The sequence below is a fragment of the Pristis pectinata genome, chromosome 33 (genome assembly GCF_009764475.1).
Source record: "Pristis pectinata isolate sPriPec2 chromosome 33, sPriPec2.1.pri, whole genome shotgun sequence".
Classification (NCBI taxonomy): domain Eukaryota; kingdom Metazoa; phylum Chordata; class Chondrichthyes; order Rhinopristiformes; family Pristidae; genus Pristis; species Pristis pectinata.
Window position 1 is genome coordinate 5244378 of NC_067437.1, and position 120573 is coordinate 5364950.

The 120573-nt window shown below is 45.8% G+C and overlaps 2 protein-coding genes and 1 non-coding gene across 5 annotated transcripts; 2 read left to right on the top strand and 1 right to left on the bottom strand.

Moving 5' to 3' along the window:
- Window positions 1-1011: 1011 nt before the first annotated feature.
- LOC127585524 (somatostatin receptor type 5-like) lies at window positions 1012-47344 on the top strand. 3 transcript variants are annotated; one of them, XM_052043056.1, is made up of 3 exons: window positions 1012-1074; window positions 44462-44524; window positions 45116-47344. In XM_052043056.1, exon 3 carries the CDS (start codon window positions 45153-45155, stop codon window positions 46335-46337), a length of 1185 nt encoding a protein of 394 aa, XP_051899016.1. In that variant the 5' UTR covers window positions 1012-1074; window positions 44462-44524; window positions 45116-45152; the 3' UTR covers window positions 46338-47344. The 3 variants fall into 3 exon arrangements, with proteins under 3 accessions (XP_051899016.1, XP_051899017.1, XP_051899018.1); XM_052043057.1 differs by lacking the exon at window positions 1012-1074 and adding an exon at window positions 39509-39620; XM_052043058.1 differs by lacking the exon at window positions 1012-1074 and adding an exon at window positions 40845-40968.
- Window positions 26535-26659, top strand: LOC127585744 (U8 small nucleolar RNA). Its single transcript, XR_007958582.1, has one exon. It is a non-coding gene; the product is annotated as a U8 small nucleolar RNA (small nucleolar RNA).
- Window positions 47345-70092: 22748 nt separating the features above from the next.
- Window positions 70093-90195, bottom strand: LOC127585607 (complement C1q tumor necrosis factor-related protein 1-like). Its single transcript, XM_052043207.1, has 3 exons — window positions 89834-90195; window positions 81967-82210; window positions 70093-71521 (listed from the first exon to the last, which is right to left on the bottom strand). Exons 2-3 carry the CDS (start codon window positions 82202-82204, stop codon window positions 70974-70976), a joined length of 786 nt encoding a protein of 261 aa, XP_051899167.1. The 5' UTR covers window positions 82205-82210; window positions 89834-90195; the 3' UTR covers window positions 70093-70973.
- Between the last annotated feature and the right edge of the window lie 30378 nt (window positions 90196-120573).

Genomic DNA, 120573 nt, shown 5'->3' on the forward strand with positions numbered 1-120573 from the left:
AGCCTGGTGGTACGTGCTTTCAGGCTTTTGTATCTTCAGCCTGATGGAAGGGAGGAGAGAATGTTTTAGGTGGGAGGGGTCTTTGATTACGCTGGCTGCTTTACCAATGCGGCGAGAAGTGTAGACCATGGAGGGAAGGCTGGTTTCTGTGATGTGCTGGGCTGTGTCCACAACTCTCTGCAGTTTCTTGCGGTCTTGGGCAAAGCAGTTGCCATACCATGGCGTGATGCATCCGGATAGGATGCTTTCTATCGTGCATGTGGATTTGTAACCAAAGAATGTTTTAAGGAATGTTCTGACAAAGGTACTTTGACCTGAAGCATTACCTTTGTTTCTCTCCACACAGCTGCTGCCTGACCTGCTGAGAGTTTCCACAGGTGTCTGATTTTATTTCAGATTTCCAGCATCTGCAGACTTTGTTTTGGATTTTTTGGGGAGTCTTACAGGTGGAGGGAGAGGGGGAGAGGTTTGGGAAGGGATATCCTGAGCCGAGGCCCCATGCAGCTGAACTGCGATGGGGTGATTAAATACAGGCTTGGTGCTCAGGTCAGAATTGGGGAGGAGTGTATGCGATCTGGGAGGGAGGGTGTTGGAAGGGCTGGAGAAGGGAGAGACCATGGATTCCATACTATGGATTCCATCCTAGTTGTCTTCATTTCCAAGAACCAGCATTCAGAGTCACTTTCATGGGGTAGCCATGGTAATGTGTACTGCAGTCAGTGCACACATTGTAAGTACAGCAAGTTCTTTATATAAATATTAAATGAAGAGTACGGCAAACTTCTAAACATAGTCGTCATTCCTCCAAACCTTGTCAATCTCCGCCCCTACAGTGAAGTCTGATTGGTTGTATTGTTTGCCATGAGGGAGTGGATTGGTTGCATCCAGTCGAGCTTCTGAGCGGGTCTCCGTGCTGCCACTCAGGCAGATTGACAGGGTTTGTAGCAATATTTATGAGAGTGTCAGAGCGCTCAAGCACTGTTTGCAAAGAATAGGTGTATCTGTGGTGCCGGCAGATCCATCCAGGAGAGTGCGAGGCTCAGACAAGGCAACTCTCATCTGAAGCCGGCTGAGGTAAGGTGGTGGGACGCGCCTGTCCGAGGGACAACCTGCTTTTGACTTGGGACGTGGGGCACTCGTCTCAAAGGTTGGGAAAGGTCTTATTTGTACAATGTTGGAAGGGGGAATCTCCAAAACCCTCAAAAATCTTTTTAAGAAAAGGCAGTTCGAACGTGTCTGTTTTAAATAGTTATTCTGTACAATCAATTCTCTGTTCCCCAACGCCAGAACACCGCAGTTTGTTTCAAAGAACTCCAATTTACCCATGTTTTTCTTTTCATGACAACTTTAGGATTTGCTTTTCGCTTCCCCCCCCCCTCCCCATTCGCTGGTGCAGGAAAAGGTAATAGAAAAGGGGGTTTCTTGAGTCACCTGAAAGAAAGAGAGAGAGATCGGCGATGGGTTTTGGTTAAACTCAGCAGCGTTGAGCGAGGGCAGAGCGAGGAACGGGAGGTTAGCTAGCACGACGTGATGAATTCAGGTATGACACATTCGCTCGCACCCGGTAAGTTATTCTATACGCCTTAAAATAGAATCCTCCAGAATAGCTGGCTGTGGTAGGTTAGTTCCAATCTTCTCCTCTTCTCTGTCCCCCTGGCTCTGCCAGCTATTCCCTTGCATTGACAGAAGAACTTCGCCCAGGGAGCAGGTGACGCCAGGATCTCTGTCACAAGGCTATTCAGTTTCTTGCATCAGGAGACCAGGGCTGTAGGGGATACAGTGGTTGTTACTGTAGCCAGAGTGGTGTCACGGTGAACGAGAAATCCAATTGCAACATGGCAAGCTATTAAATAGGGAGGCACAAGACACTGCAGATGCTGGGATCTGGAGCATAAAACAAAGTGACCCGAAATGTCGACCATTCCTCTCCCTCCACAGATGCTGCCTGACCCACTACTCCACCATCTATGCACAGTAGCAGCCGTTTGTAGCATCTACAGGATGCACTGCAGCAACTCACCAAGGTTCCTAAAGCAGCAAGTCGAGTTTATTGTCACATGCACAAGTACATGTGTGCACAGGTACAATGAAAAACTTACGTGCAGCAGCATCACAGGCACATAGCGTCAGAGAAACAGTAATCACAAGAAAAACATAAACATGAAATATACAAGAAAGGACACAATTAGAGCAAAAAAAAAGCTCAAAGTCCATTGTAGTGCAAAGTGGTCATAGTGTTGCTCTACTGAGGTAGTGATTAGGGTTTTGGCGGTTGGTTCAAGAACCGAATGGTTGAAGGGAAGAAGCTGTTCTTGAACCTGGTGGTGTGGGACTTCTGGCTTCTGAACCTCTTTCCTGATGGTAGCTGTGAGAAGAGGGTGTGTCGCAGATGGTGGGGATCTCTGATGATAGATGTTGCTTTCTTGAGGCAGCGCCTGCTGTAGATACTTCTGATGGTGAGGAGGGCTGTGCCCGTAATGTATTGGGCTGAGTCCGCTATGCAGCTTTTTACAAATTGCCGTACCAGACCATGATGCGACCAGTCTGGATACTTTTAGCAGTGCATCTGTAGAAGATAGTCAGAGGTTTCAGTGACACGCTGAACCTCTTTAGCCTTATTAGAGATGCTGGCGAGCCTTCCAAACTGACGGCCTCGACCAGCAACAAGGACAAGGGCAGCAAAGGCACGGGGAACACCACCCCCTAGAAGTTTCCCTCCAAGGCACACACCGTCCTGACTTGGAAATACGTCGCTGTTCCTTCACCGTCACTGGGTCACAATCCTGGAACTCCCTCCCTAGCAGCACTGTGGGTGTACCCACTCAAGGACGTAGTGGTTGAAGAAGGCAGCTCACCAAGACCTTCTCAAGGGCAATCAGGAACAAGCAATTAAATGCCGGCTCAGTCTGAAGAGCCCACATCCCTTGAACGAATGTATAAATAAAAAACCTACCGAGTTCCTCCAGCTGTTTTCTTTTGTTGCAAGTTATTACATAAATCTGGACTTGGTATGAAACTGGGATTGTTGCCAAAAATCACTCAGGTATACGAATGTCCTGCAGGGAAGGAGATTCTGACACGCTCTGGTCTATATGTGGCTCCAGGCCAACACCATGGTGGACTCTTAACTCCAGTGGCGCAGCTGGTAGAGCTGCTGTCTCACAGTTCCAGAGACTCAGGTTCAATCCTGACCTCGGGTGCTGTCTGTGTGGAGTTTTCCCGCTCTCCCTGTGACTACATGGGTAATCTGGTTTCTTCCCGTAATCTCCAAAAACGTGCATGTTGGTGTGGGGGAGTTTTTTTATAGAGAGAAGGTGCAATGAAAATCTTACTTGCAGAAGCATCACAGGCACATAGCATTAGAGGCACAACATTCACAAGAAAATCATAAATTATACAAAATTTTTACAAGAAAGAACACAATTAGAATGAAAAAAGTCCATCCCTATCTCTAGCTGATAGAGCTATCAGATAGGATAGACACCTCTATTCTATCTGCCTCCACTACCACCCTTGGAATGTGCTGCCAGGGGTGGTGGAGCAGGCAGATACGATAGAGGTGTTTAAGAGGCTTTTAGATAGACTCATGAATGTGCAGGGAATGGAGGGGGATGGATCATGGGCAGACAGAAGGGACTTGTTTAATTAGACATCATTAGGTTAATTAGTTTGGCACAACATCATTGGCTGAAGGGCCTGTTCCTGTGCCGTACTGTTCTGTATTCAGTGTGTAGGGGAGTTGATGGGAATGTGGGCAGAATAAAATGGGATTAATGCAGGATTGGTGGAAGTAGATGGTTGATGGGCCGAAGGGCCTGTTTCCTCTGCCTACAGTTCAGGGCAATGAGGGATAGACAATAAAGGCTGGCATTGCCAATGATGTCCATATCCACTGAATGACTTTTGTAGGTGGTCAAAGTCGAGTTAATTGTCAGATGCACAAGTCCATGTGTGCACAGGTGCAATGAAAAACTTACTTGCAGCAGCATCACAGGCGCATAGCATTAGTGGCACAGCATTCACAAGAAAATCATAAATTATACAAAATTTTTACAAGAAAGAACATAATTAGAACAAAAAAAAGTCCATTGTAGTGCAAAGTGGTCATAGTGTTCCTAGACTGAGGCAGTGATTAGGGTTGTGCAGTTTGGTTCAAGAACCGAATGGTTGAAGGGAAGTGGCTGTTCTTGAACCTGGTGGTGTGGGACTTCAGACTTCTGTACCTCCTGCACGATGGTGGCTGCGAGAAGATGGTGGGGACCTTTGATGGTAGATGTTGCCTTCTTGAGGCAGCTCCTCAAGTAGATGCTACCGATGGTGGGGAGGAAGAACCCCTGATGTATTGGGCTACCACCACTCTCTGCAGCTTCTTACGTTTCTGAGCATTCAAAATGTGTATCAGGCCATGATTCAACCAGTCTGAGACTGAGGGGTCAATGACATCCTTCCTTTCCTCCACAGATTTTCCCTCCATAGATGCTGCCTGACCCGCTGAGTTCTTCCAGTGCTTTGTGTGTTGATCCTTCCTTTCCTGATGTCCACAGATGGCTCTCTGTTAAAATTTGTGCTTCTGATCGTGGGTGTAGCTAATAGTCAAGGGAAATAACATTTTATTTGTTCTTCCCAGTAATAGAATTATTGAAAATAAGATGAAAACTGCAGATGCTGTAAATCTGAAATAGAAACAGACAATGTTAAATAGTAACGGAGAAATAGAGAAGTTAGTTAGTTTTAGGGTCGCAGAGAAGGTGGGGAAGGGCCTGTGGAAATATCTCGGATTTGAAGAGACCTAATAATCAATATGGGAATGATTGAGGATTTTTAATTCTTTACTTTTAAAATGAACCTATTGTAGATTGGCTGGCCTGTTACTGTCTCTGCGTCATTTTACATAAAACCGCAGTATTTGACGGCAGCGATACTATATGATTGTTTAATGTGGCAGTGCTTTATTGGAGGATATACACACACCAGCCACATGTAGAGCTACTTAGGCAGAAGACCAAGTGTTGAAATAGAAACAGTAAATGCAGGTCAGGCAGCAGATTGACATTTCAGGTTGAAGACCTTTTACCAGTTTTTATCTTGATTTTCAATTAGATAATTAAATAGCTACACCCACGATCAGAAGCACAAGTTTTAACGGTGAGCTATCTGTGGACATTGGGAATGGAATGATGTCACTTACCCCTCAGTCTCAGGTTGGCTGCATCATTGTCTGCTATGGCGATTCAAATGCTTGGAGCTCAGGGAGCCGAGGGCACAGCCACTGGTGGGGAGTGCTGAGATATAGGTCATGGTTGGTACTGTTAACATGGTCTGTTAACATTGGGTATGCGTCACTGGATAAATGTTATACTTGTGATTGTGTGTACAGACTGTGTCAAATGGATAGGTTGTGTACATAGAACATAGAACATTACAGCATAGTACAGGCCCTTCAGCCCACAATGTTGTGCCAACATTTTATCCTGCTCTAAGACCTATCTAACTCTTCCCTCCCACATAGCCCACCATTTCTCTATCATTCATGTGTCTATCTAAAATGTCCCTAATGTATCTGTGCCCACAACCTTGCTGGCAGTGTGTTCCATGCCCCCACCACACTCTGTGTAAAAAAAACACTTACCCCTGACATCCCCCTTATACCTTCCTCCAATCACCGTAAAATTATGTCCCCTCGTGTTAGCCATTGTCGCCCTGGGAAAAAGTCTCTGACTGTCCACTCAATCTATGCCTCTTATCATCTTGTACACCTCTATCAGGTCACCTCTCATCCTCCTCCTCTCCAAAGAAAAAAGCCCGAGCTCACTCAGCCTCAGTGTACTCTCAGTTTATTGGACCAATGAAAGATGGATAAATATTGGGTAGAATACAGTGGAGAAATGCTCTGCTCTTCTTCCAAATTGTGTTATGTAATCTTTATCATCCGCTGAGAGGGTGAATGAGACTTTGGTTTTAATATCAGATCTGGAAGATAGCATCTTTGATAGCACTGCAGTTTCTCCAGTATTGCAATGTAATATCATGGAACGTAGATCTGTACAGCACAGGAACAGGCTCTTCTGTGCTGACCATGACGTCAATTTAAGCTAACCCCATCTGCCTGCACGTGGTCTGTATCTCTCTATTCTCTGCTTGTTCATGTCTCTGTCAAATGCCTCTTAAGTGTTGCTATCATATCTGCTTCCACCACTGGCAGTGTGTTCCAGGTACCTACCACTCTCTTGTGTATATTAAAAAAAAGACTTGCCTTGCACATCTCCTTTAAACTTTCCCCCTCTCACCTTAAAGCTATGCCCTCTAGTATTTTATATCTCCACACCCTGGGAAAAAGACTCTGACAACCCCCCCATTAATGCCTCTCATAATCTCGTAATCTTCTATCAGGTCACCCCCCCAGCCTCTGATGCTTCAGAGAAAACAGTCCAAGTTTGTTCATCCTTAAGAAGGCGGCATTTATCATTAAGAACCCTCAGCATCCAGGACACGCCCTCTTCTTGTTACCACCATTGGGGAGGAGGTACAGGAGCCTGAAGACCCACACTCAGTGACTCAGGAACAGCTTCTTCCCCTCTGCCATCAGATTCCTGAACGATCTGTGAACCCATAAACACTACCTCGTTATTCCTTTTTCTTTGCACCATTTATTTTTTTTATTTATAGATTTTTATGTCTTTGCACTGTACTGCTGCCGCAAAACAACAAGTTTCGCGTCGTATATCAGTGATAATGCATCTGATTCTGATTATCCTCACTAATCCAAGCAGCATCCCGGCGAACCTCTTCTGCACCCTCTCCAAATCCTCCAGATCCTCCCCATAGTGTGGTGACCAGAACTGCAAGCATTACTCCGAATATGGCCTAACCAAAGTTTTATACAGCTGCAACATTTCTTCCCAATTCTTATACTCAATGCCCCAACTGATGAAGGCAAGCATGCCTTACACCTTCTGTAACACCCTATCCACCCATGTTGCAACTTTCAGAAAGCTTATGGGCTTGCACTACTGCCGAAACAGGTCTACAGTGGACGCCGTCTCCCTAGCCCTACACTCAACTCTGGAGCATCTGGACAGAAAAGACACCTACGTTAGACTGCTGTTTATTGACTACAGCTCTGCCTTCAATACTATAATTCCAATCAAACTCATCACCAAACTCTGAGACCTGGGACTCAACACCTCCCTTTGCAACTGGATCCTTGACTTCCTGACCAAGAGACTGCAATCAGTGAGGATAGGCAGTAACACCTCTGGCATGATTATTCTCAACACTGGTGCCCCACAAGGCTGCGTCCTCAGCCCTCTACACTACTCCCTTTACACTCGTGACTGCATGGCCAGACTCTGCTCTGACTCCATCTACAAGTTTGCAGATGATACCACCATAGTGGGCTGTATCTCAAATAATGATGAGTCGGAGTACAGGAAGGTGATAGAGAGCTTAGTGACATGATGTGATGTCATGACAACAACCTTTCCCTCAATGTCAACAAAACAAAAGAGCTGGTCATTGACTTCAGGAAGGGGGTGGTACACATACACCTGTCCACATCAACGGTGCTGAGGTCGAGAGAGTTGAGAGCTTCAAGTTCCTAGGAGTGAACACCACCAACAGCCTGTTCTGGTCCAACCACATAGACCCCATGGCCAAGAAAGCTCACCAGCGCCTCTATTTCCTTAGGAGGCTACAGAAATTTGGCATGTCCTGTTTGACACACACTAACTTTTATCGATACACCATAGAAAGCATCCAATCTGGATGCATCACGGCTTGGTATGGCAACTGCTCTGCCCGAGACTGCAAGAAACGCAGAGAGTTGTGGATGCAGCTCAGCACATCACGGAAACCAGCCTCCCCTCTGTGGACTCTGTCTATAATTCTCGCTGCCTCGGTAGACCAGCCAACATAATCAAAGACCCCACCCACCCGGTACATTCTCTCTTCTCCCCCCTCCCATCAGGCAGAAAATAAAAAAGTCTGAAAGCACGTACCGCCAGGCTCAAGGTCAGCTTCTATCCCACTGCTATAAGACTACTGAACAGTTCCCTTGTATGATAAGATGGACTCTTGACCTCACAATCTACCTCATTATGACCTTGCACCTTATCGTCTACCTGCACTGCACTTTCTCTGCAGCTTTAACACTTTACTCTGCATTCTTTATTGTTTTACCTTGTGCACTGTGTAATGAAATGATCTGTATGAATGGTATGCAAGATAAGTTTTTCACTGTACCTCGGTACACGTGACAATAATCAACCAATTCCAATTCTGTATATCAAAGCTCTTTAGGGTCCTGCCACTGACTGAATACTTTTCTCTTGCATTTGACCTCCCAAAATGTATTACCTTACACCTGAGTATAGATTACTTGCTCAAGCCTTTTCAGTGACCAGATCTTGAAGGGGTATCTGGCACTGACTACACAGTCCTAATGGGTTAACAGTCTTTCCAGCAGACAATGGCACAGCAAGGATTAACATTCCCACAAAGTTCCTATAGTGAAAGGGTTAATCATCTCAGTTACAGAGACCCTGTGGCACCAAGAGTTTACCATTGGCACAGCTAGTAGAGCCATTGGTTCACAGCTTCAGAAACCCGGGTTTGATCCTGACCTCGGGTGCTGTCTGTGTGGAGTTTGCATGTTCTCCCTGTGACTTAAGAGTCACAGTTATACAGCATGGAAACAGGCCCTTCAGCCCAACTCGTCCATGCTGAGCAAATAGCCTTCCTGAACCATTCCCATTTGCCTGCGCTTGGCCCACATCCCTGTAAACTTTTCCTCTCCATGGAACTGTCCAAATGCCTTTTAAATGTTGCAAATGTGCCTGCCTGTACCACCTCTTCTGGCGGCTTGTTCCATATACGCACCACGTTCTGTGTGATAGACCTGCCCCTCCGGTCCCTTTTGAATCTTTCCCCTCTCATGTTTAGTATGGTTAGTATGGCCTCTGTGGGCAGAAGGGCCTGTTTCCATGTTGGATCTCTCTATGACTCAATGACTCACTGATACAGATTGTGCCTCACCTAAGGGGCTTTACCATTAAACGAACACCAACACTGAACACCAAAAGGGTTAATTGTCCAACAGATGCACACTGCAGCACTAAAGGAATAACTGTATCCCTGATGTGGACTCAGTGGCATGCAAAGGGTTAACAGCCCCACTGGCCCAGGGCCTGAAGAGATGTGGGAACTGGGCTCTGACAGGGCAAAGTCTCTCAATGACAGACCCTGCAGGACTGAAAGGGTTAACTGCCATCCCGCCATTGTGACACTGAAGGGGTTAACGGACTCACTGTGGTAGGGAGTGCGACACTGCAAGAATTAACCCTGGACATGCCGTGCACCTTCTTTTGTCCCACCTCCAAGATTCTCTTTTCACGCCCCTTCCACCAGGCAGAAGATACTAAAGCTTGGAAACATGCACCACCAGGTTCAAGGACAGCTTCTATCCCACTGTTGTAAGACTCCTTGATGGACCTATTATACATTAATGATGAACTCTTGTCCTCACAATCTACCTCGTCATGGCCTTGCACCTTATTGTCTCCCTCCACTGCTCTTTCTCTGTAACTATAACGCTTTATTCTGAATTCTGTTATTGCTTCTCCCATGTACTACCTCGATGTACTGATGATTAGAAATGATCTGTATGGATGCCTTGTAGAACTACGTTTTTCACTGTATCTCAGTACATATGACAATAATAAACCAATTCCAATTATCCCTCTCACATAGATTCAGTGGCAGTGAAATGGTTAGCTGTTGTACTCGGGGACCCAAAGCACTGAAGGGTAAGTGTGGGTCAGGGCAGAGCACTGCACAGGGAGTGGGTGAACCTGTGGTGCTTTCTTTGACTCTCCTCTTCAGCTCCATCATTGAGTTAGCCTGCAGGTTGGAGACCAGGGTCCGACAATATTTCACAGTAGTGTCGGCTTGTGTGAAAGGGAGGGTTTCAGATAAAATGTAGAACAGTATAGCACAGGAACAGGCCCTTCGGCCCACCATGTCTGAGCCGACCATGATGCCAATCTAAACTAAACCCGTCTACCTGCACGTGGTCCACATCCCTCCAGTCCTGATACAGGGTCTTGACCTGAAACGTCGTCAATCCCTTCTCCCCCCACAGATGCTGCTCGACCCGCTGAGTTCTTCCAGCGGATTGGAGACACGAGAGACCACAGAGGCTGGAATCTGGAGCAACAAACAATCTGCTGGAGGAACTCAGGGGCTCGAGCAGCATCTGTGGGGGGAGGAAGGAATTGTCGATGTTTTGGGTCGAAACCCTGCATCGGGACTCTCCAGCGTCTTGTGTGTTGCTCCAGATTCCAGCATCTGGAGTGTCTTGTGTCGACAGTTCCTCCCCCTCCCCCCCCCCACAGATGCTGCTTGACTCACCGAGTTCCTCCAGCAGACTGTTTGTCTCTCCATTCCCTGCCTGTTCATGTACCCGTCTAAATGCGTCTTAAAACAGAGCAGTCGTATCTGCTTCCACCCTCTACCCCGGCAGCATGTTCCAGGCATCCACCACTCTGTGAAAAAACTTGCCTCATAAGTTTCCTTTAAACTTTCCCCCTCTCACCTTAACATTTGCCATCTCACCCAGACTGGAGGGAACTGGAGTCAGATTGGTGTTAAACAAGGATGAGGGACGAACCAGAGGTGATGAACCCCCATTCACTTAACATTCACAAAGGATAACGTGTACGGCACGGTAGTGTAGCGGTTAGCGTAACGCTATTACAGCGCCAGCGACCTGGGTTCAATTCCGGCCGCTGTCTGTAAGGAGTTTGTACGTTCTCCCCGTGTCTGAGTGGGTTTCCTCCGGGTGCTCCAGTTTCCTCCCACGTTCCAAAGACGTTGTTGTTAATAAGGCGTACGGAGTGTTGGCCTTCATTAGTCGAGGTATTGAGTTCAAGAGCCGCGAGGTGACGTTGCAGCTCTATAGAACTCTGGTCAGACCACACTTGGAGTGTTGTGTTCAGATCTGGTCGCCTCATTATAGGAAGGATGTGGAAGCTTTAGAGAGGGTGCAGGGGAGATTTACCAGGATGTTGCCTGGATTGGAGAGCATGTCTCATGAGGATAGGTTGAGTGAGATCGGGCTTTTCTCTTTGGAGAGAAGGAGGATGAGAGGTGATTTGATAGAGGTGTACAAGATGATAAGAGGCATAGATCGAGTGGACAGTCAGAGACTTTTTCCCAGGGCGACAATGGCTAACACGAGGGGACATAATTTTAAGGTGATTGGAGAAAGGTATAAGGGGGATGTCAGGGGTGTTTCTTAAACAGAGAGTGGTGGGTGCGTGGAACACACTGCCTGCAGAGGTTATAGGGGCAGATACATTAGGGACATTTAAGAGACCCTTAGATAGACACATGAATGATAGAAAAATAGGGGGCTATGTGGGAGGGAAGGGTTAGATAGATCTTAGAGCAGGATAAAATGTCGGCACAACATTGTGGGCCGAAGGGCCTGTACTGTGCTGTAGTGTTCTATGTTCTATATTCTACGTACAGGTTAGGAAGTTGTGGGCATGCTAGGTTGGCACTGGAAGCGTGGCGACACTTGCGAGCTGCCCCCAGAACACTCTACGCATTTCACTGTGAGTTTTGATGTTCATGGGACTAATAAAGAAATCTTAATCTCAATCTTGTAGTGAACCCAGTGGTCTAGAGGATTCCACACTGCTACTGGTGTTCTTAGAGATAGTTAACAGACTTGCTTAAGGTCATTATGTGTTTCAATGGAATTAGTGGGGAGATTATTTCCTCCAGCAAGTGGACTAGTAGCATCTTCACAAACAAAAACTAGTGAAAGGTGAAATGGGCAGAAATTTCTTCATACGGAAGGGTGTTATGATCTTAGTTGGAGGCACAAGAGGCTGCAGATGCTGGAATCTGGAGCAGCACTATCTCCCCTCTATCTTTCAGTCCAGTTGAAGGGTCTTCGACCTGAAACATTGACTGTCCATTTCCCTCCATAGATGCTGCCTGACCTGCTGAGTTCCTCCAGCACGTTGTGTGTTAAGGGGAGTTTCCAAAGAGCAAACTTCAGAGACAAAGGATTAAGGTGGGGCGTTAAGGGGAAATAGCAGGGCTCTGGGTCTAAACTGGAGATTTCCTACAGCCCCAGTATATGCACAATGCTGTACGATTGCACAGATGTACACTCCACGGGAGTTACAGGAGACTTTTGTCATGATTTATTAAATGCCAACTCAGTTTAATATTTAGTCTGTTGGTTTCAGGCCAGTGATAACATCAGACACTTATTAGTTCATTATCTTCTTGAAATGCGCATCGTCAAAGCAGGGGCCATCACAAACTCCTACCGCACTTTCCCTGGGTAAGTGATAACAGATTCACGGCTCCTGTCCACTCTGTCGCTCTGGCAGGGGAAGGTAAATGGGAAAAGTTGTTGAGGTTTATGCAACAAAGCACAAGTGACCAAACTGGTCTGCTTCCTAGTTACAAAGGTTGTTCTTCATTCCCATTTCATCACGGTTACTGAACTGTCTGCTTGTTTGTACACTTTTCTTTACATATGGCTGCATATACACACAGTTGTGCATCTGTTGCTATCAGTATCATGCATGTGCGTGCATATGCAAGTGTGTGCATCTATCCGTGTGCATGCATGAGTGTGCATCTGTGTACATAAGTTGGAGCACATATGACAATGAGTGTGTCCTTGAATGTACTCTGTGTGTGTGTGTGTGAAATCATGTGTGACTGTGTGCTGCATACGTGTCCACATGTGAGTATTAATACCCATCTGGTCTCCAGATGTCTTGGACTCCCCTTGCTTCTGGAACGTTACCTCACTCTGCCAAGTCCGTGCGGAAGCTGGTGTGTAACAGGCAGCCACATTAAGAGAAATCAGACACAGGCAACTTCCACTCCACAAATTAAACTCAGGATGTAGAATGTCTGGATTCTTATGGACAATCCCAACATCAACAGACTTGAACACGTAGCTCAGGAACTCAGATGTTGGCATCACTCACTGAGTGAGACATGGTGAGCAGGAGATGGCCAACTTAAAGAACAAGGCGGTTAGCCCACTTTCTTTTGGAAGGACAAACCAGAAGAGGATCACCATCTCCACGGGGAGCGTTTTGCTGTCAAGAATGAGTTGGTCTTGTCTCACAGTCTCCCCTCAGAACATAGAACGTAGTACAGTACAGCACAGGAACAGGCTCTTAAGCCCACGATGTCTGTGCCGACCATGATGCCAATTTAAACTGATCCCACCTTCCTGCACTTGGTCTGATTCCCTGAATTCTCTGCCTGTTTATGTGTCTTGTTTAAATGTCTCTTAAACGTTGCTACTGTATCTGCTTCCACCACCACCCCGGCAGACGGCTGCCCGCACCTACCACCCTCTGTGTGTAAACAAAGATTGCCTCATTAAACTTTCTCCTCTCACCTTAAACCTACGCCTTTTAGTATTTGACGTTTCCGCCCTGGGAAAACAAGGGTGTTTGTGAGATAAGATATCTTTATTAGTCACATGTACATTGAAACACGCAGTGAAATGCATCTTTTGCGTAGACTGTTCTGAGCGCAACCCGCAAGTGTCGCCACGCTTCCAGCGCCAACATAGCATGCCCACAACTTCCTAGCCTGTACGTCTTTAGAATGTGGGAGGAAACCGGAGCACCCGGAGCAAACCCATGCAGACATGGGGAGAACGTACAAACTCCTTACAGACAGCGGCCGGAATTGAACCCAGGTCGCTGGCACTGTAATAGCGTTACGCTAACCGCTACACTACCATGCCTGCCCTAATATCCCATTTTAAAATAGAATCAGCACTCCACAGTCATAAGTGCCAACCCCACAAGTCTGGAAGCTACAGATGAGGCCAAAGAGGACGTCGACCCACCCGATGGGTGTTGAACTGTCCACTGCCTGACCTGCCCCATTATCTTCATCAACTAGGCTTCAGCACATCAGCAGTAACAGAACCTGAAAATCAAATTGCTGCAAGAAAGTTGAAGTTCCCAAAGACCTTCTCAGCCTGTGCCTCATAACCTGTCGACTCCCAGTCACTAGGAGCTGCAAGTCACCACAGTACATGCACTGCCCTGAAGCCTACCATAACCAGCACCTGAGGAGAGACACTTCCCTTCTCTACCAGAAACACCCAGACCGGTTTGATGAGACTGACCTAGTTAACCACCAGGCGTTCCTAGATTGGAAGCTCCATTTGCAAGGAAAAAGAAGCAGCTCTACAGACCGCTGAAGGAAGAGGGTCAAAAGGAAGACAGTGATCGAAAGGACAGGTAATGGATGGAGAGAGCACAGGAGGTCAGCAGCTCACTGACAGCTCTGATGTGTGCGGGTTCTTCAACAATATCAAGGCCATCTATAGCCCGACTCCCAAGGTGCCAGCGCACCGGTCTTGTCCTCACTAGAGGCATCCTTGACTCTATCTCACAACAAACATCTGGTCCAGCCTTGCCGTCACCCCAGACTAGCAAGAAACAGGAAAAGGAATGTACCATTAACTAAACAATAATAAGCCTCAGGAGCAGACAGTGTACTATATAAAACTTTGATAAGATAAGATCTCTTTATTAGTCACATGTACATCGAAACACACAGTGAAGTACATCTTTTGCGTAGTGATTTGGGGGGCAGCCCGCAAGTGTCGCCACGCTTCCGGCGCCAACATGGCATGCCCACAGCTTCCTAACCCGTACGTCTTTGGAATGTGGGAGGAAACCGGAGCACCCGGAGGAAACCCACGCAGACACGGGGAGAACGTACAGACTCCTTACAGACAGTGGCCGGATTTGAACCCGGGTCGCTGGCGCTGTAAAGCATTATGCTAACCACTACACTACTGTGCCTGCCATAGGTTAGGACTCACTTGGAGTATTGTGTGCAGTTCTGGTCACCCCATTACAGGAAGGATGTGGAAGCTTTGGAAAGGGTATAGAAGAGATTTACCAGGATTCTGCCTGGATTAGAGGGTATGAGTTGTAAGGTTGGACGAACTTGGGTTGTTTTCTCTGTTCTTATGTCTCCATTTTGCTGCTCCACTGCAGTCTCTTCTAGGTATGTCTGCCCTGAAGAAGTTTTCCTCCTCTTTTCGATGGGAGTTCCGTGAGACCCTCTCACCATCACCATCTCCAACATTAAAGCCAGCCACCCATGGGTGTATTGGTGTTTTGGACAGAGGAAGGGTTGGTTTATGGGGCTAGAGACAGGTGGTGTGAAGGGTTGGAGAGATGGGTGGTCTGTGGGGCTGGGTGGGGGTTGTTGGTGTGTGGAGATAGATACATTGGTACCTCTCCCTCTCAAATCTCTGAACTGTACCTTCACACCATTAGGACCCTGGAAGGTCCTGTCAGGACCAACATTTTATTGAAATTAGATTTATGAGCATCAACTGTGCTTCCAGAAAATGGCTTTGATGAACAGCAATTCTTCCAGCTCATGGTTGAAGCCACTTATACCATGTCACCAGCACTCTAAGACAGCGAACTTTGCATAAACCAGATGTCTTGTTATTAATTATATCACATCCTGATGCTGTGATTTGCTTTACATAATAAAATAATTTGCAGCATTCCTGTTGTTTGTCAATAAGCTGTATGCAAAACTCAATTTGTTACTCATTTACTAATCAGTAGCTAATTTATTTAAGCATTGGAATTGGCAATGGAAGTCACTCCAGTCCAATCCCGTGAAGACGTGCAATTGCACGGAGCATTTTACAGTTTAGGGTTGTTTTACAACGCAGTAGAAGTGTTGCTGTGCAGTCACTGTTACAACGTAGGGAAATACAGCAGCCAGTTTGCATGCAATAAGATCCTACAATCTTTAAGCCGGTAGATAGTGTGTTTTACTGATGAGGAATAAATATTGGCCAGGGAGAATTCCTCTGGTCTTCAGGGCCTCTATTTAATGTCACATCAAACAGCCACCATCTGGGCCACGCCAGCTTCTTGCAGCTACCATCGTGTAGGTGAAGTCCCACACCACCAGGTTCAGGAACAGCTGCTTCCCTTTAACCATTTGGTTCTTGAACCAGTCTGCACAACCCTAATCACTACCTCAGTATAGCAACACTATGACCACTTTGCACTGTACAATGGACCTTGTTTCTTTTAGTTCTAATAAAGTGTTCTTTCTTTTAAAAATTGTTTAATTTATGTTTTTCTTTTGAATGTTGCATCTTTAATGCTATGTGCCTGTGATGCTGCTGCAAGTAAGTTTTCCATTGCACCTGTGCGTACATGTACTTGTGCAGATGACAATAAGCTCGACTTGACTTGAAAAAGCAGCTCCTCCAGCAGAGCAGCACTCACTCGATGCCGTGCTAGAGCACCAGGCTGGATTTCTGTCTCAGTTTTCTGGAGCAGGGACTCAGGATCTCGTTGAAAGGGTAGAATGTTTCTCAATAAAGCTACCGAGAGTGAAAGGATCAAAGTTCGCATTGCAGGTAGTTCTGCTGTAATGTGTGTTTCCAAAATGCAGTTGGTTATAACCCGGGTTAGGGAACAATCTTTGCATTGATTTATAGCATGATTGACAGATAATCTGTAATAGTTACACAAGAGATGGCAGATGTTGGAATCTGGAGCAACACACAAGACGCTGGAGGAACTCAGCGGGTCAGGCAGTGTCTGTGGAGGGAAATGGACAGTTGACGTTTCGAGTCAAGACCCTTCATGACCCACTGAGTTCCTCCAGCACCTTGTGTGTATCTGCAATGAGTGATGGTGGTCAGGTGTTGGGAGACAGGAAACTACATTGTTCTGCTTCCAAAGTGCACGTGAGAGATGGGGACTTGGTTTAACCACGTGCAAAGTGAATTTGGAAGTGCGGGATTAATATCAGAGGGTGCTCGATGGTTGGCACAGACGCAGTGGGCCGAAGGGCCTGTTTCTGTGGTGTATGGCTCCATGAATAAATGCAGTTCCCGCTCAGGACTGTCACTGGAGGTCTGGGGTAGGACTTGAACTCACAACCTTTGGCCTCTAAGGCTAGTGCAGCCATAAGCAGTTATGGCACAGTTATTTTCATTGCCTTTAGCATCCCCTTGCAGTATTCCTACCAATGGATGTTCTTTCCAACCAGAGCACCATTTCTCTGCAGCTGGCACAGTGATACAGTAACTACAGCTGCTGCCTCACAGCTCCAGCGACCCAGGTTCAATTCCGACCTCCGCTGCTGTCCGTGTGGAGTTTGCATGTTCTCCCTATGACCGTTTGGTTTTCCTCTGGGTGCTCCGGTTTCTTCCCACATCCTAAAGGTTGGTTAATTGACTGCTGTAAATTGTCCCCAGTGTGTAAATGAGTGGTAGAATCTTGCTGGGGAGGTGGCGTTGATGGGAATGTGGGGAGAATAAAACATCAGGGTAGGGTTAGTGTCAATGGGTGTTTGATGGTTGGCACAGATCTGGTGTGATCTGAAGGGCCTGTTTCTGTGCTGTATCTCTCCTTATGATTCTTGCTTGGTGGCTGTGGGGTATTAGGTGAGGAGCAAGGTTTTCAGGCTGTGGCCCTTAATTCTCCTGGATTCTATCCAACACTCACAGGTGGGCTTCCACCTTAAGTTCTCCATACGCTTGAGCTCCTCCAAACCTGCCTGTGTCCTGTCTCACTCCGAGGGTTGCTCACCCACCCGACCCTGCGCTCCTGTCCCACATCCTGTGTGTGTGAACATTGCTGTATAACTGCTCGTTGCTCCTTTCCTCTTGACGGTTTCTGGAGATCACATAATATAGGAACATCTACACTTCTTGCTGCCTCGCTTAAACAGCCAACAGAATCAATGACCCCACCCACCCTGGACATTCTCTCTTCTCTCCCCTCCCATTGGGCAGAAGATACAAGAGCCTGAAAGCATATACCACCAGGCTGAAGGACAGCTTCTGTCACGCTGTTATAAGACTATTGAACAGTCCCCTAGTACGATAAGGTGGACTCTTAACCTTACAATCTACCTCGTTATGGCCTTGCACCTTATTGTCTGCCTGCACTGCACTTTTCTTCGTAACTGTAACAACTGATTCTGCATTCTGTTATTGTTTTCCCTTGTACTACCTCAATGGACTGTTGCAATGAAATAACCTGTATGGATGGCATGCAAAACAAAGTTTTTCACTGTACCTTGGTACATGTGACAATAATAAACCAATTTACCAAGTTACTAACGTTGCTGGGCTGAGGAGGCAGATTGACAGATAAGCCACATTGGGAATATTGTGTTCAGTTTTAGTCATAAGAAAGATGCCATTAAGCTGAAAAGAGTGAAGAGGAAATTTACGAGGATGTTTCTGGGATTTGAGGGACTGAGTTATGGAGAGAGGTTGAGCAGGTTGGGACTGTTTTCATTGGAGCGTAGGAGAATGAGGGGTGATCTTATGGAGATGTATAAAATCATGAAAAGCATAGATAGGGTGAATCCACACTGTCTTTTTCCCAGGGTTGGGGAATCAAGAACTAGAGGGCATAGATTTAAAGTGAGAAGGGAGGGATTTAATAGGGACCTGAGGGGCAACTTTTTCACCCAGAGGGTGGTCAGTATATGGAATGAGCTGCCAGAGGAAGTTGAGGCAGGTACATTAACAACATTTAAAAGGTACTTGGACAAGTACATGGATAGGAAAGGTTTAGAGGGCTATGGGCCAAACACGGGCAAATGGGACTAGCTTAGATGGGAATCTTGGTTGGCATGGACCAATTGGGCCAAAGGGCTTGTTTCTGTGCTGTATGACTCTGTGACTCTATAGAACATAGAACTAAGGGCCAGGAATAGGCCCTTCGGCCCACGATGTCGGTGCCGAACACAATGCCAAAATTAAAATAAATCTCTTCTGCCTGGACAAGATCCATATCCCTCCACTCCCTGCATATTCATGTGTCTGTCTAAAAGTCCTTAAACACCTCCATCGTATCTCCTTCCACCACTATCCTTGGCAGCGTGTACCAGGCACCCACCTCTACGTGTAAAAAGTACATGCCCCACACATCTCCTTTAAACCTTCCCTCTCTCACCTTAAATGCATACCCTCTAGTATTTGACATCTCTACCCTGGGTAAAAGAGTCTGTTGACCCTATCTATTGCCTACATATGACAGATCGGTGCTGTTTACCTTTCCAGCTGGGGGCATCTCATTTTCATATATCCTAACGACATAGAGGGAGGCCATTCAGCCCATTAAGTTCATGCCGGCTCTCAAAGCAATCCCATCAATTATATCTTATTTCCCTATAACCTATTCTCTCTCTGTCAAGCCCATCGACTTCCCATCCACCTACACATTCGGAGCAATTTACAGCGGCCAATTAACCCACCACGCCTTTGGGATGTGGGAGGAAGCCGGAGCACCCAGGGGGAAACCCACGTGGTCACGGGGAGAACGTGTAGGCTCCACACAGACAGCACCAGAGGTGGGGATTGAACCCAGGTCACTGGTGCTGTGTGGCAGCGGCTTTACCCGCTGAGCCATCATAACTCCAGGGAGTTTTCCGAGGTGTAATGCCCGAGGAAGATTTGATGGTGGCTCAGGATATCAGTGCAATGCTGTTTAAAGGGGATGTTATGCACAAACTTTAGTGGTAATTCTCATTTAAACATACGGACCACATACATCTGTATTTAACCATAGAGACAATGTTCGTTGAAGATCAGTGACATCACCCTCAACTCTTCCAAATGTCAGCGGCTCTGTGTAAAGGTGAGCAATATTAGTTTTGCATTCAGAGCAAATGCTAGACTGGAGTCCTTGATCTTTGCTGTTATTGAGCAGATGTTATGATATTGTGTGTGGGATCAGTGATGGAATGGCTGGCGTTATGGCAAGACCGGACTACGTTAACATACAAAGTACCCCGAGGTTCCTCTGGCAACAACTACAACATGCATTAATGTAGCGCCTCTCACGTCACGATGTGTCCCAAAACTGTTGTCAAAGGGATTGCGACATCAACCGCATGAGGTGTAAGGGCAAATGGGCAAAAGCTTGTGCAAGAAAGAGAGTACTGGGGAGAAAGACAGAGAGAGAGGTTGAGAGAGAGCAGGAGAGAAGAGAGAGAGTGGAACAGGGAGAGAGAGACTGTGGAGGGGAGAGAGAGCAAGAGAGAGAGAGAGAAAAGTGTGAGAGAGGGGAGCGAGGGTTAAGCAGTGAATTTCAGAGTCTGGGGCATCAGCCGCCATTGGTGGAATGATCAAGAGGCCAGAGTTGGAGGAGTGCAGAGTGCAGGGTTGGAGTAGAGCCACAGGACGAGGCGTGGCCTCGTGTAGTCCTTCCTGCACAGATTGGGCTCACAGTCGACCCTTGGATACGGCCGGGGAAGTATCTGCCCCAACAACGCAATGGAAGGGAGGTGTGCAAGTTCCTCTGAGGGAGAGCTTCACCCACAGCAGTGCGAACACATAGAGGTGACCTGGTTCATTGGTTGCCACCAGAAGACACAGTGGGGCAGTGGCTCTGCTGGTAGAGCTGCTGCCTCACAGCTCCAGCGACCCAGGTTCAATCCCGACCTCCAGTGCTGTCTGCGTGGAGTTTGCACGCTCTCCCTGTGACCAAGTGGGTTTCCCCTGGGTGCTCCGGTTCCCCCCTCACATCCCAAAGACGTGCGGGTTGGTAGGTTAATTGGCCGCTGTAAATAACTCCTGATATGAAGGTGCAGAAGCTGGAATCTGGGAAGAGTTGATGGGAATGTGGGGAGAATAAAATGGGATTAGTGTAGGATTAGAGTAAATGGGTGGTTGATGGTCGGTGCAGACTTGGAAGGCCGAAGCGCCTGTTTCCATGCTATCCCTCAATGAGATGTTTCTTCAGTCACATCAATGGACTACGATTGCACTGAAGGCAATCAACACGAGCAGCCTGTCCTCAAATGGCTTCCCAGCGTGACCAGCACACTCCGGGTAAAGTGTCAGAAGCCCCACCCCTTCCCTTCCTTACTGTCCTATCAGATGCCAGATTGGCTGATTGATTGGAGCAGCATGGCCCCACCCATCCCACAGTGTGGTGAAGTCAGCACATATAACTCAGCCAAAAGAACCCAACGTCTGAATAACACGTGACTCACAAGGCAAAGGGAGACTGTTAACAATAAAGCCACGCTCATCCTATGATGAGCTGCTCTCGACGTTGCCGGTTCTGGCCCCGCACGTTAACTCCAACAGGAAACAGTAAAAAAACGAGCAGCGGGTCAGGCAGCATCTGTGAAGGGAAATGGATAGTTGACATTTCGGGTTAAGACCCTTCATCTGCAGTCTCTTGTGACCCCTGGCAGAAAAGCATAGACAGACACATAGAATAGTATAAGCACAGGAACAGGCCCTTCGGCCCACGATGTTGTGCCGAACTAATTAAGCTGGTAATTAAAAGCCTAGTAACCTAGTCCCTTCTGCCCACACGTTCATATCCCTCCATTCTCTGCATATTCGTGTGTTTATTAAATGCCTTTATCGTATCTGCCTCCACCACCACCCCTGGCAGCGCATTCCAGGCACCCACACTCTCTGTGTAAAACAAATTTTGCTGTGCACATCTCCTTTGAACTTTCTCCCTCTCACCTTAAATGTATGACCTCTAGTATTAGACATTTCGTCCCTGGGAGAAAGACACCAGCTGTCTACTCTATCCATGCCCCTCATGATCTTATAAACTTCTGTCAGGTCTCCCCTTAGCCTCCGCTGCTGCAGAGAAAGCAACCCAAGTTTGTACAACCTCTCCTCATAGCACATGCCCTCGAAAGATCCAGGACTCTCCGGATTAAAGCTGGAAGTTTGTGAAAATTTCCAGGGCTCCAAGGGTTTTGGAGAAACCTCTGGGTTGGTGAGACTCGAAGCCCCACAGAACCGCCAGACATTGCCCCCGTGTTTGCCAAGTTGGAGCCTATGGCCTGGAAGATCTCAGAGTGAGCTGGCTGCAGAGAACCCAGATGTGGCTCACATCTGTTGTCAGCTGTGGCTCAGAGACTCCGACAGCCGTGAGTTCAAGTCCCACTCCGTGTGAGAGTGTCCTGACGGATTTTCTTTCTGAGATGTTGGTTGAGTGATCCGATGTGCTCCATTTTTCTTCCCACTTTCCCCAGTCTCTCCCTGTTGCCTGTAATCTCCTCCCTCTGCCTCGTGAGTCACGGACGGGGAAACACTGGCACTGAATCAGTAAGTGGAGATCGAGAAGCAGGGGGAATCCGTCCACCAGGCTCTTCTGTATCTAATACCATGAATTCTGTTTTTGACCTCAGTTCCTTGACATTACTTCTGAATTCACTGAAACCCTCCTATACACTGTAATCAACATATAGAACATAGAACACTACAGCACAGTACAGGCCCTTTGGCCCACAGTGTTGCACTGACATTTTATCCTGCTCTAAGATCTATCTAACCCTTCCCTCCCACATAGCCCCCCATTTCTCTATCATTCATGTATCTATTTAAGAGTCTCTTAAATGTCCCTAATGTATCTGTGTCCACAACCTTGCCAGCAGTGCATTCCATGCACCCACCACTCTCTGTGTAAAAAAAACTTACCCCTGACATCCCCCTTATTTTCCTCCAATCACCTTAAAATTATGTTCCCTCGTGTTAGCCATTGTCGCCCTGGGAAAAAGTCTCTGACTGTCCACTCGATCTATGCCTCATCATCTTGGACACTATCTCTTGTAACCCTTGGCAACTGGGTGAAACTTGAAGTTTGTCGTAGAGACATACAGCACAGAAACAGGCCCTTCGGTCAACTGAGTTCCTGCTGACCATCACACACCCATTTACACTGACCTTACATGAATCCAATTTTATTCTTCCCACATTCCCCATCAACATCCCCCTCTCCAGATTCTACACACTAGGGGCAACTTACAGTGGTCATTTAACCTACCAACTCGCACTTCTTTGGTTTGTGGGAGGAAACCGGAGCACTTAGGGAGAACATGTTGTGCATGATCCCACAACAGACAGTGAGCCGTACTGCGGTCCTCGAGTCAGACAGTTGTGGGTCCAACAAACAATCTGCTGGAAGAACTCAGCGGGTCGAGCAGCATCTGTGGAAAGAAGGGAAGCGTCGACGTTTCGGGTCGAAACCCTACATCAGTTATGAGTTCGTCCCATTCAGAGATTCAGGCACAAAACCCTGGGCTGATACTTTGGTGCAGTACCGAGGGAGTGCTGCAGGGTTGGAGGTGCATTCTTTCAGATGACTGTTAGACCAAGATCAAATGTAGACACAAAATATGTCCTGGCACCTTACTGACTAAGAGGAGGAGTAGTTCTTGGTATCCTGGTGATCTTTATTCCTCAATAAACAGCAGCTTATCTGACCGGTATCACATTTGATATTTATGGCAGCTTGTTATGTTTGTTCTCTCTTTTCCTGTGCCGGAACAGTGAGAACACTTCAATTAAAACGCAATTAATTAGGTGTAAAACATTTTCAGACATCCCATGATGTGATACAAAATGGACTACGTTCTCTAATCATTGAGCATCACCGGCACGGCAGCTGTTCAACTCACATCTCTGGCAACACACCTTTGAACATCTGTGTACATTTGGGTTGTTTTCTCTGGAGCTGCAGAGCTGAGAGGAGACCTGATAGAAGTTTATCAGATTATGCGAGGCATAGATGTAGACAGCTGGTATATTTTTCGTGGGGTCGAAATGTCTAATACTAGAGGGCACGCATTTAAGGTGAGAGGGGGTAAGTTCAAAGGAAAAACACGATGATGCTGGAGGAACTCAGCAGGCCAGGCAGCATCTGTGGAGAAAAGCAGGCGGTCAACGTTTCGGGTCAGGACCCTTCTTCAGGACTCAAGAACCCATGCCCTCTAGTTCTAGACTCCCATACCCTGGGAAAAAGACTGACTATCCACCTTATCTATACCCCTTATGATTTTATAAATCTCTATAAAGTCATCCCCTCAGGCTCCTTCGCTCCAGGGAAAACAGTCCCGGCCTGTCCACTGTATCTGGTTAGTTCCCTGATTACTTGCTGGACCCACATACTAGCCTTTTGTGCACCTTGCACCGGGACACTCAGGTCCCTCTGCATCTCGGAGCTTGGCAATCTCTCACTGTTTAGAATTAATGTTTCTATTTTGTTTTTCCTGCTACAATGTGCAATTTCACATTTCCCAGTCTCAGACTCGGGTCTTGAATCCATATTGTAATCAGCAGTGGGCAGGAATTGGGAGATAATTCTGCTTATCCTTGAGGATCAAATGATCAAACGTTCATGGAGACGGCCCCACAGAGAGTCATGGAGTCATACAGCAGGGAAACAGGCCCTTCAGCCCAACTGGTCCATGCCAACCAAATTGTCCACCTGAGTTAGTCCTATTTGCCTGCATTTGGTCCAGATTCCCCAAAACCTTTCCCATCCATGTAACTGCCCATGAGGCTCCATGTATTTTAAATGTAGTAGTTGTACCCACCTCTTATTCTTCTGGCAACTCGTTCCATATTTGGACCACCAAAATACGCACCACCAATATACACACACCAAAATACACAGCACCAGTATATACGCACTAAAAACGTACCACCATTATATGTATACCAATATACACTCCACTCCACTGTCTGTGGAGGTGGCTCCCACATCTGTTTCCAGAGGCTGCAAGATGCCACAGTTAGTCAACTCCCTAACTTTTTAAACTGTTTTAGTGTCATAGAGCAGTATGCACAGGAAGTGGCCGTTTATTCCTAGAACATTGAACAGTTCAGCAAAGGAACTGAATCAGAATCAGGTTTATTATCACTGACATACATTGTGAAATCTGATGTTTTGCGGCAGCAGTACAGTGCAAGACGTAAAAATAACTTTGTTACCAAAAAAAGTAAATAAAATAGTTCAAAAGAGGAATAACGAGGTAGAGTTCAAGAGTTCATGGACCATTCAGAAATCTGATGATGCAGGGGAAGAAATTGTGCCTGAATTGTTTAGTGTGGGTCTTCAGGCTCCTGTACCTCCTCCCCGATGGTAGTAATGAGAAGAAGGCATGCCGTGGATGGTGAGGAACCTTAATGATTCATGCCACCTTCTTGAGGCACCGCGTCTTGAAGATGTCCTCGATGGCGGGGAGGGTTGTGCCTGTGACGGAGCTGGCTGAGTCTACAACCCTCTGCAGCCTCTTTTGATCCTGCACATTGGAACTTCCATACCAGGTGGTGATGCACCCAGTCAGAATGCTCTCTACTGTACATCTATAGAAATTTGCAAGTCTTTGGTGACAGACCAAATCTCCTCAAACTCTTAATGAAGAGCCGCTGGTGTGCCTTCTTTCTGATTGCATCAATGTGTTGGGCCCAGGATAAATCCTCTGAGATGTTGTTGCCCAGGAACGTGAAGCTGCTCACCCTTCCCACCGCTGACCCCTCAGTGAGGACTGGTGTGTGTTCTCCCGACTTCCCCTTCCTGAAGTCCACAATCGATTCCTTGGTCTTGCTGACGTTAAGTGCAAGGTGGTTGTTGTGACACCACTCAACCAGCCCATCTATATCAGGCCCTTCGGCCCACAGTGTCTGTGCAGACCATGATGCCAACCAAAACGAATCCCATCTGCCTGTACATGGTCAGTATACGTCCATTCCCTGCCTTTTCGTGTGCCTGTCTAAATGTCTCTTAAATGTTGGTATTCTAAGATGAAATCCAAATGGGAATTTCTGTTCACCCAACTTTCCATACTTTCTGGATCATAATATCTTGATGCTTAATAAGATTAAGATTAGTCACATGTAAATCGAAACACACAGTGAAATACATCTTTTGCGTAGCATGTTCTGGGGGCAGCCCACAAGTGTCGCCATGCTTCCAGCACCAACATAGCATGCCCACAACTTCCTAACCCGTACGTCTTTGGAATGTGGGAGGAAACTGGAGCACCCAGAGGAAACCCACACAGACACGGGGAGAACGTACAAACTCCTTGCAGACAGCGGCCGGAATTGAACTGTTCTGTGATAATCTGCTCAATAGTTTACCTCTGGATTACTTGCTAGTTGCTTTAAATCCTTTGGTTAATGAATCTTAGGCAAAAAAAATGTTTTTTTCCTTTAAGCTTTCAATTTTGAATATGAAATCCCCTTCTAACCATCCCTGCTCTAATGCAAACGAGTCCAGAATGTGTACCAGAACCCCAACTGGTTGAATTTGGCATGAACAATCAATTAAAAAAACTGCAGAGGCTAGAAATCTGAAATAAAACCAGAAAATTCAGGGAACAGTTGATGCTGTCACTTAGAGACTAGTTGAAAAGAGTTTGCAGACTTGGACTAATAGCCCCGCCCATAGACTCTGACGGAAAGGGTGGACGCGCCCCCCTTTGACGCATTCAAATCACATGCAAGGCATTATGGGCTCTTTGGACGCGGAATAAAACTGTTTGTAATCAAGCATGTTGGAAAATCTGTGAGCTGTTTTTGTGGATCGATGTGGAGAACCACTGCAGAGTATTGTAAACGATAGCATTTATATCTTGCCTACCCTGACCTAAATGTGTGTGGCTAGTTGTTGGTGTTGATCGGCCGAGGGTAATCGCTATTATCAGTAAGGTATATCCTTACCTGTTGCCATTTAGCAGCAGAAAATGATGAATGGTTTTAATGAGTCAGTGATTAACTAACTCCCACCCTGGGGAACTAGCAACACCCCAGGACCATTCTGATACTACTGGCAATGGCTTTTTATTAGTGGTGTGTGTGCGCCTTAGTTTGAGTCGGGGTTATATTGGTTAATGGGGTGGATGACTTTAAGTAGTTGTGTATTAGTTTAGCTGGGTTTCTGGTTTTTATTGCCAGCTGTTATCTGGGTTTGTACGTTGTTGTTCTTAGTTTTCTGTTTACATTCTCTTGGTGGTGAGCAGTGTTATAATTACTGGAGAGAATGAATGCGGACGGCTGGAGGAACTCAGCAGTTGGAGCAGTCTGTGTGGCAGGAAAAGGAACTGTTGACGTTTCTGGTCCGTGTCCTGCTGTGTGGGGATTTAGTTGCCGAGATAGCTTTGTGTATAGACTAATGAGAGCAGTGGGAGAGCGGTTAGAGTCAGATTTATAAACGAGGTCCATGAGCTGTTCAGAAATCTGACGGTGGAGGGGAAGAAGGTGTTTCTGAATCGTTGACTGTATGTCTTCGGGCTCCTGTACTCCCCATGGTAGTAACAAAAAGAGGGTGTATCCGGGATGGTGAGGGTCCTTAGTGATGGATGCTCCCTTCTTGAGGCACCGCCTGTTGATGTCCTCAATGGCAGGGAGGCTTGTGCCGTGATGGAGCTGGCTGAGTCTACAACTCTCTGCAGCCTCTTGCGATCCTGCACATGGGAGCATCCACACCAGGTGGTGATGGTACCAGTCAGAATGCTCTCCACCATGCATCTATAGAAATCTGTAAAGAGTGGTGAATCTGAATCTCCTCCAGCTCCTAATGAAGTAAAGCCACTGGCATGCCTGCTTCATAATTTCACCAATGTGTTGGTCCCAGGATAGATCCTCCAAGATGTTGACGCCCAGGAACTTGAAGCAGCTCACCCTTTCCACCGCTGATCCCTCAGTGAGGACTGATGTGTGTTCTCCTGACTTCCCCTTTCTGTCCACAATCAATTCCTTGGTGTCGCTAACGTTGAGTGTGAGGTTGTTGTTGTGACACCACTCGACCAGCTGATCTACCTCACTCCTGTACATTCTCCTCATTGCCATCTGAGATTCTGCCAACAATAGTGGTGTCATGGGCGAATTTATCAATGATGTTTGAGCTGTGTCTAGCCACACAGTCATGAGTGCAGAGAGAGTAGAGCAGTGGGCTAAACACGTCCTTGAGGTGTCCCTGTTGGTCAGCGAGGAGGAGATGTTACTACCAATACACACTGACTGTGGTCTCCCTATAAGGAACCATTCGCTTCTATATCAAGTTCATAACTTGGTTCTTTGAAGCAAGCAATGTCCTGGAGGAGGTTAGAGACTTGACAGCCCAAAGTGATGTAACACAAAGCATAAAAAGGCAATGCTTCTGACAGAAATTGTGCCAGAAGCTTAATAATGGACTTGGCAAATCTTTTCATACCTTATAAGTCAAAAGATATCCAGAATAATGCAGTGCAGAAACTGGGAGATTACTATAATCCAAAACTGTAATAAACAGCTGAAAGCTATTAGTTTGCGACAAGCAGCCAAAAGCAGCCTGAGACAATGAGTGAGAAGGGTGTTTCATTAAAGAACTTGTCCTTGAATTGTTATTTTGGTGTCTTTTTAGATTGTACTTTGCTTGTGTTTGGACTTGTAGATTAATAAACTCAATCAGAGGTGTTGATCTTACAAAACCTGATGTTCAAACCTGCCAGTGGAGTTGTCATTTCAATGGAAATGGCAGCCAGGAACGCTGACAGTTCCACCCCATTGCATGCGACTTGTATCACTGCAGTCCATGTTGGAGAGCTGCAGCAAAGCCAGTGGCACTAAACCACTGCAGAGGGCTTTGTTCGCCACGGCTTTGTCAGTGCGCAGCAGGCAAGTGTTTCTTTCCAAGGTGAAGACAGGCAACAAATGGGCCAAGATGGGATTAATATGGATGGATGGATCGGTGCCCACAGGTCGACATGGACATTGTGGACCGAATGGCCTTTTTCCATGCTGCATGACTATGACTTCAAAAATAATTTCAACTGGAAATTCAAATTATCAACAGTAAAAGGATTTTGAAGTTTGGATTCGGATAATGAGGATGTGGCTTTGTACAGTCTGTTGGCTGAAAGCAATAACAGTTGGACTTTTGAGTGCTAATTAACACCGAGTACCCTGATGGGCTGTATCCAGCCTGGGATGGCAACTGCTCTGCTCTGGACCGACGGAGCCTGCAGGAGGTGAACACTGCCCAGTCCGTCACAGGCTTGTCACTTCCTCCCATCCTGTCCATCTTCACCGTGCGTTGCTTCAGGAAGGCTGACGGTATCATCAAGGATACCTGCCAACCCGGCCATGCCCTTTTCTCTCTTCTGCCTTCTGGGAGAAGATGCAGGAGCTTGAAAGCCCGGACGTCCAGACTCAGGAACAGCTTCTTCCCCACTGCTATCGGACTCGAGAGGGTTGAGAGCTTCAAGTTCCTGGGAGTGAACATCACCAACAGCCTGTCCTGGTCAAATCACATAGATGCCACGGCCAAGAAAGCTCACCAGCACCTCTACTTCCTCAGGAGGCTAAAGAAATTCGGTTTGTCCCCTTTGACACTAACTTTTATCGACGCACCATAGAAAGCATCCTATCTGGATGCATCACGGCTTGGTATGGCAACTGCTCTGCTCAGGACCGCAAGAAACTGCAGAGAGTTGTGGACACAGCCCAGCATGTCACGGAAACCAGCCTCCCCTCCTTGGACCCTGTCTTTACCTCTCGCTGCCTTGGCGAAGCAGCCAGCATAATTAAAGACCCCCCCCCGCCCCCACACCCAGGTCATTCTGTCCTCTTCCATCAGGTAGAAGATAGAGAAGCCTGAGGGCACGTACCACCAGGCTTAAGGACGCTTCTATCCCACTATTGAACGGTCCCCTTATACGATGAGAAGATCTACCTTGTGACCTTGCAGATTCAAGTGCCTGTTTAAGTGTCTCTTAGTCATTGTAATTGTATCAGATTCCACCACCTCTGGCAGTGAGTTCTAGGTATCAACCACTCATCTCCTTTAAAACTCTTAGCTTAAACCTATGCCCTCTTGTTTTACCACGGGAAAAAGATTCTGATTTTCTATCTTATCTATAATTATAATCTTATATATCTCCATCAGGTGCTCCCTCAGCCTCCTTCGCTCCGGGGAAAACAGTCCCAGCCTGTCCAATCTCTCTCCATAACTAAAGGCCTCCAATCCAGGCAACATCCTGGACAACTTCCTCTGCACTCTTTGCCTTGAGTTCAAAACTAGAACCAAACAGTCCAAAATTTAATTAGACACCAAATAGGCCGGGAAGACCGCCAACTGTTGGACTCAACTTACAGCTGTTGTTCACTGAATGTATAAATAGACCAGTACAGCACAGGAACAGGCCCTTCAGCCCACAACGTTGTGCTGAACTAATTAAACTAGTAATTAAATGACTAACTAAACGTCCCTTCTGCCTACACAAGTCCATATCCCTCCATTCTCTGCACATTCATGTGCCTATCTAAAGCCTCTTAAACGCTTCCTATTGTATCTGCCGCCACCATCACCCCGGCTCCCACCGCTCTGTGTAAAAATAAAACAAAAACTTGCCTCTTTCACATCTCCTTTGAACTTCACCCCCCCCCCCCCCCCCCCCCCACACCTTCATCTTAAATGCATGCGGTCTACTAGACATTTGGAACTTGGGGAAAAAGATACCGGCTGTCTACTCTGTCTATACTTCTCGTAATCTTCTTATCTCCTCCAGTTTCTGCTTCTCCAGAGAAAACAACCCAAGTTTGTCCAACCTCTCCTTATAGCATACGCCCTCTAATCCAGGCAGCATGCTGGTAAACCTCTTCTGCACCCTGTATATATGGATAGATTACTTGTATTTCATTGTTTATTTCAAAAATGAACTTTATTCAGAATAAAAAGAATAGATACAAAAGAATAAATTCACTACAAAGCTCTTTACGTTCTTAGTGTCATTTGGCTGTACATTTAGTGTTGCTGGTTCTGCACATTGATGTGTTAGTTGTACGTAGCACCATTGCCTCTCATGTGGCTTCCTGGGGTGAGACATCCTTCTGTTGTTCGAGGGGCTTCCCCACCAGACTCAGCCTCTCAATGTCCAGTAGCAGAAGGACCCTAAAGTGTGGTTCATCCCCAAAGAGCCCTTGCATTGGCTGCACTGAGCTTCATGTACTCCTGCAGCCTGGACTGTGCCAGCCGGCAGCATTTCCTTACGGACATCTCTCTGTGCTGGAAGACTAACAAGTTTCGGGGCAGAAACTTTAGAAGCCTCTCTCGCTCAAAAGGCAGTGGAAGCAGAGCTTTGGAATTTTCTAAGGCAGAGGGAGCTAGGTTCCTGATAAACAAGGGGTAAAAACTTACCAGAAACAAATGGGAATGCTGAGTTGCAGATACAATCAGGTGGGCTTTGATCTTATTAAATGGCAGTGTGCGCCAAAGGAATGAGTGGCCTTCTCCTGAACTTACTTTACACCCTGTTTTATAAATTATCTTTAAGCATAGAGCTTACTGTTTTCTCTGTATCTATGTGTGTGCTTGTATTGTGATCCCATTGGACAGCAGAGCCATCTTGTGCATCTGCTTCACCAGATATTAAGATATTTATTTATTAGTCACATGTACATCGAAACGCACAGTGAAATGCGTCTTTTTGTGTTACTGAGAATGTGCTGGGGGGCAGCCCGCAAGTTTCGCCACTCGTCCAGCGCCAACATAACATAACAACTTCCTAACCCGTACGTCTTTGGAATGTGGGCAGAAACCGGAGCACCCGGAGGAAACCCACGCAGACACGGGGAGAACATACAAACTCCTTACAGACAGCGGCCGGAATTGAACCTGGGTAGCTGGCGCTGTAATAACGTTACGCTAACTGCTACGCTACCATAACCGCCCCAGAGTCATGGAGTCATACAGCACAGAAACAGGCCCTTCAGCCCAACTGGTCCATGGCGACCAAGATTCCCATCTAAGTTAGTCCTCTTTGCCCACATTTGGCCCATAAATCTCTAAACCTTTCCTATACATGTACCTGTCCAGGTGTTGTCAATGTACCTGCCTCAACCACTTCCATACCAGCTCATTCCATATACAAACCACCCTCTGGGTGAAAGGTTGCCCCTCAGATCCCTATTAAATCTCTCCCCTCTCAAATTGCTTCTCGAGCAATGTAACAGTTTCACGGATGGGATGGAACTTTCAGTTTGCAGAAAGTCTTAAAAGCATTGCAAGTTACACACATGATCTTTTGCAAGTAAACCTGTAGTTCTGTTGGATATAGAGATTAGCTGTGAAACGACAGACATCAATAGGTAGGGTATTGTTCCTTCCTTGAACTATGTGTCTTACCAAGTCATTTCAGAGGGTGGTCGTGAATCAGTCACGAACTTGTGGGCCCGGAGTCACATCGTTGTAGAAGAGAGGGACCTAGGAGTACAAGGTTCCCTGAAAGTGGAATCGCAGGTAGACAAGGTGGTGAAGGAAGTGTTTGACATACTGGCCTTCATCAGTCAGGGCAATGAGTATAGAAGTTGGGACGTTATGTTGCAGTTGTACAAGAGGCTGGTGAGGCCACACTTGGAGTACTGTGTACAGTTTTGGTTACCCTGCTGCAGGAAAGATGCCATTAAGCTGGAAAGAGGTGCAGAGGAGATTTATGAGGAAGTTGCTGGGACTCGAGGGACTGAGTTATGCAGAGAGGTTGAGCAGGTTGGGATTTCTTTCATTGGAGTGTAGGAGAATGAGGGGTGATCTTATAGAGGTGTATGAAATCATGAGGGGCATAGATAGGGTGAATGCACTCAGTCTTTTTCCCAGGGCTGGGGAATCAAGGGCATAGGTTTAAGGTGAGAGGGGAGAGATTTAATGGGAACCTGAGGGGCAACTTTTTCACCCAGAGAATAGTCAGTATCTGGAAGGGTACTACATACCACAAAGGGTGGTATGTATGGGGAATGAGCTGCCAGAGAAAGTGGTTGAGGCAGGTACATTAACAACATTTAAAAGGTACTTGGACAGGTACACGGATAGGAAAGATTTAGAGGGATATGAGCAAAATGCAGGTAAATGGGACCAGCATAGATGAGAATCCTGGTTGACGTGGACCAGTTGGGCCGAAGGGCCTGTTTCCGTGCTGTCTGGCTCTATGATATGTAGTCCAGATTCCCTTCTCTGAAGGACATTAGTGAACCAGATGGGTTTTTATAGCAATCCGGTCATTTATTGGATAATTGATTTTTATTCCAATTACTTGAATTTAAATTCTCCATCTGCTGTGTTTCTGGATGTCTCTGGATAATTAGGCCAGGACTCCAGTTTAGCACCATGCCATTGTTACTGAACCCCTCTTAAACGCAATGTTTGAACAGGTCTCTTATGCTAAAGATGAAATCTTGGTCTCTCAATCTGCCTCGTCATGGCCCTTGCACTTTATCCGTCTACCTGCACTGCTCTTTCTCTGTAACATTATGTTTTCCTTCTTTTCCCTTTTCCTGGACGTACATGTGTGGAATGATCTAGCTGGATGGCATTCAAACAAAAGCCTTTCACTGTATCTCGGTACATTTAACAATAATAAACCAATTACAAATTACATAATGCAGGGCACCCTTCAGTTTGACACTGTCCACGTGCTTTGGGGATCCTATAAGCCCACCTGAAATATGCCAGTAAAGATTCACACACAGAACAGGATAGAAATGTATCGGAAACAACCTGGCAAATCCATCAGGACAGACTCAGTGTGTCCTTCAAAGGATGCAGCCAAGTGTGGCAAGATGAAAGTTGCCTCACAGGTAGATAGGGTAGTTAAGAAAGCTTATGGGGTGTTAGCTTTCAAAAGTCGAGAGATCGAGTTTAAGAGCCGTGAGATAACGATGCAGCTCTATAAAACTCTGGTTAGACCACACTTAGAGTACTGTATCCAGTTCTGGTCTCCTTATTATAGGAAGGATGTGGAAGCGTTGGAGAGGGTGCAGAGGAGATTTACCAGCATGCTGTTGTGTGAAATCGTTCTTTACTGTCTTAAGGATCAAGGACTCTGAACACGAGCTTTGTAGACCAAAACTAGTTTAATCACAAAGGCAAACATGGGACAGAATGGATGGGAACAGACACACGCTCACTCACGCACAGGATACCACGAACACGAGAGGGAAAGCACAACTGGGGTAAAATGCACTCACACACACACACACTGATACACACAAGCACACAAAACCAATGTGCAACTTCAGGATATAACACTTCAATGCCCGTCCCACACTAGCATTGGCCCTTAACGCTCCCTGAGTCTGAGTGAAACTCTCCCTGACCATGTGGTGATGCACTCTTACCAATGATCTCTGCATCGTTGTCTCACTACTCCTGGGGTCGTCAAAAGAGGGAGGGCTATTGGATTGCAGCCTTTTTTATGGTGCTGGGAGGCTGGGTGGAACCTCACTGTTGTGCTTTAAATGAGCCAATGGTGTGGGAGTCCAAGACAAAGGTTCCTGCCACAGCCAATGGTCAGGCAGGTTCAGAGACAAAGGGTACTGGTCAGGCAAGTTCAGAGTGTTCAGGCAAGTTCGGAGGCAAAAGGTACTCCCACACCTGAGGGGTGGGTGGAGCTGCACCTTGATTGACAGTAGTATCACTTCCGATCAGAGGAGCAACGCTGTCCTCCGGTCAGCGGGGGTCAGTGTCATTACTGTCACATGACAGCCATGTGGATTTCTCACAACAGATGCTGCCTGGTTTGGAGAGTATGCATTATGAGGAGAGACTAAGGGAGCTCAGGCTTTACTCTTTGGAGAAAAGGAGGATGAGAGGAGACATGATAGAGGTGTACAAAATATTAAGAGGAATAGATAGAGTGGACAGCCAGCGCCTCTTTCCCAGGGCACCAATGCTCAATACAAGAGGACATGGCTTTAAAGTAATGGGTGGGAAGTTCAAGGGAGATATCAGAGGAAGGTATTTTACCCTGAGAGTGGTTGGGGTATGGAACGTGCTGCCTGGGGTGGCGGTGGAGGCAGGTACATTGGTCAAATTCAAGAGATTGCTAGGTAAGCATATGGAGGAATTTAAAATAGAGGGATATGTGGGAGGAAGGGGTTAGATAGTCTTTGGCGAGGTTTAAAAGTCGGCACAATGTTGTGGGTTGAAGGGCCTATATTGTGCTGTACTGTTCTATGTTCTATACACTGACTGACCCTGCCAAGTCAGTGGGCACATTGGTAGCCTGTCTCAGTAGTCCAGAGACCCTGTGGGCATCTGTCTACTAAATCCATCATCAATCTGTGTAGGTTAATCTTCAACCTTCAAACTAATTTGCCGCAATGCGGTTTTGCTTCATTCCAACTTAAGGCTTTAATGAGTGGAATTAAAACTGAAAAACTGTTTCAGAAATAAAAAATTGAATACTGCAAATTTCAGTACGACAGTGACGGAGGTCATTCAGCCCATCGAATCTATGCTGGCTCACAGAACAATCCCAATGACCCACTAATTTTCCCTGTAAGCTATCTCCCCACAGTCCCATCAACTCCCCCTAGATTCCACCCCCTCACCCACACACACTGGGGGCAATTTACAGCGGCCAGTTCACCTACGGACAGCTTGTTTTGACAACTACTCATTTTTGGGATGTGGGAGGAAACTGGAGCACCCACCCGGTCACAGGGAGAACGCTCAAACTCCACACAGACAGCACCGGAGGTCAGGATCGAACTGGAGCGGGGAGGCAGCGGCACTACCTGCCGCACCACTGTGCCGCCCCCATTGAAGATGAGTGGTAGGTTTGCAATGTACCAGAGAAAGGGAAGCGTCCCATTTAAAGGATTTGTTTTATGTGGGATATCCCCGAGACATCACCGGCTGTTGTTTGCTTATATATCTTCATTAAATACATCCTCTGCATCCTAACAAGAATGAATGAAGGCAGGAAATGGTGGAAATACTCAGAAAGTCAGGCAGCATCTGTGGGGTGAGAAACAGGGTTAGTGCTGCTGGTCAGTAACCTTTCATCAGCAGGTTAGAGAAGAGGGAGGAGTCCTCTGTCCTCCTGACCCACCCATTTCATCCTACACTCACCCCAGCCCCCCATCACCCTGTTCCTTTCCCCTCCTCCACCCACTCCGTCTGCCCGTCACCCACACACCCCTCCCACTGGGTCCCCTCCCTCCTCTGTTCCCATTTGCCCTGAGAAACAAAGGACTGCAGATGCTGGAATCTAGATGAAAAACACGATGATGCTGGAGGAACTCAGCAGGCCAGGCCGCATCCGCGGAGCATCAGGACTCCTGACCCGAAATGTTGACCGCCTGCTTTTCTCCACGGATGCTGCCTGGCCTGCTGAGTTCCTCCAGCATCATCCCACCTGCCCCTCCCCACCTCCCTTATCTGGTTCCAGGCTCCGCACTCCTCTCCTATCAGATCCCACTATCTGCAGCCCTTTGTCGCCTCCACCTATCACCTCCCGGCTTCTTGTCGCTATTCCCACTCTCCCCTCCTCACCTGGATCCACACAACGCCTCCCCATCACCCCTTTATACCGGCCATCTCCCCTCTAGTCTTTCAATCCAGATGAAAGGTCTCAACTCGAAACGTCGACTGTCCATTTCCCTCCGCAGACACTGCCTGACCTCTGGGTTCTTCTAGCAGTTTATTTTTTACAGCACCTCCATTGGTACACTAAATGTTGGTATTGATACACCAAGGACTGGTCTTGGTAGTTGGCACCAGTAGCTCAGGTCTTGGAAGAAAGCCGAGAATACTGGAGGATAGCAGGTCAGGTGGCGTGTGTGGAAGGAGAAACAGAGTTAATATCTCAGGTCTGAGATCCTTCATCAGAACTGGGAAAGAAAGAAAATATGTTAGATCTCATCCAGAAATTCTACCCAGTAGATGTTCTACCTAGAAATGGGGTAGAACGTCTCCATGGATCCCATATGCCTTAAATCTTCTGGATCAGCCTACCATGAAGGACCTTATCATAAGCTTTCCGAAAGTCCATGCCTACAACGTTCACTGCCCTACCCTCAATCGTCTTCATCACCATCTCAAAAAAGATGTGACCTACCTTGCATAAAGCCATGCTGACTCTCCCTGATAGGTCTATGCTGTTCCAGATGAGAGGAGATCCTCTTCCTAAGAATTTTCAGATCCTTAAAAATTCTATCCCTAGGAGAAAGATAAAGGATACGGCAGGGTGTAGATCAGTTGAAAATATGTGTGCAGAAACTGTAGTTGGAGATTAATCTGGGCGGCACGGCAGTGTAGCAGTTAGCCTAATGCTATTACAGCGCTAGTGGTCCAGGTTCAATTCCTGCCACGGTCTGTGAAGAGTTTGTACGTTCTCCCCATGTGTCTGCGTGGGTTTCCTCCAGGTGCTCCGGTTTCCTCCCACATTTCAAAGACGTACGGGTTAGGAAGTTGTGGACATGCTATGTTGGCGCCGGAAGAGTGGCGACACTTGCGGGCTGCCCCCAGTAAGACAAAAAGACACATTTCACTGTGTGTTTCGATGTACATGTGACTAATAAATAAATATCTATCTAATATCTAATCTGGATGTGTGAGTGTTGCACTTTAGGAGGTCAAATGTAAGTATACCGTAAAGTGTACAAAGAGAAAAATGTACAATACAGTCCCCTAGTACGATAAGAAGGACTCTTGACCTCACAATCTACCTCGTTACAGCCTTGCACCTTATTGTCAGCCTGTACTGCACTTTCTCTGCAGCTATAACACTTTATTCTGCATTCTGTTATTGTTTTCCCTTGTACTACCTCAATGCACTGATGTGATGAAATGATCTGTATGGATGGCAAAGTTTTTCACTGTACCTCGGTACATATGACAATAATAAACCAATTTACCAATTTAAATGGCAGGACCCTTAGGATGCACAGAAGGATCTTGGGGTGAAAGTCTATAGCCCTCTGAAAGTGGCAACACAGGTGGATAGGGTGATAAGGAAGGCGTACGGCATGCTTGCCTTTGTCGATTGGGGTATTGAGTATAAAAGTTGACAAGTCACGTTGCAGCTGTATAAAACTTCCGTTAGGCCACATTTGGAGTATTGTATGCAGTTGTGGTCACTGAATTACAGGAAGGATGTGGAGGCTTTTGGAGAGGGTGCAGAAGAGGTTCACCAGGACATTGCCTGGATTAGAGAGTATGAGATATAAGGAGAGTTTAGGCAAACTTGGATTGTTTTCCTTGGAACATTGGAGGCTGAAGTGTGACCTGATAGAAGAACATAAAATTATGAGATGTATAGAGGGGGAAGATAGGGTCTTTTCCCAGGGTGGAAATGTCAGATATCAGAGGACATTGGTTTAAGATGAGAGGGGAAAAGTTTAAAGAAGATTTACAAGGCAGGTTTTTTACACAGAGAGTGGAGGGTGCCTGGAATGCTCTGCCAGGGGAGGTGGTGGAGGCAGATACAACAGCAATGCTTAAGAGGTACTTAGACAGGCACATGAACAGGCAGGGAACGGAGGGATATGGACCATGTTCAGGCAGACGGGATTAGTTTAATTTGGCTTCATGGTCTGCACAGACATGATGGGCTGAAGGGCCTCTTCAGTGCTGTACTGTTCTATGTTCTGATGCAGATAGACAGAAAGATCATGTTACCTAAAGTTGGAGAGTTTGATATTGAGTCCGGAAGGCTGCACCATGCCTAGTCAGAAGAGGAGGTGCTGTTCCTCAACCTTGCGTTGGGCCTTGCTGTAACAGTACAGGAGCACTGATGCTGATCACCAGATGTTGGTATGAGCACCTGAGATATCGGCACCAGTTTTGGTGCATGTAATGATCCATCAGGACTTGACACTTAATACAGTTACACCTGAGGGTACAAGTGCAGCCAGAGTTAAATTCCCGAACGGTGCTGGAGGAACTCAGCAGGTCAGGCAGCATCCATGGAGGGAAATAAACAGTTGACGTTTCGGGCCGAGACGCTTCATCAGGACTGGAAAAGAAGAGGGCAGAAGCCAGAATAAGAAGGTGGCGGGAGGGGAAGGAGTACACGCAGGCAGGGGACAGGTGAGTTCAGGTGATAGGTGAGTCCAGGTGAGAAGGGGAAGCTAGGTGGGTGGGGGAGGAGGAGAAGATGGAATAAGCTGAGAGGTGATCGGTAGAATAGTCAAAAGGCTGAAGGGGGAGGAATCTGGTAGGAGGGGGCAGTGGACCATGGAATAAAGGATGAGGGAGGGGAGGAGAGGAGATGGGCGGATCATCAAGGCAGGGGAAGGGGGAGCCACAGGAGTAAGGGAAGACAAAGGAGTGGGTGGGGGAGAAAAAGAAAGGGTGGGGTTACCAGAAGTTAGAGAAATCGATGTTGAGGCCGTCAGGTTGGAGACTCCCAAGGTGGAATATGAGGTGTTGTTCCTCCAACCTGTGTCTGGCCTCGACGTGGCAGTAGAGGAGGCCATGGACACGCATCAAAACTGCTGCCAATATTTCAGGTGCTCATACCAACATCTGGTGATCAGCATCAGTGGTCCTGTACTGTTACAGCAAGGCCCAACACAAGGTTGAGGAACAGCACCTCATCTTCTGACTGGGCACGGTTCAACCTTCTGGACTCAATATCGAACTCTCCAACTTTAGGTAACTCGCTCTTTCTGTTTGTCTGCATCAGAACATAGAACAGTACAGCACTGAAGAGACCCTTCAGCCCACCATGTCTGTGCAGACCATGAAGCCAGTTGCTCCAGATTCCAGCATCTGCAGAATTTCTTGTGTCTCCATAAGAGTTAAATTCCACCGTGACATCTACTTCCATTGATAGGAGGGGAACATATTTGTGTTTAATGGCATCTGATGATCCATGGACTGACCCCCTGGGTCTGAATCACCAAAAGCTGTGAGCTTAGTGTGACAGCGCTGCTAAATTTAGCACAAAGGCTCTTCAGAAGTGAACAGAGAGATAAAGAAACACGAAGAACAGCAGGATTCTCGGTGGTCGTGTGAAATAAGGTAGGCTGACCTGCATTTTTCAAATGCCTGTTTTTTGATTGCCTTTGACAGAACAGGCTAAACCTGTCAAAAAAAAATCCCCTGAGCAGAATTCTCAAAAAGCTTTAATCCACTGCTTTTCAGCACATTGTCTACCTGGTCAAGACTTGCATGCTAATATTTGAAGGACTGTCTTCCCTCGTTTCACCTGGAGGCTTTGCTGAGACTTTTTGTGGGATGTTTTTCCAATGCATTTTGTGTGATGGTATCAGATCAAATTGGCTGCTGTGGCCCGATTGGTAATGTCTAATGGTAAAGGCAATTCTATCCCAACACATCCCAAGGAGTAACTCTGAATTGGCACCTGTTATAGAAAAGTAGGGACCTAGTATCATGATATTTTTCTGTTTTCTATGTTCTTGTCTATATCCATTTTAAGGTTGAATAGAGTCATAGATTAATACAGCACGGAAACAGGCCCTTCGGCCCAACTCATCCATGCTGACCAAGATGCCCATCTAAGCTAGTCCCATTTGCCTGCACTTGGCCCATATCCCACTAAACCTTTCCCATCCATGTCCCTGTCCGAGTGTCTTTTAAATGTTGTTAATGTACCTGCCTCAACCACTTCCTCTGGCAGCTCGTTCCATATACGCACCACCCTCTGCGTGAAGAAGTTGCTTGTCGGGTCTGTTTTAAATCTCTCTCCTCTCACCTTGAACCTACAGTATGCCTTCTAGTTTTTGATTCCCTCTCCCTGGGAAAAAGACTGAGTGCATTCACCCTGTCTATGCCCCTCATGATTTTATACACCTCTATAAGGTCAATCTTAACTAAAGTTATAATAAGTAATGGTACTTGTTTCATAAGGTGATTTATTCTGCTGAATTGCTACAAAGCATTTCACACAATGAATTGCATTAGTATCCCGATTGTTTTTGCAGAGGGAACATTAGGAACCACACTGGGACTAATATAGTCAACATTCTGTCAGCAAGTAGAAGCAGAAAATGCTGGAAACACTCAGCAGGTCAGGCAGTATCTGTGGAAAGAGAAACAACTGATATTTCGGTGTGATGAAGGGTCTTGGATCTGAAATGTGAACTGCTTCTCTCTCCACAGATGCTGCCTGACCCGCTGAGTGTTTCCAGCATTTTCTGCTTTTGTTTCAGACTTTCAGCATCTGCAGTTTTTTGATTTCCTTCTGTCGTGTCAACGAATATGCCTGGAGTTGTAGCGGGGTGTCGGACTCACAATAAACAGCCAGCAATCAGTTGACTTGGTAAACAGCCCATTTAACAAGGGGACGAAACAGGAACTACAGCAACTTCCCCCGGTAAAAGCATGCCGGTTCTCCAGACAAAATGCAGTGAGTGGAACACGGTTATAGAGAAACTATGTGCCAAAAATCAGTCTGAACACTTGCAGAGTGTGATCACCCAAGAGACAAAAAACAGCTTGAGTGAACTCAGCCTTTTCTCCTTGGAACGATGGAGGATGAGAGGTGACCTGATAGAGGTGTATAAGATGATGAGAGGCATTGATTGTGTGGATAGTCAGAGCTTTTTGCCAGGGCTGAAATGGTTGCCACAAGAGGACATAGGTTTAAGGTGCTGGGGAGTAGGTACAGAGGAGATGTCAGGGGTAAGTTTTTTACTCAGAGAGTGGTGAGTGCGTGGAATGGGCTGCCGGGTGGTGGAGGCAGATACGATAGCGTCTTTTAAGAGACCTTTGGATAGGTACATGGAGCTTAGAAAAATTGGCTATGGGTAAATCTAGTAATTTCTAAGGAAGGGACATGTTCGGCACAACTTTGTGGGCCGAAGGGCTTGTATGTGCTGTAGGTTTTCTATGTTTCGATGTTTCTAAGAGAGATTTCCATGTGCAACCTTCTTTAAATTAATTCAGAGGATGTGGGTAAACTGAGGCCAGTTAAGAGTCAATCACACTGGTGTAACTGGTTCCATCTCCGTGACTCCCTGGATCATTCATCCCTTCCCTCCCATTCCTCCTCCTCCCCTGGCACTTTCATTCCCCTCTTCCATCCACTCCATCTGCCCCCCACCACCCCCCCCCCCCCCCCCCACCCGTTCCCATCTGCCCTCCCACCTCCCTTATTTGGTTCCAGGCTCCACCTTCCTCTCCTCTCAGTTTCCACCATCTGCAGCCCCTTGTTGCCTCCACCTCTCACCTCCCAGTCGCTATTCCCACTCCCCCCTCCTCCATCTGCCTATCACCCCCTCCTCACCTGGATCCACCTGTCACCTGCCAGCTCGTGCTCCACCCCCTCCCCTCACTTCCTTCCACTGGCTATCTCCCCTCCACTCTGAGTCCAGATGGAGGATCTCGAACTGAAGTGTTGACTGTCCATTTCCCTCCACGGATGCTGCCTGACCCGCTGAGTTCCTCCAGCAGTTTGCTTTTAGCTCCAGATTCCAGCATCTGCAACCTCTTGTGTCTCCATCTCACATATAGAACAGTCCAGGGAAGGAAACCAGATTTCTCTCCCTGTACACGTTGGTGAACCAGATGTGTTTGTATGTCAGTCTAGATATACCTTTGCTGAGACCAACATTTTAATCCAGTTATTTTTAGTTAAATTTCTTGAGTTTCCACTATTGAGCCTGGTATCTCAGATCTATGACTGATAGTCCATCAGTTTAACTGCTATAGTCTTGTGTCCCAAGTCACTTCATAAACATCTGAGGTGCATCCAATCTGTTGCCTGGGCCTTGACCCCTGCGATATCCTCCCCACATCTCCTTTATGACACTTGTCGAAAGTTTGAAGCTTTGGAGATTGAGGAGGTTCGGCTTGTCACCAAACTCTCCAACAAACCTCTACATATGTACTGTTGGAAGTGCCCTGGCTGGTTGCATTGTGATCTGGTACGGCAATTCGAATGCGCAGGAACTAAGAAACTGCAGAGGGTAGTGGACTCAGCCCAATACATCACGGGCATATCCCTCCCCACCATCGGCAGCATCTACAGGAGGCACTGTCTCGAGAAGGCAACGTCCATCATCAAAGATCCCCACCATCCAGGCCATGCTATCTTCTCGCAGCTCCCATTGGGCAGGAGGTACAGAAGCCTGAAGTCCCACACCACCAGGTTCAAGAACAGCTACTTCCCTTCAACCATTTGGTTCTTGGACCAACCAACACAATCCTAATCACTACATTTTAGCAACACTATGATCGCTTTACAATAAACTCAACTTTGACTAAGATGTTGTATAATTTTAAGTTGTTGTTGCTTTTGCTGTGGTTCAGAGGCGAGTGTTGTCCTGTACATCAAGGCAACATTGTGAGAAGCAGGATAGGTTCCAAATGAGTTCCCAGGTGGGACCTCAGATGAACACCTCACCCAGGCATTGTGGCACTCCCTCACTTCTGGACTGGGTGAGTCCAAGATCTGGTGGTGTGTTGGAATCCTCAGCTTTCAGATGCCGTAACCCAAGCCAACAGCCATGACGTTCTCAAATATGGTCCAGCTGTCCTACGGAGAATATTTTTAAATACACGCCCAGGTGTGAGCATCTCCCGCATGGCCACCATTGTTGCACCTTCCCTACCTACCCATGTGAAGATGGTGGTGAGCTGCCTCTAGTGAAGGTGCTCCCACAGTGCTGTTGAGCAGGGAAGCTCCAGGATTTAGACCCATTGATATTGAAGGAATGGTGATACACTTCCAAGTTCAGATGAGGTGTGACTCAGAGGTTCCCTAGCACCCGTTGCTCTTGACATAGAACTGAGAAGATATGAGCCTAGTTAGGATAAAATGGAAGCTCCAGAGATTAGAGCCAGCAACAATTAAAATGGGACCTGATTAGGTGCCAGCCAAGCTCAACAGGAGCATATGTTGTGCCTTCAGAAGGTTGTGGGTTCATGGCCTTCCTTGAGACTTGCCCATCCAGGCGGGTGTCTCAGTGAATTGCTCCATGTTCTGTTGGGTGAACAAAACTGCATCAAGCCCTTTTGAGTCAGAGATTAGCAAAGGTAACAAGTAAGTATGAACATTTATGGGTTGACATGGATACACATGATTATCGAGTCATACAGCATGGAAACAGGCCCTTCAGCCCAACTGGTCCATGCCAACCAAGATGCCCATCCAAGCTAGTCCCATTTGCCTGCGTTTGGCCCATATCCCTCTAAACCTTTCCTATCCATGTACCTGTCCAACTGTCTTTTAAAAATTGTTATTGTACCTGCCTCAACCACATTCTCTGGCAGCTCATTCCCCATGCATACAAACAAGTTGCCCCTCAAGTTCCTGTTAAATCTTTCCCTTCTCTCCTTAAACCTATGCCCTCTAGTTCTTGATTCTCCAACCTTGGGAAAAAATTCAGAGTGCATTCACCCTATCTACACCTCTCATGATTCTTGTCCAAAAATATGGGTAATTGGAATTGGTAATTTGTTCATTATTGTGGCATGTACCAAGATACAGTGAAAAGCTTTGTTTGTGTGCCATCCAGACAGGTCATTCCATACATAAGTACATCAAGGTAGTAAAAAGGAAAACAGAATGCAGAATATCGTGTTACAGTTACAGAGAAAGTGCAGTGCAGGCAGACAGATAAAGTGCAAGGGCCACGATGAAGCAGATTGGGAGATCAAGAGTTCACCTTTTAGTGGATGAGAGGTCCGTTCAAGAGTCTGATAACAGTGGGATAGAAACTGCCCTTGAGCTTGCTGTTCTTTTCAATTTCTTTTTTTTCGTACCATGTTCACTTAGCAAGAGAGCGGGAGGTCAGATTATATATTTTACTCCTTGTGGGTATAAATATTAACTGTCATTACTGTTATGCCGATCTCTTCGCACCGTTATTAATGTTATGTATATTAATTTGAATTAGGTTGAAATTCAATAAAAAAGATTGGAAAAGAAGAAAAGAAAGAAGCTGCCCTTGAGCTTGGTGGTACGTGTTCTCAAGCTTTTGCATCTTCTGCCCGACAGGAGGGGGAAGAAGAGAGAATGACGGGGGGGGGAGGGGTCCTTGATTATGTTGGCTGTGTTCCCAAGGCAGTGGGAAGTGTAGACGGAGTCAATGGATAAGATAAGATTTCTTTATTAGTCACATGTACATCGAAACACACAGTGAAATGCATCTTTTGCGCAGAGTGTTCTGGGGGCAGCCCGCAAGTGTCGCCACGCTTCTGGCGCCAACATAGCATGCCCACAACTTCCTAACCTGTACATCTTTTTTGGAATGCGGGAGGAAACCGGAGCACCCGGAGGAAACCCACGCAGACACGGGGAGAACGTACAAACTCCTTACAGACAGCGGCCGGGATTGAACCTGGGTCACTGGCGCTGTAAAGCGTTACACTAACCTCTACACTACTGAGGTCGGTTTGCATGATTAACGTGGTCAACTGGAATAAACATTGTTCATGTATGTAAATCAACTTGAAAAATCTTACTGTGGATAGAGGCACACTTGAATGGGTAATCATAGATCAGAGTAGATGTTAACCCAAATAACAGAAGAATCTTGCTTCTCTTTCAGGAATCCTCAACATCTGCATTTACCACCTCGGTAGGAGATGGAGAGATCTTTACCACATCTGGCAACAGCCTCACCCTCCAGAGGATTCAGCGTTCCCACACTGATGATTGAAAACGTATCCGGTAACAGCACCATGGAGCCCACAGCCACAGCCAGCGGAAGTGCCATCCTTATTCCCGTTATCTATTTCACTGTGTGCGTCATCGGTCTCGGTGGCAACACCCTTGTCATTCACGTCATCCTGCACTACGCCAAAATGGAGTCCGTCACCAACATCTACATCTTGAACCTTGCCATCGCCGACGAGCTTTTCATGCTTGGCCTCCCCTTCCTTGCCATTCAGAACGCTTTGTCTTACTGGCCCTTTGGTTCGCTGATGTGTCGGCTGGTGATGACGGTGGACGGCATCAACCAATTCACCAGCATCTTCTGCCTGACCGTGATGAGCATCGACAGGTACCTTGCCGTGGTCCATCCGGTGAAGTCCATCAAATGGCGCAAGCCTCAGGTGGCCAAGGTCATCAACGTCATGGTCTGGGCCGTTTCCTTTGTGGTGGTCCTTCCAGTCATTATCTTCTCCAGTGTGAAGATCGGCATGCACACCTGTAACATTAACTGGCCGGAACCCATCATGGTTTGGTCAACGGCCTTCATCATTTATACGGCCACCCTGGGCTTCTTTGGGCCTCTGCTGGTGATCTGTCTCTGCTACCTCCTCATTGTGATCAAGCTGAAGTCCTCGGGCAGGAAGGTGAGGGCCACCTCCACCAAGCGGAAGAAGTCGGAGCGGAGGGTGACCTGGATGGTGGTCATCGTGGTGGCTGTGTTCGTCTTCTGCTGGCTGCCCTTCTACGTCATGAACATCGTCAACCTGGTGTCCACCATGCCCTCGGAGCCCTCCTTGGTTGGCCTCTACTTCTTCGTGGTGTTGTTGTCATACACCAACAGCTGCGCCAACCCCTTCATATACAGCTTCCTCTCGGACAACTTCAAGCAAGGCTTCCGCAAGATCCTCTGCCGCACTACCAGGAGGGTGGACGACAAGAACCTGGGCAGCAAGGCCACGGGCAGCAGCTACGTGGAGATGTGTCATGTTAACAACATCGCGCAGAGGGCTCAAGTCCAAGAGAGCTTGCTGGGCAGGAGCTCAGAGCAGAGGATGCCAGGGGAAGTTCTACCCAGCACCGTCAAAGCTGGGGCACTGGAGATCAGTGACTTGTAACCCATTGGGAACAAGGAGACTACCCGTTTCTTTCCCCCTGTGGTGAACAGATCCATGTTTATCAAACCTTTCCGCCTCAGAATTGAACCACCCAGAGCACGAGAGGTTCCGGGCCGTATTAGTTGAACTTTTGCCAGGCAGGAGGTGGGATCGGTCGGAACCCTTCGGCTACCGGTGGGAGTAGGTTCTAAGAGTATTGTGCCGTGTCAGGGGGGGAAGTGGATTGAGGGGTCCAGTGGTATGAACAGTTGCTCTCCCAACCCCTAACTTACACCCAGGCACTGGCACGAGCTCCAGTTCCAGCGATACACACCTGACCGGTCGAGGTGTAGGTGGAGGATGGTTCTTCAGGAGAAAACTGTGAGTTATCTTTGCAAGGGTCTGAGAGAAAATGGGAACGTGCAGTGTGCTACCATGACATTAACCTTCAAGACCCTGGACACAAGTAGAGATACGGAAGGGGTGGATGGAATCCTCAGTGTGTAAAAGGTCATGCCAAGGGCTTTGGGGCCTACCACTAACAGTAGAATAGGACCTGACATCTGGGCTGTGGGTGTGTTGTGTTGCAGTCAGGACCAGACACTGGGATGGCGTATGTGCACTGCATCACATATAGTTCCTGTAATTGTACTGCATTCCATTGTACGTCCAGATATATGTACCTGTACTGATAGGTGCCTGTATTGTATTGCTTGGTGCCTGTGCCTGTGCTGCCTGGTCATTGTACTGTGCTGTCAGTTGCCTGTATGTGTCCTCCTGGGTGCCTGTACTGTGCTACTAGGTGCCTGTTCCTGAACTTGCCATATGCCTGTACCTCCACTGCCTGGTGGTTACACTGTACTGCCTGATACCCTTATGGTGTAGTGCCTGAACGTCTGTTGTTGGGTACCTTCACCGTGTTGCCTGTTACCTGTACAGGGTGGTACCCACACAGCCTGGTGTCTATACCTGTACTGTCTTGCCTGTACCTGTACTATCCAGTACCTGACCACACCAGTACCTGTTCAGCCTGGTGCCTGTATTACCAGGTGCCTGTTCTTGTACTGCTGCTTGTACTGTCTGGTGCCTGTACCTCTGATGCTCAGATCCTGTATCTGATGCATGCTGATTTGTTTTATCACTGTTATTGACTTCATTTTTTCCCCGTTGATTAAACTTTTCAATTGATGCACAGAGTGTCAGTGTCTTTCATCAACACCAGCTTGAAAATTCCAACAACACTTCATGTATCCAAGGGTTCCTCACTACCCTACTGTAGAAGAGAAGATAAGACAAGATATCTTAATTAGTCACATGTACATCGAAACACACAGTGAAATGCACCTTTTGCATAGAGTGTTCTGGGGGCAGCCCGCAAGTGTCGCCACGCTTCCAGCGCCAACATAGCATGTCCACAACTTCCTAACCCGTACGTGTTTGGAATGTGGGAGGAAACCGGAGCACCCGTAGGAAACCCACGCGGACACGGGGAGAACGTACAAACTCCTTACAGACAGCGACTGAAATTGAGCCCGGGTCGCTGGCGCGGTAATAGCGTTACGCTGACCGCTACACTGCCGTGCCTGCCAACTGAGGATAGCTTTCCCGTTCGGTGAACCAATATCAGTCTCCGTCCTCTCTTCTCGCCTTCCGATCTACCCCAGTTCCTCCTGAACCCACTCCATCCGGCCATCACCCACACACTCCTCCCACTGGTCTCCTCCCCCCACTGTCCCCATCTGCCCCTCCCCACCTCCCTTATTTGGTTCCATGCTCCACCTTCCTCTCCTATCAGATCCCACCATCTGCAGCCCCGAGTGGCCTCCACCTCTCACCTCCCGGCCTCTCTCGCTATCTCCACCCTTCCCTTCCCCACCTGACTCCATCTGCCCATCAGCCTCTCCTCACCCAACACTTGCCACCTCTTTCCCCACCCCTCCCCCCTCTATACTGGCCAGCTCCCCTCCCCTCTGTCAGTCCAGGTGAAGGATCTCGACCTGAAACGTCGACTGTCCATTTCCCTCCGCAGATGCTGCCCGACCCGCTGAGTTCCTCCAGCAGTTTGGTTCTTTTGCTCAACATTTATTCATCATCGTCAAGAACAGCATTTAATCCCCGTCCCTAATCGCCCTTGTGGTGAACTGGTACTCCCCTTCTGGCGAAGGAGCTCCCACAATGCTGTCGGGGAGGTAGTTCCAGGACTTAGATCCACTGATGATGAAGGAACGGTGATATATTTCCAAGTGTGACTTGGCGGGGAACCTGCAGTGGACAATGTTCCCATGAACCTGCTGCCCTTATCCTCCTTGGCAGAGGTCAGTTGTTTAGCTGTAACATTGGATAAGGCATATGTAACACAAGGAAGGTGGGTAGTCCTTTCACCTCCAGTTCTTTGGAGCCTTGAGACCACATAATGGAGTCACTACTGCCCAGAGTCAGCGTGGATATATGAAAAAAAAACCACGTTTGATTAATCTACTCAAGTACTTTGAGGATGTGACCAATGGTGGAAATAAATGCGAACCAGAGACTTATTTGGATTTTCAGAAGGTTTTTTGACAAAGTCCTACACGGGAGGTTAGTCAACAAGGTTAGAGCAAGTGGAATTGGGTATAATATACCAACCTGGTTTGAGAACTGGTTATTGGGCAGAAAGCAAGCAGTGTGAATAAATGCATCCTTCTAGGCTGTCAGGCTGTGACTGGTGGGGTGCTGCAGAGAGTGGTCTTTGATCCCAACTATTCACAACTTATATCAACTATTTGTTTGAAAGTGCTGTGACTGTGACTTAGCCACAGGAGACAGTGAAGCTGGCACATATAAAGGTCTTTATTCATTACGATAAGAAACCATTCTATTGGAGACCCTCTCAGAATTTCTCTGAACTCGAAGTACATCAGGTTTTTATAAGAACCAAGATAACAGCAGGTGATTCAATACAGTTTCATAGCTACAGAGACATCATTTACTTCAATATTTTGTGTCTGACAAATGATCCTATTGAATTACATAGTTACAGTGGGAGCACACTGATTGACAAGACTTCTCCGAATGTTCAAACACGTTCATGAGCACAAAGTAATTCACATGGATGGTCTAAACGCTTCCAAGGACAGAGAACCCAGGCACACAAAATTAGCGTTGTGGCTCTTTGAGAACACAAAAATCCTAAATCCGAGCAGAGCAATGTTTGGTGTGCTAAGTAACAAAACAAATCTCATCTGGAAGCTTCCATGATCTCAGTCACAATGGTGCAAAATAACTTAGCTGGTGAATGACACTTGGTTTGATGAAGGCTTGCAATAAATCTTACCTTTGGCTGATGCATCTGAGAAATTGGTAAATTGGTTTACTATTGTCACATGTACCAAGGTACAGTGAAAAACGTTGTGCCTCCATACAGATTGTATGCCTCCATTGTGCCATGCCATCCGTACAGATCATTTCATTGCAACAGTCCATTGAGGTAGTACAGGGGAAAACAATAACAGAATGCAGAATAAAGTGATACAGTTACAGAGAAAGTGCAGTGCAGGCAGACAATAAGGTGCAAGGCCATGATGAGATAGATTGTGAGGTTAAGAGTTTTTTTTAACCGTACTGGGGTACTGTTCAATAGTTTTATAACAACGGGATGAAATCTGTCCTTGAGCCTGGTGGTACGTGCTTTCAGCCTTTTGAATCTTCTATCTGATGGGAGGGAGGAGAAGAGAGAATGTCCAAGGTGGGTGGGGTCTTTGATTATGTTGGCTGCTTTACCGAGGCAGCAGGAAGTGCAGACAGAGTCTACGGAGGGGAGGCTGGTTTCCACGATGTGCTGAGCTGTGTCCACAACTCTCTGCAGTTTGTTGCAGTCTTGGACAGAGCAGTTACCGTACCAAGCCGTGATGCATTTGGATAGGATGATTTCTATGGTGCATCTATAAAAAAATTGGTGAGTGTCAAGGGGGACATACCTACAAATTCCTTTAGCCTCCTGAGGAAGTAGAGGCACTGGTGCACTTTCTTGGCCATGGCATCTATGTGGTTGGACTAGGACAGGCGAGAGTTGTTAGCCTGGTCTTATATGGTCGTGTCAGTTTGCAAACCACATCTCTTGAATAGTCTGCGTTCTGTAGACAGGACTGTTTGTTTCCATAACAAATTTCAAAACTGATTACTGCTTGTAGGTTTACACTCAAACAGGTTTTGTTTGAAGACTGGTTCTCATTTGGATTAATGCCAGCTATCCATGTAATTCCAGAATTCCTGAATAACTTCGAGAAGGGACTAAAAGTCAAATTTCTAAGCTTTCAATGACACAGAATTAGGCAGGATTGTAAGTATGGAGGAGCTGGTAAAGAGGCTTTGGGGGATATAGACAAGTTCAGCAAGTAGGTGAGAAGTTGGCAGATGGAACATTAAATGGAAAAATGTGAAGTTATTCACTTCAGCAAACAAAATAGAAAAGTAGAGCATTTGTTAAATGGTGAGAGATTGGGTAGTGTTGATATTCAAAGGAATCTGGCTGTGTTTGCAAGCAAATTATTGAAAGCTAACAGGCAGGAGCAGTAAGCAATGACCAGGGATGATGGTACGCTAGCCTTTATAATAAGAGGGTTTGATTACAGGAGTAGGGAATCTTACTGTAATTGTGTAAGGATGTGGTGAGACCACACTGGACTGTTGTGGACAGTTTTAATTCCCTTAGATGAGAAAGAATATACAGTGAAGAGGGAGCGTAGTGAACATTCACCAGATCCGTTCCAGGAATGGTGGGTTTTGGTATTGGTATTGGTTTATTATTGTCACTTGTACCGAGGTACAGTGAAAAACTTGTCTTGCATACCGATCGTACAGGTCAATTCATTACACGGTGCTGTTACATTGAGACAGCACAGAGCGCATTGAGGTAGTAGAGTTAAAAACAATAACAGTACAGAGTAAAGTGTCACAGCTACAGAGAAAGTGCATTGCAGGTAGACAATAAGGTGCAAAGTCACAACAAGGTAGATTGTGAGGTCAGAGTCCATCTCATTGTATAAAGGGACCGTTCAATAGTATTGAGTAGTTTGGGCCTGCAGTAGCTGGGGTTTAGGAACTTACACAGTTCTTAAAAAGACTTTACAGGCTGGATGGAGGGAGGATGTTTCCTCTGATAGAGATGTCTAGGACCAAGGGATGCACAGTTTGAGGATAAGGTGTAGGTCGTAAAAGACCGGGTGATGAAAAATTTCTTCACTCAGAAGGTGTGAAACTTTGGAATTCTCTACCCTGGAGAGCTGTGGAGATTCAGTCACTGACTTGAGATTGACTTCAGTCACAAGACAAGAGATCGATAGGTTTTTGGATGTTCTGGGAATCAAGGGATATGGAGATAGTGTTGTAAAATGGTGCTGAGGCGGAAGATCAGCCATGATCTTGAGTAGTGACAGAACAAACTCGAGGGGTCGAATGGCCTACTCCTGCTCTATATGCTCCTCGGAGTTTTCTTCTCCCTCTTCATTTTTCCCACCTCAATCCTCACCTGCCGTTTCTCGTCACTGCACTGACTTATTCCACTTTTGTTGCCTAGTGACAATGGTTCTCTCCATCACCCTTCAGAGTCATTTCAATTAGCATTAGATTTCGAAATGTAAGATGCAAATGAGTGCCGTCAGCAGCCTTGGCTAATGATTCTTTCCATTTAATATCTTTGACACTCAGAATGGCGAGTGTTGTGAATTAACATCAGTAGTTTGACATAATTGTATTTTGGAGTTAATTGTTAGATGCTTTAGTGAATGTCTCGTTCCGTTGTTATCTTCAGTGTTGAATACTGGGAATTATAAAATTGCACATTCACTTAGGAACAGCCCATTTTCCAATGTCTTTATACTTAGTCTGAGATACGTCCTAATTCAGCTACCCCCCTCAGCTTATCCAATTCATGGAAAGAAACCAGCCCTTTTGGCCTAATTTGTCCACGCTAGTCGTGACATCTATCTACACTTCATCCCATTTGCCCACATTACGCCTTTCCCCTCCAAGTACCTGTCCAAGAGCGTTCTAAATGTAGTAGTATCTGCCTCTACCGCCTCTCCCCTGGCAGCTCGTTCCGGCTAACCACCACCCTCTGTGTGAAAAACGTACCCCTTCAGATTTCCTTTCAATTTATCCCCTCTCATTTTAAACCTGTGCCCTCTCATTTTAGACTCCCCTGCCCTGGAAAAAAGGCAATATCCCTCATAATTTTATAAACCTCTATTAGGTCAACCCTCAGCCTCCTACACTCCAGTGAGAATAAACCCAGCCTATCCAACCTCTCCTTATAACAACAGCCCTCCATCCCAAGCAACATCCTGGTGAATCTTGGCTGCCCCCTCTCTATTGCTGCTACATCCTTCCTGTAGATTTTCCCTTATTTACTCATCTAATTTCCCGGTGTGCGTCGCCTCCACTGTTTACAGACTCTAATCACTTTTTCAGCTTGACTCGTGAGGCAGCGCAGTGGTGCAGCAGGTATTGCCATTACATCACAGCTCCAGTGATCCAGGATCGATCCTGACCCCGGGTACTGTGCGGAGTTTGCACGTCCTCCCTGTGACCAGGTGTGCACTCCAGTTTCCTCCCACATCCCAAAGGCGTGCTGGGAAGTTAGCTGGTTTCTGCAAATAACCCCTAGTGTAGGTTAGCGGAGAATTAAAAGTGGAATGAAAGGAATAATTTGCAGGGCTACAGGGAAATAAGGAGTGATAAGGAATAAGCCTGCTTTGTTAGGAGTAAGCATGAACTGGATGGGTTGAATGGCCTCCTTCTGTATCATGTGGCGATCACGTCAATGATCTTTTGTGAAATGTTATTGACTGGAAATGTTAATCCCATTTCTCTCCACGGACGCTGCCCGACCTGATGCATATTTATATCCCTTTTTAGTTTTTACTTCTGGTCCATCTCGACCATGGGCCAAGGAAGATTGGACCATTTCTTCCCTCCTCCATGTTCCATAAGATCCAGTGTTCCAATCATGCTTTTGACCAAGGACCAATTTGTTGAAATGGAAGCAGAAAATGCTGGAAACACTCAGCAGGTCAGGCAGCGCCTGTGGAGAGAGGAGCAGAGTTGGTGTTGCCGGTCGATGGCCTTCTGTCGGAACATCAGCCTGGATCATTATCTCTGTTCATCTCCCCATAGATGCTGTCTGTGTGGAGGTTGCACGTTCTCCCTGGGACCGTGTGAGTTTCCTTCGAGTGCTCTGGTTTCCTTCCATATCCCAAGACAGTGTGGGTTGGTGAGTTAATTGTTTGCTGTAAATTGCCCCTCACTGTCACACACACACACACACACACACACACACACACACACACACACACACACACACACACACACACACTACAGGTCACCTGTGAGGAGATGTGTGTCACATGCACACACACACACACACACACACACACAGCACAATCTCACACACACACACCACAATCTCTCACACACACACACACACACACACACACACACACACACACACACACACACACACACATCACCTCTGAGGAGATGTGTCTCACACACACACCCATAGACAGACAGAGACATACTCTCACACACACACACACACACACACACACACAGAGCACAATCTCACACACACACACCACAGTCTCAGACACAGCACAATCTCTCTCTCTCTCACACACACACACACATCACCTCTGAGGAGATGTGTCTCACACACACACCCATAGACAGACAGAGACATACTCTCACACACACACACACACACACACACACACACACACAAGTCACCTTTGAGACGTGTCTCATGCACACACTCACAGACAGACACACACGTCACCTCTGAGATGTGTCTCTCACACACAGACACACAGACACAGACACACACACACATCTCAAGTCACTTCTGCCGAGATCTGTCAGTGCTCATTTGATTCATTGGCGATGAGTGATGAAAGCTGAGCCCTCTCTGCCCTGGGCTGGACAGCAAGGAAGACAATTAACATCCCCGTATCCAGGGGAGAAATGTTCCATCTGTTATTTTTCACTTTAAATGTGACAATGCCCAGACAATAAGAGCACATTGCATAACAGGACCAAACATCGAGTTCAACACTGTCAGGCACTCAGCTGTCGTGTCTTGTGGCACCTCTGGAGAAATACTTGGCAACCTGAAGTAGAATTTCCAACACAAAAAAAACAGAATCTGCTGGAACCACACAGCAGGTCAGGCAGCATCTGTGGAGAGAGAAACAGTTAACGTTTCTGAGGAAGGTTTCCACGCCTGAAATATTAACCGTCTTTCTCTCTCCACAGATGCTGCCTGACCCGCTGAGTGTTTCTAGCAGTTTCTGTTTTTATTTCAGAATTCCTGCATCTGCAACTTTTGGATCTCCAGAACTTCCGAGAAACCTTATTAAATCAAACTCCATATTAGCTGCTAAATCTGATTTGTCATTTTGAATATACGGCTGAAAAGAGGACAAATAAAAGACGTCTGGAAATAGATTTAATTCACCATTACAAAATATTAAATTTATATTTAATTTGGATTCATAAAAATATTATAAGTTTATAAAATATTATAAATTCATAAACTTTAACATTTACTAAAGTTGCCTGTTTAGGCTTAAGTTAAAGGCAGCAGGTATTACTCTGTCTCCAAAGCCATAAACTGGGCAGTCTTATTAGAAAATACTGCAGATTTTGAAAATCTGAAATAAAACAGAAACACTCAGCAGGTCAGGCAGCACCTCAAGAAGGCAACATCTACCATCAAGGATCCCCACCATCCAGGCCTTGCCATTTTCTCATAGCTACCATCAGGCAGGAGGTATAGAAGCCTGAAGTCCCACATCACCAGGTTCAAGAACAACTACTTCTTTTCAACCATTCGGTTCTTGAACCAACCGGCACAACACTAATCACTAGAGCTTAGCAACAGTATGACCACTATGATCGCATGTAGCAGTTAGCGTAATGCTATTACAGCGCCAGCGACCCATGTTCAATTCCGGCCACTGTCTGTAAGGAGTTTGTACGTTCTCCCCATGTGTCTGCATGGGTTTCCTCTGGGTGCTCCGGTTTCCTCCCACATTCCAAAGACGTACGGGTTAGGAAGTTGTGGGCATGTTTTTCGGTTGGCGCCGGAAGCGTGGAGATACTTGCGGGCTGCCCCCAGAACACACTACGTAAAAGGATGCTTTTCATTGTGTGCTTCGATGTACATGTGACTAATAAAGATATCTTATCTTATAAAATGGACTTTACTTTTTTTTGTTCTAATTGTGTTCTTTCTTGTAAAAAATGTGTATAATTTATGTTTAATTTATGTTTTTCTTGTGAATGCTGCTTATCTGATGCTCTGTGCCTGTGATGCTGCTGCAAGTAAGATTTTCATTGCACCTGTGCACACATGGACTTGTGCAGATGACAATAAACTTGACTTTGACTTTGACATCTGTGGAAAGAGAAACCTTTCATCAGAGCTGGGAAAAGTCAGAAATGACACAAGTTGTGTTCCTGACCTAAAACGTCAACAGTTCCTTTCCCTCCCACAGCTGCTGCTCGACCTGCTGAGTTCCTCAAGCAGATTGTTTATTGCTCCAAGTTCCAGCATCTAGAGTCCCTTGCGTCTCCTAAGTTGTGGAGAGAAGGTTACGGAGTGGAGGGAAGGAAAGGGAATGTCTGGGACAGGAGGGAGATGGGGAGAAACTGACCGATGGTACGAGCTGAGAGAGCAGTCATGGCTAAAGAATAACAAAAGGTGCATTTAGAAGTTGTTATCTGGAGAGGAAAGAAATCTAAAATTCCAGATGAGGAGTTATAGAGCTATACAGGCCCTTTGGCCCAACTGGACCATGCCGACAAAGATGCCCATCCAAGCTAGTCCCATTTCCCAACGTTTGGCCCATAACCTTCTAAACCTTTCCTATCCATGTACCAGTCCAACAGTATTTTAAAAGCTGTTATTGTACCTGCCTCAACCACTTCCTCTGGCAGCTCGTTCCGCATACGCACCACCCTCTGTGTGAAAAATGTTGCCTCAAGTCCTTATTAAATCTTTCCCCTCTCACCTTAAACCTATGCTCTCTAGTTCTTGATTCCCATCCCTGGGAAAAGCCTATCTATGCCCCTCATGATTTTATACACCTCTGTAAGATCACCTCTCAGTCTCCTATGTTCCAAGGAACAAAGTCCCAGCCTGTCCAACCTCTCCATATAACTCAGGCCCTCAAGTCCAGGCAACATCCTTGTAAATCTTTTCTGCACTCTTTCCAGTTTAATAACGTCTTTCCAATAACAGGGCGACCAAAACTGAACACAGGTACAAACTCACCAGCATCCTCTGCAACTGCACCGTGACCTCCCAACTTTTATACTCAATGCCCTGACTGATGAAGGCCAGTGTGCCAAAAGCCTTCTTCACCACCCTGTCTACCTGCGACTCCACTTTCAATGAACCATGTACTTAAAGGTCCCTCTGGTCTACAGCAGAGAGAAAACAAACCCCTGAATGTTGGAACTGTAAGGGAGAGGGAGATGACGGCCAGGGTAGGGAGAAACCGATCAGAAATAGTTGAAGAACAAAGAGTTCTGATATTATCCAGGACACATCATCTGATTTTATAACGTGGCTTGGTTTGGAACCCAGCTTCAGATTTTGACTTGCTGAGGTTGTCGTGTGAGATATCCTGATGTGATAACACCAGATAACTGAGATTGGAGAGGAGTACTGGTGCTAACTTCAGATGTGAGACTAACAGCTCTACCTCCTCAGCACAAGTCTTGACAATTTAGTGAGACACAAGAGATTCTGCAGAGGCTGGAAACCTGGAGCAACACACACAAAATGCTGCAGGAACTCAGCAGGTCAGGCAGCAGCTCTGGAGGGAAATGAACAGTCAACGTTTCGGGCCGAGACCCTTCATCAGGACTGGAAAGGAAGAGGGCAGAAGCCAGAATAAAAGGGTGGGAGGAGGGGGAAGGGGAGGAGCACAGGCTGGCAGGGGATAGGTGAGTCCAGGTGAGGGGTAGGTGGGGTGTGGTGGGGGGTGTGGTGGGTGGAGGAGAATGATGTGAGAAGATGGGAGGTGATATGTTTCAGGATGTCTGATCCTGTTGTCAGGATGGGAGAGCGGAGATAGGGGCCTGAGGCAGTGCCAGCTGTAGGTGCATTGAATTAGACATAGGCAGCAAGCAAACGGTCTCTTTGGCCAAATTAGTCCCCACTGACCATCAACCATTCATTTGCACGTACCGGACATTAATCCCATTTTTTTTATGCTCCCCACAATCCCATCACCTCCTCCTAGATTCTACCCCTCACCCACATACTAGGGGCAATCTACAGCGGCCAATCCACCCACCGACCCCTCACGTTTTTTGGGATGTGGGAGGAAACCTGAGCACCCGGAGGAAACCCACACGGGGAGAACGGCAGACTCCCACACGGCAGGAATCAGGATTGAACCCGGGTCTCTGGAACCGTGAGGCAGTGACTCTACCAACTGTGCCATTGTGCTACAGGGAAGTTCACCTTGCCTTTTGTAATGAAGTGAAAACTGATGTACCTCAGCAAAATGTTGGCAATCATTGTTTAAACCTCTTCTCTCCCACTTGCCAAAGTTAAGGTGGATTATGTGAAAGTACCTCAGCGAAGTTATTTCCAGTGCCTGATGTCAGTGTTTCTATGGTAAATTCCTATAGGCTTAATAAATCCATGCCATTTCAATGGAAGCACAGATCTGCCTCACAGTACCACTACCACTGATGTGCAATGTAATCTCAATTAAATTGCTTTGATTAATCTCAGAGCTGGTGCATTTAGCGAGAAGAAGTGACTCATGCTCTGCCAGCTGTGTTTATTTGTCTGCCAGTCACCCAGGGGAGATGGCAAAGATGCAAAAGTTGTAGAGCAAGTGAACAGGAGGGAGGGAATGTGTTTGAGAAAGGTGGTGCGGGGAGCATGCAAAGGGGGAGAAATAAGGAGGGGGGGGGAGGCAGAGGCAGGCAGTGAGGGGGTTTTGTGTGCGCGAGGGAGCGAGGGAATGAGAAAGAGGAAGGGTCGAGAGGAATGAAGTGGGGCTGCAGGAGAATGGGAGGAAAGGGAAGATAGTGACGGTGACGGAGGGAACAGCAATGAGAGAAAGAGGGAGCAAAATGGAAAAGAGAGGAAGGGAATGAAAGAGAGATGAAGGAATTAAAGGAGAAACTGAGTGAGAGACAAAGGGAGAGAGAGGAGGTGAAAGAGGGATGGAGGGTGTGATGATATTGAGTGCACCGTCGAGAGCTCTAAACTTAAGTCAGACTTTATCTGGCATAAGTACCTCACTGTATGGGAGATTATAGTGTATCACCTACAACTCAAGGACTAGTTTACTTCACTACCTTAGTCTCTGTGGAAAGGTCCGGCTGTCACTAATCACTATTTTGGAGCGGTGGGTCCCTCCTCCCAACAGGGAGAAGATACTTCCAGCTAACAAAGCAGTTTTATACACAGTTTTATTCATTTCAAGTGAGACACGTTTAATTCCAATAAGTAGTTTTTAACAACAGCTTGTGACTTACAAAGGATTTCCAAACACAAGTACAATTCTTGCAAGCTAAAAAGCCATACCAACAAGTTACGGACCAACAAGTCATCCGTCGCAAAAGCCAAAGGCTGAGGAATGAATTCTAGGTCTTCTTTCTGTAACCCCTCCCCTCTGTTGTTCCCCCCTACCCCGACTGCTTTCTAACATTTATACTGTTTTGTCACCGAGTTGACGCCATTGGTGTGTGATGTTTTTTCAACCACATTTTCAGGCCAGGTGGATGGAGGGTTTAATTCAGTAAATGTGGATCCCATTGTTCTCCTGTTTATGTTAAGAGGCTGAGCAGGGAATATTGGTTGGAAGTTTAATTTAGCAAACTACAAACATCTTGAGGCTTGGACAATTTCTGCTGAACTTGCAAAAGGGATTTTAGCTTAATGAGCAACCACTTCTTGACCTTTGGACAGGTGATGCTGCTGTGCTAAAAAGCTGAGGCAGGCACAGTTGTGTAGCAGTTAGCGTAACATTTTACAGCGCCAGTGACCCAGGTTCAATTCCGGCCGCTGTCCGTAAGGAGTTTGTACGTTCTCCCCGTGTCTGCGTGGGTTTCCTCCGGGTGCTCCGGTTTCCTCCCACATTCCAAAGATGTACAGGTTGGGAAGTTGTGGGTATGCTATGTTGGCACCAGAAGCATGGTGACACTTGTGGGCTGCCCCCAGAATACTCAATGCAAAAGATGCATTTCACTGTGTGCTTTGACGTACACATGTGACTAAAAAAGAAATCTCAGGTCATCAACAAAGCTTTTTGGAGTCTGGAAAGTGAATATCCATCACAAGAGAAGGCAGAATAAGGCAATTCACTCAGCAGCCACCAGAGGCCACTACATTCCTCTACTGCCTCAACACTTGGATCCAACACTGGTCCGATGATTATAAAGGGAACAAACTACCAATGGTCAAGAGGCTTTTGGTCAGTCAGTGGAACAGGAAATCCAAGATCAGTGGTCACCATGACGTTAGCTAGAACTTGAAACACAAGCGGCATGTCAGAACAGGGGAGACGCAGTGGTGCAGCGGGTAGGGTCGCTGCCTCCCAGCTCTGGAGACCTGGGTTCAATCCCGACCTCCAGCATTCCCTGTGTGGAGTTTGCACGTTCTCCCTGTGACCGCGTGGGTCTCCCCCCAGGTGCTCCAGTGTCCTCCCACATCCTGAAGACGCACGGGTTGGTGGGTTAATTGGCCGCTGTAGGTTGCTCCCAGTGTGTAGGTGAGTGGAACAATCTGTGGGAAGTTAATGGGTGTATGAGAGAGAATAGGTTACCATAGAACCATACAGCACAATACAGGGAAATAAATGAAGGAACAGGATTGTTCTGAGGAGACATGACAATGGGCTGAATGGCCTACTTCTGATTTATAAGGAATCATTGGAAAATGTAAGCACCTGCATCTTGTGTGTTATAGAGTCACAGAGTCATACAGCATGGAAACAGGCCCTTTGGCCCAACTGGTCCATGCTGACCACAATGGTCCATTAAGCTGGTCCCATTTGCCTGCATTTTGCCCATATCCATCTAAATATTTCCCAATAGGAGTTCTTAATTTATTCACTCCCAGGAATACACACAGTCCTTTTCCCAGGGTTGGGGAATCAAGAACTAGAGGGCATAGGTTTAGCGTGAGAGGGGAAGGATTTAATAGGAACCTGAGGGGCAACTTTTTCCACACAGTGGATGGTGGATATTTGGAACGAGCTGCCAGAGGAAGTGGTTGAGGCAGGTAAATTAATAACATTTAAAAGGCAGTTGGACAGGTACGTGGGTAGGAAAGGTCTGGAGGGATAAGGGCCAAACAGGGCAAATAGGACTAGGTTAAATGGGCATCTTGGTCAGCATGGACCAGTTGGGCCGAAGGGCCTGTTTCCATGCTGCATGACTCTATGATGCTATGACCCTAAGATGAACATCACCAGTAGGACTAGAACTTATTACCATTAAGATGGAGTCTGAATGGTTTGTCAGGTTGGTCCAGGTGACTCCTGTCTATTCTAGGGGAACTGAGTCAGGACTGTGGGTCAGGAATCACTCGTAGGCCCAAACCAGACAGGGGAAGCAGATTTTCTTCACAAAAAGAGAAGTGGGGAATTATTCCAACAACTCTGTGTTCACTATGACTGATGCATTTTTTCCAAATCCTGATTTCAGAATCAGGTTTATTGTCAATGACTATTACTGTATATCATTAAATTTGTTGTTCTGTGGCAGCAGTACAGTGCAAAGATATAAAATTACTGTAAATTACAAAATAAATAAATAGTGCAAAAAAAATAACAAAGTAGTGTTCATGGGTTAATGGACCATTCAGAAATCTGATGGCGGAGGGGAAGAAGCTGTTTCTGAATCATTGAGTGTGGGTCTTCAGGCTCCTGTACCTCCTCCCTGATGGTAGTAACGAGAAGATGGCATTGTCCCCGGATGGTGAGGCTCCTTAGTGATGGATGCTGCCTTCTTGAGGCATCGCCTCTTAAAAATGTCCTCGATGGTGGGGAGGGTTGTGCCCGTGATGGAACTGGCTGAGTCTACAACCCTCTGCAGCCTCTTGCGATCCTGTGCATTGGAGCCTCCATACTAGGTGGTGATGCAGCCAGTCAGAATGCTCTCCACCGTACGTCTATAGAAATTTGCAGGAGCCTTTTGTGACATATCAAATGTTCTCAAATTCCTAACAAAATAGAGCTGCTGATGTGCCTTCTTCGTGATTGCATCAGTGTGTTGGGCCCAGGATAGGTCCTCCGAGATGTTGACACCCGGGAACTTGGAAGCTGCTCACCCTTTCCACCGCTGACCCCTTAATGAGGACTGGTGCGTGTTCTCCCGACTTCCCAACTTCCCGACTTCCTATTTATTTAAGTAATTGAATCCAGATTCACTACCTGGGTGACGTTTGAACTCTGCTTCCCAAGTCATTAGTTCTTTGGGTTACTCATTCAATAGCATAACCTCTATACTGCCACGTTGGCATTCCAGTGGGAATCCAGTCAGTAATCTGTTTCCTATAATTTTCTGGTATTTCTAAAGACAGTTTTAGTGTCGAAACTATCTCAAGAGTCAAGCCTTGCCTGCAGGGTAGGGGAGTTAAGAGAACTGGACTACTGACCTTTTAAAAGGCGTGAAGGAAAGACTGAATGGGAAGGGAGTTTGTGGTTGAAGTCTGTGCTGCTGAGATTGAGCTGAAGGGAGGGAAATTAGTGTTATCTGGGACAGTGTTAGGAATGAGGCAACATTCTAAGGTTGGCACAGTGGTACAGCTGGTACAGCCACTGCCCCTCAGTGCCAGAGACCCAGATTCAATCCTGACCCCCAGTGCTGTCTGTGTGGAGTTTGCACGTTTTCCCTGTGACCGCGTGGATTTCCCATGGATACTCTGGTTTCCTCCCACATCCCAAAGACTTGCGGGTTGGTAGGCTAATTGGCCGCTGTAAATTGTCCCTAGGTTGGTAGAATCTTGTTGATGAGAACGTGGGGAGAATAAAATGGGATTAGTGTGGGATTGGGGTAAATGTGTGGTTGATGGTCAGTGCAGAGCTGGCGGGCCGAAGGGCCTGTTTCAGTGCTGTATGACTCTGTGATTCCATGACTTTAAGTGTTATATCCAAGCAGCAGTGAGAACCCGGAACTGACTACCCTAGGTCACCAAAAAACACAGACTGAATATCTTTCAGAAGTGTCTCAGTGTTTAACAGACAATAAAATGCTTAAGTTTGGAGCATGACTGCCTCAGCCAATGTGCCCACACCGTTGTCCCTTGTAGGGACCATACAGTTTGTTTCACAGGCCCTCTCCGGGTAATGAACGGGTTCTGTTTCTACAGATGGTCCATAAGTCGAGTTCGACCCTAATTCTGAAAATAGACAACGAACACTCACTATGGTAACCACATCTGTTAGTATTGTACTGAATGGCATCAAAGCCCATCAGACTGATAAGAAGAACAATTACTAAAAAGTGGAAGAGAGAAGAAACTTGTTCTGCCATTCATAGGAATGAACGTACACCGACTTTTGAACTTAATAATATTATGGGATCTCGTTGTGTGTAGGGGTGTCCGTTAGTAAGTTCTTACCCAGGGATGGTCTGTAGTGATGTGCTGTGGACAAAATAGTGAACATGGAGACTGTAATGTAATGATACTGAGGGTACCATCCGAGAGCTCTAAACTTAAGACTTTGTTCTATCTGGCATAAGTACTGTTGAATTTGACTGTTTTAAGTAGTTTTTTACCATGTATAGTGTTTAATACACCTCAAATAGCTACACAAGGAATGGCCGTTTCCTTCCGTATTTGTTCGTCCATCAGGTGAATATGTGTTTTCTCAATGGTGGGGTTTTGCCACAGGTATCTAGAGGTTTTCTTGATTGGACTATTTTTAGCTGAGGAGTACCTCTTATCTCAAGTATAAAAGGTGTCATTTTTTTGTGAATCACTCTCTCTTGCTCACTTTCACCTCCACCACCTCCCCCCCCCCCACCACCCCCACCCCCGGCCCTAGCTCATCTTTAGTTCCTTTTGTCTTGGCTCATCTTCCAGTAGTAAAGCTAGTGCCATGTGCTCTGTGACTGTTTCTTTGTTTTAAACTTTTCCAATAAAACTTTGTGAAGCAACAAGTTGTTTTCAACTCATTCCTGGACTCCTGAAAGAACTTGCGGATTCGAAAATAACCCCATCCGACAGTACCCTCACTATAGGGAGATTATACAACCCACATTTCAAGGACTAGCTTACTTCACTACTTTAGTCTCTACAGAAAGGTCAATAATCACTATTTCAAGCAGTGGGTCCCTCCTCCCAACCAAGGAGAAGATACTTCCAGCTAATGAAGCAGTTTAAACACAGTTTATTTTATTTTAAGTGAGACACGTTTAATTCCAATAAGTAATTCTTAACAACAGCTTGTGACTTACAAAGGATTTCCAAACACAAGTACAATTCTTACAAGTTAAAAAGTCATACCATCAAGTTGCAGACAAACAAGTCATCTGTCACAAAAACCAAAGGCTGAAGAATGAATTCTAGGTCTTCTTTCTGTAACCCCTTCTCTCTTTCGCTCCCCCTACCCCGACTGCTTTCTAACATTTATATTGTTTTGTCACTGAGTTGACGCCATTGGTGTGTGATGTTTTTTCAACCACATTTTTAGGCCAGGTGGATGGAGGGTTTAATTCAGCAAATGTGGATCCCATTGTTCTCTTGTTTATGTTAAGAGGCTGAGCAGGGAATATTGGTTGGAAGTTTAACTTAGCAAACTACAAACATCTTGAGGCTTGGACAATTTCTGCTGAATTTGCAAAAGGGATTTTAGCTTAATGAGCAACCACTTCTTGACCTTTGGACAAGTCATGCTGTTGTGCTAAAAAGCTGAGGTTAGCAATAAGCCTTTGTGGGGTCTGGACAGTGAATATCCATCACAGTGAGAACCCTTGCTTGTGTGCGGAGTAGTGCTGTGGGACATCCTGAATCCTTCAATAGAACAGACCGAGGCCTTCCCGTTGATGAGTCATTTGGCAAACTTTGCATTTATTTAGCACCTTTTATGAGGCAGGATGTCTCAAAGGACTTTGCAACCAATGGGAGTGTAAAACGCTGAGTGTTTTGGCTTCCCCAGAGGGCAGGCTCAGTAACAGCAGAAAGGAACACTGCCTCCGTGAACGGGGATGAGGGCAGCAGACCTTGGGAATCTAAGGCAGAGGAACAGAAACCATTTGAATGAAATTCAAGACACTGCAGTTGCTGGAAATCTGAAACAAAGGCAGAAAGGGCTGGAGACACTCAGGTTGCTCATTAAGCTAAAATCCCTTTTGCAAATTCAGCAGAAATTGTCCAAGCCTCAAGATGTTTGTAGTTTGCTAAGTTAAACTTCCAACCAATATTCCCCGTTTTTCTTTCTCCACAGGAGTTATAGAGCCATACAGCATGGAGACAGGCCCTTCGGCCCAACTGATCCATACCAACCAAGAAGCTCATGTAAGCCCACATTTGGCCCATATCTCTCTAAACCTTTCCTATCCATGTACCTGTCCAAGTAACTTTTAAATGTTGTTAATGTAGCCACCTCAACCACTTCCTCTGGCAGCTCATTCCATATACTGACCACCCTCTGGGTGAAAAAGTTGCCCCTCAGGTTCCTATTAAATCTCTCCCCCCTCACCTTAAACTTGTGCCCTCTAGTTCTTGATTACCCAACCTTGGGAAAAAGACTGTATGCATTCACCCTGTCTATGCCCCTCATGATTTTATACACCTCTAGAAGATCACCCTTCATTCTCCTACGCTCCAATGTAAAAAGTTCCAACCTGCTCAATCTCTCTCCATAACTCAGTGCCTCGATTCCCAGCAACATTCTCTTCTGCACTTTCTCCAGCTTAATGGCATCCTTCCTATAACAGGGTGACCAAAACTGAACACAATATTCCAAATACGGCCTCACCAACATCTTGTACAACTGCAACATATAGTCCCAACTTCTGTTCTCAATGCCCTGACTGAAGACCAAAAGCCTTCTTCACCACCCTGTCTACCTGCAACAGCACTATAAAAGATAACTGGAAATGTAAGGGTTAATGGCGTGCAGCTATTCTTCCCATGGCGTGATATTGCCTCAACCATGGGGTGACTATAGTTATGACTGTAAAATGTCCAGGTGCTGGTGAGAATCAAAGAAGTTTTTAAGACATATCTTGTTTTTTGCTAAAAGCTTGCTAAAAGCAACTGCCTTAGTTTGTCGACTTCCCACGGAGGCTTCCTATGGATTAAGTATAAAAGGAGGGACACTGACATGTAAATCTCAGAGTGGGGATCAGTACAGAGCTCAGTTTACACTGTTTACTCTTTCTCTGTATCCCTCACTCCCACTAGCATTAAAATAGTAAAGCATTAATCATACTTTCTTCTAACCTGGAGCTTTTTAAAAAGAGAACAGAACTCCAATCACAACATAGTTTATTATTAACTTCTTCAATTGAAAATCTACTGCTTAAAAACAAAAGTCAATTTTATATACATGGTGACAAATCTGGTAAATTATTGGCCAACCAATTGAAAGCTACTTTATCAAAATGTCAGATTAATAAAACTCGTAAACCAGATGGTACCTACACAATAGATCATGTTCAAATTAACAAATCCTTTCAAGAATTTTATTCTTCTTTATACCAATCAGAATCCCCTGAGGATCCTACATTAATGCATGAATTTTTGAAGAGATCTGAAGATTCCCCAATTATCTTTAAATCGTACGTTCTTTGGTTCTGCTGTTGTCTGATTTATTACAGTGTGGGTCGACTTTCACAGCACTTTCAGGGAACCGTGTATTTGTACTCCTAGGTCCCTGTGTTCTGCAACACAGATGCTGATTGACCTGCTGAGTGTTCCCAGCCTTTTCTGCTTCTATTTCAGAAACCATTTGAAAGTTTCGGGAAGGTCTTTGGAATGCGAAAAGTGAAGGCCAGCTAACTGTTTCGGGGATGGTTCTTTATCAGGAAGACTTTCCACTCTCTTTTCCAGCCTGTTTGATATAGAGATAAACACTACAAAGCTTTGCGGTTAAAACTCAAAGATGTCTCTCTAAACATTGTCTATTGCAAAGCAGTGCTAGTAACACATTGTGGGACAAAGACCTGCCCCCATTTTAAAATAAAACAATGCTATCATTACACAAGGAAGCCATCTAGATATTTACAGTCTTATTTCCATTGTGTTACAGACAGGAAATGAAGGCCAAGTGTAATCTTTTCCTAAGGTGGGTTAAAGGGCAAAGTCTGGCAATTGAGCTCTCATTTACACAGTTTATCACAGTTTTTTTACATTTACAATATAAATCCCTAAATTGGCATTTATATTGGAAACTGCTATGTAAACATGTCACACTGCAATTGTACTCTCCTACCAGTAGGGGTACTGCAGCTCTAGGTGGAGGAGGATTATGATCGGCATTCCAAGACTGGGTAGATATAAATAAATATAAAATTAAGCATCTGTTACTGTACATGTGAGTCTGTTTGGATTATCTGTGAATAATCACCAATTGGTTCAATGTACAATAACAACATGTTTTAACATAGCACCTTTAATGAAGTAAAAAATCCTGAGGCTACAATTGGACAAATATTGACCCTGAGACTTAGGAAGGTGACATTAGGACGGTTGGCCAAAAGCTTGGTCAAAGAGGTGGATCTTACAGAGTCGTAACGGAAGAGAGATTGAGGAGGGAACACCGAGTTTAAAGTCCTAACATGGTAGTGTAGCGGTTAGCGTGACGCTTTACAGCGCCAGTGACCCTGGTTCAAATCCAGCCACTGTCTGTAAGGAGTTTGTACGTTTTCACTGTGTCTGCGTGGGTTTCCTCTAGGTGCTCTGGTTTCTTCCCACATTCCAAAGACATACAGGTCAGGAAGTTGTGGGCATGCTACGTTGGCGCCGGAAACGTGGTGACACTTGCGGGCTGCCCCCAGAACATGACGCGAAAAGAAGCATTTCACTGTGTGTTTCGATGTACGTGTGACTAATAAAGATCTTATCTTAGAGGAGCAAAAGAACGTGGATGACGCACTGTACGACGGGGTAGGGCTCTCTGATTGGTTTAGCATATCTGTTTAAGGAAACACCGGTGGGGAAGTTGGCTTTTGTTGATATTAATTGGACATTGCTTGCAGCAGAGAGGCTAGATCAATTTATACCGTTAAATAAATATTTTATCTGCTGTTAAATTGCAGTGAAAGATTCTTTGCTTACCAACCAGTGAAGCAGAAGAAAGAAAGCAGGTAAATTGTAATTTGCCTTCATAATACCCGTGGATGAGTCATTTGCCAAACTTTGCATTTATATAGCACCTTTTATGAGACAGGGCCTCCCAAAGGACTTTACAGCCAGTACTGTTGGGCCAGAAACCCACGGACTCACACTCAGGTTCAGATGTTGTCTCCATAACTTGTGGAACTCACAATCGAAGAATGATAAGGAAGAGTACTTGTTTTGTAATGTTTAACAATTAAAACTCACAGGAACACAATTGTTGGGCAATGCACCATGTGTGACGAATATTGTCAATGTAGCTTCCTTTTAATTAAAAAAAAGTGGTCCTGCCTCTCTCAATGTCATTCACAACCTAACTGAAGGCAGAATTAAGACATAGAAAGTACTCGAAATGCTCTTCGTCAGGGCAGCATCTGTGAAGAGAGAAACAGAACTAATCCACCATGTAGATCAGTGAGAGGGGAGAGAATTAATAGAAACCTGAGGGGCAACCTTTTCACCCAGAGGGTGGTCCATATCTGGAATGAACTGCCAGAGGAAGTGGTTGAGGCAGGTACATTAACAATATTTAAAAGGCACTTGGACAGGTACACGGATAGGAAAGGTTTAGAGGGAAATGGACCAAACATGGACAAATGGGACTAGCTTGGATGGGCATCTTGGTTGGTATGGACCAGTTGGGCCAAAGGCCCTATTTCTGTGACTCTCTGAGGAAGGATTATTGACCTTAAACATTGTCTTGGTTTCTCTCTTCATGGATGCAGCCTAAATTGTTGAGTATTTCCAACATTTTTCTCTTTTGTTTCAGGTTTGCTTGGGAAATTGAAAGCTGACCGGCCTGTAAAGAAAAATTCTGATAATTTCTACAAGCCTTTCCGCCTCTGGAAAACATTCCCACAGTGGAGGCAAAGCAGACCAATCAGGACCAGCCGCTGGGGTGATGTCACACTGTCAACCCAATACGGAGGGCAGTTAGTTCAGAGAATGGGGCTATACTTATTGGCCATTGTTTTAATTGTGAGAGAGCCTGACTTGTACAGAAGATTGGTTCCCTGTAATCTACAGTTGACCATCCTATTTCTTGTCCAAATGCTGCACAGAATCAGAGATTCATACAGTTATACAGCACAGAAACAGGCCCTTCGGCCTAACTGGTCCATGCCGACCAAGATGCCCATCCAAGCTAGTCCAATTTGGTAGCGTTTGGCCCATATCCCTCTAAACCTTTTCTATCCATGTACCTGTCCAGCTGTATTTTGTTGTTATTGTACCTGCCACAACCACTTCCTCTGGCAGCTCGTTCCATATAGATACCACCCTTTGTGTAAAAAAGTTGCCCCTCAAGTTCCTATTAAATCTTTCCCCTCTCACCTTAAACTTGTGGCCTCTAGTTCTTGATTCCCCAACCCTGAGAAAAAGATTGAGTGTATTCACCCTATCGATACCCTGATAATTTTATACATCTCTATAAGATCACTTCTTAGTCTCCTATGCTCCAAGAACTAAAGTCCTATCCTGTCCAACCTCTCCCTATAACTCAGTCCCTCAAGGCCTAGCAACATCCTTATAAATCTTTTTTGCACTCTTTCCAGTTCAATAACATCTTTCCTACAGCAAGGCAACCAAAATTGAACACAATACTCCAAGTGCAGCCTCACCAGCATCCTGTACAACCTCATCATGACTTCCCAACTTTTATACTCAGTGTCCTGACTGATGAAGGCCAGTGTGCCAAAAGCCTTCTTCATCACCCTGTCTACCTGCGACTCCACTTTCAGGGAACCATGTACCTGTACTCCAAGGTCCCTCTGTTCTACAACAATCCCAAGCGCCCTGCTGTTCACTGTGAAAGTCCTACCTGGATTTGACATTCCAAAATGCAACACCTCGCACTTATCTGAATTAAACTCCATTTGCCATTCCTCGGCCCACTTACTCAGCTGATCAAGATCCCCTGTAATTTTTGATAACCTTCTTCATTATCCACTATACCACCTATTTTACCTTCTTCTCTAAACTTACTAACTATGTCCTGTAAATTCTTATCCAATTTCTTGATATAGATGACAAACAACAATGGGCCCAGCACCGACCCCTGAGGCACACCACTAGTCATGGGACTAGTTTTTGACTACAAGCACCTATCGTGGATAAGAGGGTCATTCAGGGTGATCTGGATCGAAACCCCCATGCTACTTTCCAAGAGATCCTTTCTGTAACCAAAGCAAATTGCAAACCATCAAAGGGGCCTAATTTATTCCGTGAATGAACATAAAAAAAACTGTACCTGCCGGAAATCTTCAATGGAAACAGAAAGTGCTGGAAACACTCAGCAGGTCAGGCAGTATCTGTGGAGAGAGAAGCAGAGTTAATGTTTCAAGTTGAAGACCCTTTGTCAGAAAAGTGTCTTTGACCTGAAACATTAACTCTGTTTCTCTTTCTACTGATGCTGCCTGATCTGCTGAGTGTTTCCAGTGTTTTCTGTTCTAATTTAAGCAGTGATCTTCTATGGTTGGGACCTAACTCCTGTAAGTGGCCTGTGGGTCCACAAAGAATGGCCTTACAAAACAATTTTTTGTTTTACTTAGAACTGAGAACATAGGACAGTATAGCACAGGATCTTCAGCCCTAGTGTTGTGCCAAACTAATTCAACTAAAGATCCTAATCACACACATCCCTACTGCCCGCACATGGTCCATATCCGTCCATTCTCTGCATAGTCATGTGTCCATCTAACGACTTCTTAAGCGCCTCTGTCGTATCTGCCCCCACCACCACCCCTGAAAACACTTCAAATTGCCTTGGTTTTTTTCTATTGCAAGAAATTGAAGTTTATTTAAATGGTGGCCAGAGTTCATAATGTAATTAACTGGCTGGAAAGCTCTTAGGGACATCCTGAATGAATAGTAACTCTTTACTCAATAGAAGTATTTACAATTGTAAAATGGTGGCTGTATTAAGTCTGTGCACCTTGCTCGTTCAAGCATAAACCCACCCAAAGATTACACTTGATCTTGGTCCTGGGACATTCTTGTCACAAGGATATTAAAACCTGAAAGCATTAGCTTTTTGTGCTTTATCCTTTATATAGATCAGAGTTAAGGGCCTATACTTTATTTTTGGTCTTTTTACCTTTGCTTTAACAAAGTAGGTAGATACATATGTTGTCACCAATGTGGCTTCCTTGAAGTGAACGAAGAAAGCACCATGGATGGTTTCAGGTAAGTGAGTGAAGAGGTGTTGTTAAACATTAGGTGAGGTCGCACGTAAAGCCAAATGGCCCTTCTCCAACGGAAGATGCTTCCCGTAAAAGGGGGGTGGAAAAGCGAGAGAGTTCTCAGTCCAGGTTGGGCTTTATCAAATAACCGTTGAAGGTCACGTAAATGTCAACGTCGTCGCTGTAGACCGCATTTTCCCGCTCACGCTTGTAGAGACGGACCCAGACTTCATCATTCTGTTGCAGCTCGAGCATAATACTCTGGCTCTGCATGATGCTACGGTCACTGGGCTGGGCGTAGCAGATGACCATGTCTTGGTCGTTCTTCATGATGTGAAGGTAGGTCTCCTTAAAGTTCCATGTGTGGATGTTGAGGTTGAAGTAGTAGATCCCTGGGACGTAGCAGTAGAACTTGCCCTTGAACATGTTGAAGTGACCGTAGAGGTTCACAAACGTGGTGTCAAAGACCAAGGTCTGGTAGTAGTCGCTGCTGTGGAGGCCTTTCTTACGGCCTACTGAGAAGGCTGAGTAGTGCTGCTTGTAGGAATCTCCTGGGATACCTGCTTGCCCCCGGTCACCTTTTTCTCCTGTGGGCCCTTGGAGACCCATTGGCCCTTCCTTGCCCAGCTTTCCATGAGGTCCTCGCTCACCCCTCTCTCCTTTGTCACCTGAAAGAACAAAACAACGTCAAGGATCTGCTTGTAACGGAAAGGGGAGGAGAGGTGAGTGGAATGGGGAAGGACTTTGATTTAAGTAACATCCATCTCGAGGCACCCTGATGACCTGTGACAATTTTTACAGATGCACCTATCCAGATGCATCACAGCTTGGTACGGCAACTGCCCTGCCCAACACCACAAGAAATTGCAGAGAGTTGTGAGCGCAGCCCAGCCCATCATATACACCAGCTTCCTCTCCATTGGTTTGGTCTACACTTCCTGCTGCCCTGGGAAAGCAGCCAACGTAATCACAGACCCCTCCCACCCCAGTCATTCTCTCTTCTCTGCCCTTCCACTGGGCAGAAGACACAAAAGCTTGAAAACACTCACCACCAGGCTCAAGGACAGCTTCTATCCCACTGTTATAAGACTCTTGAATGTATAAGGATGAACTCTTGTTGCATTAGCTCATGATTCTTGGGCAATAGCTTTTCTATTTGATTGACTGTTAGGAAAGTGTCAGGGAAACCTTGTAGGTAAGTGTATGGACAGTTATTCTTGTATGAAGTGCATGCTTATGTACCTAAACTGCATGAATTGTATGTCTGTTTGTAACTGAACTAATAAAGATAACCAATAGTTAATACAGATTCTCTCTGTGGCTAACCAATCATTGGTGTGGATCTCCCACTCTACTTTGTCGTGGCTCTTGCACCTTATTGTCTACCTACACTGCACTTTCTCTGTAACTGTAACACTAAATTCTGCATTCTGTTGTTGTTTTCCTTCTGCACTACCTCAAGATACTTTTGTATGGAATGATCTGTCTGGACGGCATGTAAAACAAAACGTTTCACTGTATCTTGGTACATGTCATAGAGGGATAGAGTCAGAGAGCACTGAAAAAGGCCCTTCAGCCCAACTGGTCCATGCCGCCCAAGATTCCCATCTAAGCTAGTCCCATTTGCCAGCATTTGGCCCATATCCCTCTAAACCTTTCCTGTCCAGGTGCCTTTTAAATGTTGTTAATGTACCTGCCTCAACCACTTCCTCTGGCAGCTCATTCCGTATACTGACCACTCTCTGGGTGAAACAGTTGCCCCTCAGGTTCCTATTAAATCTCTCCCCTTTCACTTGAAACCTATGCCCTCTAGTTCTTGATTCTCCAAACCTGGGAAAAAGACTGTTCATTCACCCTATCTGTACCCCTCATGATTTTATACACCTCTATAAGATCACTTCCATTAGAGGTCAAAGTCAAAGTCGAGTTTACTGTCACATGAACAAGTCCATGTGTGCACAGGTGTAATGAAAAACTTACTTGCAGCAGCATTACAGGCACATAGCATCAGATAAGCAGCATTCATAAGAAAAACATAAATTAAACATAAATTAAACACAGTTGTTATAATAAAGGACACAAATAGAACAAAAAAAAAGTCCATTTTAGTTCAAAGTGGTCATAGTCTTGCTATAGTGAGGTAGTGATTCGGGTTGTGCAGGTTGGTTCAAGAGCCAAATGGTTGAAGGGAAGTAGCTGTTCTTGAACCTGGTGGTGTGGGACTTCAGCCTTCTGTCCCTCCTGCCCGATGGTGACATATCCATGTGACAATAATAAACCAATTACTAATTATAACCAATGCAGCCACTGTTGTAATGCAGATAACAAGGCAACTAATTTACACACAAGATCCCATAAGAAAGAATATAATAAAAGCCAAGTGACCTGTTTTAGTGACATTTATGGTGGGTTTAACTTTGAGCAGAATGCTAGTGATCACTCCCCTCCTCTTCAAAGTATTAGCCAAACACCTTAAGTACCTATCTCATGCAAAAGGCAGCAAACCATCGATGTTTCATTGGGAGTGTCCATCCAGATTTTGCGCTCACTTCTCTGGAGTGGGACTTGAACCCTCAACTTTCTGATCACAGGTCGCACCCCATCTACAGCACTGCTAAAAACAATCGGCAAGTGCACACTTAACTCAGGGTAAACTGACGTGGGCTAAAAATTGATCAAATATTATATCTCAGTGTGTCATGAGGAACCAAGAGGGTCCATGCCATACCAGTTACTTGGAGTATGGTGTAATTCTGGTCACCCCATTACAGAAAGGATGTGGAGGCTTTGGAAAGGGTGCAGAAGGGATTCCCAGGATGCTGTCTGGATTAGAGGGCATGAGCTATAAGGAGAGGTTGGACAAACTTGGGTTGTTTTCTCTGGAGCGTTGGAGGCTGAGGGGAGACCTGATGTTTTTTAGATTATGAGAGGCATAGATAGGGTAGACAGTCATAATCTTTTTCTCAGGGTAGAAATGTTAAGCAGTAGAAGACATGCATGTAAGGTGAGAGGGGGTAACTTTAAAGGAGATGTGCGGGACAAGTTTTTTTACACAGAGAGTGGTGGGTGCCTGGAACGGGCTGCCAGGGGTGGTTCTGGAAGCAGATACAATAGAGGAGTTTAAGAGGCTGTTAGACACATCAATATGTAGAGAATTGAGTGATATGGATTATGTTCAGGCAGAAGGGATTTAGTTTAATTTGGCATCGTGATCGACGCAGACACTGTGGGCTGAAGGGCCTGTTCCTGTGCTGTACTGTTCCATGTTCTATTCAAATACGGTGTACGCTAAGAGAAAATATAGAAAAACTGGAAGACTGGACCCCTACAATATGGTTATCACCGAAGACTTACAAGTCAACACTTAAATAATAACGATGGTGCCGTCCTGTTTGGTTCTATCCCCAACAGGGCAGGCACAGTAGTGTAGCGGTTAGCATAATGCTTTACAGTGCCAGCAACACGGGTTCAAATCCGGCCGCTGTCTGTAAGAAGTTTGTACGTTCTCCCTGTGTCTGCGTGGGTTTCCTCCGGGTGCTCCGGTTTCCTCCCACATTCCAAGGACGTACGGCTGAGGAAGTTGTGGGCATGCTATGTTGGCGCCAGAAGCGTGGTGACACTTGCGGGCTGCCCCCAGAACACTCTACGCAAAAGATGCATTTCACTGTGTGTTTCGATGCACATGTGACTAATAAAGAAATCTTATCTTAACAGGCTGATGAACATGAGAATCGTTGTTGGAGTAAAACCCATTCGCCTATTTTCCGAATACTGATAAGTGTAAAACATCTTCCCCAGCAAAACATTTTGTTGTGCGAATGGTCGAATGCCAATCACTTCTATATCAGACAATTCACGGTCTTGTAGCAGGCAAATTGGATGAAGATGGCACGGTAACAGGGGACGTCAGGACAATCAAACTGTCGCAGGTGTGATTTTGTACTATAAACTGAAGAACTTTCGGGGCAGCTTCTGGCAACTTGCTGAGAGCCACAGACAGGACTTGTCCCAGTGATGGCTGGGGTGAGTTATGTTCAAAATCATCTGGAGTGAGTCACATTTAAAGAACTGCTTTGCACGGAGACTATGGACCGATGATCCGATGTCCACAGTTAGAACGAAGAACAAGTTATAAAATTAAAGCTGAGTAAGATTCAAAGTGCAGAGGTCATATTAGCATAAAGCAGTTTGTAATATTTTACATCATTTAATACTTGATATTTTTATACAATATCTTTTGTCAAGTTATGTGTGGTGTTTATAGAATCACACAGGATGGAAACAGGCCCTGTGGCCCTCTGAGTCCATACCGACCAGTTACGCTAATCCCGTTTTATTTAAGAAGGCACACCAGTGGCTCTGCTCCATTAGGAGTTTGAGGAGACTTGGTACGTCACCAAAGACTCTTGCAAATTTCTATAGATATACGGGGAAAGCATTCTGACTGGTTTCATGGAGGATCCAATACACAGGATTGCAAGGGACTGCAGCGGGCAGTAGACACAGCCAGCTCCATCATGGGCACAACCCTCCCCGCCATCGAGGACATCTTCAAGGGGCTGTGCCTCAAGAAGGTGGCATCCATCACTAAGGACCCTCACCATCCAGGACATGCCCTCTTCTCATTACTACCATCAGAGAGGAGGTACAGGAGCCTGAAGACCCACACGCAACAATTTAGGAACAGCTTCGTCCCCTCCGCCATCAGATTTCTCAATGGTCCATGAACCCACGAACACTACCTCGTTATTCCTCTTTTGCACTATTTATTTATTTTTGTATCTTATAGTGACTTTTATTTCTTTATACTTTGCACTGTACTGCTATCGCAGTAACAACAAATTTCTCAACATATGTCAGTGATAATAAACCTGTTTCTGATTGTCCCTACCTTCCCACCAACCCTCTCCAGACTTTACCACTCACGTACACCTAGGGGTGACTTACAGAGGATTGTTTAATTTGTGGAGCTGGATCATGACAAAGTTCAGGGTTGTTCTCTGTGATAAGCTTTTTCCTGCCTGTTGGGTTCAGGCTGAACTCATGGGGGTAAGTGGAAGAGACAATGACCCACATGTCCTCTGCTTCTCTGGATGAATGTGTTGTCATAGAGTCATAGAGAGAGCTACAGCATAGAAACAGGCCCTTCAGCCCATCGTCTCTGTGTCAACCATTAACCACCCATTTATACCAATCCTAGATTAATCCCGTTTTTTATTCTCCCTCTCTTCAACTTCACCCATATTCTACCTACACACTACGGGCTATTTACAATGGCGAAGTAACCTATCAACCCACAGGTCTTTGGGATGTGGGAGGAAATTAGAGCACCCAGAGGAAACCCGCACTGTCACAGGGAGAGTGTGTGAACTCCCATGATCAGTATGGAACCCGGGACTCCGGCGTTGCGAAGCAGCAATTCTACCAGTTGCACCAATGTGCCGACATTCCCGTGTCCGTGCCCTTGGAGGGAATGCCACCAGTTCAAAGGGTTAAGTTGTGTGAAGAATTTACAAATGTATTCCTTTAAGAGGTGACCTAATTTACATGTCTGAGACAATTGATAGCACGTAGATTTTCATCTGATCCAGGACAAGAGGGTTGAATACCTAGAACTTTCAGGGAATAGATCTGGACAACTTCATTCACCTAGTGAATAGCAATTCATATCCCTTGATTTCCCTAATTCTAAAATCTATCCATCTCTTGTCTTGAACTCAGCAATTGAGCCCCCATATCTCTCTGGGAGAAAGAATTCCAAAGATTCCCTACCCTTTGGGTGAAGAAACATTTTCTCACCTCGGTCCTGAATGGTTGACCCCTTATTCTGAGACTGTGAGTCCTGGTTCTTGACCCTCCAGCCAGGAGAAACATCATCCCCGCATCTACACTGTCAGGTCCCATTAGAATATTTTACGTTTCCAAATGATTATCTTACATTCTTCTAATATCTAGAAAATATGTAGATTCAAGACAGATAAATGGAATTAACGTAAGCCGTGAACTAATTAAATGCAGAACATTTGAGCAGAGGAAAGACTTCCTCCTATCACCATGTTCTCAACAGTACCTGTCTACATCAATGGTGCTGAGGTCGAGAGGGTTGAGATCTTCAAGTTCCAGGAAGTGAACATCACCAACAGCCTGTCCTGGTCAAATCATGTAGATGTCACTGCCAAGAAAGCTCAGCAGTGCCTCTACTTCCTCAGGAGGCTAAAGAAATTTGGTTTGTCCCCTTTGACTCTCACCAACATTTATTGATGCACCATAGAAAGCATCCTATCTGGATGCATCACGGCTTGGTACGGCAACTGCTCTGTCCAGGACCACAAGAAACTGCAGAGAGTTGTGGACACAGCCCAGCGCATCACGGACACCAGCCTCCCCTCCTTGGACTCTTGTCTTTACCTCTCGCTGTCTTGGTGAAGCAGCCAGCATAATCAAAGACCCCAGCCACCCAGGTCATTCTCTCTTCTCTCTAGGAGGTAGGAGATACAGAAGCCTGAGGGCACGTACCACCAGACTTAAGGACAGCTTCTATCCCACTGTGATAAGACTATTGAACGGTTCCCTTACACGATGAGATGGACTCTGACCTCACGATCTACTTTGTTGTGACCTTTCACCTTATTGCACTGCACTTTCTCTGAAGCTGTGACACTTTACTCTGTACTGTTATTGTTTTTACCTGTACTACCTCAATGCACTCTGTACTAACTCAATGTAACTGCACTGTGCAATGAATTGACCTGTACGATCAGTATGCAAGACAAGTTTTTCACTGTACCTCGGTACAAGTGACAATAATAAACCAATACCAATACCAATACTAATACCAATACAACTCCTCAAATAGTGCAGTTGGATTTTTTACTGGAGGAATGACCATCTTTTATTGGGTAAATGTCCATCATTACACTTCAGTGTCACTGGTGCTGGATAATATGTTCAAGTGCCAGGAGTGGGATTTGAATCCGTATCTGTCTGACGGAGCAGTGTGTACACTGAGCCACAATCAAACTTACAAGGGGAAATGCCACAGTGTTTAATGAAGATGCAACTTATTTGGAGCTGTCCTCTTGCATTGCCCAGTGAGAAACATTCTGAAGGATAATCACAGAGTGTGATGGATCATGACCATCCTTGGTGTTCCCTATTTCCATTAGTAGCCGGGGGGGTGCCGAAAGCTGAAATCAGATGATTGGTCTGATTTGAACCATCTTTCTCCAACTCTTCCTCAAAAGCAGTTGCGTCCATCATCTGGCTGACAGTTTGTGCTTCTAACATAGAACAACCTCTGTCTGAATCCATTAAGCTCTGCGCCTCTGACCGTATGCGGGGATTACATTTGGCAGGTTATAATTTGCAACAGGTCAGTATTTCACCGTTGTGCGATACATTTCAGTAAAACCAGTTGACTTCTCAGAACTGTTCCCTTGCAAAGTATGTGTACACATGGTAAATTATATACCTCCAGCCTTCAATAAACTATCACAAGGCACTGGTAGTATAATATTTTCCATCTGACTCTGTCAAAGTTCCCATGGAAAAAAAATCAACTGTCTTTCAGATGAGATGTTAAACAGATGCCTGTCTCTAATGGAAATTTGCCTTTATCTGAAGGAGACTAAAATATAACGGGTTAGAAGTTACGTTATAGTTATGTAAAAGTCTGGTTGAGTCTCATCTGGAGAATTGTATTCAGTTCTGGTACAAAACTCTGTAAGGTTCTATTCTTCTTAGAATTACTGCAGTGTGGTTACCAAAGGAATTCAGGTTCAGCAATGCTTCGATTTTAAAATTCTTGTCCTCATTTTCAAATCCACCCACAATGTCATCTGTTGCTCTTCCTGTAATCTCCCCCCTCCCTCATCCTAACAAGGGTAAAAGAACAGATCTGGAGGTGTATATGCACTGTTCATTGGAAGTGGCAGATTGGGAAAGTGTTTCACGTGCGAGGAAGTAATGATGAACTTTCATAAATGCTGATTCAGCCACAACTGGTTCCAGTACTGGGTCCATACTTAAGGAAAACATCCATGGTCTCGCCTCTGATGGAGGGTCTCGACCTGAAACGTCGACGATTCCTCTGCCTCCATAGATGTTGCCTAATCCTCTTGAGTTCCTCCAGCAGTTAGTGTTTTGCATGGGGCAGTTAAAGTTAGATTAAGCTTCTTTATCTGTGTAATGTGTTGCTAATGGTAATACTTTGGGACATGTCCCGAAGGCCAAACTATCAAAGGAAGAGAAAGCTGAGCCTTAAAATGACAGCAGGGCAAAAATGGCCAGTCCTGATGAGTGGGTCAACCAAAGCCGATGGCTGATTGTAGACTTTGTTCAGCCTGTTCTCTAATCCTGCGCCTGTGTTTTGTAACGCGGAGGTCAGAGATGAAGTGGAGGTCAAACATTGGCTGGATTCTTGTAAACCAGCATCGCAAACCATAGGGATTGCAAGAGACACGAAAAACTCAAGCAGGACGTGTCCAGTTTATTCAAAGTTTCTTCCCTCGCTGCATGTGACATTCCAAACAATACCAAGTCTGTCATAAGTGACATCGTATTTACTTACATAAGATATACCGGGGCGGAGCAAAAGCATTTGAGGGACCAGGCACAACTTCCATCTGCTCCCTGTTTCACTCTAACCCTGGCTGCTGTTCGCTGTATAGTTCTTTCATTTCACTGACCTGGGATAAGTAGATATATTTGGGTAAGACGTTTGCTTCCTACATAATATTTTAAATTAATTTCTTGCATTTGAAGCTGTTTGTAAGTAAACATTTTTTTCCCTTTACTATTCCCCTAAGGGCAGGCACGCTAGTGTAGCGGTTAGCGTAACGCTATTACAGCGCCAGAGACTCAGGTTCAATTCTGGCCACAGTCTGTAAGGAGTTTGTACATTTTCCCCATGACTGCGTGGGTTTCTTCTGTGTGATCCGGTTTCCTCCCACATTCCAAAGACATGTGGGTTAGGAAGTTGTGAGCATGCTATGTTGGTGCCGGAAGAGTGGTGATACTTCCCCAGAACACTCTACGCAAAAGATGCATTTCACTGTGTGTTTCGATAAAGGAATCTTGTCTTGTCTTTTAAAAATGGTTATTTAAATCCATTTGAACAGTTTTTAAATGTCACCAATCATTAGAGATACTTTAAAGCAGTTCAAACAACCCTTGCTAACAGCAGGGTTGGGGTCGGGCTGCAGGATCCACCACCTGGCGTCTAGTTGCTGCTTACCAATCTCTGTCTAGTTGGGTGGTCTTGATGTTGAGTCTTCCTGGGTGATTGGAGGCACAGGGCTGTACAAGATAAGTGTGGCTGCAGGGAGAGGCTGCAAGGTGAGCTGGAAAACACTCGATCTGGTCCATAATCCTCTGTCACTGGTGCAATGCAGGGAATGCGGCAGCCAAATTGTGCTCAGCAAGATCCCACAAAGGGTAATGCGCTGATGGCAAGATCGTGCCCTTATATGTGCTGGTTGAGGGGTAAACATGGGTCAGGGCAACAGGGTGTGTTCTAGGTTCATTCTCCAAAGAGAGCAGTGGGACTGTCCATATGAGTGGGGAAAGGTTCAGCATCTCCCCTAACAGGCAGTGCTTTCAAGAGTGCAGCTCTTCCTCTACTCTGCACTGGAATGGTGACCTACATTTTGAACTCAAGGATCTGGAGCAGAACTTGAAGCCACAAGCTGACTTGGCCAAGGAAGATACCTCCTCAGCCAAGTTCTTAAGTTATATTGAGGAATCTGGGCATCACAGTGGGTAAGATGCAGGCTCAACTTTCTAACATTAGCGTATGTAGTTTCTTGGGCATCTGAGAAGATCTGGCTTGTTCACGAGGTTTCACTCGAACTTCTACAGATGCGCTATAGAAAGTACTCTGACGGGTTGTATCCCAGCCTGGTACAGCAACTGCTCTGCTCTAGACTGACGGAACCTGCAGAGAGTGGTAAACACTGCCCAGTCCATCACAGACTCATCACTTCCCTCCATCCAGTCCATCTCCACGGTGCGTTGCTTCAGGAACAGTATCATCAAGGATACCTGCCACCCTGGCCATTCCCTTTTCTCTCTTCTACCTTCTGGGAGAAGATACAGGAGCTTGAAAGCCCGGACGTCCAGCCCCAAGGACAGCTTCTTCCCCACTGCTATCGGACTCCTGAACCAATCACCTCCTTCACATCCCCTTCCCGGTGGGGCTGCCATGTTCTCAGACTCTTAATTCTACTTCTTCCATTATTGTCACTTTAGCACTTCTTTTTGCACTAATTCAGATTGCACTGCAGTCTTTGCACCATTCTTTTGTTTTACGCTCATTGTTATATTTACTGCTGTATTTATTATTACCATGAACACTGTTTACTCTGTGAACTTCATGTGAGGAAGGAGTTTCATTGTACCCTGGTGCATATGACAATAAACTAATCTGAATCTGAATCTGGAGTCCACTCTGACAACAAGCACCCATTTACACTGATCCCATGTTATTCTCTCATCAGTCCCCCAACCACCAGATTCTACTGCTCACCTACACACAAGGGGCAATTTACAGTGACCATTTAATCAACAAAACCACTGGTCTGTGGAATGTGGGAGGAATCGCACACAGTCACAGGGAGAACGTACAAACTCCACACAAACAGCACCAGAGGTCGGGATTGAACCCCTGTCTCTGGAGCTGTGAGGCAGTGGCTTTTGTAGCCACACCACTGTACCACCCTAATGTGTTTCTGCCTCACTCTCTCTAATTTATTTTATATCTCTTACATAAAAGTTGAAGATTTTGGTCCCTAGAGATGAAGGAATTATAAATACGAACAAAATCATTTTGGAAAACTGAAAACACAAGTTTGTTCAAATGTTGCCTTTAAATATATGGGAACAAAAACATTTGGAAAGTTGGAAGGAAAATGCATTGGTGTGGCGTGCACTTCAAAAGAGCTGGCACAGACTCAGTGGGCAGAATGGATTTCTTCTACACTGTTTGCCTCCGTGTGACCTTATTTAAGATTTTACAGAGAGCATTTTGAAGCAAAGCCCTCGAGAAATGTAAGAAGGGGAGGGAGGACCTGTAAGGTTTACTCCAATGTGCAATGAATGGAAATCACTCCATTACCTTTGAGGATGGTGAGGTTGATATGAGGGTAGACTTGAGGCATGGGGTAGGGAGGGCTATAACTGCCCTGGTGCGGGCTCGATGACGGATGCACGGGGTTCTCATGGGGTTCGCAACAGCGGACACACTGGTCCTGAGTCGACTTTCTCTCCACACCAGGATCGTTGGATGGAGCCCCAGTCACAGGCGTCAGAAAAATGAAGAGCAGGATGTGTCCCAGAAGCCTTCTAGTCACCATTACTGACTGTAAAACACAAGAGACATATTTTCTAAGAACAAATGGTATAAAATCACGAGGGGCATAGATAAGGCGAATGGTCACGGTCTTTTCTTCCAGGATAGGTGTGTCTAAAGCCACAGGACATAGATTTAAGGTGAGAGGAGGGTTTAAAAAGGATCCAAGGGGGCAACTTCTTCACATAGAGGGTGGTGGGTATATGGAACGAATAGTGAAAGAAACAGGTACAATAAAAATGTTTAAAAGACACTTAGACAGGTACACGGATAGGAAAGGTTTAGAGGGATATGGGCCAAGTGCGGGCAAATGGGACTGGCTTAAGTAGACATCTTGGTCAGCATGGACGAGTTGGGCCGAGGGGTCTGTTTTCGTGCTGTATAACTATGACTCTGTGACACCATTTGAAGTCACGTGGACCAATAACGAGTAGGCCATTCGACTCCTTGAGCTTGCTCTGCCATTTAATGGTCGCTCCTTGACCCGATGCACGTGGTGGAATCAGATATGATCACTACATTTCAGGCGCATTTAGACAGGCAAGGCACAGGATACAGTCCTAAATGTGGGCAAATGGGGTTAGTGTGGGTGGGCAAGAAGGTCGGCGTGGACATGGTGGGCCGAAGGGCCTGCTTCTGTGCTGTACGTCTCTTATTACTCTATGATCTCAAAACTCCTTTAGGACTTGACCAGGCAGAGTTCAGGATGAAGCTTCCCCTGGCTGGGGTGTCTAGAACCAGGGGTCATACACTCAACATTAGGACTATTCAAAACTGACATGAGAAAAAAATCAGAGGGTGGTGAATCTTGGCAATTCTCAACCCAAGAGGGTGGGGGATGCTCAATCACTGAGTATTTTTAAGGCAGAGATTTTTGTATCTTTAAAGGAATCAACAGAAATGAGGTTAGTACAGAAAAGTGATGCTGAGGTAAATGATCTAATTGAATAGCAGAGCAGATGTAAGGGCCTGAATGGCCTTTTCCTGCTTCTATTTCTTATTTTCTCAGCCCCTAGAGTGAGAATTGAACCCACACCTTACGAACTCAGTGTTGAGAGCACTGCCCATCAAAGCGGGCAGTCACTTAAAATTGGCCCAGAATGACTGTCTGTTGTCTCGCCTTCATTGAAGTGTGACCTTCAGAGAAGGGTTGGCAGGGTATCTGCTGACAGGTTGACTTCTGACTGGGACCAGGGGTAGATTCTCAGGGTCAGGGGGTTGGACTTGAACAACAAATTCATTCCGAGGGTAGGGAATCTTTGGAGATGATTGTGGAGACCCATTTGTTGAGTTCTTTCAGGAGTGAGAGCAAATTCTAAAGGACTCACGGATTTAGGAATTGGTGCCTGGAATGCTTTGCCAGGGTTGGTGGTGGAAGCAGATATGATAGTGCCATTCAAGAGGGTTTTAGATAGGCACATGAATATGCAGGGCAATGGAGGGATATGGATCGTGCACAGGCAGAAGAGATTAGTTTAATTTGGAATCATGTTCAGCACAGACATTGTGGGCTGAAGGGCCTGTTCCTATGCTGTACCGTTCTATGTTCTATGATATCAGACCAGTGCGTACTTCGAATGACTGAGTGCAATTGGCAAAAATACCACAAAAGGGACCACATCTTGCCTTTCCAAAGAACAAATATCAAGATAATGGTGAGGCTAACACCTTTGCAAATTATTTACCTTTAGAAGATGATGTCCTTTAGTAGAACCTGTCGATACCAGATGCGTTAGTACTGCTGACAGCTTTTGTGAGCTCTCTGTTTCACTTCTAGCGGGCTGTGAGGTCGTAAAATCCCAGACTTTGCTGCCAACAAGCCTTGCCTGCACTGGTTCTGGGAACTACTAATTACTGCAAGAACAAGTCAGGAAGGAGGGTGATTGGGATTTATGGCTGTGAAGTGGAATCACTTAAATACAGCGATTGTGAGAGTTTGGAAACATACTGTACATGGACCAACAAAAGACCAAACATGAATCTTTTGTAGACATTAGGAATCAGTGTCTGCTGGAGTTTTCTTAAGGGGACAGATCCTTGGAGAATGGCCTGGCTTCACTTCAAATAATTCCCCTGTTGGGACCAGGGATCTAGCCCCTCACATGTCCTCATCTCAACATGTTTATTATGGGACGTCAGCTCCAAGGGGAGCAATCCCGTTCCCTCTCCTTATTCCCCTGTACCCTTGCACCATGCTCTCTCTCACTTGCCCATCAAGTCCCCTTTGAGTCCTTTGACAGTTACCTACACTAAGGGGTGATTTATAGTGGCTAATTAACCCACCAGCACATCTTTGGCACATGGGAGAAAACCAAAGCAGCTGGTGGAGCCCTCCAAAATGTCAGCAGAGGTCAACGATTGTATCTCGGAATTAGGAAATGACTCTGGAGCCACATAGATGCTACAGCCAAGAAAGCACACCAGGACCTTCACTTCCTCAGAAGGCTAAGGAAATTTGGTATGCCCCTGGTGACCCTCACCACGTTTTACAGATGCACCATAGAAAGCATCCTATTTGATGCATCACAACTTGGTATGGCAACTGCTCTGCCCAAGACCACAAGAAATTACAGAGAGTTGTGACCACAGCCCAGCACATCACACAAACCAGCCTCCCCTCTATCGACTCTGTCTACACTTCTCACTGCCTTGGGAAAGCAGCCAACAGAATCAAGGACCCCTCCCAGCCCCGGTCATTCTCTCTTCTCCCCCCTCCCATCGGGATGAAGATACAAAAGCCCGAGAGCACATGCCATCAGACTCAAGCGTCTATCCCGCTGTTATCAGACTCTTAAACGGACCTCTCATATACTAAAAGGTGAACTCTTGATCTCCCAATCTACCTTGTCCCAGCCCTTGCACTTTATTTGTTTACCTACACCGCACTTTCTCTGGAACTGTAACATTATATTCTGCATTCTGTTTTCTTTTTACTACCTCAATGTAATTATGTAAGGAATGATCTGTCTGGATGGCACGCAAACAAAAGCTTTTCACTGTATCTCAGTACATGTGACAATGATAGCCAATACCAGTACCAAATCCAGGCTAGCACGTCACTGTGGGTCTGAGGGAATGATGCACTCTCTGAGCTGTTGACTTTTGGATGAGAACCTACCCAACTCCCGGGTGGATGTAAAATATTTCATGGCACTTTTTTGAGGAAGGCCAAGGGACCACCTGGCTCAAGGTCTACATATAACAAACTGGGTCATGACCAAAAACATAACAGGGCAAATAAGTTGACTGTGGAGAGTCAGAGGGTGGTGTCCTGTGGTGAGAGATTCACCTCCTGATACCCAAAGCCTTTCCACCATCTACATGGCACATGTGTTGGAAAACTCTCTGCTTGCCTGGACGAGTGCAACTTCTACAACGGTGACATGGCAAACACTGCAGCGAGTTCACAACCACCATTTAAACAAATGGTCAGGATATTGTAATGAGTGTGGATATTGGGGCAGACCACTCTCTAATGGAGCCAGTGTCTCTGTGGACAGGATAGAGAAAGGTCTTTATTAATACACTTTGGAGAGGTGTTGAGAACACTTTGATAAATAGGGTGCGGTGTGGTCCAATGTAATTGGGAAACAGAGGTGCAAATGTTCATTGGAGACACAGGAGATGGCAGATGCAGGAATTTGGAGCAACAAGCAATCTGGTGGAGGAACTCAGCAGGTCAGGCTGCATCTGTGGAGGGAATGGAATTGTCAAGTGCAACTTCAACAACTGCAATACATTTTTGGTCAAAATGCAGATGTTCATGGCAGATAGCTGTACCCAAAGTCTGGCAGTGTTGGGATTAGTGATCCCAAGAAGAACAAGAAAATAGGAGCAAGAGTTGGTCACCAACATCTCAAGCCTGCCCTGCCGTTCAATATGATCATGGATGGTCTATGCTGACCTTCTCTTCTGTGCCACTTTCCCATAACCCTTAACTCTTCCATTTTTCAAATATTTATCTATCTCCACCTTAAACATATCTGGTGATCCGGCCTCTACCAACCTCAGGAGGAAAGAATTCCAGAGATTCACTACCTCCCTCAGCAAAGATGATCCTTCCGAAACCTGCTGAGATCTTGCTGAGATTCGGTTTTCCATGATGTGAAACAGAACAGAAAGAGGCAGGTCACCCTCACCCCTACAATTACTGGCCTGGCCTCAGACTCCTCATAACACAACAGGCAGCCTCCAGCAATCAGATGACATATGAGGTGCGCGTGATGTCTCTGGGCCTGTACTCAATACAGTTCAGAAGGATGAGGGGGGGGAACCTCATTGAAACCTACCGGATTCTGAAAGGCCTGGATAGACTGGACATGGAGAGGATGTTTCCATCAGTAGGAGAGTTGAGGATCCGAGGGCACAGCCTCAGAATAAAGGGATGTCCCTTTAGGACTGAGACGAGGAGGAATTTCTTCAGCCAGAGGGCGGTGAATCTGTGGAATTCGTTGCCACAGAAGGCTGTGGAGGCCAAGTCATTTGGTGTATTTAAGGCAGGTTCTTGATTGGTAAAGAGGTTAAAGTTTACAGGGAAAAGGCGGGAGAATGGGGTTGAAAAAAATCAGCCATGATTGAATGGCGAAGCAGACTCCATGGGCCAAATGGCCTAATTCTACTCCTATATCTTATGGTCTTATGAGGTAACGGAACTCACAGACGCAGCGAGATGTTCAGGCCAGTTACCGGGATTAAGAATCCAAAGTCTATGACAAGATGCACAGCAAGGTGGAGTTAGCGGACGACCAGTCTAATGAAAGAAACTTATCAACCTTTTGGGGAGTGAGGGATTGTTCCTGACTGCGTAGGAACCTGAGTCATGGGCTACCTGGAAGAGCGCACCATGCGTGATATTGAGAATTTGAAGAGTAGTGTGTCAAAGACCAAAAGTCATATTTCATACAGTACATTAGTGAATACCTTGCGAAGGAGAAGTAGCATTTCCAGTGCACAGGAACACAAGAGGCTGCAGAGAGTAGTGGACACAGCCCGGTCGTCCCCACCACTGACAGCATCTACAGGAGGTGCTGCCTCAAGAAGGCGGCATCAATCATCAAAGATCCCCACCATCCCGGACATGCCACCTTCTCGCTGCTACCGTCAGGCACGAAGGTACAGAAGTTCCACACTGCCAGGTTCAGGAACAGCTACTTCCCTTCAACCATTCAGTTCTTGAACCAACCTGCACAACCCTAATCACTACCTCATATAGCAACACTATGACCACTCTGCACTACAATGGGACTCTTTTTGTTCTAATTATGTTCTTTCTTGCAAAAATTGTGCTTCATTTATATTTAATTTATGATTTTCTTGTGAATGCTGCCCATCTGATGCTCTGTGCCTGTGATGCTGCTGCAAGTAAGTTTTTCATTGCGCCTGTGCACACATGGACTTGGCATATGACAATGACTTTGACTAACTTTCACCCCTTCAGGGCCTCCAAACACTCTGCCATAGAAGACAGGTTACTGTTGCAGTGTCAGAAATAAGGTAGGGTATTTACACACAGCAAGATCCCACAAGCCAGTGACCAGATTATCTGTTTGTATGATGTCAGGTGGGGGATAAAGATTGGTGAAAACTCCCCTGATCATCAAAACAATGGGAGGCAGCAGCTCATTTTAACATTTCATCCAATTCTTTCATCACTTGGGGAATTAGCCAAGGTTCTTGGGCTCAAGTCTCTGGACTGGGGCTTTTTGACTCAGTGAACCACAGTGAGGGCCACCTATTTACATTCTGGGCCTCAAAAAACCTGTCTTCAGTGGAGAAAGGGAAAAGTTCTTGACTGATTAGGCCTTTGGGCCTACATTTTGCAGCCTCTGTTGTGTGGTACTTTTTTCTTTGATGAGCTTCCAACTGCCCTTAGCTGAACCCAACTGTACTGAGAGATTGAGTACATTTACGGAGCTGGCTGGGACCCTGGAAATGGGAGTGCTCACACCAGCGGGACTCTTGTCTTGAGCCTCGATGGCGCCAACCTTGATGTGGCCTCTCAGCCAGATAATGAGGGCCCAGGAGAGTTTGCTGGCAGACTTCGAGCTCTTTCTTTAGATTGAAGGTTCATCCAAGAATCTTCAAGGGTGATTGTCAGAGGGAGGGACTTTCCAGTAAACAATTGGTTTGGGAGCACTGTATCCAAATACTCCCACCCCTGGCCCATAATTCCTGGAAAGCTGATGTAGGTCCACAGTTATCGCCCCCTGTGTGTCGATCTATTAACTGGAACTGTTGGTGGGGTTGGGTTAGAGAAAGGACGAGGTCCTGCAATGCTTTCAGAGGTTGCCACCACAGAACAATCATAGAAATATCGGGCACAGATGTAAGTAGTTTGGCCCATCATGTCCATGCCAGCCCAATTTGAAGTTTAGGTTAATCACCCCAGTAATGCCCCATGTATGGCAGTGTGACATTACACTGGACCTCTTATGCAGTTTATATGCACTCCCTTGCTAATCTCTCAAATAATCAAGGAGTAAAACGTCCAGCTGAGCAGTCAGGAGGAGCATAGAGCAGGAAGATCCCAAGATTTTCTCTCCATTCATCTGCACGCAGGGGAAACATGCTCTATACTCAGACAATTTCCTGATTTTCCAATCAGGAAGTAAAGAAGGTAACATTCCTGCTCACACTGAGTAAAGCACCCTACAACCCTGCACCACTCCCCTTTAAGACCTGCCAACCTCAGATACAACTTACAGGCCATTGTTTGAAGTTAATAACAATGAGGTACTGAGTATAAAAGTTGGGAAGTCATATTGCAGCTGTATAAAACTCTGGTTAGGCCACATTGGCAGCATTTGGAGCAGTTCTGGTCACCAAACTACAGGAAGGATGTGAAGCCTTTGGAGAGGGTGCAGAAGAGATTCACCAGGATGTTGCCTGGATTAGAGAGTACTAGCTATAAAAACAGGTTGGACAAACTTGGAATGTTTTCTCTGGAGTGCCAGAAGCTGAGGGGTGACCTGATAGAAGTGTATAACATTATGAGAGGTATAGATAGAGGAGACAGTCTGTGTCCCAGATTGGAAATGTCAAATACTAGAGGGTATAGCTTTAAGGTGAGAGGGAGAAAGTTTAAAGGAAATGTGTGGGGCAAGTTTTTTTACACAGAGAGTGGTGGGTGCCTGGAACACACTGCCAGGGGAGGTGATGGAAGCAGATACAATGTTTAAGAGGCATTTAGACAGACACCTGAACAAGCAGGAAATAGAGGGATATAGACCACGTGCAGGCAGATTGGACTAGTTTAACTTGGCATCAAGGTCAGTGCAGATACGATGGGCTGAAGGGTCTGTTCCTGTGCTTGTATTATGATCTGTTTACTGTCGGTCATTACTTCAAAGTTCCCCCTAAATTTCCTCCCTCTGCCACCGCCCCACCCCTCCACTAACACCCAACACATTCCATGGTCAAACTCTCCACCAACCTCCTTGCCGCACCCCCCCCCCCCCCCCCCAATCTCCTTCCCCTCAATCGTGGGAAGGACCCACTAATAGATCTGCAACCCCAGAGCTGCTGTAAACTCCCTCACCAACCCTTGGACCTCAGCCAAGTAGGAGACTCGCGAGTGTCAAGGAATGAGGTACGATCAGCTGTGCAAGACAGACTAATAATCAAACAGACTTACCAGCTGAAGTTCGCAGAAGTAATTCTCCTTCAAACACAGGCAGAGAGGGAAAAAGTCTCAGGAGAAAGGCAGTTATCCCATTCTATTTTCTCCTGGTCATATTTTTCTAATTCAAAGAGCTAAATTAAGTTTTTAACTCTTTTCCTTGGTTCCTTGTTTTCTTTATCTGGTTCTTTTGTTGTATCGTTCGGTATGAGTACTACTGAGACTTAACGAAACACTTCCAGGAATCTGCAGGCATTTGTGCAACTTGGCAGCTGTTCCCAGCTCACTCCAGATCTCTATCTACGGAATGATATCTGGATACCTTTGCTTCCCTCCTTCTCTCTCCTTTCTGCTCCTACTTGCCCCTACTTGTCTCCCTCCTGCCCCTGCCCTCTCAGTCTCTTTCCTCAGAATGTAAGTGTCTTCACAAGCTGTGCTGAACAGCTATTAGTTCAGTTGACAGAGAAAGTGAGAGAGAGAGAGAGAGAGAGAGAGAGAGAGAGAGAGAGAGAGAGAGAGAGAGACGGGGGGAGGGGGGGGGAGGGGGGGGCGGGGAATCCTTAGACTCAGCTGAAAAAATGAGCTTGTTCTGTCAAATTTATTTATTTTGGCTAAGTGTTTTTTCTTGACCTGAAGGGGAGGAGGGATTTCAGAGACCACTGAGGTTTGTGTGTCAAATTATGAGCGCTTTTGGAATGAGTGAACCAACGTAATTTTAACCTCAAAGTAAAGTTATTCCAGCTGTATGTCATCCCCAATAGAATGAAAAACAGCTCTGTGTGTCCATGTGTGTGTATGTATGTGCGTGTGTGTGTTTGTGTGTGCATGTGTGTGTTGCATGTGAGTGCTGTTTGTACAAGCACATGTGTGTATGTGAATGCACTTATGTCTATGTGCATGTGCGTGAGTGTGTCTGCATACGTGTGTGCACATATGTATGCATGTGTGCGTCTGTGTATGTGTGTGTGAGCATGTTTGTGTGAGAGAACGTGTGTGTGTGTGTGCGTGCGCGTGTGTGTGTGTGTGTGTGTGTGAGCACATGTGAAGTCATCGTTGGTTTGTAGGGGAACGGAGCAACCAATTTGCAGAAAGAAGGGACCAGTTTATTTTGCGCAGGGGGATGATTGCTGGTCATGTCACAAGGAGAATTCCAGTCTCAACACCAAGAGTTCGTTTAGAGGGTCAAGTCTTCAGCTTAATATTGCGTTCAAAACTGGCAGTCTAGACAGGGCATCGACCCCTCATTTCCTCCCTGAGAAATTTCACCCTGAAAGGTCCTTGATCACAGAACATAGAACAGTAAGCACAGGAATTGGCCCTTTCGCCCATGTTGTTGTGCCGAACTAATTAGACTAATGATGTCTAATTACACTAATCCCTTCTGTCTGAACATCATCCACATCCCACCATTCTCTGCATATTCATGTGCCTATCGAAGAGCCTCTTAAACACCACTGTTGTATCTGCCTCCACTACGGGGCAGTATTATTGGACTAATAAACTTCTGGCTCAGACATAAGAGAGGCACCACTGATGTAATAAATAACATCAGTTAATGCTGATCTTCAGAAATTCCTGCAACACATTGGCCAGAGCTTGCAATGGTTCAGGAACACCCTTGGTCAGAGATGACTAGGTCAGTGTGCACTGACCCCACTCCCCTATACTTTCCCTCACCTCCTTTCCTGCCATGTGCCGCGGAGGGTTCTTTTACGTCTGGGTTTCTTCCCAGTGATTGGTACAACGATGACGCAGTAGCCGTGAGCCCCCAATGGGGTCTGCATGCATCCTGTCTTAGCACGCGATTCTGTGTGCCAAATGCGACAGCGCAGCTTTTAACATCTTTTCCCCAACTTGACGGACTTTACCGGGAGACCTGAGTGAGAGGCTTTCAGAGCAGGTTTTAGTCTGCTGAAAGGGGGTGAGTTCTGATTTCTAGCCAATCATCTGATCATTCTCACATTTCTGTTTTCCTTTCTGATTTGTGGGATCTTGCTGTGTGCATACTGAGGGCCGTGTTGCCCACATTACAGCAATGATTACTCTTCAAGAAGTTCTTCAAAGGCCATAAAGTGCTTCAGAACACCCAGTGGTGCAATAGAAATCACAGCCTTTCTTTCCATAAGATTAAAAAAACTTCCAGAGTAGCCAATTGGAAATTTAACACGAATTCAAAACAAAAAAGGGAGCTGACAAAGTGGCTGTGTCTGGCAGAACAATGCTGTGCTTGCAGGATTTTTAAATCTCGGTGCTGTAACAGGATATGTACGATTTAATTGTAAAAAGCTGGCTTGTGTTGGGAGCAGGATGGGGAGAGGGAAAAACACATGCTTGAAGCTTAAAATCCCAGCTCCCAAAACCTTGCCGTACCCAGAGCTCGCAGCTCTTAACTGCCTCAGAAATGCCACTAAAGGCAGTAGGGGAATGGGTAATAAATGCTGGCCTTGCCGGCGACCCCCGCATCTGCTGATTGAATGTACAAGAGCCATGTTCAGCCTCTGAGAAGGTTCGATGGCCGCAAGCACCAGACAGCCAATAAGTACCTCGTGTCAGCCAACCTTAGGCTGTGGAACAACCTTAGGGGAGATCAGTGGTGCATATGGTAGAAAATCCCCTGGACCTGTCTCAGCACCTTGTAATTATTGGGGGGCCCATTCGGTTTCTTGTGCCAGACAGTGGAAACCAGGTCTGGGGCATTGCTGAGCTGCTGCTGCAGATTCTTTGCGGTTGGGGGATGACTATTCACTGGTAAAAACAGGAAAATGGGACTAGCCCCCACACTTTGGTTGGCATGGATGAGTTGGACCAAAGGGCCTGTTTCCGTGCTGTATGACTCTATGACTCTAAGATCTGGACCCCTTAATATTTTTGGTAGAGAAACCTTCAGGTGCAAAGAACATAGAACAGTACAGCACAGGAACAGGCCCTTCAGCCCACGATGTCTGTGCTGTACACAAGACTGATTAAACTATTCTGCCGGCACATGATCCATATCCCTCCATTCTCTGTGTCTATCTAAAAGCCTCTTAAATGCCAGAAAAATGTGAAGTGACATACTTTGGAAGATCGAATTTGAAGGCAGAATACAAAGTTAATGGCAGGACTCTTAGCAGTGTGGAGGAACAGAGAGATCTTGGGGTCCACATCCATAGATCCCTCAAGGTTGCGGCGCAGGTCGATAGGGTTGTCAAGAAGGCGTATGGTATGTGTCGGGGTGTTGAGTTCAAGAGCCGTGAGGTGATGTTGCAGCTCTATAGAACTCTGGTCAGACCACACTTGGAGTATTGTGTTCAGTTCTGGTCGCCTCATTATAAGAAGGATGTGGAAGCTTTAGACAGGGTGCAGAGGAGATTTATCAGGATAGGAGAGCATGTCTTATGAGGATAGGTAGAGCGAGCTTGGGCTTTTCTCTTTGGAGAGGAGGAGGATGAGAGGCGACTTGATAGAGGTGTACAAGATGATAAGAGGCATAGATCGAGTGGACAGTCAGAGACTTTTTCCCAGTGTGACAATGGCTAACACGAGGGGACGTAATTTTAAGGTGATTGGAGGATGGTATAAGGGGGATGTCAGGGGTAAGCTTTTTTACACAGAGAGTGGTGGGTGCGTGGAACGCACTGCTGGCAGAGGTTGTGGGGGCAGATACATTAGGGACATTTAAGAGACTCTTAGATAGACACATGAATGATAGAAAAATGGAGGGCTATGTGGGAGGGAAGGGTTAGATGGATAATAGAGCAGGATAAAATGTCAACACAACATTGTGGGCTGAAGGGCCTATATAGTGTTGTAATGTTCTATGTTCTATGTTCTATGTTCTAAGATGTAAGTGCGATGAAACACCCTCCACTTGCCTGGATGAGTGCGGCTCCCACAACATTCAAGAAGCTCGAACCCATGCAGGATGAAGCAGCCTGTTTAATTGGCACCCCATCCACCTCCCTAACATTCACTCCCTTCACCTCCGGTTGTCAACCATGGTCCAGTGCAAACCCACAGTCTCTGCCAAGGACAGCAAGCACATTTGAACACCAGCACTATTTCCTTTTCAAATCGCATTCCGCCCTGATTCGGAAACATATCACTGATCCTGGGTCTAAAGCACGGAACTCACTGCTCAACAGCACTGCGGGAGCACCTTCAGCAGAAGGACTGCAGTGGTTCAAGAAGCTTTGTGGGTCTACTACACATCTTGGAGCTCTACTCTGTGAGATTAGCATGGGTACTGCTTACACAGTGTTAAATTAGGGGACCAAGGGGACTTGCAGGCTGATAAGCACCAGCAGGTATTGACGTTGCACCTTGAACCTCATCGTTACAACTTCCCAGCACTAACTGGACAGGAGAAACTGAAGCAGCACGAAAGAGAGGAAAATGAGTTCAATTCTCTTCCAAACTCTCCCTCCTCTAGTTCCTCAAAATCATCCTCTTGGCCAAGCTTTCCAGATAGGCTGGGACTGTTTTTCACAGGCAGATTCACACATTAAACTGTATGGTTCCCATGTGGACTCATAATGCAGAGCTCACAGCTGCTGTGTCATAGAGTCAACGGTAACAGGCCCTGTGGCCCACAAAGTCCTCACTGACCATCAAACACCCAATTACACCAATCCCACACTAATTCCATTTTATTCTTCCCACATTCCCACCAATTCTCCCCAGATTCTACCGCACACTTACACACTAGGGATGATTTCCAGTGGCCAATTAACCTACACGTCTTTGGGATGTGGGAGAAAAGCAGAGCACCCAGGGGAGACTCATGCGGTCACAGGGAGAACGTGGAAACCTCTCACAGATAGCACCCGAGGTCAGGATTGAGCAAGGATCAGCAGGTTCCGAGGCAGTTTGGGAAGTCAAAGCAGGGTAAGACTTTCACAGGGAATGGTAGGGCCCCGGGGAGTGTTGTGGAACAGAGAGACCAAGGAGTACAAGTACATGGTTCCCTGAAAGTGTCGTCACCAGTAGACAGGGTGGTGAACCAGGCGTTCGGCACACTGGCCTTCATCAGTCAAGGTACTGAGTACAGGAGTTAGGATGTTATGTTGCAGTTGTACAAGAAGTTGGTGAGGCCGCACTTGGAGTGCCGTGTACAGCTTTGGTCACCCTGTTTTGGAAAACAAGTCATTAAGCTGGAAAGAGTGCAAAAATTTACAAGAATATTGCCAGGACTTGAAGGCCTGAGTTATAGGGAGAGGTTGGGCAGGCTAGGACTTTATTCCTTGTAGTGTAGGAGACTGAGGGGTGACCTTATAGAGGTGTATAAAATCATGGTGAATGCGCACAGTCTTTTTCCCAGGGAAAGGGAATCAAAAACTAGAGGACGTAGGTTTGTGAGGGGGGTGGGATTTAATAGGAATCTGAGGGGCAACTTTTTCTGCATAGAGGGTGGTCTGTTTATGGAACGAGCTGCCAGAGGAAGTGGTTGAGGCAGTTACATTAACAATATTTAAAAGAGTTGGACAGATAGAAGGATAGGAAATGGTTAGAGGGATCTGGGCCAAACGCTAGCAAACAGGAGTAGCTTAGGTGAGCATCTTGGTTGGCATAGACGAGTTGGGCTGAAGGGTCTGTGCTGTAGTGCTGTATGACCACTAGCCATGCTACTCTGCTGCCCCTGCCAGTATACATAAATCTAATTTAGTAAACAGGGGTACTCAGCTACTTGGATACTTCTTGGTCTTGGCAACGTGACTGCATAGAGAGTAGATGCTCGACCTCATAATAAAGATCGTAATAACTGGCGGGCATCCACCTCATCCTGCTTTCGTCAGGTGCCACTTTCACCATCTGATGTATAAACATCCACCAAGGGACTGGCTGAGGCCAACGATAGTTAACGGTGGATAACAGTAGTGAGAAAAAGACGGACAACATTCTGAGCTGCATTCATGTTTAATGGGCAGAAAATTAAATGCATGTGTCTAACACACTGGAGAACTCAACAACATCTGTAATGAAAACAGAATCCAAGTAACAGCTACATGACCTCAGAAAATATTGGCTGGTCTAAGGATGCCATCTGTTGTGTTACTTGTATTTTGAAAGCCTTACATCTAGCAGTCAGTCAGTTGCTGGTGCTGCTCACCCAATCCCGACAGGGCACTTGGACACCTGTTGGTCATGATATAGGTTCTTGTGTTTCCATGTGACAGAAAGCCAACAAAACAAGTGTGGTTGTGCATACCTGTCTTCATGGGCACCTACTTGAGTGTGTAGAGTAAGGACAAAGAGCTTGCTAGACATCCTGTCCCTCCTCACCAGCACACAGTGACAGCAGTGTGTACCACCTGCAAAATGTGCTTCAGTTATTTGCCCAGGATACACCGACTGTACTTCCCAAAGTTACGAACTCTACCACCAAGAAGGACAAGGGCTCCAGCTGCTTGTCATTTCTGCGGCTGAGAGGAGTTGGTGTATCGTGTATATATGGAGTGTGAGAGGTTGCAGCCTCTACTTGAGTATCTGAAGGGGCTGCTCCTCAAGTTTTGGCTGCACTTCAGCCCCCGCGCTCCTGATCTTTGGTCACCCGGTGCGGAGGGGGGGTGGGTCAGTTGGCGGATCTACTGGTCGGTTTGCTCCTGGGCCTGGCCATTCACAGGTATAGGCGGTGGGCAGTTGGCTCGGGCGGTGGGTTCTGCCTGAGCCAACTGCCCGCCCCTCTTCTGGTGTGACATCCGTGCCCGTGTGCGTCCCTGGAGAAGGAGCACACGGTATCCACGGATACAAAGGGGGCTTTCCAGGACTGGTGGGCGCCACAGGGGCTCGAGTACGTTCTGGATTGTGATGATTGTGTTATAATTTGAAACTGTAAATACTGTGAATCTTGGAATACTGTAATATTGTAATAATGTGATGCTGTAATCACTGAATTAACCTCCTTTGCAAAAGGAAATAAAAGGAATAACACAGAACAAGGGCAGCAGGTATTTGGGAACACCACCCCATACAGCTTCCAAGTCGCACCCCATCCTGAATTGGTAATACATCACTGTCCTTTATTGAAGCTGGGCCTATATACTGGAACTCCCTCCTCAACAGCACTGTGTAAGTACATTCAGTCTGAGTGCAGAGGTTCAAGCAGTTTTTTATATTTCAAAAATAAACTTATCATAATAAAAACTATGTACAAAAGAAGAAATAGTGCAAAACTTTTACATTCATGATCAATACATTCAGTAGTGTTAACTTATTTTTTAAACCATTGTGCTATTGCCTCTCATGTGGCCCTCTGGGGTGATTCCCCCATTTCAATGTTCGAAGGGTTTCCCCACCCAACTCAGCCCCTCCATGTGCGGTAGCGGAGGGAGCCCAGAGTGTGGACCTTCCTCACAGATCCTTTGCACTGGCTGCACCGAGCTTCAGTGCATCCCTCAGCACGTCCTCCTGCAGCCTGGACTGTGCCAGTTAGCAGCATTCCCTTACGGACATCTTGCCGTGCTGGGAGACCAACAAGTTTCGGTCAGACCAAAGGGCGTCTTTCGCCGAGTTTTGATGACCTTCCAGCAGCACTTGATGTCTGTCTCGGTGTGTGTCCCCGAGAACAGCCCGGAGATCAGAGAGTCCTCTGTTATACAGCTGCTCAGGATGAACAGGAACATGGACCTTCTCCACACCCTCTTCGCAAATCCACAGTCTGCAAAGAGGTGGGTGACCGTCTCTTCCCCACCACAGCTGTCCCGAGGGAGGAAGGATCTGACTGTGAGGGCAGACTGAGAGGTCAGAGGTTCAAGAGGGCGGTTCACCACCACCTTCTCAAGTGGTAATTAGTGATGGGTAAAAGTCAGCTTTGCTATTCATATCCACACCCTGTAAAACAAATATGGGAAAAATGGATTCAACCTCTGCTATGATCTAGCTTTCTGTGAACTTGAATATTGGAACAACCTTTGTGGACTTTTGTCGTTTCTAACCTGGTCCAGGAGATACCGACACACCAGAGCCTACATACATACCAGCCACAAGGAATTCTGGAGATGCTGGAATCTGGAGCAATACACAAAAAGTGCTGGAGGAACTCAGCAGGTCAGGCAGCAGCCATGGAGGGAAATAAACGGTTGACGTTTCGGGCCGAGACCCTTCATCAGGACTGGAAAGGAAGAGGGCAGAAGACAGAATAAGAAGGTGGGGGGAGGGGGAGGAGCACACGCAGGCAGGGGACAGGTGAGTCCAGGTGAGAGGGGGATGGTAGGTGAGAGGGCGAGGGGAGGGAAGATGTAGTAAGCTGAGAGGTAATAGGTAGAAGAGGCAAAGGGCTGAAGAAGAAGGAATCCGGTAGGAGAGGGCAGTGGACCATGGAATAAAGGATGGGGGAGGGGAGGAGAGGAGATGGGCAGCTCATCAAGGCAAGGGAAGGAAGCCACAGGAATAAGGGAAGACGAAGGAGTGGGGGGGAGGGGGGATGGGGGAAGAAAAAGAAGGTGTGGGGTTACCAGAAATTAGAGAAATCAATGTTGAAGCCATCAGGTTGGAGAATCCCAAGGCAGAATATGAGGTGCTGTTCCTCCAACCTGCGCCTGGCCTCAACGTGGCCGTAGAGGAGGCCATGGATAGACATGTCAGTATGGGAGTGGGATGCCAGCCAATCCATGACTCCAACTCAAATCAAAAGCCACAATCAAAAGATCAAAAGCCTGAAAGCACGTACTACCAGGCCCAAGGACGGCTTCTATCCCGCTGTTATAAGACTATTGAACAGTCCCCTAGTATGATAAGATGGAGTCTTGACCGCACAATCTATCCTGTCGTGACCCTGCACCTTATTGTCTGCTTGCACTGCACTTTCTCTGTAACTGTAACACTTCATTCTGCATTTTCTTATTGTTTTCTCTTGAACTGCCTCAATGTACTGATGTGATGAAATGATCTGCATGGATGGCATGCAAAACAAAGTTTTTCACTGTACCTCCGTACATAACAGTAATAAACCAATTACCAATTACCTTCCTCCCATTCACAGGCCAAGCCTCTGGGGGGGGTGGGGGGAAGAACAAGACGTTTCCATGTTAAAGTCCAGTTGGGGCAACACCAAGGGTCGTTTTAGCTCACTGGGTGGTACTCTCACTACTGGGTTCAACACCCAGACCAGACCTTGATTGATTGTATTGATTCAGCAGTAGTACTGGTGTCAAGATCAGGGGTTATATCTTGGGCCCAGCACATAGATGCAACCATGAAGGCACACCAGTGTCTCTACTTTCTTTGAAGTTTAAGGAGATTTGACATGTCTGCGAAGACTCTGACAAACCTCTGCAGATGTACAGAGGAAAGCATTGGGCTGGTTGCATCACCGCCTGGTATGAGAACTCCAATGCACAGGAATTCAAGAGGCAACAGAGAGTGACGGACTCAGCCAGTTCCATCTCTCCCCACCATCCAGGACATCTACAAGAGGCGACGTCTTAGGAAGGCGACATCCATCATTAAGGACCCCCTCCCCACCATCCGGGCCATGCCCTCTTCTCGATGTTGCCATCAGGCAGGAGGTACAGGAGCCTGAAGACTCCACACCTCAAGGTTCAACAACAGCTTCTTCCCCACTGCCGTCAGGTTCTTGAACTGGCCTGAAAAACCCTAATTCTACCTCGGACTATATTTCCCTCAACTTTCACTGATGTCATAATATTTATTTTTATTTATTTTGCCATGTAAGTTATGTCTAATTTCTGTTAATTTAATGTTTAAGTTTATGTAATTTATATTTGTCATGTTTGTAATGTACTGTGTTGCAAAAAGCTAATTTTCATCACATTTATACCCTGGGTATGTATGCCTATGACAATAAACTTGAACTTGAACCACTGAGGGAGTGCTGCACTGTCAGAGGTACTGTTTTTCCGGCAAGATGTTAATTTAAGAATCCATTTGCCAAGACAGATTCCAGGTCTCAGCCTTAAAGGGAACCTGTCCCTCAGCAGTTCTCTGGCTGATATCAGATTGCCAACCAATTCACACCTTCTTTATAGAGTAATAGAACATAGAACATAGAACTCTACAGCAATCATAGAACATAGAACATAGAACACTACAGCACAGTACAGGCCCTTCAGCCCACAATGTTGTGCTGACATTTTATCCTGCTCTGAGATCTATCTAACTCTTCCCTCCCACATAGCCCCCCATTTCTCTATCATTCTCTATCATGTGTCCGTCTAAGAGTCTCTTAAATGTCCCTAATGTATCTGCCCCCACAACCTCTGCCAGCAGTGCGTTCCATGCACCCACCACTTTCTGTGTAAAAAACTTACCCCTGACATCTGTCTTATAACTTCCTCCAATCACCTTAAAATTACACCCCCTCATGTTAGCCATTGTCGCCCTGGGAAAAAGTCTCTGACTGTCCACTCGATCTATGCCTCTTATCATCTTGTACACCTCTATCAAATCATCTCTCATCCTCCTTCTCTCCAAAGAGAAAAGCCCGAGCTCACTCAACCTATCCTCATAAGACATGCTCTCCAATCCAGGCAACAATCTGCTGGAGAAACTCAACGGGTCGAGCAGCATCTGTGAGGGGAAAGGACTTGTCGACATTTCAGGTCGAAACCCTGCATAGAATTGCCAATTCTTTACCTCCCGCAGATGCTGCTCGGCCCACTGAGTTCCTCCAGCAGATTGTTTGTTACTCCAGATTCCAGCATCTGCAGTAATAGATTCATAGATTACTACAGCACAGAAACAGGCCCTTCAACCCATCAAATCCATGCTGGCCTGATTTTCTACCTAGTCCCATCTACCTGCACCCGGACCATAGCCCACCATACCTCTCTCATCCATGTACCTATCCAAACTTCTCTTAAATGTTACAATTGAACCCACATCCACCACTTCCGCTGGCAGCTCGTTCCACACTCGCACCACCCTCTGAGTGAAGAAGCTCCCTGTCAGATTCCCCTTAAATATTTCACCTTTCACGCTAAACCTATGACCTCTAGTTCTAGTCTCACCCAAACTGAGGGGAAAAAGTCTGCATGCATTCACCCTATCTATACTCCTCATAATTTTGTATACCTTTATAAGATCTCCCCTCATTCTCCTGCACTCCAGGGAATAAAGTCCTAACCTATTAAACCTTTTCCTATAACTCAGGTCCTCAAGTCCTAGCAACATCCGTGTAAATTTTCTCTGCACTCTTTCAAGCTTATTGATATCTTCCCTGTAGGTAGGTGACCAGAACTGCACACAATACTCCAAATTTGGCCACAGCAAAGTCTTGTACAACTTCAACGTAACATCCCAACTCCTGCACTCAGTGCCCTGATTTATGACAGCCAAAGTGCCAAAAGTTCTCTTTACGACCCTATCTACCTGTGATGCCACTTTCAAGGAACTATGGATCTGTATTCCCAGGTCCCTTTGCCCTAGCACTCACTGTGTCTTATGTCTTTCTATAGAGTAGCCGCACGGTCATCTCATGACCAGTTGTGGGATCTTGCTGTTTCCTAAAAGTCAACTGCATCATTTGCCTACATGCATGGGATCTCCTGAAGGATGCCATAGAAATGCAAGTATTCCCACTTCCGTGTCAATAAATTCTATGTGACACAGGGACGGGTGGGCAAAGGTGAAAATTGACCAATAAAAAACTGCGTTCCCCCACTCCAGCAGGGAGACAAGTCAGTTCGCTGTTGACATCTGGGCAAGCAGATGCCAACATCTGGATTTAAAGAGATGTCATTTTAAAGTGGCAATGCATTAAAAAAATATGTAACATAAACTATAATGCAGGTGCCAAAAGCAACTAGCGGAAAAATATAACACCCTGAATATGTTCTTTTCCAAATTTATCCACATACAACTGTTTTCCTATAACTGGGATCACTTCCATGAAAAAGACGGGATTTGAAGCCAGAGTCAATTTTAACTTCAATCTGACTTTCAAAATTTTGCTGAAAAGGTTCACGTACTGAAGTGCTGAGAACAACCCAATGATGTCCATTTTAAAATCACCTTCCTTTCTTACGGTCCTGTTGCTTATCTCCCTCTTGTGTAATGACATTTGGGAGGTTTCAGAACTGGGCTGCAGATCAGACAGAATGTTGGTACTGATGCTGCTATAACCATGTGACCAGGACAAATTTTCCAAATTGGAATCCCCCCTTCCTCCGTTCTCGTAATGGTTTTTGGCTTTCACTTATTTTCCTTCCCAGTTCCATCATCCTCAGAGGCTTAGAGTTACAAAGATAAGGAAAGCACAGTGAACCTTAATAAAACACTCTGGTTGGTCCCAGCAGAAGTATTTTGGTAAATTCTGAGCTGTTGATGATGATGTACATCTAATGGTGAGATATCTTTATTAGTCACATGTACATCTAAACACACAGTGAAATGCATCTTTTGCGTAGAGTGTTCTGGGGGCAGCCCGCAAGTGTCGCCACGCTTCCGGCGCCAACATAGCATGCCCACAACTTCCTAACCCGTACATCTTTGGAATATGGGAGGAAACCGGAACACCCGGAGGAAACCTACGCAGACACAGGGTCTGGCGCAGTAAATAGCATTAAGCTAACCGCTACACTACCGTGCCTGCGAAAGAAAGTTACTGGAATGGTACATGGATGAACAAGGGCCCTCTCTCCAGCTAACAAGGGTGGGAGAGGCTTGATGGAAGTTAATCAAAACCAAGAAGAGCTTTGATAAATTAAGTGGAGAAGGGTTGATAAACTTAGGATGTGGATTTATTTAGGAATGGAACCAAAGGTGACACATGGACACATATTTTTAACACCACAAATCATCGTGATCCAAAATGTATTAATGAATAGATGATGGAATTATCCATTAATAATCTACAAAAGGGAACAGTGTAAATTCTTGAAGAGAACTGGTAAATGGTAATTAGTTTATTATTGTCACATTCACAGAGATACAGTGACAATCTTTTGTTTGCATGCCATCCAGACAGATCATTCCATACATTAGTACATCGAGGTAATACAAAAGAGAAAAAAGCAGAATATAGTGTTACAGTTACAGAGAAAGTGCAGTGCAGCTAGACAAGTACAGTGTAAGGGCCATAACGAGGTAGATTGAGAGATCAAGAGTTCACCTTTATCATACAAGAGGTCCATTCAATAGTCTAATAACAGCCGGATAGAAGCTGTCCTTGAGCCCAGTGGTACTTGTTCTCAAGCTGAACTGGGTTTAGTTGGATTGCTCTTTCAAGGAGCAAGCACAGAGGAATGGATGAGAGGTCTCCTCATCTGATGTATTAATCTGTGATCCTGTGATGAAAATGGGATTCCATGCTGGACCTAGATTTACCAACATTACCAGAACTGGCAGTCACAAACGTTTATCGAGGTGGATCATTACTAGAGTGTAAATAGTGGAAAGGGACAGGACTGTTACATGAGGGAGTCACTGGATTGGTCAAGTTCCTGGAATCAAAGTGGGCAATGTCATCTTCAGGAATAAACGTACCATGGATCTGAATTTTGTATCCTCAATGTGGACGACAATTATTAATCTTAAGTTCAGCGTGAGATCACAGCACACTTCTCAATCTATAAACAGAATGTGGTATCTCTCAGACACAGTAGAGTTTCTCCTTAATATGGGTTGCAATGCGATCTGTTGACAGAGTCTGAGGGGTTACATTAGTTAATGTCTCTCAGTGGGACAAGCACAGATCTGTTAAATCCCTTTTACCGATCCTCCCGTTGGCAAATAAAGCTCACAAAGAGTCAGCAGGAATTCGCAAAGCATTCTCGGTAGAAGCACATCAGTGGGAACCTCCTTCAGAACGCGGAAGAGAAAAATACGATCGCAAATACAAAACAGAGGGACTTACCTTTGATAGAGTAAAACCGTGCGCAGCGTACGTGTACCACAGATGGCTCAAATGACATGGCCGGAAGGAAACTAAGATAATTAGAAACAGACACGCAAGTTTATAAAGTGGAGGGAACACTGGCAGCTTATACAATACAGGAACAATCTATCTTCATTCAATTAGGCCATTAACTCTTAAAGTTCAGGCATTGCTAATGAATGGTCAAGTTATGCCATGCCATAAATCAAAATAATAACTGAGATGAACTTTGTTCATTTTTTGATTCTAATTGTGTCCTTTCTTGTACAATTCTTGTATAATATATGTATAATTTATGTTTTTCTTCTGAATGCTCTGCCTCTGATGCTATGTTCCTGTGATGCTGCAGCAAGTTAAGTTTTTCATTGCATCTGTCCATACATGTACTTATGCATATGACAATAAACTTGACTTGAACTTACATTTATAGACCAACTAGCTCATTGTCAAGCTGCCCTAAGGTACATTAGAGGAGTATCTTCTGATAAATCCTGGAATGGAACAATGCAAGAAGTTCACATGGGTGGTGCTGAGTAAGAAATAGGTTTTAGCCAAGAGATGCAGAGGTCAAGAGGATTAGAACGGGAATTCCAGAGCTTGGGGCCCAGACGCATAAAGGCACAGATATCAATCAACAAAGTCAGTGAAAGAAAGGAATGTAAGTTAGGGGTTTAAGTGCCGGTCAGGCTGCACCTTGACAGCAAGGGCAGGAGTTAGACGGTGGAGACAGCTTTGACCCACAATGCTAATCCATAGCATTAAGATCTGACGTCTTGAGGAGAGAAAGGAAAAATTACCAGGTGGTTCAGTAACAGTCTGTTGGACATCTTTTATACCCAACAAGGAGGATTGTAACTGGAGCCTAGATCAAAAGTGTCCATTTTAAAGGATAAGCCAGAGTCAGCTTAACCCATCAATTTGGAAATGAGGTTTCTGAGAGGTAATATTACTGTGTCCTGAAATATATATGATGTGGCTTAAATTGCAAAGAGTGGGCTAAAATGACACAATTCCTTAGCCGGGGATAAATAAATTTAGATACTGTCTGGAAATGAACAGGAACATAGAACATTACAGCACAGTACAGGCCCTTTGACCCACAATGTTGTGCTGACATTTTATCCTGCTCTAAGATTTATCTAACCCTTCCCTCCCACATAGCCCCCCATTTCTCTATGATTCATGTGGCTATCTAAGAGTCTCTTAAATGTCCTTAATGTACCTGCCCCACAACCTCTGCCGGCAGTGCGTTCCACGCATCCACCACTCTCTGTGTAAAAAACTTACCTCTAACATCCCCCTTATACCTTCCTCCAATCACCTTAAAATTATGCCCCCTCATTTTTGCCCTGGGAGAAAGTCTTTGACTGTCCACTCGATCTATGCCTCATCATCTTGTACACCTCTACCAAGTCACCTCTCATCCTTCTTCTCTCCAAAGAGAAGAGCCCTAGCTCACTCAACCTAGACAGAGAAAGGGTATGAGAAAGGGTCTAGACAGAGTAAATACAGGGAAAGGGCTTTATTTAGGCCAAGAACCACAGGGTACACAAGAGACCAACGATTTTTTCCACAGTATACAAGCTGGAAAGAGACTCAGCTGCGTCTTCCAAAAAGGAATTGGGCAACACACAAAGGAAAATTGTGCTGGGCCTCAGGGTAAGAGTCTAATGGAACTAACTCAATGATCATCACCAGCTTGATGGGCCAAATGGCCACCGTTCATGCTGCAACAATTCAGCAAGTCTGTGAACACACCACTAACACTCTGTTGGGAATTGGGTGAACACTGGCATCCATGCAGTTTATGGGGACATTATGTTACAACTGTACAAGTTGTTGGTGAGACCACACTTGGAGTATTGTGTGAAGTTCTGGTCGCCCAGCTATAGGAAGGATGTCATTAAGCTGGAACAGGTGCAGTAAAGATTCACGAGGATGTTATCGGGACTGGAGGGCTTAAGTTGTGAGGCTGGATAGGCTGGGACTTTATTCCCTTGAGGCTGAGAGGTGACTTATAGAAACATCAATTGCAAGGTGGTTTGAGTTGAACAAAGGCCAGCCACATACAATGCTTAAATGTAACATAATTTAAGACAATTTAAGATCTTTGAGTGCACCTGACCATAGAGGGGAATCTGCCATTCCTACTCAGTCCATATGTCCATACTTCTCTGACATAGGTCACTACGGACTCACTAATGAGGTTGTCTCTTAATGGCTCCTTAGTTCAGGGGCAATTAGGAATGGACAGTAAATGCTGGGATTATCAGCAACATCAACATCCTCTGAATGGAAACTACAAATCCCAGCAAGAATTAACCTACTCCCACCTGATCCAACTGAGAGTGATTACAAGCCTACAAGCTGAAAGGAGTGGGAGAATTTTATGTGGAGTAATTGGCAGTAGTCTAAGTTCCTCTTTAAACCCTATCTGCCCAAGGCACCCATGCCTCACGTAAGTAGCTCATGTTGGCAAGATGAGGTATTGTATGGGGCTGTCCGTGAATGGCATGTAGACTGATAGGTGTTGCGGAGTCCGCTTCTCAATGCTTTCAGATGTGCTGGAGTTTCCCCATTTCACCACATCACCTTTTGACATGCAGAGGGGTTTAAGATCCAGGCGACCCCTCGCTCTTTTGCCCCCACTGTGCCCCTGCTGGGTCTTCTCAATATACATTTGAGTAATTAGTAGAGATTGGATAGGTTGGGGCTGTTATCTCTGGAGCGAAGGAGGCTGAGGGGTGACATGATGGCAGTATATGAAATTATGAGAGGCACAGCTTGGGTAATTAGCCAGAGTCTGCTTCCCAGGGTAGGGGTATCCAAAACTAGAGGGCACAGGCTTAAGGTGAGAGGGAGGAGGTTTATAGGGGATCTGATGGGTATATTTTTCACAGAAAGAGTGGTTGGTATCCGGAATGAGCTGACAGAGCAGGTGGTGAAGCTTCCTGTGCACATATTAACAGTTTTAGTCACCCCATTATAGGAAAGATGTGGTTAAACCAGAACGAGTGCAGAGAGAAGATTTGCAAGAATGTTGCCAGGACTAGAGGGCCTGAGTTATAGAGAGAGGTTGGACAGGCTAAGTCTTTATTCCTTGGAACATAGGAGAATGAGGGGCGACCTTATAGAAATGTTTAAAGTGAGAGGCATAGATAAGGTGGATGGTAAAAGTCTTTTCCCCAGGTAGGGGAGTCCAAAGCTAGGGGGCATAGGTTTAAAGTGAGAGAGGAAGATTTAAAAGGGACTCGAGGGGCAACTTTTTCACACAGAGGATGGTGAATAAATGGAACGAACTGCCAAAGGAATTGGTTGAGGCAGGAACAGTAGCAACTTTTCAGAGGTAATCTGACCAGGTACTTGAGTGTGCAGGGCACAGAGGGATATGGAATTAATGCAGGCAAGTGGGATTCATATAGATCATACTGTATATCAGCAATCAATGTTCTTGTAGATCCTTGGAATGTACAAATTCTTAGAGGGCTTGACAGGATGGACATAGGGGTGACATTTCCCCTGGTTGGGACATCCAGGACCAGGGGTCTCTGTCTCCAGGCTAACATTCAAAAAAGAAGTGGGAAAAAATTTCACTCAGAGCATGGAGAGTTTAGAATTCCTTACACAAGAGGGTTGTGGATGTTCAGTCACTGAGACAGAGACTGATGGATTTTTAGACACCAAGGGAATAAAGGGGTTTAGGTCACTGCAGGGATTTGGTGAGGTGGTACCACCTTCTGAATGGTGGAGCAGGTGTGAGGCATCCAGTAACCTACTCTGCTTCCATTTATTATGTTCTTTCTATCAGTACTGGGCAATGACCATCTCCAACAAGAGTACAATAACAACATTTAATAACCATTTGAGCAGGTTCATAATTAGGAAAGGCTTAGATGGATATGGGTCAAACACTGGCAAATGGGACTAGCTTAGATGGGCATCTTGCTCAACATGGATGAGTTGGGCCGAAGAGCCTGTTTCCGTGCTGTATGACTCTATGACACTTAGAGAAAGTCTAACCATCTAACCTCGATATTGGGCAGGGACGGTAGTGTAGAGGTTAGTGTAACGCTACCACAGCGCCAGTGACCCGGGTTCAATTCCGGCCACTGCCTGTAAGGAGTTTGTACGTTCTCCCCGTGTCTGTGTGGGTTTCCTCCGGGTGCTCTGGTTTCCTCCCACATTCCAAAGACATACGGGTTAGGAAGCTGTGGACATGCTATGTTGGTGCTGGGAGCATGGCGACGCTTGCGGGCTGCCCCCAGAACACTCTACGCAAAAGATGCATTTCACTGTGTGTTTCAATGTACATGTGACTAATAAAGAAATCTATCTATCTAATGGCATTTTCATCGCTGATTTTGCCCCCATCGACCTCCTGAAGGCTACTACTGACTGGAAACTCACCTGCAACAGCCACAGAACAAAACTATAGCTACAAGAACAGGTCAGAGGCTGGGTATCCTATGGCATTTAACTGACAACTTGACACCACAAGGCCTGAAATGTGAGGACGTGCTCCCTGCCTAGCTGGGTGCTACAATGCCTTTCAGGCTAAAGCCGTCACTCGACCGGCATCCAATCCACCAACCTAAACATTCACTCACCCCGCTGCCATTGCATAGTGACTGCAGCATCCACAAGATGCACTGCAGTAACTCACCTAAGTTATTCCAATATCACCTTCTAAAGCCTGTGACCTATCTAGAACAGTACAGCACAGGAACAGGCCCCACCGCCCATGATGTTGTGTGGAACTAATTAAGCTAATGACACATAATCTCCTCTGTCTGCACATGGTCCATATCCCTCCATTGTCTGCACATTCACGTGTCTATCTAAGAGCCTCTCAAACACCTCTATCGCATCTGCCTCCACCACCACCCCTGGCTACACATTCCAGGCACTCACCACTCTCTGTGTAAAAAACCTGCTCTGCACATCTCCTTTGAACTATCCCCCTCTCAACTGAGATGTGTGCTCTCTAGTATTAGACATTTTGACCCTGGGAAAAAGATACTGGCTGTCTGCTCTGTCCTATGCCTCTCAAAATCTTATAAACTTCTATCAGGTCTCCCCTCAGCCTCCACCGCTCCAGAGTCAACAACACTAGTTTGTCCAGCCTCTCAACAAGATACCATCAAGAAAGCCAAAGGCAGTGGGTGCAAGTCCAAGTTTGCCCCCCAACCCGACTTGGAAACAGATTGCCTGGACAACATCCAGACGACACCCAGACATCACTGGAGGTCAGGATTGAACCCGGGTCTCTGCTGTTGTGAGGTGGTGGCTCTACTCGCTGTGCCACTTGTAAAGTTGTTTCACCACTGCATAGTGAAATGCATTCATTTGAAGAGTATTTGTTGTGGTAAGTTGGGAAATGGATCAGACAATTTGTGCACAGCAAGCTCCCATGGACAACAATGGGTGGCAGGGTGATACTGTGATTAGTGCTGCTGCCTCACAGCTCCAGGAACCCGGGTTCAATATTGACCTTGGGATCTGCCTGTGAGCCATTTGTACGTCCTCCAGGAAATATGTTTGGGTTGGTGGGCAATGGAGGGGTGTGTGACTGCATGGGTCTCCCCCGGGTGCTCCGGTTTCCTCCCACATCCCCCAAAGACATGCAGATCAGTAGGTTAATTGGCCGCTGTAAATCGCCCCTAGTGTGTAGGCGAGTGGTAGAATCAGGGCGTAGTTGATGAGAAAGTGGGGGGAATAAAAAATGCGATTAATGTAAGATTAGTGTAAATGGGTGCTTGATGATTAGTGTGGACTCGATGGGCTGATGGAGACACAAGAGACTGCAGATGCTGGAATCTAGAGCAACACACAAAGTGCTGGAGGAACTCAGCGGGTCAGGCAGCATCTGTGGAGGGAAATGGACAGTCGACGTTTCAGGTCGAGGCCCTTCATCTGGTCTGAAGAGCCTGTTTTTTTGTGCTGCATCTCTCTGTGAGTTTATGATTTGTAAGATGCAATGTGTAGGCCATTTCTTCCTTTATCCACACCTTCTAGATTAGGAAATAAATTAGCAACTAACTCCGTTCATTAGACACCATGTTTTAGAAAGCTTTTAAGCTAAAGACATTTGGTCAGAAAGTTATAGCATTGAAAGAAATCTGGAACGTGAGACACTCTAAATGTCTCCCAGATGTCAACCAGCTCTTCAGTTCACTGGGATTAAAACTGCTTTTCCTTGGCAGAGTGCAGCCTTCCTTGTGGTTTGAGTGAAATAGCCAGATGTAATTTTTAGAGCATTCGGGAGACGTGGCCATGCCTGACTTCAGTATCCTTTGTAAATGGAGTATGAATTTTGTGTTGAGCTGAGCTATGAGCTTCCTGTCTTCCTGGTAAACTGCTGCTTGTAAAAACAATTCCTGCGTTGTGTCTTCAACAACCGTATTTTGGAGGGTGTTGCTAAGGGAACCAGGTTCACACATGTTCCACGGCCAAAAAAGTTTTTGCCAGTCAGTGCCACTGTCACAGAATTTTATCTCACAATTGGTGCATTTCAGATCCCACACATACAGGAGAGTTAGACTATACAGACTTGGAAGAGGTTTCAAAATGAATCTGTGGAGGGTTATAGACTATATATTACTCAGTAATTAAGCAGCTTTGACTGTATTCAGTGTAAACTTTGATTCAACTCAGGGTAACCTACTGGGAGAGCAATGAGTTGTTCCATATGAACTGGCCACATGAACATCTGAATCCCTAATAGATGTTCCTCCTTCACATCAGAGATTAACATACATCCCAAACATTTACCATGTGCTTCCAAATATTTGTTTCAAAACTATTTCTCAGAAATGTTAAACAAGTGACTTTTGTGCCTCATTAACCCGGCTGACAAGATGTTGGTGAGACCACACTTGGAGTATTTTGTACAGTTCTGGTCACCCAGCTATAAAGAAGATGTTTAGCTGGAAATGTTCATGAGGATGTTACCAAGACTGGAGGGCTTCAGTTATAAGGAGAGGCTAGATAGGTTGGGACTGTTTTCCCTGGAGCATAGGAGGCTGAGGGGTGTACTGTTATTGGTATTGGTTCATTATTGTCACCTGTACCGAGATACAGTGAAAAACTTGTCTTGCATACCGATCGTACAGGTCAATTCATTACACAGTGCAGTTACATTGAGTTAGTACAGAGTCCATTGAGGTAGTACAGGTAAAAACAACAACAGTACAGAGTAAAGTGTCACAGCTACAGGGAAGTGCATTGCAGGTAGACAATAAGGTGCAAGGTCAAACAAGATAGATTGTGAACTCAGAGTCCATCTCATCGTATAAGGGAACCGTTCAATAGTCTTATCACAGTGGAATAGAAGCTGTCCTTGAGCCTGGTGGTACGTGCTCTCAGGCATCTGTATCTTCGGCCTGTTGGGAGAGGAGAGAAGAAAGAATGACCCAGGTGGGGTCTTTGATTATATTTGCTGCTTCACCAAGGCAGCGAGAGTGTGACCTATAGAAGTATATAAAATCACTAGGGGCATGGATAAGATGAATGCACTCAGTCTTTTTCCCAGGGTAGGGGAGTCTAAAACTAGAGGGCACAGGTTTAAGTTGAGAGGCAAAAGATTTATAGGAGACTTGAGGGGCAACTTTTTCACACAGAGGGCGGTGAGTGTGTGGAAAGAGCTGCCAGAAGAAGCTGTAGAGTGGATACAATTATAATATTTAAAAGGCATTTGGACAGGTACTTGGATAGGAAAGGTTTAGAGGGATACGCACCAACCGTGAGTAAATAGGACTAGTTCAGGTAGGCAACTTGGCTGGCATGGATGAGTTGGACCGAAGAGCCTGTGTTGTACAGCTCGATAACTCTCTGACGTTATGGTGGCTTTATGTTAACACCCATCTCATGCTGAGACTAGGCCAGATCTCCTCTCATAGTCACAAGACCATTCAGATAGAGGTAAACTCTATGACTCTACACTGATCAACCGCAGTAGGGTTGTCCATTGAAACCATTTTATATAACAGTAGCACATGAACACTATATTGGAAAAGTAATCCAGGAATTGTGAGGAGAGGTTATGAAAAGCTTTCACTGTCCAACTACTGGAACACAGTAAGGATTTAGGAGTCATATTATTTTAAAAGAAATGTTTCTTCCTTTATCATGAGGTAGCCACGAATGTCTGAGAGGGGTAGAGTGGAGGAAAGGTTTAGGTTTGGAGTTTCAGAGCTTAGTGCTTGGCAGTTAAGGTGACGACACTAGTACAGGAGTAGACAAGAGACTGGAGCGGAAGGAGTGAATTGGAGAATTTATCAAAGTCCATCCGACAACCAATTTTCCTTTTTTTCATGACTTTAAAACTTGGCCTTCCCTCAAATTACTTCATGGAGCAAAACCGGCTGGAACCTCCTTCAGAGAGTTCAGGATGGTAAGTCCAAAGGCAAAACACTCCAGACAATGGAAATCTGGAAGAAAACAGGAAATTCTTGAAACACTCAGCAGGTCAAGCAGCATCTGTGCAGAGTGAAACAACATTAATGTTTCTGATCGATGACATTTCATCAGAAGTTTAAAGTAAGTAAATTTGAAGTTGAAGAGAAAGTGGACAGGGTCAGGGAGAACAAAAGGGAAGTTGAATGAGGGGTGGGGAGCAGGAAGAAGTGAATGAACAAATGGTGGTTGTTGAGAAAGGTTGGTGAAAAGCTAAAGGTGTTTTGGAGGAGGTAAATTTAACTTTACAGTACCAAGAAAGCAAAACCAAACTGTAAATGAACTGTAAAGCAAATTGTAAATGTTCATCAGTCAGTGCATTGAGTAAAGGAGTTGGGACATTATGTTGCAGTTGTATAAGTTGTTAGTGAGGCTGCACTTGGAGTACTGTTTACAGTTTTGGTCACCCTGTTATTTGAAAGATGTGGTTAAACTGGAAAGAGTGCAGGGAATATTTACGAGGATGTTGCCAGGACTCGAGGGCCTGAGTTATAAGGAGAGGTTGGCCAGGCTAGGACTTTATTCCTTGGAATGTAGGAGAATGAGGGGTGACCTTCTAGGAATGTTTAAAGTAAGATAAGATGAAATATCTTTATTAGTCATGTGTACATCGAAACACACAGTGAAATGCATCTTTTGCATAGAGTGTTCTGGGGGCTGCCCCCAAGTGTCGCCACGCTTCCGGTGCCAACATAGAATGCCCACAACTTCCTAACCCGTATGTCTTTGGAATGTGGGAGGAAACCGGAGCACCCGGAGGAAACCCACACAGACACAGGGAGAACGTACAAACTCCTTACAGACAGTGGCCGGAATTGAACCTGGGTCGCTGGTGCTGTAATAGTGTTATGCAAACCACTACACTACCATGCCTGCCTGTAGTGAGAGGATGAGATAAGGTGGATGGTAACAGTCTTTTCCCCAGGGTAGGGAAGTACAAAACTAGGGGGCATAGGCTTAAGGTGAGAGGGGAAAGATTTAAAAGGGAACTGAGGGGCAACTTTTTCACGCAGAGGGTGGTGAGTATATGGAACGAGCTGCTAGAGGAAGTGGGTGAGGCAGGTACAACAGTATCATTTAAGAAGCACTTGGATAGGTACATGGAGGGGCAGGGCCTGGGGGTATATGGGCTGAACGCAGAAAATTGGGACTATCTGGGTGGGCATCGTGGTCAGCATGGACTTGTTGGACCGAAGGTCCTGTATCTGAGCTGTATTGCTCTGTGACTCTATGACTCTATGAGATGCAAGGCTGGAATGGTTAATTATCTGACCTTGAAGAATTTGGTAATTGGTTTAATATTGTCACATCTACCAAGATACAGTGAAAAGCTTTTTTTTGCGTGTCATCCAGACAGATCATTCTATACATAAATACATCGAGGTAATACAAAGAGGAAAACCAGGGTGCAGAATATAGTGTCGCAGTTACAGAGAAAGTGCAGTGCAGGCAGACAAATAAAATGCAAGGGCCACGACAAGGTAGATTGGGAGATGAAGAGTTCATCTTTAGTGTATGTGAGGTCCATTCAAGAGTCTGATAACAGCAGGATAGAAGCTGTCCTTGAGCCTGGTGGTATATAATATTGCATCTGGAAGGCAGTACAGTAAAATTCTGTAAATCTGACACACTCAGGAGTTTAGTGGTGTCGGAAGAGCAGATTTTCACCAGGATACACCAAAGGAAGGATTACATTACTGGACCAACATCCAAAAGCTTGGAATCGTTGAGGAGTTTGATCCCACCAGGCCACTGGGGAATTTAAGTCATGACATTGAATAATAGCTTGAAAAAGTTTTGGATATGGACCAGTAACCGTGAAGCTATCAGGTCGTTGTAAAAACCCATCACTACCATCCTTCAAAGAAAGGAGCCTACTGTCCCCACCAGATCTGAGCTATATGGGATTAGAACACCAATGTGGTTAGGTTTTATCTGCCTCCTCAATTTAGGCACATTAGGGATGGATAGCTGCATGTGATTGAAAAAAGGGGCTTCAATTTCTATACATGAAAAGCATCGAGGAATAAGATACTGAGACAGAGGGTCAACCATGAATGTATGAATGGTGGAGGAGACTCGATGGGCCAAATGGCCTTCTCCTCTTTTCTTTTTTTCCACACACAATACACAACAATATTTTGGGATGCCATATCCATGTATGACACCAGTTGTACTTTGCATTTCTGGCTGGATACATACTTTAAATTCTAAATAACTATTGTCTTCAAGCAGAGTTTATATCTTATCTAAATCTTGTAGAAGAGCTGGGTCAGAGAAGTGGGCTTCTGTCAGCTTTCCAGCAAAATAAATCAAACACACCTTCAGAAGTGATTAAGAGATATAGTTTTTTTTAAGCTGTCTCTCTCTCTCAATGGTGATTTTACAACTACATTAACAGTATGTAGGAAGGATCTGAAGGTACCAGAGCCAAACTCATGGACAATGCAAGAGTAGGAAGGAAGGCAGGCTTGGAGGAGGATATTTACTGGCAGATACTGATAGCTTAAGAGACTAGGCAAAAAGTTGGTGAATGGAACATAAAATGTGGGAAAAAGTGTTTGGAAGGAAGAATGTTGAAACAGATTATTATTTAAGTGCATAAAGTTGCAGTCCAAAGAGATTTGGAGATCCTGTACATGAAAGTAAGAAAGCTAACACACTGGTACAGTGGGTGCTTGAGAAGGCAAACGGAAAGTTAGCTTTTATTTCAAGGACATTATAGAGTCATGAAGTCATACACAGCACAGAAACAGGCACTTCAGCCCAGCTGGTCCACCCTGACCAAGATATCCTGACTAGGTGTTGGATTATAAGAGTATGGAAGCCATACTACAACTATACAAGGCACTAATCACAGTTATACAGCAGGGAAAGAGGCCATTCAGCCCATCAGGAAGTACCTGTCCATATCATCCCATCTTCCAGTACTTGGCCCAAAGCCTTTTGTGCCCAGGTGATTCAAATACTTGTTTAGACACTTCTTAACTGCTGTCAGTGACTCTGCTTCCACACTCTCTCAGGCAGTGTGTTCCAGCTACTCACCACTTTCTGGGTGAAAAAAGTCCCCCTCAGATTCCCTCTGAATCTTTTACTCCTTACCCTAAATCTGAGTCCTCTAGGTTTATTCTCCACTCCTGTGGGGAAAAGTTTCCTGCAGTCTGCCTTATCCATGCCCCTCATAATTTTATGTACCTCATTCATACCCCTTCTGTACCTCTTCTGCTCCAAGGAATATGAACATAGCCCTTCTCCATTCTCTCCGCAGAAATGGAACACTCCATCCCAGGCAGCATCCTGGTGAATCTCCTCTGCACCATCTCCAGTGCTATCACATCCTTCCTATAGCGTGGTAACCACAACTGCACGCAGTACTCCAGCTGAGGCCTGATTAATGTTATATAAAGTTGGAGCATAACCTCCCTGCTCTTATATTCAATTCCCCAGCTAATGAAGGCCAACATCCCGTACGACTTCTTAACCTGCATTGCCACCCTCAAGGATCTTTGGACTTGCACACCAAGTTCCTTCTAATCCTCAGTACTCCTTACCATTCATGGTATGTGTCCTAGCCTCATCAGTATTCTGAAAATACATCACCTCGTATTTATCAGGATTAAACTCCATCTGACATTTTTCAGACCATTTCACTAACACATTGATATCACCCTAAGACTGCCCTCCATTCTGTCAACAACTCCACCAATCTTCATGTCACCTACAAACTTCCTGATCATGCCACCCACATCCATATCCAAAACATATGTTGCAAACAGCAAGGGTCCCAGCACCAATCCCTGTGGGACACCACCATTGTCTGTCACTTGGTGACAACACTTCCAAGCAAATAATCACAATGAGCAGAGTTCAGTTTCCAAACTGCTTTATTAACCTTTGCATGAACTGATTACTTCACATGCATCATTACATTTACCTTACATTACTAACTGGGATATTACCCACACACATGCTCACCATGAGGGGTTTTCCTGAATCCCATCCCAGATGTGGGGGTTTACTTCTTCCTTGTGATGGTTGCGCTCCGGAGTTGTCAATCCTGGCATCTTCGATGATACTGCTTTCATACAATTTATTCCAAAACCTCTCTGTTCTTCAGTCCGGTCCTGTTGCTGTAGTGCTTCTACAAGTCCATTTATGGACTTATTTGTCCAGTTCCTTCACACGCCTCCAGTCCACTGGCAAGCTCCCATCTATCGATCGGACAGATACCATCTATTTCCTTTACATAGGAGGCTACTGGACAAATGGACAGCATCTGTTTCCTTTACATAGCACCTCATCACTCAACCACTTATTTAATCCTGAGGATTCAACAATAGCATATGCTCTCCATTGTTCATGTACTTGACCCTAAGTCAAATCCTCTATTCAACCAGCTCCTTGGCAGAAAGAGCTCTGATGGGATACTTGACATCTTGTCAAATATCCAATCCCAATGTCATCACCCTGTCTTCTATTGCCAAGCCAATTTTCGATCTAACTTGCCAACTTGCCCTGGATCCCATGGGCCCTACCCTTTGGAACCAGCCTCCCATGTGGGACCTTGTTGAAAACCTTAGTCAAGTCCACGTAATCCACATCTACTGTATTGTCCTCGTCAATACACTTTGTTACCTCCTCAAAACTTTCAGATTGGTCAGAGAAGATCTGCCCTTGACAAAGCCATGCTGGCTATTTCTAATTAGTCCTTCCCTTTCCAAGTAATCATTAATCCTGGTCCCTCAGAAATGTTTCCAATAACTTTCTTATGACTGATGTTAGGCTGACAGGTCTATAATTACCAGACTTCTCCCTGGTGTTGCCTTTCGGTCAACTGGTACATCACCCATTGACAGTGATGATGCAAAAAGCTCAGCCAGAGCCCCAGCAATCTCTTCCCCTGGCTTCCACAGCAGCCTGGGATAGATCTCACCTGGCCCTCGGGATTTAACCATTTTTTAAGCTCTCTAAGTTATCAAGGCATTCACAGTGAATGGCAGGGCCCTGGGGACTGTTATAGAACAGGGGGACCTTGGAGTTCGAGTACATGGTTCCCTGAAAGTGGAGTCGCAGGTAGACAGGGTGGTGAAGAAGGCTTTTGACACGCTGCCCTTCATCAGTCAGGGCATTGAGAAGAAAAGTTGGGATGTTATGTTACAGTTACACAAGATGCTGGTGAGGCAGCACTTGTATTGTGTTCAGTTTTGATCACCCTGCTATTGGAAAGATGTTATTAAACTGGAAAGAGTGCAGAAAAGATTTACAAGGATGTTGCTAAGACTCAAGGGACTGAGTTATAGAGAGAGGTTGGACGGGCTAGGACTTTATTCCTTGGAGTGTAGGAGACTGAGAGGTGATCTTATAGAGGTATATAAAACCATGAGGGGCAGATATAGGGTGAATGCACTCAGTCTTTCTCCCAGGGTTGGGGAATCAAAAATTAGAGGGCATAGATTTAAAGTGAGAGGGGAAAGATTTAATAGGAACTTGAAGGACAACTTTTTTACACAAAGTGTGGTACGTTTGTGGAATGAGCTGCCAGAGGAAGTGGTTGAGGCAGGTGCAACTTTTAAAAGACATTTGTCCAGGTACATGGAGAGGAAAGCTTTAGCAGGATATGGGCCAAACACTGGCAAATGGGACTGGCTTGGATGGGCGTCTTGGTTGGTATGGACCAGTTGGGCTGAAGGGCCTGTTTCCATGCTGTGTGACTCTTAAGTACTTCTTCTTTCTTTATGGAGACTTGGATTAGAATTTCATCTTCCCCTGCGCTGAGCTCTCTAACTTCAAAGTCTGTTTCGTTTGTGAATACCAATGAAAAGTACTTACTTAGGACCTAACCTAGGGTCAGGATACACATAGAGTTCTGAGAACAATTATGATCCCCATATTTATTGGAGACAGTTCAGAGAAAGCTCACTGGAATGACCCTAGGTAAGGACGGATTTGAAGAAATGCTGTACTCAAAGTTTAGAAGAATGAGGGGTAATCTTATTGAAACATTTAAGATTGTTAGAGGACTGAACATGGTAAATGTGAGTGGATGTTTTCCCTCCTTATGATCAAAGGACATAGACCAAGGGCCCTGTTTAAGACTGAGATGAGGAAAAATTTCTTCTCCCAAAGGGTTTGGAGTCTTTGGATTGCCTTGCCCCAGAAAGCTGTGGATGCTTAACCCTTGCATATATTCAAAACTAAGGAAGATGGACTTTTAATTAGTAAAGGAATTGAGAGGTATGGGGAGAGAGCAGGAAAGTGGATGAGGAAATTAGGTCAGCCATTATCTCATTGACTGGCACAGTAAGCTCAAGGGGCCAAATGTTCTACTCTTGTTCCTATATCTTGCAGCCTTATGACCTTACCACTGGGTTCTGAGGGAGCTCAGTCATTGCATGTATCGATAGGGTTTTGGCCAATTCAGACATTGGGACATCCCGGATCAGGTGGGAAAGTGGAAGAGGGAGAGGATCAGCCCAGATCTCATCAAATCGCAGAGCAGGGTCAGGGGCCGAATCCCCTCCTCCTGATCCCATTTGGCATGTGCTCATGAAAAGCACCCAGAGCACAGAGACAACTAAACACTGTATTCAAACTTTGAGAGGATAATACTTGTGCATCTTTGAGGTTAGCACATTGGTACGTAATTAAAGCCACTTCAGAGGAGGGTGGGAAGAGTCGTTCTATGTTTGGAACTAACGGTGTCCCCCCTCTCAAAATATCCCTTGGCAATATTTCAAAGAGAAAGGAAACTCCCTACTGTTCTGCCCAATACTGAATCCTCAATCGACGACATGCAAACATTATCCGCTAGTTATAAAATTGCTGCTTGTGAGAGCTTGCTGTGCACATGTTAACAGTTTTGGTCGCCCTGTTAGAGGAAAGACATGGTTAAACTGGAAAGAGTGCAGAAAAGATTTTTGAGGATATTGCTAGGACTAGAAGGCCTGAGTTATAAGGAGAGGTTGGCCAGGCTAGGTCTTTTTTCCTTGGAACGCAGGAGAATGAGGGGTGACCTTATAGAAGTGTTTAAAATTGTGAGAGGCATAGATGAGGTGGATGGTAACAGTCTTTTCCCCAGGGTAGGGGAGTCCAAAACTAGGGGGCATAGGTTTAGGGTGAGAGAGGAAAGATTTAAAAGGAAACCTGAGGGGCAACTTCTTCACGCAGAGGGTGGTGAGTATATGGAACGAGCTGCCAGAGGAAGTGGGTGAGGCAGGTACAACAGTATCATTTAAGAAGCACTTGGATAGGTACATGGAGGGGAAGGGCTTGGAGGGATATTGGCTGAACGCAGGAAATTGGGACAAGGTGGGTGGGCACCGTGGTCAGCATGGACTGGTTGGGCCAAAGGGCCTGTATTCATGCTGTATTGCTCTATGACTCTATGATTTTCTATTCATTGCTGCAAATCCAACATAACAGTGACCACAATTTTAAATAATTTCATTGGCACATTCAGATATTTTGAGATTGTGGAGTGTACTATATATCTGCAAGTCTTTCTTCTCTTTAATAGGTTTAATAAATAAATAAAAATCTCCTCTCTCCATTAGGTAAGGAATACCTTGAAATGTTAGAGAAACAAAGGACTGTAGATGCTGGAATCTAGATGAAAAACACGATGATGCTGAAGGAAATCAGCAGGCCAGGCAGCATCCATGGAGAAAAGCAGGTGGTCAACGTTTCAGGTCAGGACCCTTCTCCAGGACTGAAGATAGGAAAAGGGGAAGCCCAATATATAAGAGGGAGAAACAGAGCAGTGATAAGTGGACCAAAGAGGGGAGGTAGGGTGGGCACAAGGAGGTGATGGGTAGATGCAGGTAAGAGTTAGTGATAGGCAGGTGCGGGGGAGGAGGGGAGAGCAGATCCACCGGGGGATGGGTCAAAGGTAAGGAGAAAAAGGGGAAAAATGGGGTTGAAAAATAGAGAGAGTCTAGGAACGGGAAGAAGAGAAGAAGCATGTTTGGGGGGGTGGTGTGGGGAAAGGAGGTAGGGATTACTTAAAGTGGGAGAATTCAATGTTCATGTCATTAGGCTCCAAGGTTCAAAGACGGAAAATGAGGTGCTGTTCCTCCAGTTTGCACTTGGAATTCTCCTGGCAGTGGAGGAGGTCGAGGACCGACATATCAGTGATAGTGTGGGAGGGGGAGTTGAAGAGACTGGCAACGGGGAGATGCAGGTCGCCGTTAGGGACGGAGCGCAAGTGTTCTGCGAAACGGTCACCTAGCCTGCCTAGTCACCTTGAAATGTTAGTATGAAGGCAGAGGAAAGAATCAATGGACGCAATCTACTTTACACGATCGTTACCTACCCAGTGTGTGAGAAAGTGTGAGTGTAGGCAGGGTGAGAATCTGGCTCAGACCTGTCACTCAACATAAACCCCAATCAACAGGCGTTGGTTTGAATGAAATTGAAGGTTGATTGTTCCTGCAGGATTATCTGCTTGGTCCTCGAGTTCTGCCCCCAACAAGAAACTGACCCCTCGCTG

What these genes read in the sequence shown, in the direction of transcription:
- LOC127585524 (XM_052043056.1), top strand. Translation starts at nt 45,153, where the DNA reads ATGGAGAGATCTTTACCACATCTGGCAACAGCCTCACCCTCCAGAGGA.
- LOC127585607 (XM_052043207.1), bottom strand. Translation starts at nt 82,204, where the DNA reads ATGGTGACTAGAAGGCTTCTGGGACACATCCTGCTCTTCATTTTTCTG. An exon ending in CAACCTCACCATCCTCAAAG is followed by an intron (nt 71,522 to 81,966) that starts GTAATGGAGTGA and finishes TTGTTCTTTCAG; the next exon opens with GTGACAAAGGAGAGAGGGGT.